General features: G+C 41.6%; 4 protein-coding genes and 2 non-coding genes across 17 annotated transcripts in view; all 6 read left to right on the forward strand.

Moving 5' to 3' along the window:
• Positions 1-14,975, forward strand: part of mpz (myelin protein zero) — a 19,042-nt gene extending 4,067 nt beyond the window's left edge. The window contains exons 3-7 of one of the 4 annotated variants that reach the window (XM_031286095.2): positions 4,831-5,044; positions 5,846-5,975; positions 6,487-6,529; positions 11,361-11,390; positions 12,417-14,975. In XM_031286095.2, coding sequence (XP_031141955.1) covers positions 4,831-5,044; positions 5,846-5,975; positions 6,487-6,529; positions 11,361-11,390; positions 12,417-12,428 — 429 coding nt within the window. In that variant the 3' untranslated portion in view covers positions 12,429-14,975. The other 3 variants (XM_036005016.1, XM_036005018.1, XM_036005017.1) reach the window with 3 other exon arrangements.
• Positions 14,976-29,739: 14,764 nt separating this feature from the next.
• atp1a2a (ATPase Na+/K+ transporting subunit alpha 2a) lies at positions 29,740-77,276 on the forward strand. Of its 5 annotated transcripts, none has more exons than XR_004898242.1 (25): positions 29,740-29,989; positions 30,952-31,023; positions 32,403-32,462; positions 33,324-33,527; positions 37,070-37,183; positions 37,708-37,842; positions 40,090-40,207; positions 42,330-42,598; positions 45,868-46,066; positions 47,054-47,163; positions 49,482-49,616; positions 51,956-52,035; positions 53,162-53,271; positions 55,036-55,211; positions 57,454-57,590; positions 61,114-61,264; positions 61,972-62,140; positions 64,049-64,203; positions 66,870-66,993; positions 68,992-69,137; positions 69,230-69,360; positions 70,127-70,228; positions 70,456-70,547; positions 72,160-72,254; positions 72,311-72,609. XR_004898242.1 is itself a non-coding variant. In XM_031286026.2 (25 exons), the coding sequence occupies exons 1-24, from the start codon at positions 29,978-29,980 to the stop codon at positions 72,186-72,188; spliced, it is 3,030 nt and encodes a 1,009-aa protein (XP_031141886.1). In that variant the 5' UTR covers positions 29,740-29,977; the 3' UTR covers positions 72,189-72,219; positions 77,258-77,276. The 5 variants fall into 5 exon arrangements, 4 of the variants coding, with proteins under 4 accessions (XP_031141886.1, XP_031141878.1, XP_031141893.1 ...); XM_031286026.2 differs by lacking the exon at positions 72,311-72,609 and adding an exon at positions 77,258-77,276 and having other exon boundaries at positions 72,160-72,219; XM_031286018.2 differs by having other exon boundaries at positions 72,160-72,219; positions 72,258-72,609.
• sdhc (succinate dehydrogenase complex, subunit C, integral membrane protein) lies at positions 76,554-82,515 on the forward strand. The gene is made up of 6 exons (XM_031286044.2): positions 76,554-76,657; positions 77,187-77,252; positions 77,469-77,570; positions 80,705-80,766; positions 81,833-81,996; positions 82,270-82,515. The coding sequence occupies exons 1-6, from the start codon at positions 76,641-76,643 to the stop codon at positions 82,372-82,374; spliced, it is 516 nt and encodes a 171-aa protein (XP_031141904.1). The 5' UTR covers positions 76,554-76,640; the 3' UTR covers positions 82,375-82,515.
• Positions 82,516-84,276: 1,761 nt separating this feature from the next.
• On the forward strand, positions 84,277-84,350 carry trnar-ucu. Its single transcript has one exon. It is a non-coding gene; the product is annotated as a tRNA-Arg (tRNA).
• Positions 84,351-86,365: 2,015 nt separating this feature from the next.
• Positions 86,366-144,179, forward strand: part of cadm3 (cell adhesion molecule 3) — a 99,895-nt gene continuing 42,081 nt past the window's right edge. For 2 of the 5 annotated variants that reach the window (XM_031285987.2, XM_031285998.2), the window contains exons 1-3: positions 86,372-86,667; positions 88,251-88,408; positions 124,373-124,522. In XM_031285987.2, coding sequence (XP_031141847.1) covers positions 88,318-88,408; positions 124,373-124,522 — 241 coding nt within the window. In that variant the 5' untranslated portion in view covers positions 86,372-86,667; positions 88,251-88,317. Of the gene's footprint in view, positions 86,668-88,250; positions 88,409-124,372; positions 124,523-144,179 lie in introns of all 5 variants that reach the window. The other 3 variants (XM_036004993.1, XM_031285977.2, XM_031285967.2) reach the window with 3 other exon arrangements.
• On the forward strand, positions 104,155-104,284 carry LOC116040908. The gene has a single exon (XR_004102786.1).

A 144,179-nucleotide genomic window follows, 5' to 3' on the forward strand; every position in this document is an offset into this window, starting at 1 on the left:
GGAGCATTTAGCAGCTAAAGAGCCAGATATTTAGCAGGAATCAGTAAGGGGAGGTACACCAGAGGGAGTAGGAGTTTTTTCCAAATCTCCCTAAATTAAATTATCATGTTATGTACTCCCTCTTGATGTTAACCTTATTCCACATTCAAGAAGCTACACATACATATTCAAGAAGGAAATACAAAAACATTGTTTGCTGTTGGCTTGCCAACAATGGCTGTGTCTTCTGCCAAAAAGACTTTTTTGTTTTCACCGTCTCCTCCCCTACCAGGCACCAAGTGGAACAAAAATGTAGTCAGAGAGGGGTGGGGGGGGGGGGGGGGGGGGTACTAACGTCACATGATTTCTGGCTGGAGAAGTGCTTGAAACTATAAAAAATATGTGATCTCATTGATTTGGGATCACTTGCCAACTCTGTATGTGATGGTTTAATATCAGGATCTCTGGGATTTCAACATCGCTAGAGGATTCAGACATTTTCAGAGCACTCTCCCAGAACAGGATACTTGCAAATCATCAAAAAAGGAATCCTGGTTTAATCCGACAAATATAGGACTGTGTGAACATCTAAAAATGTCATCACACACTCAAGCAATACTCAATTCATCCTGACACACAAGTGCAGGATTTGTGTATTAACTAGGGCTGCACAATATATCGTTTTTATATATAATATAGTTTAACTGCTGCAATAAACACATTGTGAAAGCCTGCGACACATTGCGAAAGACACTTTTTTCTCTTTTTAAAATTTTTTTTTGAAGTACATTACAACTGTACACAGTCACATCAATTTGTGAATATTGTATTATTAATATAAGTAGAAAACAATTAAAAACAAACAAGCAAAAAGGAAACAGGGCCTGTGAGGAAAGGTGATGATAGCCTCAAAAGTAGAAATAAAATGTATCATTTCAAGTAGATGCTTTATCCACTGTGTCCAAACTGTGAGCCAGTGTCCTTATGTTTTGATTAATTACAATGTCCACTTCTGCCATCTTTTGGCACACCGATATTCCCTTAAACCTAGCACAGAAGTCAACCTTTCCATTGTCCTTATTCCTTGTATACTAGTCTCGCATTGCCAGACCATCCTCCACAGCGCTGTGAAGGAAGGTCTGGCTAGTCCACACAGCAATCCGGGATGAGAGAACAACGTGCTCTGGTTTATTGGCATTTCGTTAAACCAATCACAATCGTCTTGTGCGGTGCTAAGCGCCAGATGGAGCAATGGTGCCTCTGCAAAATAGCCTCGGGAAGGAACTTGTTTTGGTGGAACGTGTACGTTCAAAAGTTGTTTTAGACGTGCAACAGAAAACTCAGATTGGACAGATAGTCTAGCTAGCTGTCTGGATTTACCCTGCAGAGATCTGAGGAGCAGTTAACCATAGTCCTCAGAAATCCACCGGAGTTTAGAATGCCAACACAAAGAAAGAGGAAGGTAACGGACATCTGAAAGCGGACATCCAAAAAGAGTGACATCCGGCGGAATTTTCGGCAGAATGAGAAGTAATCCCAGAAGTGGAACGCCGTGGATATAGACTAGGCTTATACCAGCTTCTGGTTATGGTTTTCCCTGCTGCTGGTATCTTTACCAGGTATGGGTCCCTCTTCAATGTTACAAGTGAAATATCACCCAAGTACAAGACATGGCATGAGAACGGAATCTTATAGCACAAGTTTTTTGTTTGTGTTAGTTAAAACGGAGTATCAGTAGAAAACTGCCCTTTAAAATGTAAACGTCATTATTTTTCAATGGTGCTTTTTATGTTCAATTCAATGTTCAATTTGTACATTAAAATAATGTTGGAATTTATTTTTTTAATTCAACAAGCAATTTGCTGTATTTTAGCAGATTTCTGAAAGCAGCAGAAAGGCAGAACAGAGTACATTTTAATATCTGTTTATTTATCGCAAATAATATCATTATCCTGATATTCAACGTTATAGCATATTTTCCTCATATGGTGCAGCCCTAGTATTAACAGGAAGAAGGAAACAACAAGCACACAGAAACTTAGTCTCCTAATCCTCCCAGTCCTCCTGCTCTTTAATTTCACTCGGCCTGCCCTTATCGTCCTGCCATCTCTCTAATCTCTCTATCTCCCCGTCCTGACTGCGCCTCCCTCTGTCCACCTCCCTTAATCTCCTCCCCCCTCACCCTGCCTTCTTTGTCCCTCCCCTCCTCTGTCATTATCTCCTCCCTTCACCTCCTTCGCTTTCATCTGTCTCCTGCAGTGCCCTCACTTTGAAACTAGATTTCTCTTCTCCTTTTTCTTTTTTTCCCCACTTATCTTCTGTCGCTCATTTCTTCACCTGCCGGGACACATTTACAGTTTCATACGTCTATCTGTTTTCATGGTGCATTTGTCCTTTTTTAAAATGTCGTTTTTGATTTCTGACATGTTCATATCATGTAAAAGGTGTAATTCATGCAAGGCTTTCACAGGCCTCAAACCTTCAATCAGATCTGTGCTGAACATTTTAATTAATCGTTTACCAAAATGTCAACCACGTTTCACCTTGACCTTGTACACGTTTTCTGTAATGATCTTTCACAGGTGTTTTTCCGTTTTTTTTGTATTAACAGAAATGTCCGTTAAATGTACAGAGGATATACTGTAAATTTACACAATTGTCCTGTTAATCGTTTTTCGATTAACAGGAATGTCCGTAAACTTAACGGAAAAGGCTGTCAGGACATTATCCGTTTTTTTTACGGATTTTTTTCTTATAGTGCAAAGTCTGGGGCATCGGCACTTAGCCCTGCTCACCCCAGTTGTACCCCTCAAACACGACTCTAAATGAATGCCAATGTTGCTCCTCATCTTTGTCTGAATCAGCAACTGTTTGCTAGCAAGTTTAATAATAGAAATACTATTATGAATACGAGCAGATTTGATTCCAACCTTCAGCATTTGACAGGTTTCAATACTCTTGCTTCAGACACATTTCATTTGGTGCCAAAAATGTATTATGGTTTGATACCCAGCCCTACTTCTTGATGCAGACTAGACTCTTACATTTTTGTCCTGATCCTGTACATGACTAAAACATTGAACATAACTCCAACCACTACAGGCTGCAGCAACCTATGAGCCTCCACAGAATAAGCTAAATCGGACCTACATGTAAAATGCACACTACTTCTGGATAACAACCAGTGGTGGAATGTATTGTAATGGAATTTGTTTTTAAAGATTATTTTTTGGGCTTTTCCGCATTTATTTGACAGGATAGCTAGGTGAGAAAGGGGAGAGAGAGAGGGGGAAGACATGCAGGAAATTGTCACAGGTTGGATTCGAGCCCTGGACCTCTGCGTCGAGGCATAAACCTCCAAGTATATGTGCACCTGCTCTACCTACTGAGCCAACCCACTGAAATACTGTACTTAAGTACAAATCTGTACTTTACTCAAGTCTTTTCTTTTCATGCCACTTTCTACTTCTACTCCGCTACATTCATGTGACAGCTTTAGTTCCTAGTTACTTTACAAATTAAGATCTTTGCACACAAAACTCAAGTAGTTTATAAAATCTGATGTTTTATTATAAATGAAACTAGCCAACAACGACCTACAAGTCCAGCTGAAATGGTTAGACCATTAAACACGCAACTGTTTGGATTGTTTCCAGTTTCTAAAATGTGAGGATTTTTCTGCATTGAATTACTTTTACTTTTTAATACTTTAAGTAATATTTTCCTGATGATACTTACATACTTTTACTTAAGCAACATTTTCAATGCAGGACTTTTACTTTTAACAGAGTATTTTTTACAGTGTGGTATTAGTATTTTTACTTTGGTGGCTATTTGTAACTATGTGGTCCTACCAGACTCTTGTACATTTCATTTGTACAGAGAGTCTGGCCACACTCCATTGACGAGTATTAACTTCCTTGAAGGTGGGTACTCTATTGAAATTTAAAACTATTGGATCTGCTCATAGCAACTCTGGTAGCCTGGCTCCGCCCTCCTACGTACTGTCTGGTAGGACCAAGCTAACAAGAGGGGAGACGACAACAACTATCGGCTTAGCATCGCTAGCGTTCGCCTTAGCCAACTCCTTCACCACTAATGGAGCGAGCTGGAAAATCTAACTTTTCCCGAACCCGTGGGGAGGAGGGCCACAACATCATGGCCACCAACAAAACTCAGCAAAGATTGTTCTTGCTCTGGCTTTAACTTCTGGATATTCGGCAGCGTTGCCACAATGGACCGAATCTTTCTCTGCCGCCGTTATGGAACTACAACTCAAACTAGCGCACGTCACAACCTCAACGTCATCGTTCTCAGCTACTCCCTCTGTTCGCTGATTGGACCAGTAAAAATTTGACCGGAGAAAACCCAAGAATAGGCTCGTTCGAGATGAGCCAGATCTGCGCAGAATCGATCACCGGCGATCGCCGCCCAATGCATGCCGGTTAGATTTGTGTCCGACTTGATCCCAACTTGCTTTGACGTCATGCACGCGTGGGCAACGATAACCTCACGAGATCAAGGCGGCCGCAGTTTTTAGAGGCAGGCGCCGCAGTTGCTCTCCACTGACTGCAAGACCCAGGCGGACTCAGGGCATGCTGAAACGCCGGCCTCTCAGCTGATCTAACAGCTGATTGGTTCAGAATTGACTCAACATGATGACGTTTTATATAAACTTTTTATTGATTTTGATTTGGAGGGATTTTAACTGAGGGAAGGATCTGAATACTTCTTCCACCGCTGATGACAACCACAAAAACTGTCAGGTGCAGTTGCTCTTGAGATTAACTGCGTGTCATTGTGGTGACACAACGTGCATAAACAGTCCCATGTCCTCTCTGTCTGTTCCAGATCTTCCACTACACTGGTGGTGTGGCCTATGTGGACAACAAAGGCCCATTCAGGGACCGGTTGGAGTTTGTGGGGAACCCGGGCCGCCGCGACGGCTCCATCCTGATCAAGAACCTGGACTACAATGACAACGGCACCTTCACCTGCGACGCCAAGAACCCCCCTGACATAGTGGGCCGGCCCTCCAGCGTGCGGCTGCTCGTCTTTGAGAAGGGTGAGATGGGAGGGAGGACAGGGAGAGTCCGGTGGGGGGTTCCACAGCAAAATCAAATTCCCCCAGAATGTAAAGTCTAATGCCTGTGTTGTCTTACATCTGTGTCTGCTCATTAACTTTCCACTGAGCCCATATGGCACATTTTGGGGGAATTTTCTTCGTCAGAAGCCAACTGTTCTCAATTGTTGTTTCAAATCATTACAAACTCTGAAATTAATCTCAATTTGGCTGTGCATCGGACTAAAGCGAGTGCTGCGTTCAGACCAGTCGCTGCGCAGCCTTGCTTACAATTCCTTGCACTTCCCGCTAAATGAAATCAATTACAATTTTATCTCTTTCTCTATTTGAGATTGCCATCACTGCCTCCCTTTCACTTCTTTTCTCGCCTTCTCCTCCCATCTCTCTCTTCTTTCCCCTTTTACCATCGACTTCCACCATCTCGTCCCTTCCCCCACCTTCTCCCTCTCTTTCCCTGCTCTCACCTTCATACTACGTATCTCTCCTCCTCTTCATCTCCTTCTCTGCCTCTACTGCACTTGTTTTCTTCATCTTTCATTCAACCTTTATTTTTCCTCATCTATTCGTCTTTCATCTCTTATTCCCTTTTCCGTCTGGCTTTGTTCCTCGTCTTCCTCTCCTGTCAATTCCTCCCTTCCCGTGACATCTTTTCTTCTCCGGCTTTCATTAACGGTTTCTCTTTCTTTACTCGCACTCACCAACCTTTCTCTGTCACTTTCCACTCTCATATTCTCTCTCCCGCACCTTCCAACACTTCCTTTTCCTCTCCGCCACCCCCCACAGTGCCCATCCAGGCTGGCGTGATCACAGGCGCCATCATCGGGGTGGTGCTGGGCCTGCTAGTACTCATCGTGGTCATCTACTACCTAATGAGGTTCCTGGTGGCGCGCCGCGTCTTCAGCCTCAGTGTCAGGTCAGTGCCCGGCCCATGGCCGGCGGCGCTCTGCCAGGCGGGTCTGTGCCAGGGACTGGAGCTGAGGCCCGAGCCCATCCCTGGCACCGACACCTGCGTGGCCAAGCTGGCGTAGCTGCCGTGCCACGATTTGATTTGGTTAGGCATGCGGGGTTGTGATTTTGGAGCTAGTCAGCTTGAAAGAGAGAGATAATTATGTCTCATTTAGATTAAATCTATAAACAGCACTGCATAGGTCCGAAGCAAGATGATTTAAAAGTGGTGAAGCGAGAGATTGCCGAGTGGATAATCCACTCGATCATGAAGATGATGGATCCATCATCTTGCTTATACCTTTCCAATCTTATGAGATCCTAACAGATCTAGCACCTGGGGGCTGTGTTTGAGACAGGGCCAATAGATTAAGTTGGTGTTCTCTTTATGATGGACTGCCAGGCAATGCTTCCCTGTGACCACTGGAGGGAGAGATAGATTCGACATCCTGACATTGTCTTTCTTTTGTCCCCTCCAGCAAACATGGCAAGAAAAAGAAAGAGGGATCACAGCAGAGACAGGCAAGTTTTCTCCTTTCCTCCCTGAACCATCCCCTCTTTTTCCTCCTCCTCCTCTTCCTCCTCTGTCTCCTTTCCTCACACGCTCCGACACATGTACACATCAAGTCGACAACACCAAATGCAACAGCTTGGTTTGCTGTCATGTTCAGGCGCTAAATAGTGAAATCACATCCTTTTAGAGATTACAATAAAGGCTGAGGAATCGTGTTGTCAGAAGGAATATTTATTCTGATGGGGCGCAGCCACACAATAGCACACATCCAACATGACAGTGCATAACGGCACAGTTTCATAATCGCATTCCCCCAATGCCAGTGCAAGCAGCTCCGATATGTCCGCACACTTAGCCGACTCCTCCTCAAAGCAACATATCCACAACAAAATAACATGTCATTCAAACTCTGCCTGGCAAACAGTAATAACAGTATTCAAGCTGTTAAAATTCTAGTGCCTTTTCAGCGTTGAAGGGGCTTTAAAGCCTGTACTGTCCCTCCTGTCTCTCTCTTTCTCTCTTTCTCTCTCTCTCTCTCTCTCTCTCTCTCTCTCTTTCTCTCTCTCTCGTGGCCCTCACCCCTCCTTAAGCTCCCTCAGGGGGGCCAAACAGCACGGTGCGAGTAAACAGCCATGGGGCAGAAATCAAACCAGCTACTGTGAAATGGCCGAGCAATGCTTTTGGTGCATTGAATGGGACTGATTCGCTCACAGTGGGGAAAGGGACGGGAGCTGCTGATTTGGCTCACTGGGAGTCAAATGAAAATCACTGGGCCTATTATGGTCTGGGCTGTTATCAGTGGCTTTGTGCTGCTGCACGCCAAGGATTTGGGGAATTTTTTCTCCCTCTATTCCTCATGGGAGTGTGATAGCCTCAAGTGGCGGATTAATCATACATTTTGGTGTCTTGTATTCTTTTGTAAATACAAGGCACCCGGGCAAGTTCTGTTTGATTACTGTGTGGTGATGTGGCGGCTGGTTGGTTGCGGGGGTGTATTCTAATCGACTGCACGCCCTGCCTGCTGATAATGAAAAAGGGGAAGTCAAGGGATTTGGGTTCAAGGCGTTTTCCTTAATCAAAAATCAGCTTTGAAATGAGAGATGTGCAAAGATATCCGAAGTGGAAGATCAGAGGTGTTATTGTGACAGCAAGCCAATTAGCCGCAGGTATAAGCTAATGTAAAGTGGTGGCGGTGGCGGTGGCGGGCTTCCGCAAGCATCTTGCCCCTGTGGCTCAAACCTAGGCGGCGACACCAGCGAGGACCAACCCTTCCTCCTACCTCAAACAAGTGCGCTCATCCTCATCTCCCTGGAGCCCCTCTTCCTCCCTCTGTCTTCTTCTTTCCTTTTTACTGTCGTGTGATTGTCAGGTTACTCTTGAGCTGCAGTCAGTTGCTCTCAAGTGCCTGCGGCGGGTGACAGTGCATATATGAATAAATAACTCGCCGCCAAAAGGACACCGGAATATTTGACAATGTTGTCGTTTACAGTTACTCCTCCTGCAAGTCTTGGCTTGGAAGAAAAATATTCCATCTGAGCGCACACTCCCTTTTTTTTTTAATTTAATTCTTTTTTTTTTTTCCCTCAGAGCTTTTGCCTCTCTTGTAGCTTCGCCGCACACAGAGGGCTCGTGGGATTTTATAGTGTGCTCATAAGTGGTTGTTTGATGAAATAGCCCTTATTAGGAGGCTCCGCTGACACAACACAATTTTGTATCAGCCTCCACCATCTTCGTTACTTTCTGCTTGCTGGGCTTGCACTACAAATCTCCAAAAGGCTATGTGGGTGAGGGAGTGAAGGAGGGAGCGAGCGAGTGAGACAGAGAGACAAAGGAACCCTGTGGTGTGTGCTGCTCCCCATTAGTTGGAGTTGTGGGAGAGGAGTTTACCCAGCAGCCACACACACACACCAAAGCTCACAGGAATGAACACACACATACACACACACTCTGTACTGGAATGATAATTGAGTGCACTCTGTATCGATCTGAGCGCACACACACATACACACACACACACACACACACACACACACACACACACACACACACACACACACACACACATCCCACCCGTTCTTCTTTTCATCCCCCAATTGCCTCACCTCCTCACTTTACTTCACTCCCTCCCTTGCTCTCTCATTCACATTCCGGTCCCCAGTCTCCCTCTCTCTCTCTCTTCAGTCCCATCCTCTTCTCCTCTCCTTCCCCACCTCCCACCTCTCCTCCCTGCCTTTGACTTCCTTGCTGACCATGAGAAGCATCCATCTGTCTGTAATTCCCCCTCTCCTCTTCCCTTTGTACTTCCCCTTACGCTCTGTCGATCCTCCATCACACTTCTTCCCACCACCACATCACTCCCTTTCCAGTTTCTCTCCTCTCCCTTCTCAGGTGTTCTGGGTTCTGATCAGCTTCGGGTTCTGGACAGAAAATCGCTACCTCTCACTCTCCATCTACCTCTCAATCTCCCTCCTCGCCTGTCTCCGTCTCTCTTTAGCATGCAGCAGGGGACGCAGCCACTTTCGTTCCTATCTGCCTTCCCCACCGGTCCCTCCTGTTTTGCTACTGTACCCACATTTCCTTTGAAGTGTGTGCAGCCCCTGTAACAAGGGTGGCTCTGCATTCTGCCGTAGCAGGCTCGACTGTGTTGAGGAGGCAGCCCTGTCATTAGCGTGGGAGCTCTGCAATACAACAAAAACTGAGCCTACCGTAGGATGCATAATGGTAAACAATACATGATGTAAGAGAGAATCTAGGTTTTATTGAAGGTAATGACACCGGCTGGGGTGCGCAGCTGCCCCGCCGAGCTGGATGTTAGCTGCAGCGTACGCCTCCATTGCTGTCTTATCAGAATGCATGCTGCTTTTGCACAGTGCTCTAATTAAAGATGATACATTTTCTAATGCAATCAGTGGGGTATTATTAGCCGAAACGTCAGTGGCTAGAAGCAGCCTCTAGTGTGCTTTCCACCGTTGACTAACCTGAAGTATTAGAGGATATATGTTAGTCTCCAAACCTCAGATCCAGCATGCTTACTATTCACTCTGACTGTCCTCTGTTTAGAACACTTTACACCAGTGTCCTGGCCCGTAGTTCAACCTGTGGCAGATTATTAAAAGTACACAGTGTTGTGCAAACCATTACATGTGAGTGAAGTTTTATTAGGCTCAATCAGAGCATTATCGTGCACTTGTGATACTTTTCAATAGGTTAACTCACAGGTTAATGCACTGGAATACAGCTATTGTAAAGTGAAGTATTACCTTGACCCCATCTCCACTCTGTACAGTTCCTCCTGATGGATTTGTTGTGCTTAAATGAAGCCTCACTTTCCTTCCTTCCTCCTCCTTTTATAGATTTCTTCTTATAGAGATGTTTTTAGACAATGCACAGACAATATACAGAATGAGTGGGAGTGGATGGATGAATTATATAAGTACAAGATGAATGGAGGATGAATGTATAACTTTAAAAAGAATATCACATAGCCAGTAAAGTCACCATGGCTACAGCAAAGTTGTCTATAAGGAATTATTTATTCCACTGTAAACTTTAATAGCCCAATTATATGACTTGTAAACAAATGTTTCATTTCCAAGTGTACTCTCTAATTGTGAGCATCGTGCCTCGATGTGCAGCTAGCCGTCAAACAATTAGATTGTTCTCTTTTTCGTTTAGTTTTTAGTGTCTAAAAGTCTAAATGTTTTAGAGACCCAGTATGCATGGCTGTATTGATTTTGCAGGACAGTAGATGTCTAGGTTGAAATAATGTGAAAGTTTTGAACACATTTTATTGTCAACAGAATATGCCTCTAGAGATGCAGCATCCTTTTTTCAAGAGAGTCCTGACGAGACATTGCATCTTCACAATGTATGCATTTAGACAACTTATGCACATAACATCAAGAAGGAAAGAAACCGGGAAAAACAACAAAAACAAACCAGAATTTGAATAACAATAACATAATCATTAGTTTAACACTAAATCTGATGGTTAAATAATAAACTTAAAAGCCATAGCAACTTTATTTAAACATGGAAAAGGCTAGATTTGAATAATTCACATGGGGTTATTAATTTGAAGTATACTGTTAAATTGGTGAACAGCCTTTGAACGACTATTTCATTGCGTTGCATACCCTAACTACACATGATGTTCAAACAACAGTTTAAAAACTCACTTTTTAGCCACATTTATTACCATTGTTTTGTGTACAAATTGCTAAATTAATTAATAACTTACTTACTGGGGACTTTTCAACTGTGATTGACTCAGGGAGACGGTGAGGAAAAACAAGAGCTATTTTGTCTACAGAAACAGCCAAATTAAAAGATGTTATATATCGGCACAAAGTATTTAAAATAGTCATATCCCAATAAGAACCAAATCTGGTATACTGTGTCCGTGCGTGCGTGCGTGCGTGAGTGCGTGCGTGCGTGCGTGCGTGTGTGCGTGTGTGCATGTGTGTTATTGATCACTTGTCACTCAGTTGTCAGGTGTATGGAGCCTGCCTGCCACTGTGTCCCATCCTAACGCATGGTTACCTGTTTTGTCACCCCCTTACAGCTCTGGACACCGCCCCCCCTCACTTGCTACCCCCTCCCCTAAAAGGACTGTCTCTCTACCTCCTCACCCGTCTCTCTGTATGTCTGACTCTTCTCCTCCTAAATGTGTTCTTCTGTCCTCTTCACACAGCTCCACCTGTCCTGCTAACTCCATCTCTCATCCTCTCATCTCTAACGCACCCATCTCACCCCTCTATTTCCCTCACGCTCCTTTCCTCCTGAAGTGACTCTCCTCCCCTGTTCTCCCCCCGACCCCCTCTCCCTCCTCCCCCACAGGGCCCCGTGCCTGCCGCCGACCCCTCGAAGGTGAAGGCGGCTGCCTCCGAAAAGAAGAAGCAGGAGTCACGCAAGGATAAGAAATAGGATACGGGGATGGGCTGGGGCGGGCTCGCAAGCCGGCTGCTCCAGCCCGTACGCCTGGCGGTGGCCAAGGCCCAGCCCAAGCATCAGCAGCGAACCGTAGCCAGAAAGACGGAGAGGGTTGTGGGAGGAGGAGGAGGGGAGGCGGGCCCGGGCCGGGTGCTGATGACCATCGATCTGGAGCTGACCCGCAAAAATGGGGAGGAGAGGCCTGGCGGCGAGGGAGGGATGGGGAGCTCCAAAGCGCTTGGCTTCCTCTCCCACATCGCCGACCAGCTCACCTTCACAAAATAAACCGATAGGGAGGCGGGGGAGGCCAAGGGGGGGACGGAGCTGTGGAGGATAAGAGAGTGGGCAGTCTACTGAGGAGACAGCAGGAGAGCTCAACCACAAACCTGCTTCACACCCACCAACGCCAACCTGAGTCCCTGAATAAATGAGTCAAATCATATCTGCTCTTGTCACAGGCTGATGACTGTAGACACAGCTATACAGGGCCCAGATCTTAAGATGTCATGATAATACACCAGCCGGCACCCCGAGTACTTTTTGTCAGGTCATAAGATATGCCATATGAAGCGAGACCCTAAGACGGCTGGGTTTGATAACAAAATCTAAGAAGCTGCTCCCTGGGTTTTTTGCCTTTTCTGGTTTCTTCCATTGTGATCCTATCCACCGAAAAAAGCTTTCTCCAAATGCGTCGGATACGCATCACGAATTCCAAGCTGCAGGGACAAGCCAATTTGCTTTTTTTCCCCGGAGGCGACGTGTCAAACTCCAACTTCCTCCCCTCACTCTGATCTTCATTCTTTTTTCATCTCCAATCCCATTTCTTCCTCTTTTACTGTGAATTTTCTGACTTTTCGTGTTAATTCAAATTACAAAGTGATTTATATGCTAACTGCTCTATCCTGTTTCTCTTCCTCTCTCTCACTTCCCTTCCCTCTTTTCCTCCTTTTCTTTCTCCTGTAGATAAAGGTCTGACTTCTCCATGACTGCCTCCACTCCTCTAGTCTGCTCCCTCCTTTTCTGCCCAGCCTGATGCAACCCCCATTATTTCCCATTATCTCTACTCTTTCAAGACAGCACTGGCTGTAAGAATAGTCCTACTATATCAGTGGCAACTGTGTCAAATAATTTTTTACAATGGCTGATTGGAGAACCTGTATGCACTCATTGGGCAAACTGTAAAACAGTTTAAGGCCTAACAACGCACATAACTTTCTTAAGAGAAACCCGAAAAGACATCCCTCTGTGTTTAGAGTCTCATGAATCTTCCCCCTTAATGTTTACGACTCAATCGCACACACACACATACACACACACACACACACACACTGAGCGGAGCTGCGAGTGCACTCTGGACTTCAGATAGAGAAAAAGAGAGACGGAGAGGAGTGTGATAGTGGGAGAGAAATATGATTCCTGCTCTCAGCCGAGCGTAGATAGAGGTTCAAGCCCTCGAGCTCGGGGTGATTCAATCCTTTCAACATTTGAGCTAATGGAGGTTGTCGCCGTGTCCCTGCCCGGGCTAAAGGGGGCTATTTCTGGCCCTATAAGAGCATGCAGGCTTACTGTAACAGCTGCACATTTTTTAGCTAACAGGGGGGTGGGGGTGGTGTGAGAAAAAGAAAGAGGTGAGCAGGCTGGGTAGGTTGGGGGGGGGGGTCCTTTTTGTGCCTGAGTGCATGAGGCTGTCCGCTGTTGACCCGATGGCCAGCGACTGACAACCTGGAATGACGTCACAGCGTGTAGGGCTGGCGGACGCTCTCAGGGGTCTGACAAAAGGGCTTTACAGGAAGAGGTGCAACTTCTGTGCTCTCCGAGTTATTTTAGGTCCAGTTAATCCGCTCGCACGTTTTTCCCCTCGCCAACCCAGGGCTAATTATTTTAGTGCATACTGGTAACGAGATCTCTCTCTCCATCTTCCTCTCCCTCCTCGCCTCCTGTGCTGTCTTCACTGCTTTGTTAGTCATCTCTGCTCGCATCTTGGGATTCACCTCCTTTCCTCCAAAACCCCTGTTTGATTCTCTCTGTCCTTACGTCTTAGGCTTCCTTTATCTCTTCCTCTTCCTGTCGTCTTGCGACTCTGCGCTGCATTATTCCCCCACAGAAAAGGCCTATACACAATCCACTCCACTCTTTAAGCCTCTCCTTATCTGACTGCCAGGCCCACAGCTCAATGCTCTGCTCCTCTCTCTTCTGTCCTTCCTTCCTTCCTTCCTCCTCCTCGTCCTTCTTCTTCTCCTTTTCAAATTTGATGACGGACATATCTGTCTCCCTTCCCTCCGGCTTGATCAATGAACACCCTCTCGCCTGCCCTTCAAAATGCCACCTCCCCCATAGGCATGTCCCCGCCAGCCCGCCTTCCCTCTCTTCCTCCAACCCTTTACTGTGTTTCTGCCGGTTCCAATGCTAAAAATGCTCTCCTCTGCCCCTTAATGGCAAAGAGCGGAAACACACGGGCAGAAATCCGCCTTTGGTTCTCACTGAAGACGCCAAACAGAAACTTATAATCTAGCTAGCTCTCTTCTGGTCGCAAATACGACGTGTGTTTTATGTATATGTGTGTCTAGTTAAAAAATGAGATTTGCTCTAAAGCAAACAAAACAACAGTATGTCACCCTAAGTAAAGAAAATAAGACATTTATTACATGTGTACAAAGAAACATATGGAGAACACGTTTATCGAGGCAGGGAAGAAATGTAATGCTATCTGATGGAATATGTCATTATATTTCTGACCTTGTGTGTTATGGAAGGTACTGTGTGGCTGTCTCTAGTGTACGTTTTATTCCGAGACGAAGGGTAAATCAAGGTTTTTGTGCGGCGTCAGAGAGAATATTAGGGGTGGATAAGGGTTCAGTTATCCTCGGATTCAGTGAGCTGTGGCTGGGGAGAAAAAAAAGGAGAGGAAGGTACTTGCTGTGGACGAAAGCTTCGGAGGAAGAGACTTATCTGCCAAAAATCCATATGTATCACCACAAATGGTCTGCTCTTCCCCCAGAGCCTTCTTTTAAAAGGTGCTTCTTCCCCAACCCTGTGCCAAAGATGGATTGCGATCTGTGTGCTTGACATGCAGGGTGGATAGTGTAGACTTGAATGTTCCTTTAAAATTCATAATGGCAATGGAGGTGCTAAAATCCACTTATTTATAACTGGAGATCTATTTCACTCGTCGCTGTTTAACTATCCAGTCACATGGATTAGTTAGAATGTTTTCTTCTTTTTCAGCAAAGCCACACAGACACCTGACATAAGACAAACAGCATTAAAATTGCCTTTTAAAAATGTTTTATATGTATTATGAACTGTATTAGTCATAGTTGCACAATAACATTCCTTTATTGGAAATGACTGGAGCTTCTTACATTTTTTTTTTACATTTATTTTAATGCTTGTGATAATTCCAGAGCACTAACATCTTTTGATGACTCTGTATAATATGTTGTAAAGAGTACGTAAATAAAAATTAAAGCCCCAAGCGCGGCTGCTGTCAACAGAAGACAAAGTAAACCCAGCTGAAAAATGTCTACAGTCTTCTTTCTTTTATTTCCAAGTCACATTGTGTAAATCTGTCATGAATGTCTCTGCCCAGTCATAATTTCATGAAAAAAAAAAAAGAATGTCCTCCCAATATAAGATCTCCACTATTTGAAATATTTGAATACTCTGATGGCTGGCATTAAAGTGAAACTAATTATGGAAAAGCACTATTGGCTATCTAAATCCATTTGCATACACAATAAAAATCATTATAGAGGAGGTATTCTTGAGGTTTTGAAAGCTAAACAATGACCACCAGGTGTTTCTTTCAAATTGAAAAGATATTTGGTTTTAGAAGTAAACTTTAAAACATTTGCTTAATGGCAGCTGGCGAGGAGTAAAATGGTGTCCTCACCATGCCCTTTGTTACCCAACTACCAACAAGTAATGATGATTAACTGAAAATAAATACTCAGTGACCATAATAACCTTTTCACATTTTAAAGGGTGACAAAACGAGGTGTAATTTTCATAAAGCCTTAATTTTGTCTGTCTTAAAAGGCAGACTGGGTTCAGTGAGCATACATAACCTTTTCAGAAATGCACTGCTTCATATTCAGACAGACTCGCTGTACAACTACATTCTTTAACTGATGACCATTGAACTGCTCAGCTGCAGTACCTGAGTGATTGGTTGAGGGGGTCATGGTATGCCAGTGGGCTTGTGGGAGATGAGCCGGGTCTGCGCAGAATCAATCACCGTCGATCGGCGCCCAATGCATGCCGGTTACATTTGTGTCCGACTTGTTCCCGACTTGCTCTGACGTCATGCAAACGTGGGCAACAATAACCTCATGGCGGCCGCAGTTGCTTTCCACCATAGATATAGAACAATAGATGTGACATGACGTCATAACTAATGGCATAACTGTCTGCCATCTTACCTGGGTACTTTACAATTGCCACCTATGGGCAGAAACTTTATTATCAGCTGCGCAGCACATGTTGCTTTACCAAAAGGACCAAAGTGACTAGGGGGCTTGCATCACTTCTCACACATCAGTATAGAGTAGATGAGACTTTTTTTTTTACATATAGGTCAACTAAAACGGCAAAAAGGTCAGTGAACTACGTAACTTTACTGTTAGCTACCAATGGACCAGCTGCATTCTAACTCAAGTCAAAGTAACTGCTAGCGCTCAACGGCATTGATTTGTTAGCAAAACAGATAATTTATGACCAGCAAACATTGTTTTGTTAGCTATGCTAACTTAGCTCAAATGTAAGGTTTAGTTAACGTTATAACAAAGTTATTGCTATAACCCTAACTTTGACATTTGACCGCTATGCAGCCGATTCCATGCCAATCAAGTGTAAACTTAGAACGTGTTAACAAGGAGCAGTGCTCGTCTTCACTCCTAAACCTGTTTCCTATTATGTCGAGTGTTACCGTCTGGCTCAAGGCCGGCAACAAAAGGGAGGTCACACACAGATAAGTTAATCAAAAAGTAGTTTATTTAACTAAATATACTAATAACACAAATTAACTCAACATAAATACACTAGTGGGGTGTGTAAATGTAGGAGACATCAGTCGTGTTTGCCATGTGTGGATGAGTGAATGAATGATGTGATGTGTGTTGTAAGGTGCAACAAACCAAACAAAGAACAAAATGGTGGATGGATGCAGTAGGACCAGCTGAGAGAGAGTGAGACTCCCAAGAGGGCAGTCTTTTATGCCTTCTGTAAGCCACGCCCAGATGGCCAGGTACAGACAACCCTCCCAGCTCCACCTGCCCGCCCACTCCCAGTACCTGCAGACAAAGGAGCAAACATAACAGGCAGGCAAATTGGGAAGGGTCGTCACACGAGACATAACTAGCCAGCTGCGTTACAATCTACACAAAGAGCGATTCCCAGGCAAAGCACCCCAACAGTAATGTTAACCACATCACAGCAACACGGAACACTAACATTACCCGAGCACACAATCAGCCAGGGATCGCACTGAACGTGATGTTTACTACGGAGCCCCAGACATGACGTGGAAAAAATAAATAAATTGTGGCCACAATATAGGTATAATGTGCACACGAAATACTAATTTGTGGCCACGAAATAGTATTTCGTGAGCACAATGGCCCTCATTTACAAAAAGAACATACGACAGAAAACAATTAAGTGTAAAACCGGCTACGATTAAATCTCACGTCAAGTTTAAACTCGTGTACGCAAGTTTTCGAGTCAGTGTGGACTTGCGGTGCAGCATATAATCAGTTCAACAGAAGAAGGAGAAGTCATCAGTTGATCACTTATCAGCAATGGCAGATCTGGCTCTTTTAGAAGACCTCTATGCGCCGGTACAACAGTGCACACATACGCACACGGGCCACGGTGGAGCGCTCCATTGGATTGATTAAGGGCAGATGGCTCTGTCTTGCATCAGCGGGGGGGGGACACTACTATACACGGCAGAAGAAGTCTGCAACATTGTCTTAGCCTGTGGGGTTCTGCACAACATCACGCAGGAAAACAGGGTGCCATAAATGTAGTGATGGAGCCAGATGACCCGATGCCCTGAGAGCAGTGTCCAGCACAGCCCCAACTGGGGCTATACGAAGGAGACAGGATATTATTCCTCACTTTTAAAAGGTATAGTGTTATGTTTGGCAATGATACTCAATACAGGAAACATGACGATGCACAACATTTTTATTTATTCTTCAGGTTTTCCTTTCTTTTATAAAGTGTCGTTAATGGCCACAAGCTTGTTTTTCCAGCCCCTCTTCTGTCAGGGTCGGGGTGGTGGTCCAGCACTGGGGGCAGACACAAGCTCTCCCTCACAGCTCACGGTTGCCTGGCTCTGACTCATGAAAAAAACACGAGTAAAAAGAAACTGCATAAACTCTGCTACTGTGTGTTTATTTAAATATAGGTACACCATGTAGGCCTAAGAGATTGCAATATAAGCCTGTATATTACTATTAGAACTTTAGCATACATGTGTCAAGGATGTATAAATTAAATAAACTTCAGCTGGAGTCCGATTTACTACGGCAACACTATTGACTGCATCAGTGATCTTTCTCCATTCCGCATTCTTTCTACAGCCTTTAATACCAGTTTTCAGGCTGCCAAATAGTACGCACGTTAGTGCAAATGAACCTGAGATATCAAGGTTTAAATCTCCAACTCTGAAAAGTACCGCTTCTTAGCCGGATTACATCTCGCCATGTCGTAAATCGTAGGGGTGAGGCCTCAAAACCGAGAATACATTGGGGCGTGATATTTAAATTACGATTGTTTGCAGTTGCTGCATTTATCAATGTACGACCATTCTTACGCTCTGATTGGTGTGATACGAACTCTTCATGAATCACACGTGATCGTCGTAAGATGATTTCTGCGCTCATATCTGCGCTGGTTTCTACGTTAGGTTGATAAATGAGGGCCATATTATACCTATATTGTGGCCACGAAATAGGTATAACGTGCGCACGAAATACTAATTTGTGGCCACAAAATACTAATTTCTGGCCACGGAATATTTCATTTGTTCGTTTGTCTTAATATCATGCCCGTGAATTACCTGGACACCGGTAGAAGCAGGAAGATTTACATGTGCGTAAGGTGAGTGTCTTTTTCTTATTCTGTCATCAATATGTTGTTGCACAGCATTTAATCATGCGGTTATTTATATTTCACATTTTGTTTCAACGGGCAGCCTTAATACCTGCTGACGTTTCACTGCACTTAGGAACTTTATCCCGTTACTAGCTTAAACGTTTTGTTAGTATGGGGCCGTAAAGCCATGCTTGTTTGTGTCTAGGAGCTGGTGAATTCTGTAAATAATAAACTTCGAAATTGTTTGAATTGTTTAATGTGTCACATTACTGTAGCAAGAATAATGTTAATGAAACCTGGCAGGGCAAACCTATGGAGCAGGAGAACCAAATCTCCCAAAAAGAATAAATAAAAGGACTAAAAAAAGATAGGCTATATTGAGTGGCTTCTGTTATACCTCATTTATAAGTTTGCGTTATGCTTCTTCTCAAAGATTGAACAATATATTTGTCCAAAACGTTGTTTGAATTTTCATTATAGGGTATAGTGATATTAGTTAGCCATAGTGCGCCTCTAATAAGTACAGTGTATGGTACTATTATTTTTGATTTCCTGTGGTTTACAGGTGTACGCATGGATGCTCTGCTGCGAGACTTTTTGAAGGAGCGCCAAATTGAAGAGGATGTGATCCAGAAACTTGAAGATGAAAATGTAAGCCACTGCATTTGCTGTGTATGCTTTTGTCAAGTATGTAACATACATACTTGACAAAGTATGTATGTCACACCAGAACAGGCACACTGAATGTGCAATACAAATTGGGTCCGCATTCAGTTTTTTAAAACATTCATTTGGCAGCAAAAGTGTGCACACTCTTAGAAATGTTACATGTTTTATTATTTAATGAAATCAAATGCACGTGTTATAAAATCAAGTGTGTTTACGCAATAATTTAAAATCATGATCTTTCATCTCAAATTGCAAAAAATATCTAGCAAAATTACATTATACAAGAAAAAAATATTAATAATTGCACCCTTTACTGAAGCTGTATCCTAAATTCCTTAAATATACATTGGCATTATATTCAAATTTGTATGGCATTCATTCCTTTATTGATTTAGAGTATCTTATATTTTTTCAGATTGATGAAACTGTCATTCCACTAATAACAGACAGTGACCTGGCCAAGTACATCCCTACAGCTGGGGATAGAGTCTCCACTGTGGCCTTTTGCAGACATGCAGCACTAACACAACAAGCACCATCCAGGAAAGAAACCATCGTTTCAAGGCTACGTCAAAGACTCTCTGGAACTGAGGGGACACCTAGAGCTCCACAGAAGAGATCATCTAAGTGGGCAAGAAATGCAAATGCCAAACGGAAAGTGAGGCGGGCAGGCATCTCTCTGTTGACAAAGATGAAACAGTGGCAGATATCAAAGTTATGGCTGAAAATCTTTTCTTCCCAATGGCCTTTCCAAAAAAAAAAAAAAAAAAAAACTCTTTCCCACTATTCAACTCATATTGAGAGCTCCCAGATACATGTTACGATGTCCAATAGAGTAGAAGAGTTGTATAACCAAAGTAAGGTAAAAATTCTCAGACTTTATTTGTGCACCAAAAAGAAAATAGGACAGCAGTAGGAGAGGAGGATGATCTCACAATAACCCAGCCCCCAGTGATAGAGCTCACTGAACATGAACAGAAACAAGCTGTTGAGGATCTGTTGGTGGAAAACAGAAATTCAGAGTCACCAAATGACGATGAAACTAATTATGGAGCTTCCTCAAGTGAAGACTTGGAACTGAATGACAAATTACCGTGGGATGGTCTGCTAACTCTGGGTTCTGAGGCAGTTATTATCGTAAGTGGGGATGACAGGTTGGATGTAACTGTGGATGAACCAAACCTTGAAACACCAGACAAAGAGGATGATGTACCTTATCAAACAGTGGATAAGTTACTGTCTGATCCGGTGCTTGCAGGGGAGGCCAATGTTCCAGCCCAAGCACTTCCTGAACCTTCCCCTGTGACGCTGATTGTAAGAAGAGGCCACTGTCTCAGTGACTTGATCAGTGCCTTCAAGGACCCAAACATTCTTACAGCTGAGGTCAACATCAAAATGCGTTTACCAAATGGAGAGCTTGAACAGTGTGAAGGAATTGGTGTTTTGCGAGACTTCTGAATTCTGGATGGATTTCTATGACAGCTGCACACAGGGGGTTGAGGTTAAAGTCCCCTTCATCAGACATGACTTTCAGTGTGAAGAATAGCAGGCTGTAGCTAGAGTGTTTGTATTAGGGTGGAAACAAGCCGGTTACTTCCCAGTGAAACATGCGGTACCATTTCTGGAAGAGGTATGGTATAGCTTGTCAACCAGTAGTTTCAGGGATTCCCATTTGCTGTATGTATCACAAGAGGAAAGAGCTGTCCTTTTGAAGGCTTTGGAGGACTTTCATTCAGTGGACACAGATGAAGTTCTCGATGTACTCGATGCATATGAATGCAAGTAAGTCCATAACAAGGACACACTGCTCCCTGTTTTAGCACAGATAGGACACAAAGTAATCACCCAGGCCCCAATGTATGTCATTAAGTGTTGACGTCCTGTGTGGGCTCTATAGCTAGTTTACTGTCACAAGAGGGTCTGCATCATTACACTGCACAAAAAAACCAACTGCAAAAACAGTGAAGCAGCTTCTAAACTTCTCAGAGGAGATGACAACAGCCCAACAGTTTCTCAGTATCTGAAAAGGGTAAATCGGGTAAATTTAAAAATATTCTCACAAGCTCAATGTGGGTAATGGATGTGGTGTAGGTAATAATACAAACAGTAACACTAAGGATGTGATAGCTCCTTGCTGGACTGGATGGTGTTGTTATTTTAGCTCTGTAGTTCTGTGAGCCATTTATGTGGGGCATTTTATTTAATCTGCTCTGAAAGTGGTTGCTGTGTTCTTTCACATTCAAGTGGTTAAAGGGATAGTTCAGTTTTTTTGAGGTGGTGTTATATGAAGTATTTATCTCTAGTCAGTGTTTACCTGCAGTAGACAGTGCTCAGCACTCTCACAGTTTGTAGATGCAGAGCATAGTGCAGGAACAGAAACAGAGCAGAACACTGCTATGGACAGAAACCACAACACAGCAACAAAATCATCCTTTTCTTTTGTGGCCATAACTCAGTGGAATACTCTCCCCACACACCTTATTACACGTACAACTCCTCAAACCTTTTCAAGTTTGACAAAAGCATGGTTACTGTCACAACAAAATTGTGTGTGTGTGTGTGTGTGTGTGTGTGTGTGTGTGTGTGTGTGTGTGTGTGTGTTTGTATTGGGAGAGGTAAGGATTTTGATTGCATAGCTTTGTTGGTGTGGGGTGGGGAGGGGGGGGGGGGGGGGTTTTAGGAAGGGGGAACAATTGAGCACATGATAGTTTTAATTGTAAATTAGGTGTGACTGTGGTTGTAAAATTGTATATTTTAATGTTTTGTATTTCAATAGCATGGAATTTTTATTGTATTACTGACCTGCCAAGGGACTACGGGCGGAAAATAGCACTTGTGCTACAACCTGGCACAATACATCTCTCCTTGTTCTTATACAAGGTTAATGTTAACTTGTGCATTGTCCCTGTTTAAATAAAATGAATTTAAAAAAAACATACTGTATTTAAGCCACCTAAAAGAATCCCCACTTTAAAAAAAATCATCAGTTTAACTGGCTATATTTGGAATATTTTCAGCTTCACCTGGTCATAAAACAGCTGTTTCTTTTAACAACTGTATTGTGTAAGCTCATTTGTACCTGCTGCATACTATTACTCCAGTTAGTATCAAAAGAAACAGATGTTTTAGCATTTTGTGGCCACAAATTAATATTTTGTTTTTTGTTTTTTTTTGGGATGTCATGTCTGCGGCTCCGTAGTTTACCACATCTAACGTTGGCTAACCCAAAATTAGCTGCCTTCTCCAATCAGTTATCATATATCAACATCACTTGTTGTCATCTTACCTCATGCCTTTACACAACTTTCTTTCAGTAAAGCAAATAAAACATAATCCATGTCTTGATCAGGTAAAGTAATCCAGTTTGTACTTTAGCAGTTCAGGTCAAAATATCCGCGATTTCTCCACATTATCACCGTAACGTACATTTAATATCCATAATGTTATCTTGCGACGAGAATGACAGACAGGTTTGACGAGTCCATCAGGAGGTGTGCTGAAGGCATTAGCCTTTCCTAACAAAACTTTATCAACAAAAACAACTCCTCATTTACAGTTAGAAGGCTCTTTATCCTTGTCACTACCCGATGTGAGTCGAGTGCAGATGTGAGTTGCGCATACGTCACTTTGCGACAAGCAGGTGTTGGAGCTTCGCAAAGGACGACTTGTGAGGCTTGTTCAAGTATACAGATATAACGCTCACATCTGCACAAACAAAAATTATTGTCTGCAATATAATTGCAAAATTATGAGATTATCTTCATGAGTGAATGCATTATTTGTTCTGTTGGAGCTATAATAATCAACATGTAACCAACATCTTAGTTTTTTGGTTCATTCTAAAGAGGAACAGTTGTCTTACCCTCATTACTTTGAATAAAAAACAGTATTGATGTATTGGTAGCGTAATACATCCATTATAAAGACAACATGAGCAGCTTTTACCATATGTTCCAATTGAAGCAATTCTAAAACTTAACCCAGGTAAGATAGCCGCCATATGGTTCCATCCTGGAGTGGCAAGTCAGAATTACATGTCACATCTATTGTTTTATATCTATGTTTTCCACCGACTGCAAGACCCAGGGCATGATGAGAAACGCCTGGCTCTCAGCTGATCTAACTAATAGGTTCAGAACATAGACTGTTATGCTGCGTTCAAGGCAACCTGTAACCCGTGTTTTCACAGCCTTCTACCCGTGAAAGTTCCCTGGAACGGCAGTCAAACCCGTAACTTACTACCTGTGAACCGGTACCAGATCGTTATACTCCCAGTTACAGTTTTTGATGTCACACACACATAAACAACAATGGCGACCCCTGTTGATGCTGTACAGACGCCGGTGAATAACAGTGAGAAATAGAAATAAATAGACATAAATAGGCAACGGAAAGTAATTCCGCACATTGTAATCAAAACAATACACATACGATTGTGTACTACTACAGGTTATGTTTATTAAATGAAGCCCAAAATATGTCGCCGACTAGAAATCACTAGTATCAGCTAGCGCTAGCTAACGCTAGCTAGAAGGGTTTGTCGTGACTTTGCCTGGAATGCTACCAAGTCGTGAGTCGTGACTTGAAGTCGTAACTTATGGGCTAAAATTGTGTCTGGAACGCAGCATTAATATTAATGGATAGAGCATGTGTGATGTCACCCATCGGTTTGTGCAGAGCTGCTGAGTCGTCGAGTTTGCCGTTACGGGGCTGCCATCTTGGTTGCATTAAAAACGGATGTGCCGATTTTTAGACGAGAGGGTGGAGCTCGGTTATTTCTTGTTGTGCGGTGGGCTGTGCCAATAGACAGGGTAAAGCCAATATACCTTTTTATCGGATACGTTTGATGGGGAGAGAAGGCAGCGATGAGTTGCTGCTATCAGCCGAAAGGACTTGCAGCTCTCCAAGTACTCCAGGATTTGCAGCGAGCATTTTTTACAAGGTTACAGATAAGAACATGGCTAGATTTTGGTTACTACTGATCATATATACTCCGTGATTTACTGCATGGATTAATGTATGATAGATAAGTAATGACTGCACTTCCCAGAGCTGGGATGCGTTCAGGCATCAATTAGAAAGTTGCATTGGCACACCCAATGAACAACGGTATGTGGGTAGCCATGACCAACCATGTCCTCTAAAAACATAGGCTACGTGTTATATAAATCTTTCTTCTACTTTAGTAAAGAATTGATGTTAATACAAAATAAACCCAAAGAACTGGTAAGCATCCAGACTTTTAAAAGCTTTGAGATCAGCACCAGTGTATGGGGATACCCCGTTTACCACATAGTGGTACGGATCGTGTGGACTGAAGTCGGGCAGACTCGGCGATTTAATGAGGTCCGTGAAAACGGAGGAAGGAAGAAGGTAAGGGTCAGTATCCAATCCTGCGATCTCCAACTTCTCCAAATACCGCTCTTTGTGTTAACAGCACGACAACGGCACGCCAACTTGTTGTTCAATAGAAGAAGCCATAAAGAAGAAGATAGTATTATTATTACAGTTTATTTAGTGTTATTTATTTTAAACCGATTGAAACTAATCAAACTTTCCGCTCGTCTACTACACTGGTAAGCTTGTGCTTCCGGTGATTCTGCCATCCGTCATGGCGTCGTCATGTGGTCGTGGTCATGTGTTTGCAAAGGCAAACAGCAAAATGAAACGCTTAACAAACATTGTTAACTTAACATTGGTTAATTTGCACTAATGTTATATAACAAGCTTTGATATGAAGCTAATGGTACCATTACTTTAGCATTGATAACCCAACACCACCACGTTAACCGGTGAAATCAGGTTATCATTACCAGTCCCGGAGGGACCTTTATGCATACATAGACTCTTAATACATTTTAATAATCTATTTTTACAGTCTATGTTTGTATAGCCACAGTTTTTAGTTAGCCCGCTAGCTTGGTTAGCAAAGTGCAACCGTAATTCCTTATAACGAAAAACAGGCTTAAAACTAAATGTGACATTACTTACCGGAAAACTACAAAGCCGACTCCTTGAGTGTCTTGTAGTTCAACCGAACGCTGAATAAGCCATTTTTAGAGGACCAAAATGTTCAAATTAACTACTGAAAACAGCGTAAGATGGTCAAACAAGAACACGGACACAACCAGCCTCTGTCATGATTGACACGTTGCGAACTGTCAATCACAAAGTAGCCACGCCCCAAAACATACCCTGCTTTATCGTCTATTTTAAAATCAATCAGACAATAATTGAATGAAAAAATGAACATCATTCAGTATTGAAAAAGACTTAAAACTAGCGATTGAGGCCATAAACTCTTCATGAAAATGTTTACTGAGGTAATAAATCAAGTGAGAAGCGGGTCATTTTGCCATTGACTTCTATAGAAACCAACCTTCTTTTTGCAACGCACGTGAATTTGGATAGAATGCAGGTTTAAGTCACTTCCGCATTTGACTCACTTTCCGAACCGGATGCTCTGTCCATTAATTTTACAGTCAATGGTTCAGAATCGACTTAACATGATGACGTTTTATATAAACTTTTTATTGTTTTTGAATTGGAGTGATTTTAATTGCTATTTGTCTGATTTAAAGGCTTATTCTGCACAGAACACATGTTGTGTGACTGATAGTGATGTTAAGAAGTCAGAGAGACTAAATCTGTTCAGATTAGGGATAATCTACAGTCTGTTGTTTAGTAACAGCAGCAACAGATCGCATGTAGAGCATTGACGTTGACAGCTACTCTGTCATATAAAAACAACTGGAGACTATGTCCAAGCTGATATGGGTCTGATAACATTTTATTAAATCAGAATCGGACCTAACAGGATGTGAGGGTTTCTGTGAATGCTGCTGGAAACAGCTGGAAACTGTCCGACTTGACCGTGGATTTTTGTCACTGCCCCCGGCTGCTGCCGCATGCTCTCGTCTACTTTTCAGGTGAGGCGCAGCTCATCTCGAACAAGCCTGATGTCTTTTGATGCTGCTGGGAGTCCCCAAAGTCAGACGTGTAGAATTGATGTGGGTTTAGCACCTTTTTAAAGAAATAATATGGGAGGTACACATAGTTGCTTTCTTTCTTGCTGAGTGTTATATTGTGAGAATATTGATATGATTTATCATGTCTGTGCGAAGCTGGCACTAGAGGACTATTAGCTTAGCATAAAGACTGGAAGCAGGGACAAACAGCTAGCCTGGTTCCTTCAAAGTTTGCAAATGCAAATTTGTCTAGCAACACCTCTAAAGCTTACTAATTAACATGTCCCATCTTGTTTCTTTGTTGTACACATTATGGTTTTAAAGGGAACTATTTCTTGACAAAAGTTGGATGCAGTGACTTCACAGTCTTTTCATCACCATGAGCTTGCTAGGCAGCAGCACATAACTTCACCTAAAACCACAAATTGTAATTTTTGTTTTGTTTACAATTTTGCATCTGTACAAATGAAACAAATGCGATACAAGTCAATTACTGAGCTGTACTACAAGGAGCTATTTTTAATTGTTATTATTATTATTATTATTATTATTGTTTTTACTTTAGACAGAACTAGCTAGCTGTTTCCCTCTGCTTCCAGTCTTTACGCTAAGCTAGGTTAAGCTAATTCCTTCTGGCTCTAGCTAGCTTCATACTTTACACAAAGACCTGAGAGTGCCTTCGATCTTCTTTTCATCTAGCTAAGTCTTGGCAAGTAATCAAATAAGCATATTTCCCAAAATGTTGGTAGTAAGAAGTAAGACAATTTCTATTTAGCTTTTGTCGAACAGCAGTCACTGTGGCTACAAGTGGCAATTGAAGGATGAGGACACGGAATTTCCCAAGATTGTCTCGAGTAAGTTGCTTGTTTAACTTTTGTAATAAAACCATTGAAATATCTGTGACATGTTAAAATATAATGTGACCGTAGCAAGGATCGTGTCTAGATGCTCTATCAAATGAGATTACATTTGTGTGTGTGTGTGTGTGTGTTGTTGGTTAGAATAACACTGGTAACACTTTACGGTAGGGTACATGAATTATCATGAATTCATGCATGAATTAATTGATGTAGGCTATGTATTATTATGCATTATGTAATTCATGATTTATATGTTACTGCATTCCTTAATATCCCATGAATCATCAGGAATTGACGTGTTCATAGTCTGTCATTTGTGACCTCATACATGAACAACACAACTAAAGCATTAGGCATGTGGGCACATCATTATGAATTAAGCTGATTGTGATTATTGATTATTTATTTTTCGGCAAAAAAATGTGGTCATCACTGCGCAAATTCTGATTTGAACACAACTTGTGCATAATGATGTACCCACCTTACCTAATGCTTTAGTTGATGTGTTGTTCATGCATGTGCATGAGGTCATGAATGAGAGGCTATGAACTCATGTCAATTTCTGATGATTCATGAAATATAAAGGAATGAAGTAATGCACAAATCATGAATTAATTCATGCATGAATTCATAATTCATGTACCCTTACCGTAAAGTGTTACCATAACTTTAGTTCAAGCCTGTGGCAGCAGTTCCAAATAATTCGTTTAGTGCCATGCAATGAAAAATTCAGTGGGTGCATTTTCCAAAAGAATGCTTTAATTCTGAAAAATAAATTTGGTCCCACAAGGAACTCACTCAATGTCTTTTAATATTATTTCTTAGATATGTAGGCTACACAGAAAATTAATGAATATTAACTGAGATACCCTATTATGTTGTGAGCAGTAGGCCTACGTGTGCTATTGACAACATTGTGTCTAATCTGTCTGTGTCTATGTCTGACCTGGGCTGGGACATGTTCACATTAAAAAGCGTGTGCGTGCACGAGCACCATGGTCACACGCAAAGTGTCCCGGTTTTAGAAATCTGGTCACCCTACCTAAGGCTGTAGGAGTGTATTTTATTGCGTATGACTTATGCTTTTTTTCTAATAGATTGTGTTTAGAGGAAAGAATATTAGCTTACCAGACTTTTAGCTTCCTTATTTTCTTACTTGTTGACCCATTTAAGGTTAGCTACCGGTTTGATCAATTCTCTGGCTTATTTTATAGCTAAAATTTAAAATGTATATTAAAGCTATATTGCGTTCTTTCTGTCACCCACATGAGGATGATGTAATGACAACACTGTCGGCGCGTCGACATGGTCAAGTAAATTAAATAGCACAAAGTTACAAAACCCATTACTAACCTGTAACCTAAGCAGTACGGCGACATCCGTGTATGACCTCAGTCCCCTTTCTTTTTTCAGCGCTCTACAACTAGGAAAAGCCACACCAATGGTTATCAGTGACAGTGTTTGTCTTCGCTGTCGGTCACTTTCTTTTGGGGATTTTAATCCTTCTGCTGAACATGTAGGTCTTTTCTTAGCAGTACAATCACTGACTGAAACATTTTGTGAGCGCTTCTTCAGGTTTTCAGCCATGCCTTCACCTGTTGCAGCAGTCCTCTTTGTCTCCAAAGCTGAACGCTGCTGTTTCCTTTCTCAGCTGTGATGTAAAAAACACATCAGTCAAGCTGCTGCGTCTGAATGTCGCAGGACTGCACCATTTTGTAAACATAGCTCTACTGAGAAATACAGAGAGAGTTTGTGGAGCTGATAGGCTTTATTAGCTTCATATCAACTCATTTGGCAATGGCTTGAATGTAACAGACGTTCATTTATATAAAATATATTACTATACTATAGCACTATAGCTTTAACATATCTGAGAAATATTCATACAGAGTTAAGCAAAGTAATTCATTTTTTTAAAGACACATCCTAACCTCTAGCAATAAAGACACCCGATACAAGCAAACAAATATATCTGAATATGAAATATATATATATATATATATATATATTTTTATATATATATATATATGAAAAAAAATGGAAGAACCTTTGAAAAGGAGCACACTACAAGGGCTCATACATACAGTACATCAACCGATGATATAGCTCATTCAGGATTAAAGGTATTGCAATGTAGGAACAGTCCAAACGTAAAATTAAACTCTAAAAGTCATTGGCAATTTGTGAGACATTTGATACTCATCTGACACGGGATCATTGGCTGCATCTGTTGTGTGGGCGTAGAGGTGATGACCCACCTTATGTTCCAAATATGGTGGACTTTAAGCTAATTGCAGCGTTGTATTGGCTACAAGTCACTTTGAATTCCAGCAGAAGAAACAGTTCATCTTCGAGGAACAATTAAGGAGTGATTAAGCGGTTTATGGCCGGATTTATTTGCAGAAGAGACCTGAGGATTCAGCCTGTGCTCAGAATCAGAAATGGCTGAATACTATGCCTCATTTGTCATTATATTGGCCCCTCATTATCATGTTTGTTATAAATACTGTATGGTATGTAGAGAGCAAAGTTTCATTTGTTGTGTTGACAGCAGTGATTGATGGACTGTTGTTCTCCCTGGAACCATGTGTGTGTGTGTTGTAAGGGGGGTGGGGGAACATATTGAGCAGGTGCAGGTACACACAGCATAACCCTTTCTGTGTGAATGGGGGGTGGTGGTGGTGATGGTGGTGAGGGGTGCCTGGGTGCACAGAGGCTCTGGGGAGGGGGGGGTTGCATGCATGGCTCAGGTTACCCTGACAGGAGGGAGCAAGAAGTGAAGGAACGGGATGGTTGGTGTGGGGGTGCAAGGCCCAAAAAAAGCCACCAATGTCTTCCACACGTGAGGGCGGGAGGTCTCAGCTGTGGCGGGGACCCTGAGTGCAGTCCTTTTACATTCTAACCTGCCGACGCCAGGACATCCAGCATGGGCAGAGGGGTAAGTTCTCTTTATTTAGTTACAAAAAAACGTACAGAAATCGTTCTTATCTTGATGTTTTTGTTATAACACGCAAACATTTGCTTCCTGTCGTAACTGAATGGATGAACATGACTCAGTTTTCTGTGTTACTACTCTGACTTATATACAGTAATAGCATATGGCATTGACATGCATCGTGGAAAACTACTGAGATTTTCTGTGCGTCTGCAGGGCTTGATTGCTTAAAATGCTGCTGTTTTCTTTTAAAGACAGTAACAACTCGGGATGATAGCTTTGATTCCTCAATATGTTTTGTTCCCGGCTTGCTGTTTATTTGGGTAATTACGAAATTTAGTTTTTATTCTCTCCGTCAGGCCCATTCCATTTAGCTTTATGGTAGGATAGGGTGGTAATCTTTCTCACACACAGTGGGGGGAAATTGCTATGCCAGACACATTTAAGGCACTCATCCGGCTCTCTGCTCCCTCTTTGGCACTTTCTGATTACTTTTTCACTGTGTCACTCGCTCGTACTCTCCTCCTCAGTCTCTCTGTGTAACCCTCCTTTCACTGACATGCACACATGCTGCTAAGAGGAGACTGACAGCAGCAGATGATTTCCATGATGCACCATTCTTCCAACTGTTCATGACACACACACACACACACACACACACACACACACACACACACACACACACACATACTCTATCACTCGCACAAATGAGGAACTCCCACTATGAGAAAAATATTTTCTCTTCAATATTCAGTGAATGGTTTGCCAATAGTGCCAGGAGATTGAAATGAACCAGCACACACAAAGTCCATTGTGTTCACATTGGCACTTTTAATACGTGGCTATGAATGTAAATGGTTAGGCACAATGTGGCTACAAGCATGCGGCTTCCCTTAGTTATTTTCCGCGGCGGTTTGGGATGATAGCCTACGGGCCTGATGTATCATAATCTCTCTCCCCCTCAGTGTGGTGCCGATGGAGGGAAGGCGAAGAAGAAGGAAAGGGACTTGGATGAGCTGAAGAAGGAGGTGTCCTTGGTAAGAAAAACAAGCTGTCACTGCTCCAACCCACACTCACTGCACAGTGATTGATTCCATCACTGCTGCTCCCAAACGTTCCCCAAACAATGTTACGCCAAAGACACCAGGATATAAATGAAAACAGTGGCCCGAAAACAAAATGGCAATCCAACCTGTTTAGTGGAGTCAGTTGTAGATTAGTTCTAAGCCAACCTGTCCTCTCCTATCTATTCTACCACCCTCTGGCTGCTCTTCTTTGTACGCAGAAAGACTCTGAATAATTTGTGGGCCACCAGCAGTGTAGTGCAGAGTTTTTGTCTTGTGCATAGCTGTATCCCTTTGAGGTGCTGTCAAAACGCAGCCAAGCAATGCCCATGAAAACTGGGGTGCGTTTTTAGCTGCATGCACTATCTCTGATAAAGCAGCTGTTGTCAATTATCAAGTTGGCCTGCGACTGATTAAAGAAAAATAATCCTTGGATGCTGTCAACACTTAGGAGTAGTTTAGGGACTAAAAGTGTTGTATTTTGCTTTCATTAGTCTGCCTTGTGTACTTCTTCAGTTAGTGATTTCCTACATCCTCCCCAACCAGAAATCCTTTAAACAACCACCAGACAACGGCTGCCCCTACACCCAATATTGATCAGTCATGACAGTTTCACAACAACACTAGGCATGTTGTTGTTGTTTGTGGCCAAATCACTTGCAGCGACATTTCATCGTGGTCCACTGAGGCAACTGTTAGTGAAGAAATTGGTGAATTTCTGGTGAACAATTTCTTATTGTTGAGTGAAGAAAGTAGCCCTTTATTATGTGGGACTGACACCATCCTGACAGCTGGTAGCTGGAATGTCTGTTGCTACAGTACCAAACTCCATTTTAGCTACGGGGGAAATATCTCGAGGTGGCATTTGGCCAGTCACACAGGAATAATAAAACAAATATGCCACTAAACAACAGAATGAACCCAGGAACACAACATGCATTACTAACATATTTTTTGTAACAGTGTTAAACAGCATTTGACAGTTTTCAAAGGGTTCAATTTTTTTACGCCTGGAAAACAGTTTGACCTCTTTTATCTGTCATGGGGAATGATACTGTGAAGCCCCTGGATCCATGTCAGAAACAGAGAATAAAGAATTTTTTCAGTGTGATCTATTTGACCCCTGGTCAGTTATTAAAATTCCCTTTACAGCTGCATTCTTACTGCCTCAGTTCACATAGTAGAACAATGAATGTATTGCTGTAAAACAGTACAGTTTCCCATTTTATGATGCGTCAAGGACAAATTCCCTTAGAAATAATTTTACCGGCCAATTAACATTACACTGAATCTGTTTACTGTTTCTATTCCACTGAAGCACAAATAAAAAAAGGAACGTTTTATCCCTGCAGGACGACCACAAAATATCTCTGGATGATCTGGGAAAACGCTATGGAGTGAACCTCGCGAGGGTAACGCCACACAAACACAAACTGTCTCATTTGCACATTCACACTTGCACACAAACACGACAAAGAGTTGCTGTAATAACCCCCATAGAGGTGTAATCTCTGCTTGCCTGTACTTGTATGCAACATCCAAACTGAGACCAAACATTACTTTGGTCAAGTTAGATCCACCGCAGTGTCCCCAGCTCACCTTGTGCCTCATTCATCTTTAATCCCTCAATGACACACACACACTCACACACACACACACACACACACACACACACACACACACACACACACACACACGTGCACGCACACTCCTACAATTCCATACAGAGACAGATATAAACACATCATAAAAGTTGTTATGCTGTAAACACATTTGCTGCTAACCTTAGGTTTGACATTGCATGTGAAGTGAAACTGATTTTAATCTTTTGGAGATTAGTATTTGAAAGAAATAGAAGCTGGGGTTTTTCGAAAATATCACAAAATGTAAAAATGTCAAAAACCTGCTGAAGCTTTAAAAAAGATCCAATTTGTGTGTGTTTTTTCCAATATAATTAAATTATACTATTTCAGGTAGGCTACTTAAATGGATTTGTTGTTAATTAGACCTTGACACTATTAGGCATAAAATCATGAAAAATATTTTAATGCAAGTTACAGCCAACAGTTTTATGGTCTAGAACCTTAGATGAGGAGAGTCACCAGTTTATTATACTTTTGGTGTTAAATAGGCCAGGCAGGAATACTTGATGTTCTGCAAATGTAGCAGTAAAATTGCTTTTTAAGCCGCGGTGAAAATGGGGTCGCTGTGTTGTAATAAGATTCCCAGCGCATTCAGAGAGACATTCATTACTAAAAATTGCTCTCCCTCAGGGCCTGACCAGTGCCAGAGCGTTGGAGATTCTTGCCAGGGACGGTCCAAACGCCCTGACCCCTCCCCCCACCACACCTGAGTGGGTCAAGTTCTGCCGTCAGCTGTTCGGCGGCTTCTCCATCCTACTCTGGATCGGTGCCATCCTCTGCTTCCTAGCTTACACCATCCAGGTGGCCACAGAGGACGAGGCGCCCAATGACAATGTGAGAAACTGCTTGTAAAACATGCACGCATATGTAGAAGCACACACCTTACATATTAATCGCACACAGAGAGAGATGCAGGTACACAAAAACAGTGAAATGCAGGTACAGCAGACACAAATAAAGACATACACATACACTGCACATGCACGCACGCACATACAATTCCACTTGTATGCACATATATATTTATCTGCATTTTCAAAATGGAGGTTTACATATATTGGCTAGCTATTCATAGGCTGGCAAAATATTGTCAGCCTTATGTCTTACATACTGCACATATGGACACCCTAACCTAACCTAACCTAAGTGAAAAGTCCTTTGTGCATATGTGCCAATTTCACAGTTGCATTTAATAGATTACGAAGAGTTCCCTTTAAAGTAAGGGTGTATAATGCAGTCTGTGTATTATTGGCTTCTAAGAAAGATTACTCTTCTAAATTAAACAAATCTTAAATGACTAATTTGTTTTTTAATTATATGGAGTATCTTTAATAACTGTATGTGAATGTGGAGTAATTCATTTTGACAGAATTTTGTCAAATGATAACAAATATAATCACACCATCTGTCAATAAGACAGAAGTATAATTCCACTGAAAATCAAGAAATTATATTGTCAAATTATTTCAAAGCCCTATACATATACATACACACATTTTGCACATATACTACACATATTCATGCACTTCAATTTAAACCAAATCCTCAATCTAATCTTAACCTTAAAGGTCTCATATTGGAAAAAGTGAGATTTCCATGTCTTTTTTTTTTTTAATCATAAAGCAGGTCGAAGTGCTATATAAATACTGTAAAAGTCTCAAAACGCTTAATTCACAGAGAAATGCACACAGCTCGTATTCAGAAACTGTGCCTTTAAACGAACCGTCAGGACTTGAGTTCGGTTGTGATGTCACAACTATACCTTATGAAGGTAGAAAGTGACGCTACAGTGCCGTCATTCCCCGGCTGCAACGACGGTGCAGACACAGAGAGTGCAGAGAGACTTAAAGAGACAGATGCTTAAACGGAGCGTTTCAGACAGAGGGGGGGATACTGGTATATTCAGACATCCAGTATGAGAAAAATAAAGTGTTTTTTGAACATCAAAGCATGTACACATGTTCTAGTAGAAACCCACAATACAAGGATGAACCTGAAAATGAGCATAATATGTCTCCTTTAAACCAGAAATTTTTAAAAACTGCTTTATTTTGGTGATTTTCCTTCCTTACTTCTTTTTCTTGTGGGGAGATTTCTTAATATGACCTTTACTTAAAGTGACTATATGTAACTTTTTAATGTTTCTTAAGCTCTGTCATTTTTCATACAGTGGTCTTATATGACCTGTAACAGCAAACTAGACTAACAGTGAAAATAACGCTATTTTTAAATAGTTTTTAGTAAGGCCTCTGCCTGGGTTCGATTTTTCCTGCGCAGTCACAGAATGATTTGCGGCAGGTAGACTCTTAATGCTTTGGCTCGTAACACAGTGATAGTGATACCCGGTTTAGCTCACGAGACATCCAAAGTATTCTAAGTTACTGTATGCAACACTGGAAATGCAACGATGCATCTGTAACTTATTGTTTTATTGTAAATTAATGATTTTCTGTCTGAGCTAAACATTCATCTCAACTGTATGACGTCCCCATAACGCTAACTCTGTGATATACAGTGGGTAATACAGCAAGAAAAGACCTTTAGGATAGCAGGTGTGGAAAACACACTGCCGCTTTTGTTCAAAGCGTTAGCTAGAATCAACACAAACTGAAAGTTACATACAGCCACTTTAACCAGGATGGCCTTGAGATCTAAATCTCCTTTCCGAGAGTCCTTGCCAAAATCGCAAGGCAAGTAGGTCACATGAACCAGCTCAGAGCCATCGTTCACTAAAGGAAATAAAGATTACAGCAAGACGAGGCAAAAGGAACTCAAAATGTAAGGGCATTAATACAGAAAAGGAAAAATATATGCTTAAAACACATAATGATTTGGCATTCATACGTATATAATTACAAGTACACACTGACACAGATCCTCCCTCAGAAAGTGTGACGTAAAAACAACCGCTGACACTGGCATCGGTCCTGGCATTAGCAAGGATAAATTCTCAGCCCACTGGCTGTTCAAATGGAGCCAAGCAGCCATCCATACAGCACTTTATAGCTCGGAATCATTATGCAATCATCATTCAGCGCTCTCCCAACGCCAGACAGCATTAAACCCTTGCATACAGTAACATACAGTAGATAGACACACGCACATGCACACACGAGATAACTTTTAATCTCCCCCGTTTAATCTCAACATTCAGTACCGAGTATACTGTATGTACAGCTGGATGCTCTGCTGAGTTACTTCAAAAGCCCCGACTGCCTGCAGATTTGGCACTTTGAGACTTTGCATGATGTACAAGCAGTTATTTAAGATGACAATCCACCCTAACAGGACTGCACACATCGCTGATTTAATCTTAATTTTACATTATTTTGATTGATTTATTGAGCTGAAGGAAAGCGCTGCTGAATTTACACAACTGACTGCCATATTTAAAAATTAATGTTTGCAATCTGGAATGATATCTGTCAATCCTTTAAACTTTAGTAGATTCAAATGTGTCACCTGTCTGGACAGATGTTGCCCCAACAATTCTGCACAGCTGATGAAGAAGAATAGGTGTCTCCCGAGGCGAAGAGGCAAAAGTGCTTAGCCTTAAATCTGCAAAAAAACAACCAGGAGCTGCAAACCGAACACTGAATTGGAGGCACATGTTGTAAACACTGACAAGTAATTTTCTGAGGATACAGATGTATTTCCTGGTTCAGAAGATTTTGCACTGCTACGGTAAAAGAAAAAGAAAAAAAGGCATTCAAGCTTATAAGAGCAAAACATTCTGTTGTTGCTGTCAAATGAAAGGCACCTTCCAAAAAAAAAATGAAAACTTTTCTAGGTTTAGGAATTTCATTTTCCAGGAGTCCAGGACATCCCGTACAGTAGAGCATGTGGCAGATGCTTTCATCCAAAGTGCCTGGCTGTCTTGTATGCATCAGTCAGAGCTGAACCTATAACAGCTTTTTTTGCTGGTGAAAATATTCACAGAAAATAACAACACAAGAATAAATGTTCCTTGCTTTCACACATCCACGATTCAACAGAGCCAGGCTCCAGCTCAGAAAGTAGCTCTCGATGGCCTCGCAGATCAGAGTCTCAGCTCTTGGTTTTCTGGGTTTGGGAGACAGATGTTTACTTGGACTAACATTGAATGAACCGTCCAAGATGACAGGAATAGTACACGAGGATTCAGCTCTAGGATGGCTTTTCCTTTTTAAAATCTTCCACTAAGACTGAGAGCTTTCCCAGGTTTTCTTGCTCTTAACTCTTCTCTTGCACTCTGCATTTAAGGTTTTGCTGATTTAAATCCGTTTCCAGGTTTTGTAAATCCCCTTTTTCTACGCTTAAACATGCCTTACATCAACCAAACTAAGTCGATAATAATGGCGACTCTCCACGGGGTTTGGGTTTGCCCCTGTTTTTAGTTGTACCTCGGCGTGGTGCTGGCAGCCGTGGTCATCATCACCGGTTGTTTCTCCTACTTCCAAGAGGCCAAGAGCTCCCGAATCATGGACTCCTTCAAGAAAATGGTGCCACAGGTAAGTTTGATGCATGCTGTGTTTGGTGTAGTCTCACAGCCTTCTGAATCAATAAGCTGTCCCTCAAGTAAGGCTTACACACTCACTTGAGTGGAAAACTAATAAGCTTGCACAAAGGAAGAATAAATGTTTGAGCCAACTTCTGATTGTGAGTGTGTTTGCATAAAAACTCCCCTTGCGTTATCCACCTCCAGCACTTCGATTGCCTAATTCTTTAATCTATTTAGGCTCTTTTCACTCCCTCCTTGTCTCTTTTTTCCCTACCTGTCTTCTCTCTCTCTTTTTCTTTTCCTCCTCTTTATCTCTCCCTTTCACATACCTCTACGCCCTCTGGGTCCACTTTTTCTTTATCATTTTTTTTATCACTTCTCTCTCTCCCTCTGACTAAATCCGCTCTCTGTTCCCAAACACACACACACTCTCTCTCTCTCTCTCTCTCTCTCTCTCTCTCTCTCTCTCTCCTCTCTCTCCTTACACTCCATCTCCCTTCTCATCTCTCTCTCTTCCTTTTTTCTCCCTGCCAGAAAGCGTTGGTGATCCGGGAGGGGGAGAAGATGCATATCAATGCTGAGCTTGTGGTGCAGGGAGATCTTGTGGAGATCAAAGGGGGAGACCGCATCCCAGCTGACCTTCGAGTGGTCTCCTCCAGCGGGTGCAAGGTAAGGCGGGGGGCCTCAGCCATGGGGGGGAGCAGATCCTTTACTTAAGTAAAAGTACTAATACCACACTGTAAAAAAATACTCTGTTATAAGAAAAAGCCCTACATTGAAAATCTTACTTAAGTAAAATTATGTTGGTATCATCAGGGAAATGTACTTAAAATGCTCATATTATGCTTTTTGGCTTTTTCCCTTTCCTTTATTGTGTTATACATCTTTTTTGTGCATGTAATAGGTTTACAAAGTGAAAAAGCCCAAAGTCCACCCCAAAGGGACTTACCATCTCCATCAGAAAACACTGTTCATAAACTGCTCCAAACTCAATTGTAGTCCAGCCTTTACTTCCGTGACAAACGTGTGTCACTTTGCAATACATGTATAAATGCTCGCCTAGCTGCTCGTCCTAATACTCTGCTTCTGACTGGCTAGCAGTGCTTACCTAGTTACTGCCCGTGTGCGACTCCCAACAAAGATGGAACAGAAGTGAGATGCCTCACTCTGTAGCTAAAACAGAGAGCTCAACACACAGGGTGAAAAGAGGAGCTGCAGCAATGTGCACAAATATGGTGTTTTTTGAAAATTAAACCATGTAAACCTATTCTGATATAACCTCTAAATACAATTATGAACCTGAAAATGAGCATAATATGAGCACTTTAAAGTATTAAAAGTATAAGTACTCGAGGTAGAAAAATCCTCACATTTTAGAAACTGGGAACGATCTAAACAGTTGTGTGTTTAATGGTCTAGTCATTTCAGCTGGACTTGTAGGCCGTCCTATTGTTGGCTAGTTTCATTTATAATAAAACATCGTATTTTATAAATAAATACAATTTTGTGTGCAGAAATCTTAATTTGTCAGAGTGATGTAAAAAGTACAATGTTTCTCTCTGAAATGTAGCGGAGTACAAACAAGTGGCATGAAAAGAAAAGACTCCAGTACAAGTAAAAGTCAAGTAAATGTAGTTAGTAACATTCCACCACTGATTGTTTATCACGTTCACCATCTTAAGTCAGTGTGTTAGCATGCTAACAGCTCAGGCCGATGGAATCAACAACGTTATTAGGATTAATCCTGTGGGGACTTTGGATATCGTTGCCAAATTGTATGGCAATCCACACAACAGTTGCTGAATTATTTCACTCCAAACCCAAAATGTCAATTTTATGGACAAGCAATATTTAAGTCAGATATAAACACATTACATACAATTAGGATTTGTTGTTTATCCCATAATATCGAATGACTGCGTTCACATCACCCCAAAAATGCTTCAACTATGTGCAACATGTATGCTTTGCAGCACCATTTTTGAGTGGCTAGTTGTCTACTTTTGATTTTGGGGTTTAATGAAAAACTGAGTTAAGCAGAATTCTCTTCACCGACATTAGTTGGTGGTAGCGATGGGATGTTTCCTTACACACATTTTTCCAGTTATCCTCTGAGATTTTCAATTTGTTTTTTCTTTCTGTATACTTACTGATGCTGTTGGGTCAAACTTTTTTTATTTATTTTTTTATTCATTATTTTAACAGGGACATTACCTATGACATTATCACAACCAAATGTGAGGGATGCAAGGTTTTTTAGGACGTCTAGCCTCCGCTAATTTGCAGTCCTTGTCCCTTGTCAGGCTTTTACAAAAACAATCACAGCAACAAACACAGCACAACAGTCTATTCAATTATCAAAGAATAACATCAAATAAAAACAGAATTTACATTAAAATAGTGTCGCGAAAGGACACCATTAGTGCTCACATCTCTGTTACTGTTTAAGCCATAGTTTGGCTTTTGTGTTAAACACTTTTAGTTCCGGGGATAAAGAGTTCCATAAATGTACACCTTTTACTGACCAGGAGGATTGACCAAAAGTTGTTCTGCACATTGGGACTCTACAATTATGGTTAACTACTCTTCTTGTCATGGTCCGACCATCATCACACACTACGCCTGGGGCCAGCCCATTTAAACACTTAAAAATAAGTTTATAAAATGCAAAATGTCACCCTTTTAGCCTGAGTTTATCCTAATAGATTTTGAAGCAGTGTAATAAGACAGCATTAATACATTGTATACATTTCTTTACCTATAGAGGAACATGGAAAAAATCTGTGTTGTACTTGTTGCTGATAAGTACTGCTACCTTCATTTCCACCCTGTCAGTCTCACCTGCTCACTCTCTCCCATTCCTATTCATCAGTCTCACTGGGTTACACCGCTCTCTCCTTCTTTCTCCCTGTGAAGGTGGACAACTCATCTCTGACGGGAGAATCTGAGCCTCAGACTCGCTCCCCGGAGTTCACGCACGACAATCCTCTGGAGACCCGCAACATCTGTTTCTTTTCCACCAACTGTGTCGAGGGTCAGTAGGCCACATCTGGCCAAGATTGTCCTTATTGCCTCTAAAAGTCTTCTTTTTTTTTTAGCCATCTGGATCACAACATAGTGTTGCCTTACCGCTCAACCATGAGTGTGTTTGGGTGCATTCATCAGAACAGCCATCCCTCCATCGTACAGTAATGTGTAGTTATTGAATTGTGAATGCATTGAGATAATAAACAAGTGTTTCCATTTGAGAATCAACTGATGGGAATCTCAGTTGGTATTCCAGTTGCTATTAATCATCAAATGGTGATGCAGTAAGCATTTCAATGGGATTCTGCAACTTCATCAATCTGTACATCTAAATGTAGGTTGAATATAAAGTGAAGTTTGTCTCTGAAGTGCAGTAAAAAAAAAGTCCAATAATACTTATCATATATGAAGAATAGCATCCTTTGTCAACCAATGACTTAGCTGAGGTTCAAAGTTCACTCAGTTGAGAAATCACACCATGAGGTCTTTTAAAGGGGCGCTATGCAGTTTTGGCAATTTCTTCACACACTGGAGCGGTTGGGGTTAAGGGCCTTGCTCAAGGGCACCTCAGTGGTGGTAATGAGGGAGGGACAAGTGCTGCTCTTTCACTTTACCCACCCAGATTTATCCTGTCGGTCAACAGCTCGCTTCTCTAACCTTTAGGCCACCACTGACTCATTCAGATTCTTACTCCAATCAACCATCAATCACTGGCCTACACCTTTCTCATCACCTCCCTATCAAATGTCCTTCCTGTTTACAAAATACAGCACTCATCTCCATCTCGTAGTGTCTTACACACGGTTAACAGTCATTTGTCTCTTTACATATTGCTCTAAAAACAAACATGCACATTTCACTAAAGCAGTAAGAGCATGGGGTCAGCCGGCTGACGACTGGATATCTCGTTTAAAGAGCACTCTTCAACAAAATATAATGCACACCATTTAAAAAGAATCAGACATCTACTTGACTGTCTACTGTGACAAACTGGTGGTTGGTAAAAAGTAGCAAAGAAACTCTAATTTGCAAAAAAAAATTATAACGTTTAATAGTAGGCAACGTTTCGGTACTGACGATATTTTTTTATATAATATATTATATTTTTATTTACGTGTGATGCCACTAAGTGGCCCATCCCACACAGAATTACATGACACCAATACAACAGTAATTCATTATTAATTCGACAGCTTCCGGTCCAGTGTCCACATACAACATACTCTACTTTGCACAAAATAAAGAATAAATAAAACATATTACAGCAGCCACAACATAATAGTGTAGCTCATAAATTATCCAACTAGAGCTAAACATTTCATACATTAAACAAAACTACAGACACAAAAAATAACAGGGAATGTCACATTCAGACAGAGAATTATCGATACAAAGCAGCCTTTCTTTTAGCCCATGCTTGTTCTAAAAATCTGCAAATAAAAATGTTTTATGTTCAAACAACCAAACTAACAGATATATTTACTGCCTCGTCTCTTTTGATTCTACTTTGTTAAATAATTGCAATGATAATATGGACAATACAAAGCAAAATTAACTTAATTTTGAATTTCATTGAGATACATAAATAACGCAGTCTGTCTTCCTCACTAGTGCCCGACCAATGTCCTACTTCAATATGGAGAGGGAGTATACCAGACCTGAACTGACCATCTTCAGGAAAAACATTTTCAAAAAAAGACAGTGTGCCTTATTTGCACTATTAAAATATTTTTCTGGAGCATTAAGCTGTTGTGCGGACTTTACCTTCTTTAAAACATTACATTTTGCACTGAAGATGGTCTAGTACAGAAATGTTGCCTACTGTTAAGGCCCACAAATTCCAGTCATCAACTACTAGACCATCTTCAGGCAAAACATTACAGTTTGCCTAAAGATGGTCTGGTACCAAAACGTTGCCTACTATTAAACTTTATATATATATATTTTTAAGTTAGACAGTGTGCGAGAGTGTCTTTGCAACTTTTGACCTGCTTGTCCCCCTCCGACACACCTCTCACGTTATAGAAGTGGGAAGTATTTTTCTGTACTGTTTGGTAAAAAGTAAAATTGCATAGTGTAACTGATGCTTTTCTCCTGAGAGACTAACGGTGAACCCCCCTCCCTCTCAGGAACGGCCCATGGCATCGTGATAGGCACCGGTGACCGAACAGTGATGGGTCGCATCGCCACGCTGGCGTCAGAGCTGGAAGTCCGCCGCACGCCCATCAACATAGAGATTGAACATTTCATCCACCTCATCACAGGCGTGGCTGTCTTCCTGGGCATGTCCTTCTTCATCCTGTCAATCATTCTGGGCTACACCTGGCTGGAGGCTGTCATCTTCCTCATTGGCATCATCGTGGCCAACGTGCCCGAGGGACTGCTGGCTACTGTCACTGTGAGTAGTGTGTGTCCGTGTGTTCCTCCTTTTTCATTATAACCACATGTGAATAACAGAAATATTTACAAAATAACAGCACAGACAAGAAGACATTAAGATATCACTAAGATACTTGATGCAGTTCATCACTCTGTCCTTAGATTTATATCCGGTGATGGATTCAGTACCCACCACTGTCTCCTTTATCAAATTGTTGGCTGGACTTCTTTAGCTCTAAGAAGGGAGCAATGCTGCATTTTATTTATCTACAAAGCCTTGCTTAAAAAATTGCCTGTATATTTAACAAGCTTGCTGAATTTTAAATCGCATCACAATGGCACTCGCACTAGTGATTCCTTGTTATCGAAATATTCCATTTGTTAGGACAGAATTAGGCAAAACTGCATTTAAGTATTATGCTCCATATAAATGGAATAACCTGCAGATTCTAATGAAATTGAACAGCCTAATTCCATTTAATCACTTTAAATGTCTTCTTTATGAGTCCATGTATTCTGAATGTACATGTGCACTTTGAGTTGTTTAACATTCTTTAATTGATTTATGTATGTACTGTGTATTGCAACTATATATTATATATTAATGTGTGTGTATATATATATATATATATATATTAATTAACTATGTTCAGTAATTTTTATATGTATTGTAATTTTATATGGCATGTAATCAGGGCGTCATTGGAAATGAGAGCTTTGTCTCAATTGGGCCTCGATGAATAAATAAAGGTGATATATATAAAAGAGAAATAAAACAAAACAAAATAGGGGGGAAGTGGTGTTGGGTGTACCGGTCAGGATGGGCAGTAATAAGAAAGCATATTGTGGACTATTTTGATATAATGAGTTGTCATTTCGAGTTTTGGAAGATGTGAGTGAGAGAAGAGAGAGGAATCTGTTGAGAGGAATCTGCTCTGGATAAACTCTAGAATAGCAACCAGGTTTTATGGAATAGCTATGGATTGTCTTTTTAGGGTTGCTGTGACTTTTCTTTGTTTAAGTGGTCTGTTAACAGATTGAGCCAATGGTTGCTTAATAATTTCGTTCTGTCTTCCTAGTAGAGTCCTTTGAGTAATGTGTTGTTCCTTGTTTTTTATGAGATAGGCTTCATCGGATGAGGTTTTTACAGATTTTCACCCAAAAAGATCTGGATTCATTTTTTAAGGAGCAGATCAGTTTGAATGTTTTTTTAATGGAATGTTATTTCCCTGCACACTCTCTTTTTCTTTCTGCTACAAGAAGACAATGTGCCCTTCAGTTTAAAATAAACCATGTCCCCTTGTAGCAAGGACAGGGCATAATATCCTTCTGGGAATAGTGAACAGACCCATGGGGAAAAGTCATAAATTAGCTGCTGTACACAAACACACAAAGGTTAAAGATGGTATGTGTTGCAAATGGCAATTTGTAATTACATTATATGTTTTTTTCACATTTGATTTTTACTTCGAGAGTGACATTTTTTTTTTAAATAAACTAAAATGTGAAAATTTATGGTTGCACTCCATTTAATATAGTGTGTAGTTTCTGTCTCCCCCATGAGGAATTCTAAGCAATGACATCACCACTGTTGTTGCATCCACATGATACAAGCCTTCCGTAATCCGCACCACCCCCACCCCTCCTCCACACAGTTGCTAGTAGCCAAGGAGGACACGGAGGATTAAAAAAACACAATGGACTCTTGTTGGACTCTCTCTCTCTCTGCGTGCAAAAGTCGCCGGACTACACTATGTTCTAAACATAGCAATACTGAGAAATACAGAGAGAGTTTAGTGGAGCTGAAAGTCTTAATTAGCTTTGTATCAGCTCATTTGGCAATGGCTTGAATGTAACGGACGTTCATTAATATCAAAAAAGTTACCCACTAAAGCTTTAAAGTTGTATTAATTGGCGTTTTGGTCACTTGGGGGCACAGTAACAAGCTGGAAATACAATATCTGACATACTTTTAAAGTTATGGCGAACATATTACCTGTTTGCACATCCAGCAGGCACAGAACATCATTGCTTTGGAGTCCTTTTTCCACCCAACAAATATACTTCAAACACTCACTCTCCTTTTAGCTCTATTTTGGTCCCCACCGACTCTTGAGAACAACTATCTGGCTCTTTGTCTGCTAGATGTGTGACTTTCTTCACCAGTTTGTTGCTAACTTTGTCTGTCTGCTGTTTGGTGCTGTGCAGGTAGTGTACAGTGGATTAATGGGCTTGTTTGCTGAAAATAGCTGCCTGAGGCTGCTGGAAATGGGGTTGATGACTGGAGTTTGTGGGCCTAAAAACCAAAGTAATGAGCTAAAAGAAGCTAACAAGCTTTTGAAGAACTGAGGGGGAAATGCAGAGTCAGGTGTTAATTCTCCACGGGTTTGTCATCTTGAGCAGCTGTTCTCTCATTACATGCAGTAATTTGATCCATTGTTAACATCAAAATATTGATTATAGCAGCACTGTGGGTGCCAGTTCAAGAGTCCTCACATTGTGCCTGCTGGCTCACTGTCATGGTAAACTGGCACACCAAAGTGGAACGGAGCCATCATCAATGTTATTAGTTACACTTGTGCTTTTCCTAACACTGATTTACCCTCTTCTAAATGTTAGCTGTAGCTCTTATGATACTACAGAACCCAGCAAAGCAGGTGATTTATTACTGAATATTGGAGTTGCTCAAATGTTGAAGTTAATCTAACTTTTTTTCTGCAACAATAAACAAAGTGTGCACTGAGGTGGATGCCAGATGGCATTTGAAATGTCATCAGTCGACATTTCACTGGTCACAGAAAATAAATTAACTTCCAGTGACTGGTTTCTTTAGTTGCTTTCGCTTTAAACGCACCGAGTTGTGTGTGGAAATGTTTGTCTGTGTTTGTGCTGCATTTGTTGCTCTGTAAGTAATGTGGTCGGCTAGAATTAATGTGTGTTGATGTGTCTCTTGCAACATATGGAATTTGTCTATTCATCGTATTTTTATATCCTTGTGCACCTGCTGTTAACCAGCCAACCATATACACGCATGCATGCACACACACACACACACACACACACACACACACACACACACACACACACACATTTGCACTCCGTAAAGCACCTGGACCACGCATGGTTTCCCATGCACAAACACTTGAATGCACCGGTGTGTACACACACTCTTTCCCCTCGTCGACTAACAATCATCCATCCTCTCCTCTCCTCGTCCTCCCTCCTTCCTTCATCTTATTCCCTCCCTCCCTCATCTTTCTCCCCCCTCACCTCCCGCTCTCCTCCCAGGTGTGTCTGACTCTCACTGCCAAGCGAATGGCCAAGAAGAACTGTCTGGTGAAGAACCTGGAGGCCGTAGAGACTCTGGGCTCCACCTCCACCATCTGCTCCGACAAGACGGGCACACTGACCCAGAACCGCATGACTGTGGCCCACATGTGGTTTGACAACCAGATCCACGAGGCGGACACCACCGAGGACCAGACTGGTAAAACAGAGAGAGGGGGGTGGGAGAGAGAGGGAGAGAGGGAGAGTGTTTGGGAATACAAAGGGGGAGTGTGTGACCACCTGCCGAAATTCATCTGTCCAATGTTCACACCGCCAGCCAACATTGCTGTTTTCACTAGCGCTTGGGAATAATTGAGCAGTGGTATGCAGTGGACGGCACAACCCTCAGCTATACACACATATCTTTTACCAGGATTCCTTGGCAAGACTGCTGCTGCGGAACCGATTGGATTCCTGTCTCACACCAAACAGCTACAAACCGAGCCAAATTTCAAAGAAGCTTTTAGCAATAACCAAAAGATTTGGAAGAAAAAAAAATTAGCAGGTGTTCTATGCATACCAATGAGGATTGAGTCAGGCGATGCAATCATACAATGAATAGCCAGCATTGCTGACAAGGCCGTACATCTGAACCAGTGCAAGTGCTGAAAAAGAAAACACAGTGTCTTTATTTTTTTTCAGGAGGACATAGTCCTTTTTGCAGCTGTTGCAGATTTTGCAGCTTTTTGCACCTCGCTTTGTCAAGTTCAGCAACTCCAGCCACAGTTTGCCTCTGTGTACCTAATGTATGTTGCATGATGCTATTATATTCTGTTTGCACAATAACAGTGACAGTGACCACTCCAGAGAGTCTAGGCCAAAATGAAAAATGAATGCAGCGGAGTGAAGGTCATTTTCAGTTCGATTGAATGGGACGGATGAAATTTTGATAGAATTTTTTCCAAACAGCTTGTATTTTACGAGACATTCTAATTAAAAATGAATGACATTCTCCAGACTTGGGAATTGAAAAATCACTGATGTCAAGGAATAAGTTAATGCTCAATTTATCTGACCCCGCTTCTGTTATTTAGCTACGATATCCAGTGCCACTCTGTGAACCAAGAGTTAAGTCAGTAGCATAAATACTGCATAAGCCCTCATTTAAAAAAAATGTCTAACATAGCTCCCTCTGCCATTCTCTCAGGTTTTGGTTTTGACAAGACCTCTGCTACTTGGACTTCTCTGTCTCGTGTGGCTGGCCTGTGCAACAGAGCTGATTTCAAAGGTGGACAGGAAGAATTTCCCATCCTGATGGTATAAACCTCCACCCCCCACACACACACACACACACACACACACACACACACACACACACACACACACACTACAAAAGCAGCTTTCCAAACCTTTGCATTGATGATTCTGTCTCATTTTATTATCTGTACTCTCTGAAGCAGTTTGTTATAACATGTTTTGTTTGATCTAAGGACATTATAAGCAGACCTTTTAAGATTTGGATTAAAATAATGCATGCACATTTTTCATAAGACATGATTTTGCATACATGGTTTGCGATATGGTGAAGCTAACGACATCAGGACAGGGCAGGTGAGCTGTCACTTAAAAAAAGCAGTGGTGGTATTCTGATTACTTCATTTTACTGTAAGTAAATGTTTGCAGAATGCAGAAATTGGACTTTATTGCACTTAAAAGGCTAGCAAAACCTATAACAATGTATCTTATTTTATACTAATAACTAATGAAATGGGTTTGTATTCAACATTTTAATATGAAAAGTAACTAGTAACTAATAGTTGTCTTATAAAGTAGTAGTTAAAATTACAATATTTTCCTCTGAAATGTGGTAGAGGTATATTGGATAAAATATTTACAGCTATAATATATATTATTCATAAGATTTATGAAAATACAAAACAGTATTCACACCACTACTATTGGGTATGCAGTATAACGAGTAAATAAAACTCGTTGGTTGGTTGGTTTGCAATGCATCATACTTTATCATTGATTAGCAAAATTGCCCTCTAAAATTTTGTTGAGAAGAGTACAAAGTAGCAGCACATCAAGTTGAGGTACTTCAAAATTGTACACAAGTACAGTACTTATTTCGTATTTCACACTCCTCACCCACATGGCACCCACAGGGAAAAAAACTACCCATAAAAATGATTCGTCAATATACTTACTTCTATACACAGGTGCACTACACACACACTGGACTACATGCTTAGCCTCACACACACACACACACACACACACACACACACACACACACACACAGAATAATTCAACGCACCCCTGGAAATAACCCCTCCACACTGATACCCAAACACACACTGCTGGGTAGGTAAGTCAATAATATTCCAGTGGTCTACCAACTGCTATCCTCCAGCCTGTGCTACATTGACCTGAAGAAATTCTCCGTGTGACTCTCAGCGACAGGGTTACAGCTTCTTGACTCCGGTGGGAGCAGGCCCTGCTGCTGCAGCCTCTCTGCCCCTCGAGGTGCCTGGGTTTCCTCCCTGCATTAAGTAACAGCCATATCTCCTGACAGCACTCAAACACAGCAGTCAAAGCCCAGGCTCCACTTCCATTACAAGAACAAGTCCATAGCTGCACACGCAAAAACAGAGAAATGGAATTTCCTTGATCTATTTATTCATTCATGAAAAGGCACAAACAAGGACGAATCCTGCGGAGCCCGTGTCCTTGTTTTGCAGCTGTTCATGAATGAATAAACAGGAGCAAAGAGGAATCTCTTGTCTTGGTTTGGCCCCCGTTGGTGTATTGGCCGTCAGGTCATTCAGCTCAACGTGGATTTTAATAAATTGGCTCCAAGAGCGGGATGAATTGCAGTGATCATCATGGAATTTTTATCAAGGTGGATTTTACAGGTTATCAGAAGAGAATTTTCTTTTCTCCTAAATGATGCAAGCAACACACAAGCAACTTTGACACACAGGTTGAATGTGGTAAACCTGCAAAAAAAAAAAAAAAAAAAAATATGGAGCAATGTGCATCCAACAGGGGTTAATTCAATTCTGAGCCTTGTAAAATAGGCCTCCTTACTGTGTGTGTGTGTGTGTGTGTGTGTGTGTGTGTGTGTATATTAGTGTGTGACACCCAGTGTCAATATAAGACTTCTGCACACCACTTTAACAAAAATGGGCACACTTAACAAATTCTGACGTTTTAGTTTTCAAGTTTCAAGATTAGTAAATGTCAACTTCCTAATCTAATGTGTTCCCACAATATTTATTTCCAACATAGTTCTTCAACTCTTCATATCCAGGGCCTTTTATATGTTCTTCATCCCCTAAACTGAAAAGGTAAACTAGGTTTTGCACTTTCATTACTTCTGCATTAAATTGTTACATTACTTTAAAAGCAATATGGCCAGATTAGAAGAGCTGGTGATGTAGATGATACTCAGCTGGCTGCATCATTAATGAGAACCATAATGAAAGTAAAGGAAGTCCTCTCCACCACTTTATTTAGTTAAAGTTCCCTTCCACCGCAGTGTGATAAACACAGGCAGTGAGACAGACAACACTCATTTCTTAATATGCATATGTGAGTGACTGTGCTAATGTGCGGCTGTGTTTCCCCAGAGGGAGACAGCGGGGGACGCATCAGAGTCAGCTCTGTTAAAATGCATCGAGCTGTGCTGTGGGAGTGTTCGGGAAATGAGAGCTAGAAACCTCAAAGTGGCAGAGATCCCCTTCAACTCCACCAACAAATACCAGGTAGGTACTGCATGGGTCTAATGTAGCATCATGACTTTGTACTGGAAGTGTTGCTGATGCAAGCCTACACTGAAACCCTCCTAACCCATTTACAGACCACTCACAAGGGGCGGTGGCTTCTGGGGCTCCAGCCCTGAATGTTTTCTCTTTACAGTCTGTAAAGTCTGTAGCAGGCTCAGTTTTCTAGATAAAGGGAAGCTAGATATTAGATTAGATTAGATTATATAGACTTTTATTGATCCCAAATTGGGACATTGCAGTGCTACAGCAGCAAAATATCAGACACACAGCACCCATACAGAATATACAATAAATAATAAATAATAAATAGAACAAGAACAAATATTCAAAAAATAAAGATAAAAAAATGTACAAACGTATATACAAGTTGGGAATAAAAATGTACAACTACTTAAATTGTATAGTATTGGTGTCATATCAAACCAAATAACGCTCCAAAGTGTTTTCAAGCTAATTTTGGTGAGGAAAAAAACTGGCATGGCCATATTCAAAGGGTTCCCCTGACCACTCACTTCCAGATATCTGAATAAAAATGGGTTCTATGGGTACCCACAACTCTTCCCTTTACAGACATGCTCACTTTATGATAATCCCATGCGGTTTTCCCTTGGCAACTATCATACATGATTTACAGATTTGTAGGCATTCTATTATCAAATTGGTTGAAAAATTGTGCAAAAAGCTGCAGTAAATGGGGAAAACAATCTCAAGGGCGCGTACCCACCACCCCAGGATTGGGCTGAGAATCTTTGCAACATGTGGCTCACACTTACTGCATGGTCTGTTTACAATTTATACACGTATGTATACGTGCTTTAAACGTTTAGATTTTCATTCATTCGTGAATCAATTTTTGAACTTTTCTAATTGCTATTCATATTCATTTATATATTGTCTTTTAAATCTTATTTTGCTTATTAATCTTAATTTTGTACTTAATGTATTTATTTGTTGGATAATTTTGTTAGTGCTCTTTGAATTGACAATATTATGATGTTTTAAACGATGCCTTTCCAAGACTTGGAAAACCTTTTTGTTTGCATGCTTTGAGTGAATCATGCATCTTAGTTTTTAACCTTTTTCCATCCGAGGAAGGCGGCCTGAACATGCGTGCTCTTTGACAGCGAGACCCTACTTTAGATTCATACTGTTGCACACATTTGTGCTTGGAAGCTGCCCAACAGGCCACAAGCACAACACTGTTATCTGCAGAGAAGCTGCTGCAGTGTTGTGATTTGTGCTATTTATGATAGAAAGATACATGTGGATTACTAACTGGTTGGATTTCGGCTGCTCAGAAGATGCTCTGTCACTACCTTTTAATACACAGACAGAAATCCCTTTTGTTTGAGATGGTCACAGCCAAAAGACTTTGGCTTTGGGTAGGGTTGGGTGAGAAGATATAGTGTTTGACGCACTGGGTGTAAATAAATATAAATATAAATAATATAAATAAACTGTATATGTGGATGGCTACTTAGTGTCTAGCTAGCTTATAGACCAGTAAGCCTATCATCAATGTTCCAACATATCCAACATATTAGCAAATGTCTTTGCTAATATGTTGGATTCATGGCAAATATCTTGAAACAGGGGTCCGGGAACGTTTCTGCCTTTCACAGCCAGTCTTTCCTGTCTGTCTGGAGATTTGAACCAGCATATGAATAACACAACAGTGATGTTGGAGCAAACAAAGGACTTCCTGCATGCATTTTGTGAACCTGTTCCCTGACTTAAAATAGGAACGTCTGGGTTGGGGGGAGGAAAAAAAAGCAATTTTGCTCTGGTTTTCTGAGATTAGATATGCTGACTTGGATACAAATTACCTGGGCAAGTGTGTGTGTGTGTGTGTGTGTGTGTGTGTGTGTGTGTGTGTGTGTGTGTATGTGTGTATGTGTGTATGTGTGTGTGTGTGTGTGTGTGTGTGTGTGTGTGTGTGTGTGTGTGTGTGTGTGTGTGTGTGTGCATGTAAATTTGTGTGGGGAAACCAGTAATGCAAGGTGTAACACCACAGGAATACATGTGAGAGTGTGAATGAATGCTGCTTCAACACAGGGAACACATATGACTTACAATGTGCACTCAGTCAAGTCCGCTTTGATAAGGCTTTATTTCAAACCACTTGGAAAAATATGACACAAGAGTGATTGCTGGTACGACTGAATTCATTGTGGAAGCATGTCTGTCCTGAGCCTTTTTCTTACTAGAACAGAAACATTTAAGATCAGCCATAAACTACATGTTGCATCTTGTTTCAATATAAATCCGGTCGTGCTATGTTCTGAACAATCTTTCAATATTCTCCCCCTTTTTTTAAGCTCTCTGTCCATGAAGTGGAGGACAATCCCTCTGGTCATATTCTGGTCATGAAGGGAGCGCCGGAGAGAATCTTGGACAGGTAACGATCGATTATGTGTCTCAAAAGTGAGGTAGCACAAAATGTCTACCTCTTTTTCATTTTTTTCATCCTTCTCTTCCAGGAATGTAGTGAAAAAAACACCACTCTTCTTGACAGCTGACGATAAATCTACATGGTTTTTATTAATATTATTGTTAACAAATCCCATTAAAGGCTAAAACCAACTTTGAATTGATCCTAGGAACAAATGTATCTGTGTATCCAAAACCTGATATAGCTTATTCCTCCCGAATACTAGTGAAAACCATAGAAATTCAAAATTCAAAAAACTGTTGACATGTTCCTTCATCACATGAACCCATGAACATGCACATGCACACTGTCATTTTTAGTCTATCCCACGTATACACCAATCTGCTGCCAAATTACTTACTAGAGCACCAAATGTGTATTAATCCACTGGTGAAAAGAGTCCCCAACAAATTCACTATTCACTCCTGGCCAGCTGTTTTAAAAAACGATTTTCCCTTATTTTTTTAAACAATTAAATTATATATTTGTGTTTCTCAGTAGGTACAAATGAAGCCACAGACAGGGTTAGAGAAATCATAAAGTATTGGGGGAAACACTTTGGTGGTTTTGGTCCTTTCAGTGAATTTGTTGAAAATGAAATAAATATAGAATAACTCCCATTCGAGCGTTCCGGCTGCGTTGCGGTTTTGTTCCGTCCTCCGCCACCCGCCATACCACACCGTCTCAGACGCGGCCAAAATGGAAAATAGGGCTAACACTAGTCATATGCTTTAAATGTTTTTGTTATTGCATATTCGTTGGGGTTGAGGTGCTGAAGATATTTCTGTGCCCAAATGGGACACTATCAAACTTTCGTTTGGTCATATTATTGTTATCATTGTTTATTCTTTTTATTTAATATTATGTGGTCACACTATGTATAATGTCACACCAATGTTGGCCCAAGACTGGCCCAGATTCCCTTCTGGTGAGGCCAAAACCTCCTCTACATCAACCATTATCACTCAATGATTTTTAGCTTCACTTCACTCTTGTTGTTTTACTGCAGTTTGTTAACACAATTTCTATCCAGATAGACATTTTATTATTAGCAGTAACAACGGTAAAAGTATTATTAATAAATGTTTTACAGGTGCAGTAAGATTATGATCCACGGTCAGGAGTTGCCACTTGATGAAACCTGGAGAGAGGCTTTCCAGAATGCCTACATGGAGCTGGGAGGACTGGGAGAGAGAGTGCTGGGTATGTCAGCCTGGGAATAGGGAATTTTATCATCTCCTTGGTAAAGAGGGTAGTTAGACCACATGTCCCTGTATAGTGTTGAATGTTTTTTAGGCAACGGTGTGTTTAAAGAAGAAGGTTTTGGCAATGCAGTCTTAAAACTTTAGTGCATAAATTATTTTTTTATTAATAAATGTCCGTTACATTCAAGCCATTGCCAAATGAGTTGCTACAAAGCTAATTAAGACTATCAGTTCCACACAACTCTCTCTGTATTTCTCAGTATGGCTATGTTCAGAAGATTGTGGCACCCGGCGACTTTCACGTGCAGAAACTGGAGTGAAGATAATTACCTCTTCTGAAGAGTCCATCATGTTTTTTTAATCCTCCGTGTCCTCCTTGGCTACTAACTGTGTGGAGCGATCACGGAAGGCTTGTATCATGTGGACAAACTGACACTTTTGTCGTCATCACTTCAGGGGCGGTGCTAAAAGGGGGGCATGGGATGGCATTGCCCCCCACCCCTTGAAATATGAATTCCCCCCCAAGTACAACTGTTTTAAATGAAAACAAGTGAAACTAATATTGAATGTGATGTGTTATATATCAGCATTACATTGTGTTCTATACTATCCAATATTTCCTATATTTCTAAGCAGAGTGTCTATGCTGTATTCTGATCAAATTCCCCCCCACCCCTGATTAACTATTGTCCCCCCTGTGCCACACTACTTATAAAATCCTGGAACAGCCCCTGCATTACTTAAAATTCCTCATGGGGGAGACAGAAACTGCGCACTATAGCTTTAACCAAATTTTAATAGACTGACATGGAATCAAAGCAGAAATTACAATTCTTAGACAAAATGTTAGAGATATCGGTTTTCTTTTGTTGTACGTAATGTGTGAATTATGAGCTGTGCATTAGACTGGTATTTCAATTCACGTCAAACTCTGCACTGAACCCTACAGTAATTTGTACATGATAAAACCTTGTAAAATGCCACATTTTGGTTACAAAATCCTTACCTGAAGTTCACGTTCCAATATCTCTAAAAGCAACCAGACTCTGTAAATGTCATCTTTTTGACAACCAAGGAAAAAAGTTACCTGGCATCTTTTTAAAAGTGCCACAGGTAATAATTATGTGCTATCATCATTTTGTCAGCGGAGGTGTCACTTCTTTCAAACAGTAAAATGTGGAATAATGTGGCGGGAAACTCCTGAAATCATGTAAATTATTGAATCTCATTCATGCCTCGGGTGATGATGATAGGTCGGGTGTTTCATGACAAAGAAAGGTTTCTCCTCTTTTAGACGGAGCATTTTATTGTGCTTTGCTCCGGAGGGATTCAAGAAATGCATATTTTAAGGGCTGTTGGTCATGAATTAATAAAAGTGGCTGATTCAATTTGTATTTCACACCTGCAACCTCCAAATCTATTTTGGAGGTTGCAGGTGTTGCAAATGTTTGGTATGCCTGCATACTGTAAGGTAAAGGATCACTGCAGTCAGTGAGGACAATGCATTTTCTGACGGTTTCCTTTCATATTTAATTATCTTTAACAAAATACACTTAAACGTATTTTTGTTTATTGGCTGTTTTTTGACCTAAAACAACTTTAGGGTCGTGAAAAATGTGTCTCTTTTTTAAAGTGCCAAATAAATTGTCGGTTGTTTTCAGAGCAACAAAGCAACAGTTTATTTTTTCGTTGCAGTTGCAGTATACTTTGCGATGTCAGTCAGTTATGAATGATCACCTCACTGATCCCTCTTCTCTCGCAGGCTTCTGCCACACAAATCTGTCTTCCACCCAGTTCCCTCGAGGATTCAACTTCGACAGCGAAGAAACAAACTTCCCCACCGAGCAGCTCTGCTTCCTGGGTCTCATCTCCATGATTGATCCGCCGCGTGCCGCTGTGCCTGACGCAGTGGGTAAATGCCGCTCTGCCGGTATCAAGGTAATTGGTTCCACAGACTCAACCCTCATTGTAGTTTCCTGAAAAGCCTTTACCTGTGGCTTCATTTATTGGCCTTTTTAGAGAAGGGATTTGCGTGACAAATATATTTTCAAATCACAAAATACAACTGTTCACTCCAAGGGGGCCTGATAGAAGATACTCGATGGATAAATGAAGTTGCTGATAACATATTCTGTGTAAACTCTCTGAAAAGGAGACCAGCTGAAGTAACAGAAGCATGTCAAACTGTTTTGATGTTTGTTCAGACGTTGTACACTCGTCTCTCCCAGGTATGACTGTGTTTGTGGATGAAATGAGTGAAATCACAAAATCTTAAGAATGGCAACAAAATTAAATTATGATGTGGAAATAATAAAAAAGCAACAGGTGATAAAGGATGAACTCAGCCATCTTCCAAAATCAATATTAATAAAGGGTTCGTCTTTGTAAAATGTAGATTCAGTACGTTTGATAAAAATGTTCATAATATGTTAATCTACTGCAAACACGCACAGAGCAGATTGTCAGAAAAGTGATAAGCCGGGGCTGCAGGAAGGTTAAACAACTTCCAACAGAGGTAAAAATAGATAATGAGTAGAATGAGTCGTTCTTATTTTGGGCCAAGTTCTACAAATATGGGAAAGGGATTTTGCACATTTAAGTCATCATGTGTCTTTTGATAATGCATTTTGAAAGACACACTGTAACTGGCTTAAAGTACAAACAAGGCTAAAAGTGAGTGAAGATGTTAATGTTGCTTTAGGGAAGCAAATGGTTAGTTATAAATTAGTTTATGCTAAGAAAAAAAAAAGGCTACAAAACTGATGACATGTCTGATAAAATGTTAAGATCATAAAGTTTGCTGAGAGTGAGGCATTACGGTATTTATTCTGAACTATGCTTTGTCTTTTTTAGACCTGACAAAGATTTGACTGGGATTGAAAGATTGTGTATTTAAATACATTTATAGTCAGAAATGTGGGCAGACATTACCATCGGTGGAAGAAGTATTCAGATCCTTTAGTTAAGTAAAAGTACTAAGGGACCGTTCGGTATTTATGGAATGGACCACCGGAGGAAAATAGGGTAGGGTCATGTCTTTTTATTCTTTGTTGAGGGAAGGGTCACCCACATTTTTTTAGTCTAGGGGTTCTATTGTCACTTATGTGATAAAATGGGAGATTTTTATTCAAGTCTGCTCCTGTCAGTCTCTTTTATTTACTACAAAACACTTGGAAGTTTCAGAAAAGCTCCCCTAGGACAAGAAGCAGCCTGCAAAGTCACACTCAAAGCACTTAACACTGAAACTAGTGTGGTATATTGACATCCTATAACATTCTATACACTTTGACTTAAGAGTTGGTATAAGGAGGATGCATGAACTTTACTCTACATTCACTGAGAACATCTGGAAATTGTTAACATGAGCAGAGGTCCCCCCAAGACAGAAGAAACCTTTTTTGGAGTTGTGCCAGACAACAGGCATTGTTTGGCTAGTTACCTGATCCAATGATATACTTACAAAATTACGTCCTATGTTGATACAATGCATAGGATATATACGTTGTTCACACAAAGAAAAGGCAGAACGACTTTTTGGAAGAATTTGGGTTGGTCGTTCTCCAAGCTCTCTGCAGGAGTTTGTAAAATTGATGCTGAATCTTTGCTTGTAATAAACCTTTTTATAATCAAGAACAGTGTCGGCGGATTCCTCTTCATACAGCATCACAGCATTACTATTTAAGACACCACACTAGTATAACACTGTGGAAGGGAAGGGAAAATACGCTGCCTGGTACCAGTCATATGGCATTGTTAACATTGATGCAGGTGTACTGGAGGTTTATTAATGAGAATGGGCAAGTATTTGTAATTGTTATATTTCTTGTTATAAGTTCTGTTAGCCAGCCTATGCAGAGTGCGGGCACCATAGACATACTGTATGCCACTCTTGTTTTTGGTCACAAACCCTCATTCTGATGGGTTTTGTTTGTCACAATCCCACTACTCTGCCTATGGGAACCCCCTAAACAAGAGTTTAGTTGGAGTATAATGCCAGATTTGAACCCTTAACCCCTAATAGCGCCAGTCTTTCCCACTGTAACAACCCAACACATTTGCATGACTTATAGACCCTCAAGCACTGTAGCTCAAGCATGCTGTGACACATGACATACTGGTGAGATACAGAGGGGTTTCATGTGATAATGCTCCGCGATTTATGAGACCTTCTGTCCGACAGGTGATCATGGTGACAGGGGACCACCCAATCACGGCCAAAGCCATCGCTAAAGGTGTGGGCATCATCTCCGAGGGCAACGAGACGGTTGATGACATCGCTGAGAGACTCAATATCCCTCTGAGCCAAGTCAACCCCAGGTGTGTGTGTGAGGTGTGTGTGTGTGTGTGTGTGTGTGTGTGTGTGTGTGTGTGTAAGGGTTTAGGCCGTGTGCTCAAGCGTCTAATAGTAACTTTTATTGTGTAACTGTGTGTGTGTTTGAGTATGTGGGCAGTGGTGTGTCTGCAGGATGTGTGTGCATATACCACTCTCATATCAGTCTATTGAATATGAAGCTAATGCCAGCAGACGGTTAGGTTAGCTTAGCATAAAGACCGTAATGGGGGGAAACAGCTAGCCTGGCTCTGTCCAAAGGTGACAGAATCTGCCTACCAGCACCTCTAAAGCTCACAAATGGACATGTTGTATCTTATTTGTTAATGGAAAGTTTCCTTCCAGGGACAAAAAGAGAGACCTCAGGAAGATCGATTTCAATGCAATAGATGTTGTGTGTACAGAGTAGGGTGACCAGACGTCAGAATCAGACATTCCTGATTCTGAGTTGCGTGTCCCGAGTCCTGACAAAAGCCTGTCGGGACGCTAAAATGTCCCGGTTTACACCAACCACTATGCAATTGTCCCGGTTGTTAGCGATTACATAGCCGACGTGGTCTTATTATAGCCTGATCATTAACCCATGTAGAAAGAAGCGTCCAGCGTATGATTTTAACAATGTGTGTGTGTGTGTGTGTGTGTGTGTGTGTCAGTCAATCGTAGCGGTTTGCGTCTGCATAATCTGTGCAGCCAGCGTTACAATGTATATTTGTAAACATTGTTGCAATGCCTCTTCTTATCTGTCTCGTTTTAACCAGTCCCTCCAGGTCCGCTGGAAAGTCAGCGGACGAGCGCTGGGTGGAAATGTTCGCGCATTTCAAAAGCAGGGAGATTCTGTTCAAAAACGTAGGTCTCCTTTGTCAGTTCGCCATGTGTCTACCGGGCAGAAATGTTCCCGTTGAGCGGATCTTTTCGCTCATGAACAACACGTGGACTGACGAGAGGAACCGTATGACTATTCCCACCTTAAAGACACTATTCGTCACACAGGCCAATTTTGCTGACACCTGTGCGCAATTTCACAGTAGGCTTTCAGCCAAGAAATTGATTCTTGGGCAAATTCACTCCTCTAACAAGTATACGGAATGAATGTTTCCAATAGGGAAGCTATCTGCACTATCAAATGAGATTACATTTGTGTGTGTGTGTGTTGTTGGTTAGAATAACACTGGTAACACTTTGCGGTAAGGGTACATGAATTATCATGAATTCATGCATGAATTAATTGATGTAGGCTATGTATTATTATGCATTATGTAATCAATGATTTATGTGTTACTGCATTCCTTAATATCCCATGAATCATCGTCATTCATGACCTCATACATGAAAAACACAACTAAAGCATTAGGTATGTGGGCACATCATTATGAACTATAATTTATTAAGCATGATCATGATTATTTATTTTTCTGCAAAAAAATGTGGTCATCACTGCGCAAATTCTGATTTGAACACAACTTGTGCATAATGATGTACCCACCTTACCTAATGCTTTAGTTGATGTGTTGTTCATGGATGAGGTCATGAATGAGAGGCTATGAACTCATGTCAATTCCTGATGATTCATAAGATATAAAGGAATAAAGTAATGCACAAATCATGAATTAATTCATGCATGAATTCATAATTCATGTACCCTTACTGTAAAGTGTTACCATAACTTTAGTTCAAGCCTGTGGCAGCAGTTCCAAATAATTAATTTAGTGCCATGCAATGAAAAATATCTTTTCACAAGTTCAGTGGGTGCATTTTCCAAAAGAATGCTTTAATTCTGAAAAATAAAGTTGGTCCCACACGTAACTCACTCAATGGGCCCTATTTTAACGATCTGAACCGCAAGTATCAAATGCCAACCGCAAGTAGCTTTGTGGGCGGATCTCGGGCGCTGTTGCTATTATACTGGCGGGATAAATGACTCTTGCGCCCGACGCAAATCTAAAATGGGTTGGTTTGAAGTAGCTACATTACTTATAGGTGTGGTTTGGGCGTAATGTGCAATAAACCAATCAGAGTGTTGTCTCACATTCCCTTTTAATAGCAGGTGCGCTTGTTCCATGGCGGATTGCTATTATAATGGCGGATTTGCTAGGCGCACACTCTTAATACATCCATGGATGCACGCCAGGAGCGGTTCACAGCCGAGGATTGCTATTGATTTTTCTTTTTGACAAAATGTAAATAAAGAAATGTCACAAAAACATACTTTCCGATGTTTTGGGCTTACTCTCACTGAATCACGAGGTTATGAATGCATTTTTGCAATGTAGTCTAACATTAGACCGAGATTACCTCACTATAGACGATGTAGTCTCTTCTGTCTCTCCTCTCCTGTGCTGCTGCTGGGGCATTTGGGTTAAGTGGCATCGGCACATGCAGTTCAACATCACATCTCCTTAAGTCGTCTAATATTTCCTCATTTATGTCATCAACACATCCATGATTCATGGAAATGTTGTGTAAAACAAGGTCATATTTTTCCTTGTATTTATATATGGTTTGCAAAAATAGGAACTGCTGGGTCCGTGAGATGAGAGAAGCAAAGTGTATGCGCGGTGTGCACACTCTACATTATGGCCAAGCATGCGCCCTTAAAATAGCATCTGAATAACGCGCCACTGACATTAGACTAGGTTTTTCATGGTCTGTGGCGGAATTGTTTTCTGAAACTGCAAAATAGCACTAGGGAACGTTTGCGCTGGAACACGCCTCCTCTTTTTGCTGAACCGCCCCCGGGAGCACAAGTTCATTCCCTAATTTACCAACGTGAGTCTGTGGAGGGAAAAGTCCGCTGTGCGTCGGGTGCAAAATAGGAATGATACATGCGTCGGTGTACAAAGTCAATTGCGCTGGGTGCAAGATAGGGCTCAATGTCTTTTAATATTATTTCTTAGATATGTAGGCTACATACCAAGAGAATTCATGAATATTAACTGAGATACCCCATTTTGTTGTGAGCAGTAGGCCTACGTGTGCTGTTGGCAAAATTGTGTCTAATCTGTCTGTGTTTATGTCTGACCTGGGCTGGTGCATGTTCACATTAAAAAGCGTTTGCATGCACGAGCACTACGGTCACGCGCAAAGTCTCCCGGTTTTAGTTACGGGAAATCTGGTCACCCTAGTACAGAGTAGATAGAAGATACAATATTTAAAGACTAGTAAAGTAGTAGTAAAGAGCCAGGCTAGCTGTTTCCCCTGTTTTTTATCTTTATGCTAAGCTAAGATAACCAGCTGCTGTCTCCAGCTTCATTTTCAACAGACAGATATGATGGTGGGAGTGGTCTTCTCATCCAACTCTGCAAAAAAGTAAATAATCGTATTTCTCAAAATGTCGAACTGTTCCTTTAAGACAGAAAGCACGAAAAGGGTATGTGTGCTTTTTGGTGTGTGAGAAAGAAACAAAAAGACAAAACTTGAGGAGAAAGCAATAAAATGTCAACGTGCCCCTTTGCATAATTGTCCCTGACTCCTTACTGTGTTTGTGCATGTGTATATGTGTGTGTTTCCCAGGGATGCTAAGGCTTGCGTGGTGCACGGCGCGGACCTAAAGGACATGAGCCCCGAGTACCTGGACGACCTGCTGAGGAACCACACTGAGATAGTGTTTGCTCGCACCTCTCCTCAGCAGAAGCTCATCATAGTGGAGGGCTGCCAGAGACAGGTCAATGGACAGGAGTGTGTATGAGAGATTGTGAGAGCGTACAGCTGAATAGGGGGGTGTGCGTTTATGTGGGTGAATGTAAGGATGTGTGTGTTTGTCTGTCTGAATGCTTGAATATGTATGTTTATTTCTGGAGTGTGGAGAAATGGTTGAATAGGTGTGTGTGTGTGTGTGTGTGTGAGGGTTTTGTGTGTGTGTGCACATGCCATTTCAGGCTGAATACAGTGTGTGTAACTCTTTGTGTGTGTGTGTGTGTGTGTGTGTGTGTGTGTGTGTGTGTGTGCAATGGAGGTCCATTCGTGAGTAATGGTTGAATCCACTGTGTCTGTAAAGTATATGATTAACTGTTTATTCAACTCTATCCCTAACCCTATCTATATATGTATATACTGTATATATATTCCTTAATGTTTGAGCTCAGCATTTATGTGTGAATAGTCAAAAAAATAGATGTGTGTATGCACACATCCCCATATATTGAGGTCATGCTACAATTCACCCTGCCTCACTCACTCTCACTCCATGTGACGGAATGATTGCAACTCAATTCCATTTTTCATTTAATCTCCCCAGAGCTGCTTTGAAAAGACATTATTAAGACTGAAGGGTATGGGCAAAGAGAGGGAAATGGAGAGAGAAAGGCTTAAATCACGGTACTTATCTTTCTCTTCTTGACACTTTTTGTCCGTCGGTCCTTGCGGGTGCAGGGGGCGATCGTGGCCGTGACAGGCGACGGCGTGAATGACTCCCCGGCCTTGAAGAAAGCCGACATTGGCGTTGCCATGGGGATCGCCGGCTCCGATGTGTCCAAGCAGGCAGCTGACATGATCCTGCTGGATGACAACTTCGCCTCCATCGTCACTGGAGTGGAGGAGGGTGAGTGTGGGGGAATGAAGGAGGGAGAGAAGGAGAGACAGAATGGGAAAATGAAAGATGGGAAAATAGGGTGAAAGGAAGAAAAGCGAGTCAGAGAAACAAATACTTGAAAACTGAAAATGTAATGTGTGAGCTGTAGACTTGAGACTTGTGATTTTAGTCATACTTCAGTCAAATATTGGGTGATCTTCATACTAAGTCTTGGCTTACGTGTGACTTGACTACTTAAAGACTCGAGAGACTTGAGAGTTGAAAGGAAAGACATTCAAGTCTCAAGTTTTGAACTGGTAAAATATGGGACATTAAAAAAGATTGAGACAGCACCAAGCAGGGCTTGCATATTTTGCCTATATATTGAAGGGACTATGTAAAAAATACTATTAACATCTTTGAAAGGAAAATGTTCAAACGTTGTATCAATATCATTGTCAGCACTCAGAGATCTGAAGGACTTGAATCTTGACCTGCAATTTGCTTATTCAGACTTGTGAATTGACATGCCCTCAAGGACTTGACTTGAGAATTACTCTGACAGATGTGAGATTTAACTTGAGGCTTGCCACAAGAGACTGGTATATAATTAAAGTGGGGGTTGTTAATATGGTCTGAGCAGCCAAAGTCATTTTTTATTTCAGAAAGTCTGGAAAATTCACTTGAACACGGTGAAGCATCAGAAAAAGAAAATATTCAAACTATACCGTGGCAGAATGGTACCAATATCCCATCCAAAATCTACACGGATCCAGATATAAATAACACAAGTGTAATGCCCGTTTGGAACGGGACGATTGCTTAGCCTCCTGTGTTGCTGCTTGCAGCTTTTTCCAAAACCATTGTACCCCGAAATAATTTACAGAAGGCCCCCAAAGCACTTAATATGCAACTCAACTGTTTACTACTGACTTACAGTGTACTTCTACAGAGGAAAACATTGTACTACTACGGTATTTTTACCTGACAGAGAATGTTGCAGATTCAGATTCTACTCACAAAATATCACAATTAAAATCCAGCATTATATTAGAGTTGAAATGTCCACCTTGAAAAGATGTTAAATTATGTTAAATTTAAGTACATTGTGCTGATGATGCCTCTCTTGAAATAGACATTTGAAAGCAGAACTTGAAATGTGCGGTCACAGGCGGTTTTACCATACGGCATAGGTAAAGGGCCTCGTGAATTTGTGTGTTTTTTTTTTTTTATCATTTGTAACACTTAACCTGTAATAGCCTACATGTTGCAGCGCGGTTCAATCAGGTGCGGCTCGGCTGCACCTCATCTAGAGATTGGGCGTGTCTCCTTTTTTTCGTGTAGCAGCCACACATCGAAGTAGTAGTAGGCGATGTGGCCATGGCGGTGGAAGCAGGGAGCCAGCAGCGTGCAGAACAGCCGGAGAAATGTGCACAACCGCAACAAAACAACGTGCTGGAGAGCCCAAGAGCCTGGGCGTTCATCTAACGTGTGGTTGTGTACGATTAATTTCATCATTTGCATGTAGGGTGGACAGCAATCAGTTTTTGGCGAATGATGACTTTTTGGCACGACACCGGTAGCCCACTGCAAAGACATGCTTGACTGAGAGCCGTGAAGGCCCGCAGGTCGCAGTTTTTCTTCTTTTTTTTTCTCAACCTTTATTGCGCGGTCGTTTAGTTTTCTTCACAGTTTATTAATATCCAATATCTGACACTGTCCAAACTGCTCCAAATTCCAAACACCAAGTTCATTGGGTACCCAGGGAGCCAAGTGTGAAGCAGATCGGATGAACGGTCGAGATATTTTAAAAACAACGGACACTCACACACACACACACACACACACACACACACACACACACACACACACATAGATATCTATACACGTATCCTGATCCATACAAGTGTTTCTTTCCTGTGTTTCTGATTGCTGCAGGTCGTCTCATCTTTGACAACCTGAAGAAGTCCATTGCATACACGCTGACCAGTAACATCCCAGAGATCTCGCCCTTCCTCCTCTTCATCTGTGCTAGTGTTCCTCTTCCGCTGGGAACTGTCACCATCCTCTGCATCGACCTGGGCACTGACATGGTGAGCGCTGAGGGAACGCTCAGCTCCCTTTGTTCAGTCCCTCAATCCCTCTGTAGACATGCTAACCGTAGTTTTCCTTCATTATCTGAATCCATACTTTTGACTAATCTTCTGAAAAATGACCGCTTAATAGATGTACAGACTGCTGCCAAGCCTGTATTGTGTTCTAAGTGTATGATGCACTAATTGTCGAACACATCTTCTCTTTTCCTGGCCTTTTGGATCCTGGTTTCCAGTGTTTGTATTTGAAATATTATAGCTTTTAACTTTCTGGAGACATTCAGTTCACAGGAGGTCATGACAACAAAACATATGGTTTTAGATTTATCTTTTTATCTATTGGGTTATGTTGCAAAGCACTCTCAGTGCTCAAAGCTAATTGTTGGTTAATTTGAGTGATTCTTCTCAGTGAGGGGATGCTAATTGTTAGCATGTTGCATAGTTACAGGCAAGCTAAAGGTAACATTAAGGAAACAACTGTTAATACCAGTGTCATATATGAGTGCCCGAAGGTAAAAAGAACAATGCGTTTGATTTAATTTGTTCCTTTCTCTTGGTGGCAGAAATGTGCTTTTTGGCTCACTGCCGACGCCCGTTCAAGCAGAACAAAGAGCGGGTGACGCTCACATACACATTTACATTTCACAGCTCTGCCATTTCCAGATGCCAATCCCTCCATTGTATTTCTAGTAGCAACAAAAGAGTTGCTGGCACGCTGCTTGCCTGAGGGGCGTAATCGATCATTGCAAAAGAAAGGAAGCACAGGAAGAATATATTCAAAAGGACTTGTTCATTTGTGTTCATTACTGTAACTTAAAGTTTTCCTGCTCTCAGCCACCAGACAGTAACATGCGGCTAAAACAGGTTCCTATACATTCCAATGAGCCACAAGCAAAAGTAATGAAGTCCATGTACTATAATGGCCTCATATCCGACTGCCAAGAAGCATACACTGTCTCCACAGGTTTAAGATAAAGATGCAGGGGCGGAGCCAGATGTTGTAAAAATTCTTGGCTCAGCCCAAACCTCGGGAGGGGGGGGGGAGAGGGGAAAGAATCATCCTGTAGAACCTCCATCCTATTTTGTATCTAATCTAATCTAATCTGAAACCAGAACACAAGGATGTTTCAATCCTGACACCTAGAAAAAGGCAAAAACTGTCTGATGTTTGTATTTTTTAAATTATAACATAGATAACATAAGAATTTGGTGTAGACAGAGTTACTAATCTTGAAACATAGACGATATTGCCCCAGTAACACAACTTTTACTGCATTGATTAGCCGGTCCAGTCAGAGAGACTGAGGGGAAATGACACAAAGTTGAAGTTATTTTAAAACCGTCAAAGATTCGGGGCTTTTGAGAAAACATTTGGGGCTGGAGACCCAGAAGCCACCCCCTAGCTCCGTCCTTGTAAAGAGGAGCAGCTTGCTAACATTGTTGATAAAGAAGTTACATTTATTTTACTCGGGTGACATCCAAAATGAACTTCTTTGGTTTTCTAACAGCAGGGCAGATTTGTTCATGTTCATAAAACTAACTTTAACTGTCTGAGATCACAGGGATAGAGCATGCTTTATTGGCTGAATTTCTCTTCAAACATGCGATGATTGAAGCTTAAAGGCACTTTATTTGCTTAAGCAACTGTTTTGCATATAAAAACCTTTCCCTTCAAAGCAACATGTCTGCATGTATTTAATCACCGCTGGTGGAGTGAACAGCTGGACGTCTGCTTTGAAGAGTAACACCCTTAAAGTGAAACTTATATTCAAATATTCAATAAAGTACTTGAAACAACACAAGTAAAATTTCAAAATTTCCCATGTCTGCTGGTGAGGATGTTAACAGCTTGTTAACAGCTTAGTTCGACTTCAGGCAACAGGCTTGAGGGCTCTGCTGAGGTTTAGCAGTGACAAGCAGCACTCGGCGTCTACTATGATTATTTTTAGCAAGCACTGCCATGTGGAAAGGATGGCCGCAGAAGATGTGTATCAAAGCAGGATGTGGCACACTTAAGAGTACTTCACATTCACACACACACAGACACACAGACACACACAGACACACACACACACACACACACACACACACACTCTCTTTCAGAGGTGTAAAAAATCAATGCCAAGCATAGTCACATCTTTCTCTCTTCTTGTCTTTCTCAATGGCTGTGGGTCAGGGGAGGAAAACACCAAAACAAACTGGATTTGTAGACCGCAGAGCATGTGTTCAGTTTAACACAGTGCCAAGTCCCCACCTCAAATCCCACCTAAGTCGCAGCGATATCCTGCCCTAAGTCAGACATATTGCTCCGGTGCTTACCTGGTAAAATCAGCCAATACACTACACACATACTTTATTACAGAGACCTTTTTACCCTCCTTTTTTATGAGTGTCTTGAAATTCAGTCTCTCTCCCCTTGTCTGCTCCCTCTCTGTCACTGTCACTGCTTTTTTGTTCCCCCTCCTTGCCCTTTTTTCTGTCTTTTCTCTCCTTCCACACGGTGATTGAATGCTGAATTATATTAACGGTGATATGTCTAGGGTGTCCCGTGTCTGGCGCTGTCATCATGCCTTTGTACTGTTGCCACAAAGACAAATTCCTGAACATTTATTGTACAGGATGCGTAAAGTGAGCTGACTCTGTGCTGTCCTCCCATTCCTTTCCAGGTTCCGGCCATCTCATTGGCTTATGAGACAGCTGAGAGTGACATCATGAAACGCCAACCAAGGAATCCCAAAACAGACAAGCTGGTCAATGAACGCCTCATTAGCATGGCATACGGGCAGATAGGTTTGTCCTCTTGTGGCTCATATAAGCTCTTTGGACCACAGCTCTTAAACCTGAATCACTGTGACAGGCCTCTTGTAGTGACGTTATGGTTGTAAACTTCCCAGGCATAAAAACTAAATATTGACATTTATCACAAATCTTGACATTTCATACTGCTTTTGTAAATGTTTAGGGATGTACAGTTAAGGAAACTAGATCCAGCGGTGAGCAGACAGGAGAGTGTCCCACAATTTTCTTCTAATTGTCGTGACATTTACAGCAAATTGAGTGCCAAGAGTGCAACTATTTTCTGCTTAATCTTGGTCATGTTTCACTGGTTGGAACTTCACTTGAATGCATGCTCTTTATCTCTGGTTTTATATGGAATGGGAATAGTGAAACGCAAAGGCTGGCCCAATTTTATAGGCTGTTAAATGGGTCAAAATATGACAGGGCTTCATTGGATGGCATGCAATTTAAAGCTGAACACGTTCTAAACAGCCGGCAACTCACATCAATTCCCATAATTCTTCCAAGATGACTTCCACTGGGGCAGAACTTGTGCAGGTCACATCAAATCACATTTACAATCCGCTGTTCTGACAATGCATTGAAGTCCTGAGGCATCGACAATGAACCTTTAACTGATGATCTGATCTAGAGTGACACATGATGACAGTAAAGTTCCAACACTGTAAGCAAGCACCAATGAAGAGAAGTACAAGTAACAGCCTCCTCAAAACAGGTGCAACCAATTTTCTTATCACTGAGAAAATGATGTTTACGTCTATTAACATTAACGCTGACCTGGTGCGGGGTTTCAATTTAGCAACGTAATTAATCTGATGATTTATAAGCGTTATCTCAATCCTTGATAAGTACTTGTGTAGGTTTGGTATATGTGAAGACTTGAAGCTCTTGAAATAAGATGTCCATCATGTTGAAAACGTTACACCCACTCTGACAAAACACATTTTCCAACATGAAATTAAAACTCACTACCGGCTATTATTGCAGTCCTCAGCTGTCTGGAGCCATTTACTTACAAAATAGCAACATTGTAGAGGGCAGAGGGAGGAGGATGCAATCACCTGTGCTGTTGAACAAATATTAGGTGGCACACAGCAGGAGGACTGAGGCTGAATGTCCAGAGTGTCAAAAATATGCACTTTCTTATTTGTCCTATGACGCCTGTAAATAAGTGAAACAAAGTATTGGACCATTGGTAATGTTAGTGCTGCTGTCGAAATATATTTTGTCAAATGACCCCCATTACCTATAAATCCTGTTGTTTTTCTACTGGTTCTGTAATAACATTGCCCACATTGCTACACTGATGGGACACAACAGATGAGTAATTATTCCATCCATCCATCCATCCATCCATCCATCTATACACCCATCCATCCATCCATCCATCGATGCAGTACATGCAGTACATACATACATACATACATACATTACTGTAGCTGTAATTTATACTAATAGCCCAAAATTAATGCAATAATGGTTTAAATATATAATAGCACTGAGATTAGTGTCTTTAAAACACCACACAAATAAAATGGGTACCATTTTATTCTGCAGGTCGGAAATTCCCTTACAAATTCTTAATCATTTTTTGGTTTTGTTTCACTGGTACACTTTTTTTTTACCAAATTTACTGGTTACAATTAAATGCTAGTGTAACACACATCATCTTTTAGTCAGTACACAGCAAGTCAGACAAACATGCAAATTATATGTTTTTTCTGCAAGCAAGCATGAATGTTCAACTCCTTATAAAATCAACACAAATTAAACTAAACTCTGACTACAATAAAGAAACTTAGTGTAAATGTTCCTTATAACTATCATCAAATAGCATAGTTCTTTACAGGAAACATATTAGGAAAATGATTAGGAAGACCCGTGAAATGAAGTGTTATATAAATATTTAGGTTACCCTTACTAAAGACACTGAGAATAGATGAATAGAAGATGTTTTGACTTTGATCCCTTGCACATTTTTGTTTCCAGGGATGATCCAGGCTCTTGCTGGTTTTTTCACCTACTTTGTGATTTTGGCTGAGAACGGCTTCCTCCCGAAGAACCTGGTGGGCATCCGCATCAGGTGGGACGACCGCGAAGTAAATGATGTGGAGGACAGCTATGGGCAGGAGTGGGTAAGGAGCGGGGACAAAGACAAACCAGCACACTCTTTCAACATTCCCATACCCGTGAAGGAATAAATACAATGTGTGTTTTGACCTTGCAGACCTATGAGCAGAGGAAGATCATTGAATTCACCTGCCACACCTCCTTCTTCATCAGCATTGTTGTCGTTCAGTGGGCTGATGTTATCATCTGCAAGACCAGGAGGAACTCCCTCTTTCAGCAGGGCATGAAGTAAGTGAGGGAGGGAGGGAGAGCTGGAGTAGAAGATGGATAGAAAGATGTAAAATGAAGGCATGAATGAAAGGAAGGCAGTTTCACCTTTAAGTCAGTAATTGACTGTAACTTTTTTTTTTTTTGTAAGATTATTTCTTTGGCATTTAGGCCTTTATTTTTTGTGACAGCTTAGACATGAAAGGGGAGAGAGAGAGAGGGGGAATGACATGCAGCAAAGGGCCGCAGGTTGTAATTGAAGCCATGACCTCTGCGTCGAGGACTGAGCCTCTATATATGGGCGCGCGCTCTACCACTAGACCACCCAGGCACCCATGACTATTAAGATTTTTGAAGATTTCTTCTTTCTTTTTTTTTTAATCAAATGTTTATTCATTTATAACATACATACAAACAACAACAAAGACAACAACAACGAAGACATGAGACACACTTTAATAGCAAAATATAAGAATAACAAACAAAAATATAAAATAGCAACATTTTAAATAGTGAAATCTAAAAATCAAGATAGATAAACACGATAAGTTGGCACTGTTAACATATGCAAGGTTATTGCACTTATAAAATGCAAGACTTCTGCTAAGAAACTAATAAGCAAACCAGGAGAGTCAAAAGAGGAAAGAAACATTTCCTTTTTACAGCTAGGTTACTGCTGTTAGTAGTATTAGAAGTATTAGAATACATGACCTTTTATCCCACCCCTTCTGTGAGTGATTTTGATTAGTTTGAACCTTTTCCTTTCCTTTTTTTTTCTGTCCAACAGGAACAGGATCCTGATCTTCGGTCTGTTTGTTGAGACTGCTCTGGCTGCCTTCCTCTCCTACTGCCCTGGAATGGACATTGCCCTGCGCATGTACCCCCTAAAGTACGTTCTGCATATGCATGTCTCCACCCAACCGAAAAATAACCTCTTAAAGACCTAATAGGCTGCCATTAGCCTGTCACTCCGGACTTTAAATGAAGTCTGTGATCTTCTTAAACACCCCGTTATCCTTAATATTCAAAAAAATGGCTGCAATGAATTTAACAATTTGCACCTCCTGCTGCTGCTCTATCCAACCCTGTTATATGCTCTGTCTCTCTTCCTCTCAGGCCCCTGTGGTGGTTCTGTGCCTTCCCATACAGTCTTCTCATCTTCATTTATGATGAGGTCCGTAAATTAATTCTGAGGAGAAGCCCCGGAGGTAAGCAGTTATTAAGAGAAACCAAGATTAAAAAGGTTTCAACCTTCTTTGTCTTGTTAATAAGCTGAAAGAAAAAAAAGAATAGCCAAGTGATGGCGTAACGATTGACACCCCTATCTCAGGAAACACCAGCCATTTTCTATCAAGACCTTTTCTCCCGTCCCCTGTACCTCTCTCAGACTTTCTACTGTCCTTGTTTAAAAAAAAAAACACATTCTAAAAGAGTAGACTGTCTGCTCCTTTAAGGACACACTGATTGACAAAGTCGCTACAGCTCTGCTCTGCCGATGTGACCTGGAGGATCCCAGCATGCATTTGACAGACGGTGACATGCAGTCGAAGATAAAGTTCAATGTCATCTAAAGCAAGCACATAAAACTTCTATAAAAAAACAACAACATAGAACTGTTTTGAACTCAGCTAAAAAAGGAAAGTAGGGTACCGATTTTACCAAACACTGTCGGTAGCAACTGTGGATGATTATCGTCGACAAAGGATGTAAGCTTTAATTGTGGTGTTATGCTCACTGTTGCCAGCTGTCATGTTGAAATCTCTTTTATTTGTGTTTTCTTGGACAAAGTACATGATGCAATCTTTTTCAATTTGCATAGTTTTTCTGGCAGATTTTAAACATGGTTATTGTAATTTTTACATATATCATAAAGCAATTTCCATTTAAAAGTTATTTTTTACTCTTATCACAGCAGCTGAAAACTATCAGGCTTTTTAAAAGCTGCAGCCTCTGCAACACTTGACTGATTACTGTTTGTCTTCCAGGTTTGATTTCTGACTAAATAGCATCTAAATGCACCGCTGTCTGGCACTTTGCTCAGGAATTCAATTTGATAGATGGAGCATAAAATCACGGCAAATAAACAAGAAAACATTCAATGGTGAAAATCACACCTCACCAGTGGAATCTAATTTGATCTGATTCTTAGGCCAAGGGCTACATCTGCACTAGATATCAACCAAACTTTTTCAATATGTCTTGCTGATGAACAGACACGGGTGAAAACATAAGCCCCTTCTTATTTTGTTGATAGAAGCAGTGAAGAAATATGTTCATAGATGATTGCACAAAATGTTTCGTGATTCTCCTATTGGTTTGAAGATAAAAACCTTAAGCAGCATGTTAAAAGGTCTGACATGCAGTAATCTTTATGGATTTAACTGAACATATGTTAAACTTGCACCATGAAACAGATTATACCTGTCAAATAGCAACAAGAAACAGTAGAGAATGACGAGAAAGGAAATTAAAGCAAGCTGATGAAAACTCTTGAGACATGCCCCAAAGATCATAAACATGATATGGACACACTACAATAGCTCCCAGTCTGTTCACTGCCACAGCATTCAGCTGATGAGGGCCAAGACATGGGGAGAATAATACAATTCATCGTGACAGTTAATCATTTCTGTTAATCTGTGTGTCACGGGCTGCTGATCATATTCTTAGAGTTATAAGGGGATTCATTTGGAAATGTAGAGACAAAGGAAATGAGATGAATACAAATAGAGTGATACAAAAGGATATTATGAAAACTGCTCGCGTGTCATTTTGGTCTCTGACACTTTCTCTCTCTCTCTCTTTCTGTCTCTCTTCCAGGTTGGGTGGAGAAGGAGACATATTATTAATATTCAGAAAATGTCAGTTTGAATTGTGTGCGTGTGCGCGCGCGCGTGTGTGTGTGTGTGTGTGTGTGTGTGTGTGTGTGTGTGTGTGTGTGTGTGTGTGTGTGTGTGCGCGTATGTGAATTTGTGTGTGATCGTGAGGGTAGAACTGTGTGTGTCTGTCAGTTGTAATATTGCATGGATCAGCTCACAAATCTGATTATCATAAAAAATACTGCTGAAAATAGGCTTTTGATTGTGCTTTGAGTTTTTCTTTTTTGTTTTCTCAGAAAACATTTCCAGCAAAACAATGGTAATGTATACCTGTGTGCCTTACGTATATAAACTGTTCCCAAAGTGACATATCATGGCCTGTGTGGCTCTAAAGGAATACCTAAGTCGTTCATCGTGTGTAATGTACCAAATAAAAATTTATTCCAAAATATTTCAGGCCATCTTTTGAATTGTTATACAATGATATTGTGGTCAGTAGTTTTTCTTATTAGGACAGGGTTAGTGATCAACTTGTCAATTTGAATATGTAGGATGCCACATGTACCAAAATTGTTTTCCAAATCACTAGATCTGCCTTTACTGTAAGTGTATCAGTTGATGCTACACAGGCCACACTAAGAACAAATTTACTGGTGAGGGCAGATATATCAGTTTCAGCGTATATGCCAGCCAATAAGTACAGTAACAAGAAACTGCTGCACAAAATTGCTAAAAGATTATTTAGAAACTCTAAGTTGTTCATCAGAGAGCACTGACAGATTTATTTTTTAATAGTCCTTCTTAATGCAAATCTTGGTCCCAATTATTTTACAAACATCAATAATGTTATGCGTATATGTTAAAGGCCTGTCCCATTCTGTAAAAAGTAAGATTTCTAGGTAGTTTTTGATTATAAAGCAGGTCCAGGTGCTACATAAATACTGTGAAAGTATCAAAATACTGAATGCGCAGAGAAATGCACACTTTTAAAATGAGATGTCATTTATGTACGGTTGTGATGTCACAACTTTACTAGAAAGTGTTGCTACAGTGGCATTACAGTAATTCCCTGGCTCCAATAGAGCTCAACAGTGTGCTTCCAGAAGTAAAAATGCCATTCATTTTCTCCATAAGGATTTAGATTATCAGCCATCATGTCTAAACAATCCAGGTAGACTGACCACGAGCTACTAAATTGTGAAAGTTTTTGATCTGAGACGTCTCTGATTGGTGGAACTCGTGTTACCATGGAAATGTTTACTGCACCTGCGACGTTTAGAGCGGCTTCTACTATTGAAGTCTATGATAGTTTCTGTACACAGTCTTGTACCTTCGCCTTTTTTGCCATTTTCAAAATGTTCTTTTGCACAAATCAAATGTTTTATGGTCACAATTTATCTTGTAGCTGGTTGGCTTGGTTCCAGGCTTAAAACTCCTTAGAAGCAATTAATGAAACGTCAATGGAGATATTGAATGGGAAAAAACACTTCAGGAACCAGAGCTGTTAAAAAAGTGGGCGGTCACTGTTGAGCTCTATGACGGTGCAGAGACTCAGAGAGTCAGAATCAGAAACGCTGACCAATCAGAGCAGACTGTAGTTTTTCAGGTGGGGGGCGTAAAGAGACAGGCGCTTAAACGGAGCGTTTCAGACAGACACATATACAGGTATATGCAGACGGACAGTATGAGAAAAACAATTAGTTTTTTGAACATTAAAGCATGTACACGTGTTCCAGTAGAAACCCAAAATACAAGTATGAACCTCAGAATTAGCATAATTAAGGGTGGTGTCCTAGAGGTTAAAGAAGCAAGTTTGTGACCGGGAGGTCGCTAGTTCAAACCCCAGACCAACAGGATAAAATCTGGGTGGGGAAAGTGAAAGAGCAGCACTTGTCCCTCCCTCATCACCACCACTGAGGTGCCCTTGAGCAAGGCTCTTAACTCCAACCGCTCCAGTGGAGCTGTTCAGTGGCCAACAGATCAGACTGGTTGTACTGGGCTTCTTCCAGGTATGAATGTGTAACTGTGTGAATGTGACAGGTCGTCGTTGCAAATGAGAATTTGTTCTCAATCGACTTACCTGGATAAATAAAATAATACGGAATCTTTAAAAAAGCGTCTAATATACATTGTTATCAGATTTTTAAACTCTAAAATATCAATATTGGTCAGGCTCTGCTTATGCTCATATCTTCCTGATCTCATCATCCATTATGTATGTCCTCATGTCTTATATTCACTGGACACTCGTTACCTTACTGTCAAAAATAGTCAACAAGAAATCGACAGGCAGCCGAGCATTCTCCTCCCCAGTTGTTCAGCTCTGGAAGCCTTTGTGAAAGCTATTTGTTTCAAAAGCAATGTAAAAATGATTCCAAAAGTTTGTAAGAAAGGGATTTAACTCCCATGTAACCAATCTAAACCTTGTCTACTTTGAGTCCTACATGGTCTAATCTTATACTTTATGCAACATTAATATAGGACCAGGCCATTGGGAACCCAGGCTAGGGCTCCTTCTGGGCATCATTAACCTTACTACGCGTTTGCTATCTTTATGAGTGTGAATGTAGATGTCTGAGTGGGGCTTGTTTCAATACTTGCCAACTCAATGTCACATTGACCATTTGAGTGTTGTGCGGGGTACTGAATACTAAAATTGGGGCTCCATCTTTGAGTTGGGATGAATTTTATTTCGTCATATAAAGATTTTCTTGTGACTTTTCTCTGGTCTTCTCTTGGAGTCTTTAAGGTTGCTGGTGCAGTTATAACTGTTTAGGTTGGACTGTCATGTTGTACCAACTTGCAGTTTTTCTCATTTGGTCATATAATTTTTGTTGTTTCCTTGCTTTGCTTTGTTGCACACTGTTGCAACATTTCATTTTCCAATTCCTTGATATCTATTCATTGGGTTGTGTTGTATAAATACATTATATTGTTTAGAAGCATTTACCAATGACATGTAATTATATAAATAAACTTGAAAAACTCAATTATTTTAATTGTGCTTATTTTTCCGATTGTTATTGGTCTATCCCAGGACAAAATAAAACATAAAATCCAAACAACCACAGAATGTGTGGCATTTTTTCTTTTAAAATGTCTTCAATGATTAATTGAGTTCAAAATAGTTGCTGATCCACTAATCGATTAATCAACTAGGCCAATTGTTTCAGCTCTAAATAAAAATAGTACTACTAGTAGTAGTTTTACATTTTACTTTAGCAGATATTTATTTTATTTAAATATATCTGTATTTTATTTTTTTTTAAGCTATACCCAGCTATTTATTGCCATCTATTTAAGCTGGAAAAGGGAGAGACAATAGACAAATTGCTTTACTGGCTCAGCAATAAAATAAGTAAAAACTTTATTAATCCCAAGGAAAATTGCTTTGCTGCAGTTGCAATACAAAGTTGAAAGAGTGCAAGTAGAAAGAGTGCAAATCCAAACTATATACAATAGCCTACAACCCAAAAATCGGTATGCATCATTAAAATAGGCTATAAACAGGTTAACGGTTTGAATCAGTCTGGGTTGCATGTAGATATGCCACCCCCAGATATCTCTAGTAGTAGTAGGGAGTTGGGTTGGGAACCGGAGGGTTGCTGGTTCAAGTCCCCATACGGACCAGAGTATGGTGGTGGACTGGTAGCTGGAGAGGTGCCAGTTCACCTGCTGGGCACTGCCAAGGTGCTCTTGAGCAATGCACCGAACCCCCAACTGCTCGGGGCGCCTTTCCATGGGAAGCCCCCTCACTCTGACATCTCTCCATTAGTGCATGTATAGTAGAGGATGGATACCCGAACCGAGGGTTCGGACAGATATTTAGAAATGATGTTCGGGTTCGGGACGGGCTCGGTCACATCAGCGCGATAAGGCATTGAACATTTTAAATTTAAAAAAGCTTATTATGTAGATGCACGCCTGTGTTAACGTGCGCTTGATGCGCTCATCTGTTGACATTTCCGAATGCCTTCCTACAGTTGCTTAATAAAAGCGGGCTTTCCTCATTAGTATGAGAAAAAAATGAGATTTTAACTGTGTCGGGCTCGGACATAAATATCTTAATGCCTGTCGGGCTCGGGCCGGGTTCGGTTACCGCTCTGTCTCTGTAATAACACAGTGAAAACATTGTAATTTCCCTTGCGGAATAATAAAGTATAAATTATTATTATTATTATTATTATTATTATTATTATTATTATTATTATTATTATTATTATTATTATTATTATTATGTATACAATCTGAAATATAGGTGAGTGTGAGATTGTATGGTTAATACGGAACGAAGAGAGACGAGCATGCTCATACATTTCAATGACAAAAAAGGCATGTGGAAATCACAGCCAACGTAAACATAATCACCTCACTCTGACCGAGCCTGACCTTAAAAAAAACAACCCTTCAAGGATTTAATTTATGTAACCGGTCAGAACAACAACATCCGTCAACGTCACTTCCGTTCACTGCTTGTCAAACATGGCGCTGCTTCTAAGGTCAGTACATCTGTGCTACATAATGTTTGTACTCGGGGAAACATGTTATGTCAAATAGAAGCATTTACAGCATAAAAGCGTTACAGTTTAGGACAACCCGCCCAAGTGTATCTTTTTACCTTGGTGTATTATCCTTATTTAATGTAAATATGGTGTGACTCCGCGCTAGCTGACGTTAGCTAGCGGGCTAACTCTAGCTGTTTAGGAGAGTGGACTTTGGCTCTTGGTAGAATTAATGACAGACTCAAGAGGTGTTAGTTGCTGCATTTGTCCTACATATGGGCGTTGTATGACCGTTAATAAACTCGGCTTCCTAATTGGAATTTTTGGTCTGGTTTAATTTAGAGTTAACGTTAACTGACAGTTTAGCTAACGTTACATTGCTACGCTGTCGTACCTTTACGACACTATCAATTAGCTACGTAGATAGTGTTTAGCGTACTTTGTCTACTTTATTGATCTTAGGTGGCTTCTGCAAGGTCTGATAGCAAGTAAAAACTTAATTCTAAAACTTGTTTCTTGTGTAAAGGACGTTGGCCCGACAGGGTGTCTGTCTCTCCAGACCCTGTGTTGCCCGGAGTGTCTTCTATAGACAGTAAGTTGTGTGTGTGTGTGTGCGCGCGCTTGTGTGTGTGTGCGCGCGCTTGTGTGTGTGTGTGTGTGTGCGCTTGTGTGAGAGAGAAAGAGACAACAATGTTCACATAAATACACTGCCTCAAAAAGTAGTGATACGGCTACATGCTAAAACCTATGGACTGTACATTGTTCTACTGTAAACTTCTGTACTCTAAAAATGTTTTTCTCCCTACAGTGCTGCTCCAATGGGAACCACAGCTAAGGACGAGATGAACAAGTTTTGGGCCAAAAATTCCAAATTAAACAGACCCATGTCTCCTCATCTCACCATTTACAAGTACGTACTCTGTCACGTCTGTAGCCTGTTTTGTCCAGGAAATAATCTCAAGTAAAGATGGAGATGACTCAGTCGTTAAGGCTGACTCATGCTTCTGTGTTAAATCTACGCCGCTCCAAAGCTAATCGCCGTCACTCTCTCACTCGCTCTACCACACACTCCCCATGCACACACACGCCGGCTCTGCTATTCTCTTAAAGAGATCGACGCACATACCAACACAGAAGTATGAACTTCAGGCCACTTACGTGGCTACGACCGAAGCTCTGAGTGGAGCCTCCACAGAAGCATAAATCAGCCTTTAAGTACAATTTGTATGCTCCATTTATGTTTTATATTTTAATCTTAATAATTTCAAAGACACAAAAATTCTACCGCAATTTCAGATCATGCAGTCTTATAGTTCTTAAAAAACAGCAAGACGATCCACCATTACCAGAGATTTTCATGCTTTTGGATACATGTAGTGCAATGAGCAACTTGATATACTGTCTAGGGCTGGATTTGAATATTTATATCTTACTTTCGACTCTTTTGATATGCGTTTTTTAGTAGATAACAGAATCGTTAAAATTCATGCCTTTTGATTAAACCAAAAGACGTGTTGCAGCACAGTGTTTCCATTTCAGCTCAGTGTGAGAGTCTTTACTAGTTCATCTCGTTTATCTCCTCTCCTTTAATCACTGAGTTTCGCTAAAGGCAGGGCTTCGCACACACACCCGGTGCGGAGCTAAGAGAAAGGTGCAGTGACGAATCGGCAGTCCGCTAATTTGTTGCTCTCCAACAATATTAGAAGCTCTGTTTCAACATTGTTAGGCTGAAACAAAAATGTGCATGTGCAATTAATCAAAATTTTAATCATGATTTTGGCTCCTAATTATCACAAAAACAGAGTAATTGAGGAACAATTATTTAGCACATTATGTTTTACAAGTAAACTCTTATTATGTCTTGTGTTCTGAATGGGGAAAAAAAAAATTCAAACGGGAAAAGTTTAAAGGGAAATTTTACAGTTCAAGGTGTTTTCACTGTTTATTTGTTGAACTGTTTCACTGTTTTTTTAAGTTCAATACTTGCAACATCTTTCTAAAAGACAATGATCGTGATTTCAACATTGACTAAAATAATTGTGATTGATGCAGGCTCAAATTCAACCGTGGTGTTCCGTTGGGATTAAGCTATGAGCAGAAGTAAAGTCTGCTAGCTGCTAGGCCGCGCTATGCTGTCCATCTCAGCCGAGAACGAAGGAATGTCAAAAATTTCAATATTCGCTGTTAACTACTACCGAATTTACGAAGCTTAAAAAAAAAAAAAAAAAAAAAAACTTGTGTTCAGTATGTGCCTTGCAATTTCACACAAGGTTTTTCACTTTGTATCTTTCTGTCATCTGGGATCTTTCTTACGGCCAATCTATGTCAGCGCACTTTGTTTTTGACACCAAACATTGGTTGGTTTAATCATTGGTGATCTAGTGATTTAGATCATACCCTTTAACCTGTTTTAAGTTACTCTGTATGCATTTGCTTAAAGGTCCCATGGCATGAAAATTTCACTTTATGAGGTTTTTTAACATTAATATGAGTTCCCCCAGCCTGCCTATGGTCCCCCAGTGGCTAGAAATGGTGATAGGTGTAAACCGAGCCCTGGGTATCCTGCTCTGCCTTTGAGAAAATTAAAGCTCAGATGGGCCAATCTGGAATCTCCTCCTTATGACGTCATAAGGAGGAAGGGTTACCTCCTCTTTCTCTGCTTTGCCCGCCCAGAGAGACATAATGGCTTGAAAACAAGCAAAGCATGGCAGTTGGTCTATATACTTTTCCTGTTGAATTCCCCTTCAGAACACAAGACAAAATAAGAGTTTACTTGCAAAATGTGATGTGCAAAATAATCACCCTAGTGTAAGTGAAAGTGTCAATTGCTATTTACTTTCACTTAAAATTTAAATGACCTCCCATGGCTTGCAGCTTAGCCCTGTGAATCTCTTAACCACTTTGAGTTAGCACTACTGCCTGCAGCTGAAAAAATCCGAAGAGTGCTTTTTTACTTTCTATACTACTGTATGTTAGTGATGCAGCTTGCCAGGCTGAGCCTAACCTGAAACAAAACGGTTTTAAAACACCAAGTAAAAGCCAGTGAAGGCTCAATGCTTTGACGTGTGTTTTGGAGTGTGTTTCAACCACATATACACTCACCTAAAGGAATATTAGGAACACCTGTTAATTTCTCATTAATGCAATTATCTAACCAACCAATCACATGGCAGCTGCTTCAATGCATTTAGGGGTGTGGTCCTTTTTCAAGACAATCTCCTGAACTTCAAACTGAATGTCAGAATGGGAAAGAAAGGTGATCTAAGCAACTTTGAGCGTGGCATGGTTGTTGGTGGCTGGTGGACGGGCTGGTCTGAGTATTTCACAATCTGCTCAGTTACTGGGATTTTCACGCACAACCATTTCTAGGGTTTACAAAGAATGGTCTGAAAAAGGAAAAACATCCAGTATGCGGCAGTCCTCTGGGCGAAAATACCTTGTTGATGCTAGAGGTCAGAGGAGAATGGGCCGACTGATTCCAGCTGATAGAAGATCAACTTTGACTCAAATAACCACGCGTTACAACCGAGGTATGCAGCAAAGAATTTGTGAAGCCACAACACGAACAACCTTGAGGCGGATGGGCTACACCAGCAGAAGACCCCACTGGGTACCACTCATCTCCACTAAAAATAGGAAAATGAGGCTACAGTTTGCACCAGCTCACCAAAATTAGACAGTTGAAGACTGGAAAAATGTTGCCTGGTCTGATGAGTCTCGATTTCTGTTGAGACATTCAGATGGTAGAGTCAGAATTTGGCGTAAACAGAATGAGAACATGGATCTGTCATGCCTTGTTACCACTGTGCAGGCTGGTGGTGGTGGTGTAATGGTGTGGGGGGGTGCTATCCTATCAATATGGGCCAACATTTCTAAAGAATGCTTCCAGCACCTTGTTGAATCAATGCCACAAAGAAGTAAGGCAGTTCTGAAGGCAAAAGGGGTAAAACACGTTAATAGTATGGTGTTCCTAATAATCCTTTAGGTGAGTGTATGTATATCTCATATTGAAAGTAAATGTGTGGCCTTTTCTTTGTGTTTCAGGTGGTCTGTCCCCATGGTGATGTCCATCACATTCAGAGGAACTGGAGTGGGGCTCAGTGGAGGTAACACATCTGTTTTTTCTTTGTCATCCATGACTAAGGTCATAGACATGCTTGTGAATAGTTTTCCTTCTGTAGTTAGTTTACTCCATAAAATACCCACATTATCCCACCAAAAAAACAACACTTGATGATACATGTGTGAGCTTTAATGTTGTTATTCTAACATCAAGTGAAGCTATTCTACTGCCAATGTCAGCTTTTAATTGACCCTGAAAATCTCTTCAGGGCATTTTAGTCCACTATTGATTTCTGCTAAGAGCATTTAAAAGCAGAAGTTGTTGAATACAATTCAACCATTTGCTAATACTGGACTGCTAAGCTACAGCAGTATTGTTCGTACAGCAGTATTGCTGACCTTGATGTACCATGCTGTAAAAGCTGGGTCCAGTTTTGTTTATATGTTCATGGGTGCAATAAAGATCAGCACCCTCAACTGCCAACAGTCACTTACTATGTCTCGTCTTTCTATCAAAACATGTGCTTAATCACCAAAATCACCTTTCTGGCCGCCTTGCAACGGGCTGGTAGAAGGAAATAATTACCTGCTGAGAGTCATTTTTACAAGCCATATGGATTTATATAATATTATCATATTTGTGGTGTTTAATATGTAGATATTTTGCCTTTCAGTGCTATTTTGCATATGGAATAAAAATCTGAATGATTTAGCATGTGTGTGTATTTCAGGCCTGTGTGTAGTGTGTTCTAACAACAAAGTGGGAAAAAATTTTTAATTTTCCCCCTCGGGATCAATAAAGTATAAATTATTATTATTTTATTTTAAAGGTTGTCTGTTCACATATGCTTACTTTTGGTTGCTTTTGTGCAACTCTGCCTTTTGTGTTTACATTGATTGACACCTGCTATGTGTTTCAACAAGGAATGTTTCCTCTGCCATTATGCATTTTTAATCATCCAGACGCATGGTAGTAGCATGTTGGTCCTTGACATGTGTTCATTTCTCATGTATTGCTTTCTCTCTAAAAGGCATGCATGCACAACATGACACCCATTCACATCCACACCTTATCCAATCGTTGGTCTCATTACTTCTGTCTGTGTCTAGCTATCTCAGCCTTTGCCTTGGCAGCGCTGGTATTACCGGAGAGTTACCCCTACTACCTGGACTTGATCCACTCGCTATCCATCGGCCCCTATCTCATCGGGTTGGCCAAGTTCGGCCTCGCCCTCCCTGTGTCTTTCCACACCTATAATGGCATCCGCCACTTGGTAAGACTTAATACATTTTTTTTTTTTGCCATACTTGAGTATATTTGAGACATTTAGTAGTTTGTTGCCATTACAATGTTTGGTGTAGTGTCTGGACTCCTCAGCTTAAGCTTTTTAAAGGAGACAGATCTCTATGCAGTTTGTTATGTTTTTCATTTGAATTATGTTTGCTTATTTTACTGATGTACATGTATTTGCTAAGATTCATAAGCTGGCAGTTCTTATGCTAATTATCTTCTTTTCTCTTTATTTCTTGATTCTTTTTTAAATCAGTGTTGGGACCTTGGCAAGGGCTTCAGAATCCCAGAGGTGTACCGCACCGGCTACACAGTTATTGGTCTGTCCATCATCACCTCCCTCGCACTGGCTTACCTCTGAGCAGAGAACGAGGAGATGAGCAGTAAGGAAGGGAGAGGGGGAAGTCAACGGGAATGTGGACTGGATGCACTGTGGGACTTTTGTCTATTTGTTCTGGTTTCATCAAAGTATTAAATAAAGGATTATATTATGCTGTATGCAGAAAATGTGTTGTGATGTTTTGTCCCTTGGAATTAATTATACTCTGGAAAGCTTTGGGGTCATCAAATGCAGCAAGAGTGCAAATGTGACCCACTTCTTTCCACACTTGGTTCTCTGTGTGAACAACAACCAGCGTCCAAAATTAGATGTGTCCTACATGTTATATCCTTAGGTAATTTATCTAATCGTTCTGTGATGTCATATTCATTAATCACTTTTCTTAGCCCTTGGTGGTCAGTCCCTGTGTGCCTGCCCGTTGTCTCTGTACACAGGAATGTGTGTTTGTGTCTGCGGAGCGGCTGTTTACTGTAGGCTGTCATTCATATTTTACCTTCTCCAGGCCGCAGGTGCTTAGATGCATTTTTAACATTGGGAAAAAGAGAGGCTGAAATGTGGAGAGGCAGCCCAGTGGTGGAAGCGTTGTGTGTGAACAGGCTCCTCACCGGCAGCCTGCCTCAGGCCTTACCTCCCACTGAGCCATACAGGAGCTACACTGCACCTGAACAGCTTTTGTCCTGCAGTGTGAATAAAAGCAAGCCGTGATGTAATGTCAGATCCAACTCCCATTTATGTAGGGTACGGTAACAAGTGCACACGGTTAACAAAACAACAGTAAATGTTCTGGGGAGACGGCTGCACCCATGCTGTTATGTACCAGCTCGTTTGAAAATGTGTCTGTTTAGATCAACTGAACTTGCACTGAGAAACAACATAACCACTAAGTCTGGTTAGCTTCAACAAAATTGGTTTAGCAATTTGTTACCGGTGGCTCGAAGGGAAAATGCTTGTCATCTGGCATTTCTTTTCATTTTTCTGTTGATAAAATGTACTTATGAGACACACATACAGGTCACAATATTAACTTATTTAACCACCAGCCAAATGGCTAGTGAATGTTCAGATTTTACCAGCCACTCAATAGATTTTTTTGGCTGGTGAGTAAAGCAAATCTACCAGCTACTTGCATTTTTTTTTTACCAGCATTTGGCTTGTGGATGGTGCTAATTTTGTACCTTGCACACATGCTTTTGATAGTGTTTTATTCTCAGAGCTATATCAGCTCTGTTACTGGACAAACATATCTACAAACATGTATGCCTAATGGTTGCCAACTCAAAATAAATGGCACTACAAAAACACTTGTAAAAACTGCTCTGTTTGTGACTTTTTTGGCTGATTGCGGTGAACTTGATATCTAGATGATTGAGTCTAATCCATGCTACAGTATGTGCACATTTCCAGCTGAGCTAAGAAATCCATCTCACTGCTGTTTTCTATTGTAATGGACAGGGAAATTGTTCAAACTCTGCAGGGTTTAAGACTTGATTTGCTTATTGTCTGTTCACACCAAACACTCTGGACATATTTCCATTGTTGGACTAAAACTAACTGAGGTAATAAAAACATGGACTGTTCAGTGGAGCTATTCCCTACAAGCAGTGAGCACTTTGCCTCATAGTTATTGATGCATTTACAATGTTAGCTCTTGCCATCGCTTGGTTCAGCTCCGATAATGTAACCATTATGATGTTTTGACGAGACGAGCCAGCGTGAAAGCGATGGGGGATGGAGAGCAGGGACTCTCGCCTTCTCTATGAGGCATAAGAGAGGAATGATTACGCGGCGGCAGCACCCCCTACCGGGCGGCAAGTTATTATCCACAGTAGGCTGCGGTCCTGATGCTGAAGGATGATGAGGATGCTGCACAAGGCTGGGAGGGGGAGTATAAACCCGCTTTTCAACGAAAAAATATTCGGCACAGTCTCTGTGGCGCAATGGAATAGCGCGCTGGACTTCTAATCCAGAGGCTCCGGGTTCGAGTCCCGGCAGAGATGTGGAGGAAAAGGATGTGGCTTTTTGGACAAGAAAGTGGAGATATTGTTTTGTTGCTTTTGCAACTACGATGTACAGTGTATCTTACAAGGCTCATGTGATAATGAGAGAGAGAGAGAGAGAGAGAGAGAGAGAGAGAGAGAGAGAGTTTATTTCGCAGAGGCCCAATACACATGTGCATCTGGGCTGAATTGTTTTAGAAATTTCACATGGACGAGCCTTTTCAGCGCGCAAAGGTCATCTTTAATATGCAGATTTCAAACGGGCAAAAAGCCTGAAACCATAGCTCCAGTGTAGCAGCACAGCACGGTCTTCGTTACTAGCCTATTACTGTCCAGGTTGCATGCTCGTGCTCATGCTCGTGCTCAGGTCTTACAGTCTTCACGTACAGCAGGCACCGCAGGACAACACAGCGCCGTGCAGCCTCGTCGTGTGAAAGTCAGTGGACAGGCGCGCACGCTCGCTTGAGCACGGTTTCAGCACCTGGGGCTGTCCACTCATTTTAGCCAGAGCAAAAGCTTTTCTAATGCAGCGCCAAGAACAAAACATGTAAAGCCTTTTACCGTCCTCATAACAAGTGTTTAATGATGCCAGATGCTGCATTCTTTCCATTTGGTTTAGAGTCAGAGGGAGAGAAATAGACTCCGGTTTACTTTAAACATAAATGACTCATAGTGCCAGGGAATGGTGTAGTCTTTGTGGATTCAGATTTGGTATTGAATTATACACTGTAACTACACTGTAGCGGTGCAAGTGGAGAATAAGGATTGCAATAGTCATTATGTGTTTTTTTTTTATTTGGTGGAATCAGACTGGGGACCTTTCTGGAATCATTTCAAAGACCCCTGAAGGTGGCCTTTAGTTTCTCAATTAGAAAAACCTAGCCTACATTATACCCAAATCATGGAAGCCCAGAGCACTACTACTTCTTTTCAGTGTAAAAAGCAGCTGCTTGCTTGAAGATCTCCCAAACGCCTCGACTAACCCCTCCAGACTCCCCTTGGCTTTTATTGTTTATTATTTTGTATTTTTTCTTCAAACCCACCTCCCCGGTTTCAGTTTGTCACCACTGATTGGGCTGTCGTGCGGCTGCCGCCATCCATGTTTAACCCCATCATGCCTCCCCACACACAGACCTAATCCGCCAGTAAAACTAATCCTTAATCCTCTCAGGCAAGTTGAACAACTCCCCCTCCCTCCCTCTTTCCTCCATCCCTTGGATGCTGATTCTCAAACGGGCTTGACACATGAAACGTCAGAAGACTACCCTATGATAGGCTACATTGTGTATTCAAAACTGGCCCTTCAACATCATGATACATAGACGTTATTGGAGTATTGTACAAATTTTGAGGTGATAAGAGATAAAAAAAAACAAAACAGCCCCAATAAAGTCTGAGTCTAATGCAGTATTGTACGGGTATGGGAAAACTACAATGACAGAAAAAGTCCCAAAACTCCACAAGGCCAAGGACTCAGTAATATCATTACCATATTGCAAATTATCAGGCCTACGGGACATAGCGGCGGCCCTATCTGCAAGAATAGGGGTAATACATCCCTAATATCGATGATAAGAAACATTATAGGCTACTCAGAACCGTGACAATCAACTTCAGATGACCTCGGCTGCCTCGTTTCAGGAGATACTGTATGTAGACCTAAATGATAAAATGTTAGGAGGGATACTAGACCTATTCAGTATCAAACCTTTAGATAAAGTGAGCAGAGCTAGAGCATGGGGAATCCCACAGTAATGTGCCACCACAGGAGATAATACAATCTTATAAAGTGCGATAAGGTCAGTATAGACTCACTGTGAAGTATTATAGGAACATTATGGCTATTTCTCGCTATGGTGAGATCACACTTCTCTATCTGCTCCATCTCCTTCATGTTGATCTCAGCCAGTAGGCCCCTGCTCTAGCCCTGTTATCCCGATGGTACGGGCCAAATCGTATTAAAATCCTCCCTCCCTCCCCCTCCCTCCCTTGTCCCCTCCCCTCCCTCTCGTCTTTCAGACAGACTGTTTTTGCTGCAGTGAACGGCAGCCGTGGAGAGAGAGGAAGAGAGAGAGAGACGGATATACAAACAGAGAGTGAGAGAGAGAAGGAGAGAGAGAGAGAGAGAGCGCGCGCGGAGGAAAAAGCAAGAAAAACAAAGAGTCAGGAGAAGGAACAAGGAGATTAAAAAGTCGATAAAACAGATTCAGAGAAGGCTCCGGACCAGCGACTGCTGCGCATCAAAGGAGGGACCGTACTGAGGACCTTACTGGAGACCAGCGCCAACAAAACCCGACTCCGGAGGCGGAATATAACGGTGTGTGTGTGTGGTTATTATCGTGCATTGCTTCGCAGTTTGTATTGTAGTCCAGGGTTAGGGAGTCTGTATAGGGCGGACAGGAGACACCTGTCAGTGCTGATGCTTTTCCGTCTCCAGGAATGTGTATGTGTGCGCACTCTGGGTAGGTGGCTTTGTGTGTGTGTGTGTGTGTGTGTGTGTGTGTGATCCGTTATGCCTGCCCAGGGAGAGAGCTGTATTACCCCCCCCCCCCACCCCTACCCCCGTTTTATCATTTACTCTGAATATGCGTTTTGTTGTCGGGCTGCCTGCGCTGTATACCCGACCCCTCTCCACCTCCTCTTCTCTCCCGGCTCTGTTGGCTCTGTCGCTCCGTAAAAAAAAAAAGCATCCCAACTGCGCGCTGAAGCAGCCACCTTTCCCCAGCCTTTACAAGAGTCTCTATATCTCATCCCATCAGCACCAGATAGCCTATTTCTGCAAGTGCGGGAGAAGATGTTAGAAAACAGGCTTCGACCTGACAAACATTGCTCTGGTGCTCCCGCGTTCCGTCGCAACGATGCAGGCCACCACGAGCTGTTATTATTATCATCATCTTACTATTATTACTCTCCACGTTAAGAGCAGACCGCAGTAACTTGTGTTAAAACACGCCCAGTGTTATTTCCCATGGATGCACTTGTTTCCAGTTTTGTTTTCATTTCTCGCCATCACTCACTCAACAGGAAGGGCTGGAGCAACAATAAACACAGCCTCAGAAGCACCCCACCCCTCCTAATCCCCACATCCATCCCACCCCATAGCCCCGACCCCACTCCTCCATCCCACCCTCTATCCCCGCCCTAACCGTCCGCCCGTCCCGCAGGCAACACTCCTGCCACGGTTCCCTCTGTGTGTTGGCAATAAAGGGAGCGTTTCGCAGATGGACCGAGAGCTTACCTCGGCGCAGGCCACTGCTATTTTAAGGAATGTGCGTGAGAGAAAACGAGGGAGTGTGTGTTTGACAAGCAGAGAGGGAGATAACGAGTATCCGAGCTGCTATTACGCACGTCTGTCCGTCTCCAGTTCTGTGCAAAGCGCACCGTGTATTCTCAGCGGGCGACAGGTGCATCTCTACTGCTGATGTTGTGGTTTATTTCTTTCCCCTTCTCTGTTATTTTTTCCACGACCAGCTGGGGGATTGTTGCCTTGCGTTATTTCCAATTAGCGTGAATTAGTTGGAGCTCGTTTATGGGCTGTCCAAGACACTAGTTTTCCTTCCCTCCACATGCGCACATCTTGTTAGAGTGGATGAATTTAATTCACAGTAATATGACCCCCCTCCTCTTCTCTCCTCATTACCACCTATACACCACCACCATCACCCATCCTTTCTGCTGTTTGGCTCTATCACCCCCCTTTTTCTCTCTCTCTCTCTCTCTCAATCACCTCTCAGTATGGTATGACACAAGCAGATCGATGAATAGCCATGGAGCAACGGCTGAGCAAGGGGTGGGCCAATCGTTTGTTTAGCAGCAGCCAACCAATGGCAGGGGACACAATTAGTGGCCAGTCGGCTTGCCCTGCTTGTTTTCCTTATCTCTCCACTGCTCTCCCTGCAGGTGACACTCCAGAGCTCCTCTGCCCTCCTGAGGATTCAGTGAGACAGGCGGATCTGTGTGCCTGACCATGGCCCTCCCATCAGCCCCCTCCACATTATGGAGTGTCAGCTTATTGATGGTACTGTTCGCAGCTGCGGTTCACAGCAACATTATCTTCGGTAAGCACCTCTCTCTTCCTCTTTATCTATCGGCCTCCTATTCTCTATATCTGGCTGTGTCTCTGGGCCCCCTGACCTCCCCGACCCTCTCTTTCTGTCTCTGGTGGCGCCCCTTATCTGTTGGCTTGAGGCTTTTTTGTCGTTTCCTGTATGATGACAAGGGAATCAGTGAGCCGTTAATAAGCACATGGGACACTCCCACCTCCCCGGACCCCAGTGGAATTTCTGCCGTTGTTTTTTGAGGAATGTGTGACTTGCACGTGGGCGCAGGACTCCACACACACACACACACACACACACACACACACACACACACACACACGCATACTACAGGTCCTTTGCTGTAGTAGCTAACTTGTCCCATGGCTTCCTCTTTTTCCCCTTTCTCTCTCCATGACATCCTTTCACGTTCACCTGTTCACAGCATCTCCGTCTTCACATGTCTCAGAGGTTCATGCAACCTGGAGATAAACAGTCATCATCTGGAGATAATGGCAACACAGGAGTGTGCACACTTCACACACACACACACACACACACACACACACACACACACACACAGAGCACGGACACAGAGCATGGACACATGACACTCGTCATGGCTGAAGCTCAACATGGGATGAGTTGGGCGTGGCTGAAGCGGATGGTAAGGGAGGATTTGATGAGTGAAGCACTTTGTAATGATATCATCCCTTCTGTGAACACCCAGGGAAGAGAAATACACTGTCCGATAGGCTTTTCCACTTACATAACACTCAAGCTACTGGCTGACGGTAATACAACCCATAGAGGGCAAATCGTGCCGGTGGCGAAAAGGCGCATCATGATTGTCCCTCAATCCATAGAAAATTGATTGACTCAGGTAGAATCCTGTTGGCATTTTCTCATTACAGTAAGGATTTAATTGCTCTGAGTGTTTGGCAAAGAACCGTAAGACGATATTGCAGGCAAGAAGGCTTCTAATAGACGTTCCTTGATTTGCATTTGCAATATATATTCTCAGAGGCCCCTTGCACTCACTTGTGCACACCCACACGATTTCACAAATCGGTAAATGCACATGCATGGAGTGGACACATGCACAGTGTACATGTGTATGCATACAACTGCTCACACCACATTTACTGTACTTCCACTTCATTTATCCACATCAGCTGTTTTTGCTTTCTGTTGAATTATGCATACTCGTGTTTCTGCAAGTTTGTGTATGAAATGTGGAGGGTTGTCAGTGTGAGCTCACAGTGGTCAGTGCAGTAAAAATTGAGAAACAATCTGCTGGGCCAAGAAGCCGGGATGAGGTCACTGCTAAACAAATGCAAATGGAGGCCTGTCAAAGCCCCAGAAAGCTGTTGGAGATGAGAAATGCACAAACAATCTCCAGATTGAGGCGCTGATGATGAAATATCAATCTCTCGTCAGAGCGCTGACCCCGACTGTGTAGCTCGTCATTGAAACCCAGGTAGCGGTTCGTTATTTGGGTCCGAAAACGATTTTGGCCCCCATTCAGACTCATGTCACATTTGATTAAGGTGTGCCTAGCGGGAGGCCTGACCATGCATGACCAATTCTTGCTTTGGTTTCACCTAAGAGCTGTTTTACATTATCATGTCAGTCAAGGAGAGTAATTAAGCCTGGGATGTCTGACAGTGTTTAGGAGATGAGAAAACGCTTCAAAGAGTGCAATTGAGGGTAGAAGGGAAGCAGGGATGGAGTGCTGACTTAACAGAGTTTCAGTGTGCATGTTATAGACCATTTAGTTGTACTCACAGTCTTGTTGTCATTAGCTTTTACTATCAAAGCATGTCAAATACTAATATTAACTACACTAAAACAAAACTGATAACATTTCTGCAGTGAAATCAATCACAATCACTCTTGTAAAAAAGATAAAATAAATTGAATTATAATTCTTGTGCTACTTAGGAAGACATAATTTCTTTCATCAACAAACTTTTTTTTTTCATCTTGGCGGCATTGGTGCAAGAAATGCTGACAATTTTAGACTTTCTCACTGGCAAACAAGGAACTTAGGTCCTACGGGAGCTCAGATACAACACAGAGGAGCGGTGCCAAAAATTCAGCAGACAGGAAGAAAGGGAGAATATATATATATATATATATATATATATATATATATATATATATATATATATGGATCTTGTGTTCACTGTTCTATAGTTTCCAGACATTTGAGCAATGTGGCAAACTGGTGTTGCAGCTTCGGAGGACAATGTGTGTAAGCTGCCGAGCACTGGTCCATCGCTCACATCTGCTCCGATCTGTCTGATTGGTGGTGTTGTGCCAAAGCAGCAGAGCTGTTAAGTAGAAGGTGGGGCGGGCAGTCAGATAATGCCGTCATAATGGAGATCTCCATGCTAAGAGGCGCTGGAACAGAAGGGTCTACTTAGCATAAATAATTCAATGTTATGTATCAGAGAGGAAAAATGATGAGCGCAGCAAATCAATGCGAGAGCAGATGAGCCATCAGAGAGCTGGACCGACCATCATTGCTGTACTCAGAGTCCACGGTGAATTAAAAACATGCAGGCTGTTTGATCATTCAAAGAAGGAATGAGAGAAAAAAAGCGTTATAGAGTTGGGGTTGGAGTTATAGGGTTGATAATCATACAGCAACAGTCTGCATGTCATCACCTCTTAAATTCCTGCCCAATCCTGGACTCCCAACTACTTCCCCTGACCCATCTTCATTTGATGTATGTCAAAGTCAGGGAAAGGACAGCACTAACTCAGTTTTTTTTCTGGATTTATATGTGACCAGGCTTCCTTAGAGCGAGTGAACGAATCGGGGAGACACTAATTGCCCGCCATTTGACATATCCATTTCCACAGCTGGATGTGCAGCCATGCGCTGCGGATGGAAAGTGCCTCTCAGAAGGGCACAGATTAGGCATGCAATTGGCCGGCTGTGCCCTGGTTCTGTACTGCTGACCCAGTTACCTCGGGGCTGCTGTGGAGTATGGAGGGTCCATCAGCCTGAGCACTGAGCAGACCGTGTGTGTTGCAGAGTGCTGTGGCCTCCCATCAGCCACCTGGCCCTCAACGTCACGGCTGCCTGATCCCAGACCCCAGGAGAATGTTTGCATTTGTGACAAGAAAACATGCCTAATAGTTTATTTACCTCTCTGAGTTCTGCTGGTTGGAAGTGAATGAAGCCCAGTGCTTCCAGCTGAGGCCAATAATGAATAAGAATTAAAGGACGGGAACAGAGTGGACCAATCGTTAGTGTGGTAAGATTTACAGGCGGGAGGGCTCCGCATGTGTGTGCCTCTGCCAGTGGTTCACTTTATCCTGCCACAAAATGGACTCGTTCCCCCGTGGACAATCTTTTTCTCGCTGGCTCAATGCCCACTTCCTGTGTGTGCTGCAGTTGTTTACTGTTGACTTCCTGTGTGCCAAGATGCGGGAACATTTGGCTAATACACAGTAAGGCTAGCACACAATAGCAGTAGGCGGTTTGGATGGGAGGCCTCTGCCTGTTAACAAGGCTGACTGATAAGCAGTGACTCATTAACAAGCCGAGGTACACAGAGCCTGGGGGAATTACCGCCTAGCCACTGTGACATTAATAAGAGGCCTAAGCTATTTTTCCATTTGGCTCTGCTGGCACCGGGCTAAACCAGTGGTTTTCAATCTCGACCCTGACTATTTACCGGCTCCACCGCTTTCCATTTGTTTCAGCCACTGGTTACCTGGTCTGAATGGAGTTGGGCAGATCGGTATTGTCAATGTGGGCTGCAGTTAATGACATCTGCTGCTTCAATAGAAAAGCAGACATCCTCATTAGTTTTCTGCAGATTCATACAGAAACATCTGGGGAGGAGCCCAATTATTTCTTCTCATGCCAATTAATTAGCAATATGTTTTTTGAATCCAACCAGATCCACTGCTATTCAATCAATGAGACTGATGATGATTTTGACACTGTATAGATCCAATTAGGCCTATGAAATACCTCAGTACAATATGCAGAAGCAACTGTGTCCTATCAGAATTTTAAATCTTTTTAAGTCTTGTGTGTTTATTCTTCTGTGATCCTTTAAGTGTTTTGTCGTCCAGATCAGTTTTGTGATTATAAATTGGATCCTGATTGGCTGGCATTAGTTTGCAACAGATTCACATCTGGCAGAAAACCAATTATTTCTCCTGTTCATCATGGCGATTAATTAAGGCGCTGTGGCTGATTGATTAAACTTCCAACAAAGATCCAGCCATGGGCACCAGAGCCCTGGGGATGATTTGCATCACGCGTTATGCACATTGCTGTGTCTTCATGTTATCTTCATGTAGCTCCTCAGACAGTTTCCTCAGAAACATTACACATGCGGAAGCGACAGGAAGAGAAAACTCACAGCTCAACAAGGCACAAGTGTTGATGAGTTATTTGTGGCTAAATTAGGCAGAATTAAAATGCAGTGATGCGCCAGTATCGTCAGATCTTAAAGGCATCGAGAGCAACCTCATCAATCTGAGGCAGATCTCATCCACCCAGGTCCACTCAGGCAATGGGAGATTCCTTCAGAACAGATCAATCTCTACCTGCTAGGATCATAATAACAGCTAATGTCATTTAAAAACTGAGAATTTGCAAAGTGGGTGACAAACTCCGCTTACTCTCAGGTACTCTTAGAAGACACGACTCTGCTGAAACTCAGGCTCGACAAAATAATGGTCCAGCATTTGCAGAGCTGTCACATTTAAACCCTCACTTCACACAGACCGATTAAACCAACCTAACAACAAAAAACGTCAGCCTTGGAATAAATTAATTCACTTAGTTTGCAACAACAAGAGCCCTTATTATTGCACTGGCTTTTCCTTTGATCAGGTCCCTCGCTCTCACCACCCCCAACCCTACCTCGCTTTTTTTCTCCCATTACTTGCTGGAATTCTCCGATGGGTGTTTTAATTGATTGCTGCAGGGGTGGAAATCACCCATCCTGTCACGGATGCATGGCTGGTCAGACCAAGGGCTCGCTGGAAAGGTATATCTGTGTTGTTGAAGCCCATCGCTGCGCTGTGTGAAACTCCAACTATGACGGGGTGCCGGAAGACGCCAGTGCGTGGCTATGAAGTGCAGTATTTGTATTGATTGAGTCTGAGTGCTGAGGGTCTTCCCCCCCCCCGAGCACAGGAGCTCCAACAATGAAAGAGCAGAGGTTGCTCTTGTTTATTGCCTCTTTTTGATGATGCCATCACTTCAGCTGGTGGTCGGGAGTGTGCTTGGTGGGGGAGGGGAGGATCTTATCGCTGATCCCACAACCATAAAGCCATTTCAATTCACCTGTTCATGTGCTGTCTTGGGAATTCTCCGTAGTGTGGTTTCTGCTGATATCAATGTCCTTTCAGTGGATGCTGAGTCTTATCAAAAGTCTAACATAGTATTGGCACATATTTATTTATTTTACCAGTTTATTTGTCAGGGACAATACATACAGTATAGTGTTGTGGGAAAATGTGATAAAATCTGTTTTTGATTGAGTTATGGGAAATATATAGTGTACAACAAATATGATATGTATTTTAGTTTGTAAAAGGAAGAGACCTTCTCCCTCCTTGGATCACCTTCAGTTGTCGCTGTGCAGCTGCAAACGGCCACAGATGGCTTACCATTGTTGCAGCCTCCGTAGGATGGCTGCCGCTGTTGTCGCGAAAAAAGCTAGGGCGGGCACCAAGCCCAGCCGCTGTTGGCGCGAAGAAAGTTAGGGCACCAAGCCCAAACGCCTAAGGCGCTCGAAACGCAAGATCAGCTAAATGACTTCATCTAGTGGAAAAATCCCAAAAGAGGCGGTCTTAACCTCGAAAATAGCCAATTGAAGATTTACACGCATGCTCTGAGGGTGATCATTGGAGAGTTCCACAGGAGGAGGGTCTTCCTTGTAGAACGATATAAGGCGATGTTAGACAAAGGACTCGTTAGCAAGATATGTCCGGACCTTGCTCGGGCTTTCCTGTGTGTTGATTTACTTTCGTGCACATTAAAGCTCATTTTCTCATCTGACTCCCACAACTTCTGTGTTCACTCTTTTACGACTTTTAATCTTGTTGTATTTTGAACAAAAAAGAAGAGCGATCGCGAAGTTACAGCAAGCGTTGGAGTCCGCGCCTTTATCTGGCCTTGAGCCGCAGACATTTAAAATTTACTTCTACAATAGGCATTGTTACATCTAAAGTGCAACTGATGCAATGTATGTGGGACTTCTAACCGTAGCCTAATTTGCAGTCCTTGTCCATGGTATATACAGCCAGTGTTTGGGAAAGGTACTGTGAATATAAACTCTCTTAGACATTATTCCCACTGGAATGAATCTTTGCCAACTGTCTGTATGTACGTATGATTTCATACTTACTGAAATACTTCTGAACATTTTTTCCTGCAAGCATGCTGCTTCTGTGTCAGCAAACCTGACACATTCTGCCATTTCACTTTCCTCCTCTATAATTTAACTGTAAATGGCTGTTTTTTTGTGGAAATCATTTGTGATATATAAATACCAGTTTATGACTGAATTGGCTACAGTCTGAAGCAGAGTCTGGCACCACTGCTTTACCAGCTGATCCAATGTCAAAGTGAATCAGCAGCGAGACTGACAGACCCGAGTGCTTAAGGCTTTGTCCTGTCTTGGCACATACAGTGAAGTTTTAGTGTTAGCATTGACTGACTGATTAACAGCGAGGGCGATTAAACTGAGTTCTAGTTGCAGTTTTAAATTTGATACAAATTTATTCTCAAAGTATCTTATTGTACTGAAGCCATTTTGAAAATTGTTTCCTATAGCATATTTGTTATTGTTTTGTTTGCAAGTGTATTGTGTTCTGGAATAGGGTATGGATTTAGCATTGAAGCTGTCGGATGGTATCATAATATAAGTTTTTGTATTACAACACAGCTACTGCTCAGTGGAGTTTATTTATGGTTCCAGTGCACTGCTGCTCCCAATCACACTGTACCACACTGCTTAAATGCTCATACTGTAGCTCCCAAATAGACCTGCTATTAAAATGCAGTCCGTATTATTTAAATGTCCTTGCATTCATACAGTACCTGGCGTTTAGTATATGTGTTTTCATTACCATTTATGGCTGCATTGTAATCGGATAAAATTTTTCAGGCGCCCTATTCAAAGCGGGAAAGTAGTTTGGGAGGTTGCATTGTCAACAAGAACAAGCATGACGGGTGCAGGATCATTAGACTTGATACCATGGAGCCTGGATTTGCTTTTCATTGAACTGGAAAAGGTCGTCTTTTATGAGTCTTTCCTGGAAGGCAACAAAAATGATGATGTGTGGTTTTTTGCTGCAGTTTGCAACTACTGTAAATGCTATGGAAGAGGAAAAGTAGTGAGAACTGGTGGGAATGGAGTGGGGTTCTGTAGGTGTCTTTGGAGAAGCTGAGTGGACGGCAAACTTTGGAGTGAGTTAGACTTTTCTGCACTGTTTGCAAGATGTGAATACACACTGTGTGGACTGTATTTACTCCTGGCTGAGGTTTGATCATCTCTGTAGGTGGTCTAAAGGACCTGATAACTTTCAGATCGAAATCAGATTCAGATTCAACTTTATTGTCATTTAGCAGAGTACAAGTACAGAGCCAATGAAATGCAGTTGACATCCAACCAGAAGTGTAAAAGAAGCATTAAATACCAAAGTGCAGGTTGAGTACAGTATTCTGTGCAGTTATGTAGACGATAGAGATTAATTATGTACAACAGTGTATAGTTAGATAAATACAGGTTTTCCAGATTACATGTCTACCGTGACAGATAAGGAGTATAGTGGGTAGAGGGTTATAGAGGGTTATGTACAGAAATGGGCATGTACAGTATTAGCATCGGTATCCGCAGTTATATTACATTTTATTCCAAGGTGAAAATGAGGTCAGACTGCTAAATGTTGAAACATATCTGTGACCTACAGTAGGTTAACTTCCCTTTCATTATATCTGCTTCTACCACCCCTTCTTTTCTTAAATAGAGAAACTGAAATGATCAAGTTGTTCAATTTAAGATTCTAAAACAGTCTATTGATGAACACAGAAACAAGCTTGTAGGCTTTATTCTGGTATCCTTGAGCTTTGAAAGACAGGTGCATGGAATATATTGCCTTCCTTTAAAAATTAAATGAGGTCAGCCAATTAATCAATCAATCAGTCGATTACTGTGAGGGTGGCGCACAGAGGGTGCTATTGTTTACTAGGGGTGGGGGAAAAACACAGAAATTTATCTTTTTAGATTAAACAGATGTTGACAAAGTTTCCCTTTCAGGACATAATTTGAAGTTGGAAAAAAAGGTAATAAATTCCAACATATCCCAGAATATCGCAATATGTTTAAAATCACAATAATATCGTATCGTGACATGAGTATCAGGATTAGATTGTATGGGGGGAGGGTGGGGGGGGGGGGCGCTCTGGTGATTCCCATAGAGAGTAAATAGAAATGGACCAACAGATCCCGTTGCTCTGGACAGAGACCAGTGAAATATATTAGAAGCACTTTAACACACGGTGAGGGCTGAGCGTTACTGCGCAGCCTCCAACTGAGAGAGACGACGTAAAATGTGACGTGAGCAACTTCTTGAGTCTGAAAGTTGTAAGTCTTCTGGTAGCTGTGCCAAGAGAAATCTCAATCATTCCCAATCTTGCAGAGAGGGAGAGCGGAGGTATATGTAAGGAGATAACATAGGCACAGGCTAATTATTGCTAACTAAAATGCTAGTTAACATTAGTAATTAATCTTAAACAGCTAATGTCAGTCGAAACTGCCTGCGAGCTTCTCCTGTACTGTACGGTAATTCTTCTACTGTGCGACAGTAAGTCGCGTGAATATGACACAATCGTTAGCCTATTTTTACAAAAACGTCTGCTACGGAGCAATAACGTGAGATACAAGGTAATGGAGCCTTTTATACATTGTCGTGTTTTTTTTTAGAAATAAACAATGGACAAATAGAGTCTACACACATATTGTTTACCGCCTCTTTTTGATGTCATCACTTCAGCTGTTGGTAGGGAGTTTGTCTGGGAGGGAGCTGATCCCACAACCATGAAGCCTTTTTAATTCACCTGTGTGCTGTCTGCTGAGGATATATCAATGTCCATTCAGTTGATGGTGAATCTTACCATGCCTCTGACATAGTACTGTAGTCTATATCCACGACGTTCCACTTCTGGGATTGCTCCAGTGCTGCCGGAAATTCCGTCGGATCATGCTCTTTTTGCCCAGATATCCGTTACCTTCCTCTTTCTTTGTGTTGTAATTCTAAATTCTGGTGGATTTCTGAGGACTATGGTTAACTGCTCCTCAGATCTCTGCAGGGTAAATCCAGACAGCTAGCTAGACTATCTGTCCAATCAGAGTTTTCTGTTGCACGACTAAAACAACTTTTGAACGTACACGTTTTACCAGAACAAGTTCCTTCCCGAGGCTATTTTGGAGAGGCATTGTTGCTCCGTCAGGCGCTTAGCGCTGCCCATGACTGTGATTGGTTTAAAGAAATGCCAATAATCCCATCCCGGAATGTTGTGTGGACTACCCAGACCGTCCTCCGCAGCGCTATGGAGGAAGGTCTGGCAACGCGAGACCGTAACATATAGTACTGTATACATATATAAGCAGTGTTGGGGAAAGTGTTGTTAATATAAACTCTCATGGACATCATTCTCACTAGACAGTTGGTGCAGGGAATATATTGCCTTCCTTTAAACATTAAATAAGATCAACCAATCAATCAGTCAATCACTGTGAGGCACGTCAAAGCTTCAAACTCACACACTGCCCAGTCAGTGGTGTAGTCTACGTGATACGCAGGTATACGCAGTATACTCACTAAGAAAGCTCCAGGATTTCCATATGACACACAAAAAATACTTTCCATTATAGTTTTGATATATTTTGAATAGTCATCTGTGTTTTTCTTCTTCACATAGGCTAAATAAAGGTATTTCCACTGTGAATTGAGTCGTTGATGCTCAAAACATCCCTGGGGGAGGGCACCCACCCTAACCACCCTAACCCACTATGATATGCCGCCCCCCCCAAAGGCAGATTCTGGCCAATATATACTATATATACACTACAGTTTACCCACTACAATACATTAGACTACACCACTGTGCCCAGTGGACAGGTGCGGCCTTGGTTTGCATTCTGCATCTGGACCGTGACACTGATCAGGGTATGAAGAGTACATGATGAGTGGCTGTGTCTTTTGACGACGAGGCCATCGCCGCGCGGTGTAACTCTGTGCTATTGCGCCGGTTGAAGACAAAGGCACCAAATAGGCATCTCTAATCTCCCTGCTGAATGAATCCAAAACAAAGAGAGGAGGAACGCAGACATAGAGGCTTGGACACACATAGGATAAGCTGATTACCCAGGAAAGAAGGGGAGGGCGAGGGAGACAGAGGCATGCACGTGAACAAGAGAAATCCATACAGTAAGAGCATGTGGGCAGGCAAATGGAGGAGGAGGGGTGGTAAGAAAAAAAGAGAACACACTCTAATGATGGGGGGCACAGACCGGAGAGAAAATGAAAAGAAACAGCGTAGGGAGCGAGGGAGGAAGAAAAAACACACGAGAAAAAAGGTGAATGTTTAAAAGGACAGGACATGGCGTGCTACATAGAGCATGCAATAGGAAAATGGGAATGCATATTTGCCTGTGATATCCTCCTTAGGCACGCGACACAATCAAAACAGGACATTATGCAAATGTGAAGCAGCTACGGCAATATAATCGCTACCTGAGTCATTTCACCTGCTCTGCTCACTAGTCGCTATATATACAAACTGAATTACACCCAATCCAGGTGTATGGGCTAAATATACAGCTAATTAAAATTAATGAGATTTACTTAGAAAAGAATATGCTCCTTCCCTAAGCTGCTTATCCCCGCATGAGAATCTACACACATTGACACACACACACACACACACACACACACACACACACACACACACACACACACACACACACACACACCCCTTTGCTTTCTCACACCCTGCTAGGCAGACTGTTAAGAATCCTTGGAACGCTAACACACGCACACACACACACACACACACACACACACACACACACACACACACACACACACACACACACACTCAGTTGATTTGTCTTTCAGTCAGCTTCCCTCTCAAGCTTCTTGTTCAATGAACGTGCAAGTTCTTAACTGTGTTTGCACACTCACACACACACACACACACACACACACACACACACACACACACACACACACACACACACACACACACACACACGTATTATTTATTTAGCTTTGAAAGCCTTCTAGTCTTTACTTAAATAAAAACTATCCCTGTGAGCCAAGCTGTTGACTGCAAGGCAAAAAATTGTGTGTGTCCGCCTAGCTATCTATGTGCATGCTTAAGTATGTGTGTTTAGTAGGCCAGCCAATGCATTCATATATATTCCCTATACAGTGTACCACTTCTCCACAGTGTATGTAACATTTTCCAAACTGCTTACAGACATCCTTTTTACATAAGGTAGTGTGCAACCAGCAACGCTCCATTTTCTAGTGAGCAAAGTGCTGAGTTATTAAACGGCTCTTCAAGCGATCTATGTTGAAGGAGTAGGGGGTGACGACAGCGCAAATTAATCACACTTTATTAACAGACTTAGGTTTCGGTGGAACACTCTCCACCGCACCACTTGGCATCCAAACAACTTATGTCTCATCCGACCCTGCGCACATTCATACAGTACTAGCACACACTTACACTACTGTGAGAACACACACTGCTCCTTTTTTTCTGCCTTGTTCTATCTCCATTTTTCTCCTTCTGTCGCTGCTTCATTTCTCAGCCTCCTGAGTACTTGAATGTCATTATGACTTTTGTTATCAAAAGCAAACAGCGGGGCTGGATTGAGGAGTGCATGCCAGGCCTACCGTTTTTCCATGCTGAGAGCCACAGCATGTTGAGTGCTGTTTTTATTGTTTCTGCTTTTTTTCAACAAATGGACAGGCTTTTTTTTAAAGGACAGATTTATTGACACAGCCCCTGCTGCGAGGCTCAACAGGCCCACGTGGTCTAGTTTCTGAATGGAGAACCCCATCATTGTAGAGTTACAGTACAATCCCTCTCCCTTGGCCTGTGTGTCAATGAAGATGACTTCATATCTACTGGCAAATTCATCCCATTTGCAAAATGCATCGACAGACGGCACAAGTGAACAATATAATTGAGTTAATGAGCTACATGCCCTTATCTGCTGTTCATTCATATGGGCAGCCCGAGGCGTGACGAGTATCAGCCTCTTACACAGGCTACTGTATGTTTGATGAGTCCCTTGAAGGGAGAAATTGATAATGCAGTCAAACTTCCTCAAGGCAAACTGTTTTGATGTGTGAAGCATAGAAGACGGAGTTTATCCTCTACGTTTCTGTTTTTTCCCCCCTTCTTGTTCTCTTATTCTACAATGCATATTTAAATATTATTGTGATTTATTTATCGCGGCTCAGTGTTCAGCTTCACTGAGCTATTTTCAGGTTGATATCTTCACAGGCGGGAGGGAGGGGAGGCATACAGACTTGTACATGGGAGGTGTCACGCTCGACTTTGTGACAGCGCACGGCGGCGTGCCTGGGAGAGCATCTTTTTGTTGTTGTTTGAAGGGTTCTGTGACATTTCCCTGGTTCTTCCCGCTCAGGGGCTGAAAGAGTCAGAGCTGATCGGGTTTCATCAACCTCCCCGGTACAATTTACTGAGGTTCTGTTTGAAAAGGACGAAGAGAAAAGGAAGGGTCGTTTACGTCATAGGGTCAGTTGCCGGTGGCAGGAAGGCTACATGCTGACATTTCTTGGTATTATTGTGTGTTACACCTCGATGGAGCAAACATAAAAACCATGGCAACCTGGCGTGACCTACCACCCCACTGTGCTTAGTGTTAAAGGGTAACCTATTTTAAGAATTCAATAGAAAAGTTGTGTACATCGACACATAGCTATTGCAGAATTTAAGCCATTAGTGGAAGTTTATCAATATATCTGAACATTTAAAATCAATATAAAATGTCACGAATATTCATTTAATTAAACGGTAAACCTTTCAATCTTGGACATTTGCTAAAGATGCAAAGAGTATGATTTCATGTGTTAGAGGCAGATCAAATATTTGGGTCGAAGATTGTCAGACTAAGTCTCAGGTCAAGTTTTAAATCCCTGAGGACAAGTCAAAGTCAAGTCACAAGTCTGCACAAGCAAATTGAAAACAAAGACACAAGTCTAAAGTCTGACCAGCGTTTTCCTTTATTAGAGTTGTGTTTATAGTATCTTATACATACACCCAGTCCTTCAGTGCATGGGTTTAATAAGTAGATATTTAAGCTTTGTGACTATGCCTACCTGACACTGGCTTATTAATACCAGAGCTGAAGCTATTAGACAATTAATTGATTAGTTAAACAATAAAAAATGAATCAGCCTGATAGTCAAGTAGTACATCTTTAAGCAAAAATGGTTTATATTCTCTAGTTTCCGCTTCTCAATTGTGAGGACTTGTTGCTTAACTAAATATCTTTGAGGTTTGGGACTATTGGTCGGAAAAAAAACAAGCAAATTGAAGAAGTCACCGTGGGCTCTGGGAAAGATTTTATAGACCACACAATTAATTTAGAAGATAATCAGCAAATTGTTCATCGATGAAAATAATACCACCTAATCGTTAGTTGCAGACCTCATTAATTCTTTACTTTTGTGGCATTTTGCTCAGTCAAAACATGAGACTTGGGAATGTTTTTGCTATCATGCACGTCCCAAGTCAAATTAAGGATTTAGGGAATCAACTCTCACAGCAGTTAGGTCTCAAGTCTACAGCGCTGGGTGAGACTGCACGATAACTGAAATGTCACCCATCTGAGCCCCACTGTAACCATGTGTCCTGTAAATGTGTCCCTGGCCGAGACACCGGACTCCGCTTTCTGCTCAGTCATTGTGCTTGGCTCCGTCGTAGAGCATCAGCTAAATGGCCGACATGTTAAGACGCACAGTAATACCATCTTTGAAAATCCTACCGTTTTTACTGGCAGTTTCAGATTAGCTCCAGCCAGCATGTCATAAATTGACTGGCGTATATTCCCTAAACAATAGAAGTATGTCAAAGCTGATGTAGACACAACTACCAGTGGTTACAGGGGACATGCTAGCATAGTGAAGGAATGACAACAGAAGGCAGGGAGGAGGCGATGTCGGGCTCTTGCTTAATTGTCACCCTTCCAATTTGGTTCATCCCTGAATAAACTACTGCTATCAAATTTCCTGTCAGAGTTGAATCAATGAACTCCAATCAACTGCACAGTTTACAAATAAAAATTGAAAGCCTCACCTGAATCAAGCTTGACATCTTCATTTTCTATGAGACACTATCAAACATTTATATGAGCAATTCATTGTTTGTAGTGTCATTTAGTGACACTCTTACACACAGAGGGATGCCAATAGAACTAATACCCCATTGGCTTTTCACACATAGCATTTATTATTGTCATTAGCTTCGTTCTGTATATAAAAACACATGCAGAGACGTGCAAACACTCACACACAAATATCTGATTGACAAAGCTAAAGTGGCTCCTGTATGCTATTTGCACCTCACTGTAGGAGGAGTAAAACAACATGCATTTAATTGAAAAGCATTATCATACATTATTCTTTCGCCTATGAAAACACACTGAAATAGGACCTTTTAAGCTCCACTTGGATACTACCGAATACATTTTAATAATTCAGAGTGCCAGGCGTGATCGACAGTATGATGAAATAACTATTTATACAGCAGTTTTAAAGTAAAGCTACAAACCGTCTTCACTGTCAGAAAAGTAAATTCATTAAAAAAAAAAGAAGAAACAGAACGGTGATGCAACACCTGCCATTTCTCGGATGATTTCTCCCAAAGCGCCTCCATGACTGCATACGTTTGTGAGCACTGGTGGCCCAAGGGGGAATCCCTAACCATGACAGTGTGCAGAGATCTATCCACTGAGAGATATAGCGATGCGGCAGATTTTATGCAAGATTTGAGTTGTAAAAGGCCAGTAGAGGATGTCAGTTTTTGGGCAAAGAGTCTTCTTTGCTTCCTGAAATGACAGTAATTCCTGACCAAAAGTGGAATATCCAAAGTAACTGGACTTAAAGATGGTTCACCTGTCATCTACGAGCCTTCAACTCAGTTTCAACTATCTTCAAGTTCACAGTCAAACAGCAAGCTACCTTTCCTTTGATTTCCTTTGGTGCCGTGATCTGGCCACAGACAGACAGCGGTTGCTCACAACTGACGTCTGTAATGTTTTATTTATCTTAATCTCCAACACGTAGGACTTGGTGTGATGGAGAACTTCCTTTACAATCTCTCAAGTTATGACACACAGAATAATGTCTATCTAAAAGTAGTATGTCAAAGGTAGTATGTCAAAGGTAACTGGGCTTGCTGTTTTTTTTTTTTTTTTTTTTTTTAAATATGTTCCACCTGTCTTCTATAAAAGCCTTCAGAGTGTGAAGCATCCATGAGGCCAAAAAGGAAGTCTAGTCGAGTTGCCTTTCATTTACAGCACCAAGACAGTGATTTCTCAAACTTGATGTCTGTAATGATTTTTCTCTGACCTTCAAATCCTTCACATAACACTTGATGTGATGGAGAACTCAATTTACAAGGAGGCATTTTTGTTTTTTTAAACTTTTGTATGGAATTGCACAGAAATCTGGTTTTCATGACTAGTCTCGCTGTGCCAGACCTTCCTCCACAGTGTTGTGGAGGAGGGTCTGGCTAGTCACACAGCATTCTAGGATGGGAGAAAAACTTGCTCTGGTTTATTGGCATTTCTTTAAACCAATCACAATCGCCATGGGTGGCGCTTAGCACAATAGCAAATATAGCCTCATGAAGGAACTTGTTTTGGTGGAACGTTTTAGTCGTGCAACAGAAAACTCAGATTGGACAGATAGTCTAGCTAGCTGTCTGGATTTACCCTGCAGAGATCTGAGGAGCAGTTAACCATAGTCCTCATAAATCCACCGGAATGTAAAATGCCAACACAAAGACAGCGGAAGGACATCCGGCCGAAAAGAGTGAAATCTAGCGGAATTTCCGGCATCAACGGAGCAATCCTGGAAGTGGAACGTTGTGGCTATAGACTAGAACAAGACTAAAAGTCAACGTCCATGCTAGCTGCTCTGTGAGGCTGCACCTACTCACAACATGCTCACAAATATGATGCTTAACATGCTGATGTTTAGCAGGTCAAATGTTTGCCATGATCACCATCTGAGATTAGTTTGATTCCGTGCTAACATTTGCTGATATTTGGTCATAAAATATGGAGTAAAGTTTGACCTTATGACGGCATTAGATGAAAATTTAAGACATCACAAAAGTTATTGCAATTTTTCTTTCGAAGAACATAAACTTTGGTACCAAATTTCAGAGAGAGAGTAAATACGAACTCTTAGTGAATCTGAAGGACCAACAATGTCAATTTAATGATCATTAAACAAAGAAAAATAATTGCACAAAAAAAAGTGAAATCATCAGAGTAACATGATGTCAGCATCTCCTCCTTTCCCACGTTCTTCCTCAGCTGTGTTGTAGTCTGAGTGTCAATCCCAGAAGCCCCTGGGCCCAGGCCAATAGACAGTCGACAAATTCCCATTTGGAGCGGAACACGGCTATAAATGCGATTGGGTTGGATTTGAGTCTGCTCTCCTGGCTTTGGATTTGAATAGAATAGAGTCTGTCCTCTCCTCTCTTTATTTTTGCCTGCGTGGCTTCAGAAAAGCAAGATTAGATGGAGGTAGGGAGGGGAAGAGACATACAAAGAGAGGGAGAGAAGCAGAGTCAGGGGAGAAATAAGAACTACAGAGCATTCATGGGTCTTTAAAATTGCAAAAGCCTTAAAATAAAGCTAAATTTCAGGCCTTGAAAAGTGTGAAAATGTGTTTATGATAACTTTCTTTGTCCTGCATGTCTCCTCTTCGATTATTTCAGAGCAGGCCAGGGTTAGCAGTACAATAGGGCTGTGTTATGTTTTATTCATACTTCTTGCTTTAGTAAACAAAATTAGACTTAATTTTCCTTTAACAAATAATTTCATGTTGTTCTTTTTATTAAACTGGCCATTCATAATTTCAGACTTTTTATTAGCTGTTCTGATTCGCAAATAAGTTGCTTTCGACAGTGTTGTATTTGTAGCATTTGATCTGTAAACCCTTGCCACGTGTTGACAATAAAGTAATTAGTGTAAACAAATGACTATAACCAGGAAGATTGTCAGCCTCTCAGGGCCCCTGTGCTGCTCTGTCCTATCAAGTCAGATTGTTCAGGAAATCTGATAGTTTGCTCACAACACAAAGAGTTTGGGTATAGGGTATAGAAACAGATCCCCAGTGATACACATACATGTATTATTGATCCTGATTTTTAGAGGTAAGAAATGCTACATGTATCCAATTTTGATATGATTTGTTTAGACTCTTTGAATTCATTCAAACCACAAATAATGATTATTTCATACTATGCACATTTATTTATAAATATATAAATATTTATAAATATATAAATATATATATATAATCTACAACTCTGTACATTGTCCATTCCACATTGTCATACTGCTGACACTATAACATACTGTATCTGTGATTTATCATAGTACTATCACATATCTATATTACTTTAGGGAATATATGGATTTAGTGGTGCAATATTGTTCACAGCGTACAATTTTATCCCTGGAGAAATAGCAGCAGGCCTGCTGGTTACACCTGTACAGGCTAGTACATGTGCTCACTTGAGAACACCTTGACACTAGGGGTGTAAGAATACATCGATCTGGATGGACATCGATTCAATCCTCAACCATCCAATATTATCGATACAATCTTGTATCGTGTAATCTTCGGTAATATACTAATGTCAGTGATCTTTGCACTCCTTTGACCTGCATTTCTGCCAAATGAGTGGCCGGTGGGCAGACAGGTGGCTGGTCATCTCACTTGCTGTGGACAGGACACTCACCGGCATCTTGCTGGTGTTTGTTTCTTGCACTTGAGGTTTGATCATTGTGCAGTTTGCCAAGAACATTTCCTACTGACATCATTTTCACATCCAAAATAAAACTGTGAAAAGCCGTTTTGGTTTTGTCTTTCCACTTTTCCATCAATCACCGCTCTGCTTTTGGTTGAAATACACACATAGTTTACTGATTTACATGTGAACAAATGCTGGCTCTATACACGCTAAAAGTATTTTTTTATTGAAATGGAGTTTGGTGGGTTTAGTGATAGCGATCTCGGAGCTGTTTCTAGTTAAACAAAGAGGATTTTACTCTTTTAAAAACGTCTAGGCCTATCTCTGTAGGGATTCTTTCCAAAATGTTGTCAGTCACTTAGAATAACAATCTGAGCCTGTCAGTGGCAAAAAACAGCACTTTTAGTGGACGGAATTGACGATGCACATTTGCCCCATAGGGTTACATTGCAGCTAGGTACGCAGCTGCCGGTCACAGCATTCTTCTTGCTAAATACTCTTCGGTCATATACTGTAATGTCAGTGATCTTTGCAATCCTCTGATCTGCGTTTCTGCCAAATGAGTGGCCAGTGGGCAGACAGGTGGCTGGTCATCTCACTTTCTGTGGACAGGACACTCAGTAGCTATGTTTCCATCCACTTGTCAGTCAAATTATCTGAAGTTTGCTAAAAACATTCATGCGAATAAAGCCAGTGAGAGTGTGTTTCCGTCCAGCGGCTTTAAAGCGAATAAAAACCTGTTGCATGATGACGTCACATGCTGTTTTGCGGTCAAATTGGTATATGGAATACATTTAAGACCTTTTAAGGTGTTTCCATTCTTTTTCGCATTGAATCACACAACATTCAAGTAACATTTGCGAACAAAGTTTTGATTGCCAAAATGGATCGCGCCATCTACAAATGATTAATACTGCACAAGTTGTAATAGTGCTTATGTGCCAGCTGATAGTGACATATCAAGCTATAATAAGACAACAACGACGCTATCAAAACATCGCTATGATGATGCAGATAAGTTATGGCATTTCTTAGATTTTCTTAGATCTAAAATAGCCGTTATATTTAGCTGGTAAATTAACTTTAAAACGTATCTCGTTCGTCCACTTATATCTGTCTTTGTTGACACCATGTCTGCAAAGAAAGCGGAAATACATGACGGAAATGATCTAAAACATATTCTTCTTTGTTTTTGATGGCGATTAAAACGTAATCGCAGTTCATTATTTATTCAGCAAATAACCAGTTAAGAGAAAATCCGATGAGATCGAACGTACAAACTTTGTGTCAATAAAAATGTGTGGATGGGAACATGGCTAGTGGCATCTTGCTGGTGTTAGTTTCTTGCACTTGAGATTTGATTAATGTACACTTTGCCAAGAACATTTCCTTCTACTGACATCATTCTGCTTAAATGTGAAAAGGTCTCAATAGTGGGGTGCTCTTCTTTGCTGAATCCCGTAAAGAATATGTGGTGTAGGCTCATAAGACATGCACTTTAATATTGCCTATAACTTCAAGAAATCTGTAATTATTCTTTATGAAACCTGCAGAGCGCCTGTGGAAGGAGAGACAGAGAGAGTGCTGTTGCGACGGAGATCTGGGTTATTTCAGGATGGTTGTCTTGCAGTCTAATGTGGTTTGGCACTTGTGTGTCTAGTCAGAGTTAGATATATGGCTGAATTTGCCTTGAGTGGCTGGCTGGTTTCTAAATGGACATGCTCTGGTTTCTCTGGTTGCTGATTGCTATTTTCAAGACTTTTCCTCCTTCTTCTGTGTCCCCCTTTGTCTTATCTTCGCTGCTTCTGGTCGTGTCCTCCTTTCTCCTCTCCTGATTTAATTTTCCTCGCTTTCTCTTTGTGTTAGTCTTTTCTCCTCTTTGTTTTCCACCCTTTTCGAATATCTCTCCCACATTCATTTATTTTTGGCCTCTCTGTTTCCTCTTTTTTATTGTTTCTTTGTCTTTTTGAAGCTCAAGTCCCACCTTTCCTTCCCTGCTTCACTTCTCCTTTCCCTACTTTGTTTCTTCTTTTCTTCCCCATCCTTCCCGTTCATATGTTTTCTCTCTTGCTTTCTTCCGCATTCTACCATTCCCTTTCCTTTCAACTCTTTCTTTCTTTCCTTTTTTGTTCAGTCACCTTATTTTTTGCTATTTTTTTCTTTGTCTGACCTCTTCTCTTCTTATATGTCTAACCTTTGCTCTGTCTTCTATATTTCTATATCTCCTCCCCTCTCATCACCTTTAAGTCCCTTTCTCTGTTTCTTCCAAGCTCTCTGCTTTCCTGTCCTCCCCTTTTCGCTTTCTCTCCGTCTTGTCTTTATCCACATCTCTCTCCCTTCCTGCCTCTTTCTCTGCTCTCTCGCTCTGTTTTTGTGCTTGCTGTTTTAGCATACTCTGCAGGGAGCACTCCTGCGATGCCAATTATATTGACTGAAGAAAGAGAGGAAGGAGGGAGATGGGTGGAGGAGGGAGGGTTGGAAGACCTGTGCGTGCATGCATGCACAACAACACACAAATACACACATTCACACTGATGGAGAGAATGAATGAGGGGGGGATTGGGGCTTGAGAGCACAGGAGGAGCAGAGAAGGAAGAGGGGAATGATGAAAGAGGGGGAGAGCTGGGAAGAAGAGGACAGAGAGAAATTGGAGGAGAGCGAATCTGTCTGTGAGTGTAATAGTCTCCCGCTGTCCAACCCAAGGGAATTCACCGACTGCAGAGGAGAAGAGAGAGAGGTAGAGAGGCACAGATAGAAAGAGAGAGAGAGAGGGGATGGAGAAGGGGGGTAGGTGCAGATAGAGAGATACAGAGGGAGAGAGGGAGCAGAAACAGAGGCAGACGGCAGGAAAAGAAAGATGACTTCAGTGCTTTCTTCTCGCAGCTCAGCTTGTAGGGCTCCACTCCAGGCAAACGTGGCTTGTGACATTAAATAAGATTCAGCGTCATGACTGAGTGTATGAATGGAGAGCATAAGTATATCATAGTAATGTGCTGCTCTACAGCAGCTCAGCCCGGAGAACTACTTCTAGCATGTCTGTGCAAGCCTGTGCACTGGAGGTTTACACCGCATGCACTTAAGTTTATTGTCACTATTGTGTGAAAATGGTCAGTTCACCCAAATTACCAAACACATTTTCTGACTCGCCTCTGTCTGCTATGCAGCTAGGTTTTATTTTTATTCACTAAGGTTTTGAAATATCACTCTTCGGTACAGTGAAGGTGAATGGGATTTCATTTTTGGTGCTTACAGCATTGAAAAATACATTTAAAAAAATCTGCAGGAGTGTGTATAATAATGTCCTCATTACTCTGGATAATCCAAAGAATGCACTGTGCACAGTTTTTAATGGTACAATTTTATTCCAGAGAAATGATTATTGATTTTTTAGCACCACAAACCTCAATTCCATCCAATTCAACTCAAATTCTATTCAATTCTTTTGAACTGATGTGGCAGCAGAAATTTCACAGATGGATATCTCAAAGCTGGACCATTAAACCACAACTAACTATCTGCATGGTTAGATTCCACTAAAGGTTGGTGAAAAAAATGTCTTTTGTGTGAACTGATCCTTTCACTCACATTGTGATTGCTGTGGAAGGGTTTCGTGCTCCTTTTGAAACGTTTACAAAATGAAAAGTAATCTTTGCAAACCTGTTTGGGAGCTATGTATGAGAATAAGCAATTTCTATTTGTTGGATAGCTAAATCTGAGACCGTCCTCCCAAGAAAACGACACAGTCAGTTCTTTCAGTATGTGTCCCAAAACAACAGATACACATGTTAAGAGTTGGCGGACAAATGATGGCTGAAACACATCTTTTTTGTGTTCACTATGATAGCTCTTAAGTTCACCTTCTGGGAACCAAATAACTGAGTTTTTCATGTAATATTGTGCATTTTCTCTTCTGTTTTAGTTTTTTACTGACTTGGAAAGTGTACAGAGACTTGATGTGCACTTTAATTAAAGAAAAACATTGGAAAAAGCACCAAAAATTCAAAAAAGTGCCTAAAACATTGAAAAAGCAAAAAGTGATACAAATTTTGAAAAAACCCACAAAAACTTTTGGGAAAAAAGCAACCAAAACAACAAAAGTGTATTTTTCATGGTTGACAGGAAGACAACACAAGGCTTAACACATTTCATGTTGTTTTTATTGTGTATGTAGATACTTAAGAAGTATCACAACCATTCCAAAGGACCTAGATATTTTTTTAAAAGGGAAGCTTAGAAAAGAGTCACCTGGGAATGGGTGAAAACGGAAAGACAAATTTAGGGAAACTTTTACAAAAAAAAACATCAGATATAGATATACAGTACTTTAAACTCCATTGGCAGTTTTTCATAGTTCCTGACAGTTTTAGATTGGGTGTCACAAGTTTTTCAAATGACATTGACGGTACAGTGCACACACATCTGCACAGTCTACTGTACATCCATCATGCATCTGTGCTTGTGTGTAGGGGGGTTTGGTGTTTACCCGGCTTTTTAGCTTGACATATACCTTTTATGATATGGATTTATAACACACATTAGGAGTTGGATGATATATCTGGCTGGTATTTTCCTTTTCATACCGGATATCAGGTAGTTATGCTGATGCCTAAATGATGGTTCCCCCCTGTCCACAGCAGCAGAAAAACATTCCGGAATGCAACAAAATGTTATTCCTAAGCATTGATTCCTTCCGTTTTGTGTTGTCAGAATAATATATCCCAGACTTTGGCCTACCATTGGATCAGAGTAATATGCCGACTGATCTTAGGGAGCTGCTAAGAGTTTTATGATTAGGAAAGGGCCGTTAGTGTTCTGTAATGGTTTCTGAGGCTTTTTCACCCTGACAAGAATAAAAATGTCCATAGAAATACTGTGTAGTGACAAATTCAATTTGATTCCATTGTTTGAATAAATTACAGCTAGCAGTATCAAATGGATGTCAGTCACATTAAAGTCTTTTAAGGAATGCAACAAGGACTTTTACTGAAAGCACAGCAGATGATAGGTTACATAAGTGGTCCTTTGTCTTATGATTGACACTGACCGGAGTTTCTCATTCTTCTTTACCCACCTATTTACTATATTTACTGTAACATCACTACTGTGCATTATCCTCGGCCTGATGTATTTATAGTGTGTGTAGGCTTGCGTGTTAACGCTGTGCGCCACTGTGCTCGCATTTTTAAAAAATGATTAGGGTCCAGGGGTCGTTTATGGAGCTTCCAGGAGATCTCTAGCAAACAATATATGGTTTAATTTCTCAGTAATTGAATTCAGATGCAATTTATTAATAATTTGCTTGTTTGCAGCGTTAAAAAAAACACTGCTAGAATCTCCACATTTCATCCAGATGTCTCCATCATATATGCCAATGCCGTGGCATTATAGTTCATCCCTCGTGTCAAGTAGGTCACCAGATGGTCACACGGCCGCGCCAATTCTCCGATGTTGGTGGCCATGACAGTTGAGACCATGTGGTGTGACCCTAATCAGTCAATTAGCCCACGAGGGGCGCCCTAACGATGTCTGGAGCCGCCACGCCACTCAGTGTGTGCACGCAGATAGAAAACGACGCAGTCCGGCCTCTATTGTTTTACTGTCTGTGCCTGCGCTGCCATTGTTGGAAGCAGGGAGCCCCATCCCCCTTCCTCATCTTCTTCATCTTCCTTTCCCTCGCTTTGCTGTTCCATTGATCTCCATTGTCTTGATTGGGAGTGACAAACTGTGGGGGCCAGTTTGAAAGGTTGCGTTCGTTAGTGGCCATTCGTCGTTACAAAGCATACACACATTCCTGCAGACATGATGGGGGAAGAGAAGGGGGTTTACATGGCCACACACACACAAACACACTGGTGGACACACATATTCTCAAAGTGGTCCCTGGAGAAAAGAGACATGCCTGGATACAAGGAAGAGAGCGTTCCAATACACTGAGAAACACGCCTCTAACGAAGGGGAGACACATCCTACACACACACACACACACACGCGCGCACACACACACACACACACACACACACACACACACACACACACACACACACACACACGCACGCACCGTACTCCAAACGGTCCACATTAAGATTTCTGTTTCCAACCGTGCTTTGTCTTTCTGTGCTATTTCCAGGCAGACACACAAACATACACACTCTCTTACAGTATACACACACACACACACACACACACACACACACACACACACACACACACACTCGTCCTTTCATGTCACGTGACGCAGCAGTCAGAGACAGAGAGGAGAAGAAAGGAAGGAGGTCTACCTGAAACAAAACATCCAGCAGAACATTCAGTCTCATGTAACACAGCAACAATTACACGATGAAGAGAGAACACGTTTATTTGTGATTTCAAGTGGAAGCAGCCAGGCAAGAGAGTTGGCATGATTCCAAAGAAACTGACTTCAGTAGCACCTCAAAGTATCCCAGTTTGCAATACGACTATCAGGACAGGTTTTTATAATTATGCATGGAAAACAACGCAACGTCTTACAAGGCTGAATGCAACGCTGATTTTCAAAATAGTTTAAATGGAATTTTCGATCAAATGTGCATGACAACAGTCATGAAGAGGGGTGATTTAAACTGAAAAAAAAAATAGATTGTGTTTTCCAACCACATCTAAAGGTAAGTGTTAACCTTTTCCGAATGGCCACACTTAAAGTTGGGGAAAAAAAGCCTGTCATTATAGCCTGGTCCTGGCTGCATCACACTGACTACCTGATCTGTATTCAAGAGCTCTGTGTCTTTGTAGTCTTGAGGTGATGAATCATACAAATGGGGATAACAGGGCACACTTTTATACAGTCTCTCTTCAAAGGCATTCATGTTGTTGCAGACGAAAAGTGATGGAAGAAGTTGTTTGAAGAATAAAAAAAAAAAACAAGAGGCTGAAAACCTTCTCTTAAAGGGGTTTCTGCCTAAAATATCCAGTATTAGCAGTATTAGTAGTAGGGCTGGGATAAAGTAATTGATTTTCCAATTAAAATCCATCTTTGTTTGAGTGATCTGACATTGATTAATAAAATCCCAAAATCGATCTTTTATTATATGCCTTTTCACCATGGATGTGGTGAATTGAGCCCCTTTTGGGGTTGCTTGTAGAATTTACAGCATAAGTTCTTTCAGACTCTCTTTCATATCCAAGAAAAATTGGTATTGTTTAGTTACTAACCTAATTAATATAGAATCGAATCGGAAATGTAATCGAATTGGGACCTTGTGAATCAAAATCTAATCATTGGGGATACCCAGCCCTTATCAGTAGGTCTCTACAGGGTTTGATGTCTTTATTAGGTAGACAGTGCCATGATGTTTCAATGTAAATGACCTCTAATGTAAAACCTCTCTCATAGTTCCTCAATTAAATGAGGATTGCCCATCCATTCCCTTACTAAAGGTGAATGTGGGATCCGTCGATCTTTTCAAAACAGTGTTTGTGTACAGACAGTGCTGCCAAAACCATCTGAAAAATACAGCTCTGTTTGTTTATTCTGCAAGCTCATCTTGGACATTGGACAGTTTATGTGTGATGCTTCACTAGCTGTTGATTTTGGCTAACGTCGTCCATTAGCCACCTAATCTCATCCCCTCTCAATTCTAAAACCCCCTCCTGACTGAAAGCCCTGCTCTTTGTTTGTGCCACAGGATGACATTTCAGTTGTGTTCTGCATTTTCCAGAAGGAACCTGCTCTTTGTTTGCGTGAGTTGGATGGGCCTTCAAAGTAACAGAGACAGAGAGAAGTACCTGGAGTCACCCATGTCACAAAACACACCAACACACACCAACACACACCTCCACCTCTCTCTGGGCCTTCAAAGCAACAGACAGAGAGAGGTGTGTGTTGGAGTGTGTGTTGGTGTGTGTTTGTTCCAACGGACGACAAGGGCAACTCCATTTCTTAGGTCAAGCTTCGGGTCACCTCGGTTGCCCTGGTAGCCCCGTTCTGGCTGGGTTGCTTGGCAACAATCCTCTTTTGTTCCAAATGATTTAATTTGAAGCATATCTCCCCTCGTCACCCCTTTGCTCACTGGCTCACCCTTCTCTCTCGCTCTCTCTCTCTCTTCTTCCATCGCTCTCCCTCTGTCACTCCCTTTCTTCCTTCATCCTTCTCAGCCTTGCTCTCTCTTTTGCTAAAGCTTTAAGACTATTTCCACTCTTTCTAATCTTGGCCCTTCTGGGGGAATCGAGAGCCCATCCTTCTTGTGCCTGCATCCAGTATACAGCTGGCCTTTAAACAATATCACAGTAACCATATTTGAATATTTTTTACAAACAATACACTGTATATGTGCTAAATGGTCAAAAGTATGCAGGCAAGTGAACATTACTCTAGTATGTAGTGCTGGGACAATATGCCTTTGTCCCGATTTGATTCTTTCACAATACAAGGTTGCCGATTCGATTTGTATTGTGATTTTCATTTTTTTGCGATTCTACAGTAGAAGTATTGATTATTGTGATTTTCTTTCTCTTCTTTTACAAAAACAAAAGTTGAATAATACTCTTCTACAGACAATATATCATGAGACATTTCTAAAAAGTAATTGTTTTCTAAGAAGAATGCATATCACATGTCAGTCAGTCAGTCTGACATTTATTTCATTTGTAAAGAAGCAACATAACATGGATGTTCTGCATGTTCTGCTTTTGCTCTGTTTGGCTGGAAACGGATATGATGGAGTCGCCGTCAGCAGAATCGTATAAACAGAAAATATTTAGGTGAATCATTGGTAAAACAATAAATTAAAAATATCGATTCTTGGAAAAAATAATCAATTTTAAAAATCGTACATGCGATTTTTGTTTTTTCCCCACCCCTTCTAGTATGTAATAGCAGATCATGTCATTCCAAAAGCATGGGCATTAATCTGCTGCTGTAACATACTCTAAAACATGTCAAACAAAAAAGTTTTTTTTTTGTTTCTAATCATTGCTTGTTCAGAATCTTTAATCTAGATAACTGAATTTGGTGCAACAGTAACCTCATCGTGATATCATTCCGCTGAAAGACGAGCAATGATATTAAATTATCACCCAGTGTGCACGTCATTTCATGCTTATGTAAGAGTTTGTGTGTATGCGTGATAGTGTTTCCAGAACAGATTGGAAACTTTTTTCCTAGCATCCATTGCTGTTTTGAAAGATGGGTGTTGTCTGAGAGAAAGAGTCCAGGTTCTGAGACCCTTAGAGAGGCCAGTGATCTTAGCTAAAAGGGCAGACTTCTGGTAATTGACTACTCATTTCTTTAAGTGGCCTATTGGCACGGGAAGTCAGTGCATTTGCCAAGGCATTAAAGATTTCACTCTCTTTATCTTCCTCTGTGTGTGTGTGTGTGTGTGTGTGTGTGTGTGTGTGTGTGTGTGTGTGTGTGTGTGTGTGTGTGTGTGTGTGTGTGTGTGTGTGTGTGCGCGCGCGTGCGCGTGCACGTGCAAATAAACAGATAACGCCTGGTTATCTTTCTTTATTATCAGATGATGATTTCTGGTTGGTAAAGTTGGCGCAGTTCTTCTCTTTGATATCAAAAGCATCCCTCTGTCTCTGTCTATGTCTCTTCGTCTCTCTGTGTCCAATCGGTTCATTTTCAAAAGAAGCTTAGCTGGCACAGCTGTCAAATAATGAACAACATTTCCAAAGCCCTTGACACTGCATCACAATACAAGGAACGTATCAAAACAGTGCAGAGAGATGATTATAGAGCTAATTATCATGTAACAAGAAGTAGCTGACTAATGGGTTTCAGTGTAATTAGTGAATACATGAAGGGTGACATTACAGTATAGGTTCAGATTTTGTTTATGTACATTGAAAACGTTTTTGGTCACTAATCATTTCTTCTGTCCACACTAGCTCTTAAGCAATGCCTCTATTCACTGTAAAAAAGTGGGAGACGAAATCTAGACCTCATTCTGTGCTAAAGATGAGAGTTAATGCAAAGTTAATATGAAGCTTCATAGCTTCATAGCTGCATTCTGACAGTTGCATGTATGTTTATTCCTGGTGTTTTGTCCAGGCCCATACCACAAAACATAGCCACAAAATCAGATAATAATGCAGAACAACTCTCTCACCAGACAAGAGTGCTGATGAATGACTCTGCAAAAACCTGGGTTACATTTAATGCCAACCTCTTTTTTAACTTCTCACTTTCTGGTCTCCTGAATGAAAGTCGGACACCCATCGTTACCGCCTCACTGCAAATAGGGCACACTATTTCTTGCATTGTCACTGACTGTGGCACTGGCCATAATCACAAGGTGCAGAATCCTCCAATGTGAAAGTAATTCCTAGGATATTGGGCTGTGCAGAACCCGCCTTACTTGATATTGTACCTTATTTGTGCCAAAAACCAATTGACATGTAATCTGAGGCTTTTGGGGGATGTAATCCAGCCTTGTACATGCCAATACCAGGATGTATCCCTGCGCCATGGATCAGCAAGGGAACACTTTCCAAGCAAACACAAAGAGGGAATTTTGTACAAAAAAAGACTCTAACTTTGGTTTGACTAACTCAGTAATAATATAATGCTTATATTAACCAGCTGGACTTAAGAATGACAAAGGTAGATTTCATCCAACATCACATAGTGTCGCCATTAAAGATCAGACATGTATGGAGAGGAGGAATGGATGATTACATGGGCCGAAAACTTTTTCAGCATGCTTATTGTTGCTTATTGTATTAAGATTGACCCCCAAAAAATCTGAACATATCCTTTAACTCTCATCAGCTATCACTGTTGCTCTTTCTCTCTAACCCACTTCCACATCCCTTATTCAGTTTTTTTTTTTATCGGTCTCCTTTTTGACTTTCTGTCTTTCCACTCTGCTCCACTTCCCTCCATCTCGCTCTCATTGTTTTTTTATGCTCTTTCAGTCTTTTTGCCCCCTTTTCTAAGTCACCCTGTCATCTCTCCTCATCGGTCTCATCTATCTATATATGCTTATTTCTGCCATGTCCTTCGCTCACCTCTCACTCTCTCTTTCCCTATCTTATTCTCCCTGTTTTTCCCCTGGGCTTTTCGCCACCTCTCTCTTGCGCTCTCTCGCTCATCGCCCCAAGTCTCTCTGTCTTTCTCTTACTGGCAAATCATTATTCTTTTTTCTTTTGTCAGCAGTGATGCTGCTGCCCTTTTCTGCAAGCTGAACCCCTCTCCCCCCCTCCCCCCCCCCTCCCTCCCCCCTCCCTCCCCCCCTCCCTCTTTCATCCCGCACTCTCTTTTCTTTCTCATAGCGCTGTTCCAGTGGCAGGGTGGGGCGGCCGGCTTGGCGCCTCACTGCTGCTGCAGACACTGCTGGGCTGTGATGGGAGTGATGTGTGTGTGTGTGTGTGTGTGTGTGTGTGTGTGTGTGTGTGTGTGTGTGTGTGTGGTGGAGGATGAGGACGAAGAAGTGGAGGGGGATCGTCTGAGCTCTGAGCTAACTATGTTTGACAGGCAGCAGAGGAAGGGTGGGGTGGCAGGGTCGGTGCTGCTGGAGGTGGTTGGAGGGGGTACTTGATGGGAGACGGGTGGGGGCTGTTTTGGGCTTCCACAATCCCCTGCAAACCCTTAGCCCTGAGAAAAAAAGGCAGGCTGGAGGAAAGGCTAAGGAGTTTGTTTGTGGTAAGACGGCAGGCAGAGGTGCTTAAATCCCAAACACACAGGCCAATCCCACTCCCCCACCCCCCTTCACTTCCCCACCCACCCACACCCTCAAAGATTATAAGTTATTTGTTCAGTGCCCCCCAGATGACAGCGACAGGACAACCGAATGAGAGTCGCAACAACTGTTCGTCTATTAAAAGCTGCGAAGCCGCGAAAATCAGGTGGAAAACAAAGCCTTTCGCTACACCCGCTCCGCACTTCACAAGCCGGAGAAGTGTTTGTCTCGCAATTAAAAAGGGGAGGCTGTTACTTGAAAAAAAGACTTGTTTCACATTGCATTAGTATTTTTTTCATTCACAATCAAATATCTGGGTTGACTCACACCAGGCGTACAGTACAAGGGGGGTATGAAATGGAGAGAAGGATAAAAAAAGAGGAAGACAGTGGGGAGCTTGTAGAGTTGGGCAGAAGGGCACACACGCGCACACACACACACACACACACACACACACACACATTTATACTCATAGACACACACACACACACACACACACACATACCAAGGGGGATGGGTGGTGGTCAGAGACAGCTGGGCAGAGATGGATGGTGTGGGGGAGGTTTCTCTCTGTGTCAGTGTGTGTGTTTGTGTGTGTGTGTGTGTGTGTGTCTTCCTGAATCTGTCCTCTGTGCGCTTTGTGTGCATGTGTTTATGTGTATGTATGCCTCTTGTGTCCAACTGTATTGAATGCATTTTTAAGAGCATTTTTACGTATTTATGTCTTTCTGTAGTCTTAGTTGTTTGTGCCTGACAGACGTGTATGTCTTCCTGTTTGTATGTTTTATGACGGTGTGTGTGTGTGTGTGTGTGTGTGTGTGTGTGTGTGTGTGTGTATGTGTGTGTGTACAATTCAGGGTGGTGGGGGTGTGTCACTATGCTTGCAGCGTGTGCCAATGGATGCCTCTGTGTGTGTGTAATGGCCTGTATCATACCATGCCATATCAAACCGCACACTGTTTGCTGAATTTCCCATCAAATGTGGACAGCATCGCCAGCACCATGACACATGGCTCTGTCTGTCACACACCACAGCACTGCTCTCTGTGTAGCTGCAATACAATATCGATGCACACACCAGCATACACATGCGCACAGCCTCAACCACATGCAGATAAAAACCATCTCATAAATCACACAGATACTTCGTCCCACACACTTGTGCACAAACAGATAAATTCCTCCCTGCAAAACAAATATGACTGCACTTGAGTGCAAACACGCACAAACATCAATAGTAAGCTCTCTTTAGACTCACACATTATTCATTTGTGTGAGGAGATATGTTCATACTTTTCAATTATTCGTAATTACTTTCTTGCAAAGCAACTGCTACACCCTTATGTGCAAACACCATACACACATGGGGTGAGTAGTGTCGACACACAAACACGCACGCACGCACGCACGCACGCACTCGCACACACACACACACACACACCTACATGCTAAGGGTGCACACATACACTTGTATCACAGTAAATAAAGATAATTAACCCGTGCTCATAAGCAGCAACACTGTCAAGCTTCCCTTGGAGAACAAAAAAAAAGAGGGAACGAGGGAATTAAGGATGCTGAGAAGTAAATGAGATTATCGGGACTGGGAAAGGAGGAGGAGGAGGCTCGACAGAAGGGCGAAGAGGTGAGGGAGGACGAGAGGAAACCTAGGAGGACATCGGGGCAGATGGAGAGTATAGGCGGGGGGAAAAGATGGAGGGAGACAGATGGAGGAGGAAGGAAGAGAGGGTGAACATGGAGATGGCCAAAGTGGATTGCATTTTTCTTTTGAGTGAAGGAAGCTTTCTTTTTTTAATTGAAGGAATAGTTCATTTTTTTTGGGAAATAAACTTAGTTGCTTTCTTCCCAAGAGTGAGATAAGAAGATCGATATCAATCTCATGTCTGTGTGTCAATCTTTTGTTTGGGACTTGGTTAGCCTAGCTTTTTTGGGCTTTTCCGCCTTTAATTTTTGACAGGACAGCTAGGTGAGAAAAGGGAGAGCGAGGGGGAAGACATGCAGGAAATTGTCACAGGTCAGATTCGAACCCTGGACCTCTGCATTGAGGTATAAACCTCTCAGTATATGTGGGCCTGCTCTACCACTGAACCAACCCGGGCCACTACACAATGTATCTTTAACTGATACATACAAATGTATTTGGTTAAAGGAGGAGTTTAATTATTCACCCAGTACTTCTGTGTACCTTGATGCAACACCTGATTTTGGTCTCTGTACGAGCATGATGGTTCCAAACCTGGCAACCTCGCTGTAATGACAAAACTCCGGGTTGTTCCATTAATGTATTGAGAGAGCTGGATGTGGAGTTGCAAGTCAGCATTGAGGCCAATTTACCCCAGTAGGAAACCACGGTATTGCAACAGATTAAAATCCCCCTGCCGCCTTAAAAGGACATTCCCCACAGACTACCATTATCCAAGAGATGTCTGTAAAACAGAAAGGACACCATTATGGTTTTGTATTTGAAAACCTTCCTAAAGCTTAGAAAATATACTTTTATGTGCATGACATCATCCCACCGTCTGTGGACGGAGCAGCAGGTACCAGGAAGCGAAAACTTTAGCCCATCGCAATATCCTAGAGCCCACAGTTACGTACATTATACGTGGGTGACCCGAACAGTTACAAATAGAGAGAGAACACCATCACTGGCAGATGTGCCACCGTAGACAAGAGGTAGACTCGACCTGAAACAATGAAACAGAGCCAGATATAACTGGATATAATTTGAAGCCTCAGACATTTGAAATCGGGTGAACCTCTAGTTTTAGCACGTACTGTATATTCCGCCTAAAGCTACAAATGGTTATGTTTACATTTCTGTTCAAGTACGTAACAAACAAAGCATGCGTTGATTAGTTTGCTTCATGATAGTTAATTGTTGCCAATATTATGCTACGTTAAACATGCCCTCACTGCAGCTCTGCATGTAAAGCATAGACATGAGAGAGATATTGATCGTCTCATCTATCTCAGAGAAGAAGCAAATGCGCTTATTTAAAAAAAAAAGGGTATTTCAAAAGTTTTTCTCCCTCTTCTTTTTTCATCATTTGAGGGCCCTCGAGCATCTCCCTTGTTGTTTTCTCACTGGGCTCCTCTTTTCTCTCCCTCCTGTGTTTTATTTTTTACACACACACACACACACACACACACACACACACACACACACACACAGAAGACACTCATTTTAACACCCACCCTCATCTACATACTCCAATCCATCCATCTTTCTCCTCCTCTCCCCCTCCCTTGATGTGATATCCCAGTCAGCCTTCTACCTCTGCGTTCTCTCACCTTGTTGCTGGCTAGGGAAAGTGTAAATTGTGTTGCTTTAAATACCCGTGTCTTCCTCGGGCTTACAGCTTGGGGGCGGGGGGGGCGCGAGGGGATGCGAGGCGAGAAGAAAGAAGCGCAAGCCACAGTGTTTAACTTAACGTCTACTAAGGATAGATAGGTCTCCTCTTTTTTCATTTTTGCAGCTTGGGTGTTTAGCCTGACTTAACCGTTTAAACTCTGGCTGAACTTCATTCCCCCCCCCTTTAACTATGCTCTTAAGTAGCTTTAAAGGTAGGAAGAACAGCTGTATCTGTATCTGAGGCTTATAGGGGTCATATGCTGCTGGCGAGTGCCTCTATAGTGTTTGTGTGAACCAGTTTGGACTGGTGGATGGGTTGGGTGTGCCATTAGGACACCCCCTCCTTCTGACGATATAATGAATGCTTACAGCCATTTGAAATAGTGCTTAAAGATGTATACATTATCCTGATGCAATCAAATTTCAACTGGACCCCAAGCTCCAATTAAATTAAACCAAATGTATCTGTGATTATGTTTAAACAATAGGCCTACTGTAACACGTTGGCTGCCATGCTCATATACTGTACATCATCAAGTGATTGGTATGCATTAGTGGAGCTTTAAACTGCATGGTGCTTTTTAATCATTGGTAAAACATTTGACACAATAGTTGAAACAGGAAAAGTATTCCACAGTTCAAGTTGATTTCACTGTTCCAATTTGTTTAACTGTTACACTGTTTTTTTCACTTTAATAATTGCAACATCTCTCCAAAAGACAATGAGTAATAGTGTTAAATAATCTCATTTTCAATATTGACCAAAATAATCGGGATTATGATTTTTTTTTTCATAATCGAGCAGCCCTATTATGTAGAGTTCTGTTAAAATGTGTCCACTTAAAAGTGGACAGATATCTCCTCAAGAGCCACTAATTGACCACTGGAATTGTACCAGCACAAATCTCACTCTGAGCCTTAAACACAGGCTGTGCTTGGTCAGAAACGCCATCTTTCTACAGCAGCCACGGATAAGACACAGGTTTGGCTAACTTGTTGCAGCTCAGTGCGGTTGGCTTGATGAGTGATGCACTGGGACAGCCAATTTACCCAAAGTGTTCATGCCAAGGAGAGGAGCTCTTGGGATCAGCCGCAAGAATTAGCCCAAGATGCTGTTAAAGGAGACACTAATCCGTGCTGCACTTGACCACACATTCAGCCCTCAGCCATCACGGTGCTTAGATAAACTGACCACAAGGTCAGCGCTGCAGTAAAACACCACAGAGAGCGGGGGAGCAACCTACTCTGACACGGAGCGCTCGGGAAGTCTCTGAGTGTCGTTTGAATCGTACAGGCAAACGGCAACTGTACCTTTAAGACCTCTGAATCCTCTCAGCCCAGAGGCAAAGCTAAACGTTTTTTTTCTTTTTCTATTCTAATAACTTGTGTTTTTCTGAGATGCTGAACTGGCCATCCAGCTTTTAAATTTCAAAGAAAGATACCCAAAGTTGTAGTTATCAGCTCATGTTCTGCAAATGTGTGTTTTTGATACAACATGCAGTTAGTTTGCTCGCCTCCTCTTCTGCATCCTCTCTTCATGTGTCCCCCCCCCGTCTTTCATGTCTTGATGGGAGATCCGCCGAAGCGCACTTAAGCAGATGTTCTTCCTGTAGAAAAAAAAAAAAATTCCACCGCCGGTGCAAGGATGTGATAACGCTCCACACTGAATATAAACCTGTCTCCCGCTTGACAAGTTGGTTCCAATTAAACTATTTATACACACCATATTTTCAGGGGTGAGGAGACCGCTTTGGGGCATATCTTCTTAGGAGATGTTCCCTCTGTTGGCTTGGCCTTGTTGTCAATAATGCCATATTTTTGTTTTGCTTGGGATTAGGTTGAGCAAGCACTGGCACATTTTGAAGTCAGCAGGAAGGGAGGAGAGCGCAAAGCATGGCTGAGTGCACTCAAAGCGGCAGTAACTTAACATGGTAAAAAGCGCCGCAGCGGCCAGGCTCGGCATTACTCACAATAACAAGGGGCTGCGTATTTTAATACCTCTTATTCTGATTCACGTAATCGTCTGCCACCATCACTGAATCCAAAAAGCAGCATTAGCCTGCACCATCAACCGTTATCAAGGGAGTGCTGTTAAATACCATAATTTGAGCCAATTTGAATACTGTTACACACCCAGTTCACTGTTCAGTGTTTTTGTGGCGTTTCAGTTCCAGCTCTAGCCTTTAGAATCCCTTCATTATGCTAGGTCATTTGTATTCTATTTCTCTGTCCTTCTGACCTGCTCATTTCCATAATGCCCGTCCCATTTGAGCTTGTTCTGTTGAAAAGTGACGCAGATATTGACAGAAGAGGATCACAAAGCCATTTGAGGCATGAGCCAGAGCTCTTGTTGTTGCTTTGACCTGTCGAGAGCCACTGTCTGTCTTGGTCTCTTCATCTTTGCTGCTCCCTCAGGTCCTGCAGTCTCTCGGTGCCAGAGCTGCTACTGACTCATCGCTCTTACATTGGCCTCGCAGACATACAACCAGATAGCCATTTGTCTGCTTTTTCTGTCCCTCTGACAGCATATCTCTGTGTGTGTGTGTGTGTGTGTGTGTGTGTGTGTGTGTGTGTGTGTATGTGTGTGTGTGTGTGTGCGTGCATTGACTCTTTGCTTCCAGAAAGACAGATAGAGATATATAGATAATCTGACAAGCGGAGAAAGAGATGGGCGGGGGGAGATAGAGAGAAAGAGAGAAAGCGAGGAAAGTAATGCATTTTGTGGGTTTATCTGATTTGTGTGTTGGTGTGCGATACTATTTTTGCTTGTATTTTCATATAGGTGCAGTGTCTCTCTGACTTGTCTCCGTTGCCTCTCTATCACACTGTCTTATGACATTTCTCTCCCCCCCCCCCCCTCTCCCGTTACCTAGATGACGACCCCTTGCAGCCAGTGACCTCAGACGAGACGGTGTCCGTAGGGGGGACAGTGACACTGACCTGCCGGGTGCCCGAGAGTGATAACTCCTCACTGCAATGGTCCAACACTGCACAGCAGACCCTGTACTTTGGAGAAAAGAGAGGTGAGAGGGAGGGAGGGAGGGATGGGAACAAGAGACACGATGACAGTGTCAATTAAGCGACTCTATCTCCTACAAAATTGCATTCAAATACGACGAAAACATAGTTGCTAATGCACATCCGTTCCATGTGAATGAAATTTTTAGGAGACAGGGTTGAAACAAAGATATTTGATACTTCATCTTTACTGAACAAGACACTAATAACTACATTGTACTAACTGGGCCAAAAGCTTTGTTCCAGAGAAAAAGTCCCAAACAAAGACATCAGGGAACTGAGAAAGCAAGCAACATGTTATATTGCATGGAGCCAAAAGTGCTTAATACGTGCAACAAATAAAAACGGAGAAAGAAAACAAACCTCAGAGTCTGCCTAAATCTGCCTAACTGGTGGGCAAGCCAGACCGGCGTTTAATGATATTTTGAAATGAGAGGCTTCCCACTCTTTGGTTCAATGTTCCAACGTCACACAACAGACCCTGTATTTTAAAAAAAGTTAAAAAAAAAAAAAATGTGAGAAGGACGGCTTGTGGTGGGAAAGAACTGACACTGTAAATAAGGACTGACGTTATATATATGGTGCTTCGGTGCTAATGATTACTTTTGACTAGAGGTGCAACGATGAGTTGATTAATCCATTAGTTGTCAACTATTAAATTAATCGGCAACTATTTTGATAATCGATTAATCGTTTGAGTCATTTTTTTATTAAAAAAAATAAGATTTCTCTGATTCCAGCTTGTTAAATGTGAATATCTTCTAGTTTCTTCTCTCCTTTGTGACAGTAAACTGAATATCTTTGAGTTTTGGACAAAACAAGACATTTGAGGACGTCATCTTGGGCTTTGGGAAACACTGATCCACATTTTTCACCGTGTTTTGACATTTTTATAGATCATACAACTAATCAAGAAAATAATCGACAGATTAATCGACTATGAAAATAATCGTTAGTTGCAGCCCTACTTTTGACTGTGTTGGCTGAAACCTGTGGTTCAAAACATTGTCAGGAGTGAAAAGGAGCATGCACAGCAGCCAGTTTGAGTACAAAGACATGGGCATTACTAGGCTACAATAGCAATAAAACAACGTTCCCTTTTTTATGTGACATGATGGGAAAAAAATATGCCTCAAAAGGATATTTAAAACAAATAATTTTAAAGAAAACTTAAATCCTGACAAGCTCAAATCTTAACTCTAGCTTTTTTTCTAGTGTCTCTTTCCAGTGGTCCAACATCACACAACAGACTTGGTGCTCGGGAGTAAAAAGAGGAGAGAGTGGTACAGATGGAAGGAAGGAGGGGTGGGATGAGTTGGAGAATTAGAGACAAGGGCATTGGGAGAGATAGAGAGACTCCGTCGTGCAACACATAACAGCAGAAGTGAAGTAATAGAGGGATGGAGATAAGAATGGCGAGAGTGGAGATGGATACAAGCCGAGACGTTTTCATTGCAGAGGGCCAACATTTTCGCAACAGACAATTTGGAGAACAGAGAGGCGAGAGAGAACAAGAGAGGGTGGTGGGAAGGACGAATGGAGAGATCAGCAAGTCTCTACTCCAGATGGAGCTTTAGCCACCGTAGAGAGATAGAAAGTGAGGCTCTTCACTACAATGATAGAACACTTAAAGGCTCCTTTGGAGGAAATTGAGAAGAGGAGGAAATAGAATGGGAGAAAATAGGAGGATGAATAGGAGGCAGAGGAGGAGGAGGGAGCAGAAACTCTCTGCTGCAGTGGACCAAGATGCACAGCAGATGCTGTACTGTACTAAAGCAGAGAGTTGAGAGACAGAGGCAAGAGGAAGATGACGGGAGCTCAGAATTCAACCCTACGCCCATGTTTTCTCTTCAAAGTGCAGTAGATGGAGAGAGAAAGAAGAGCGGGAGACATGAAGATCTTGTCGGAGGATAGAGGAGATAGAAAGGTAGTAGAGGGATGGATGGAGGTGTGTACAGTAGGAAAGATGAAAAGTGATGATGAGGGAGGAGAAGAAGAAGAGTTGTTAACAGAAGGCAAACATTGTTAGGGGAAGAGTAGCAGATGGAGAGAATGAAAGAAGAGTCCTTCGGCAGGACAATATGACTATTTTCTGATCTACCACTTAACAATGATTAACTTTTGGTTAGTCTCGCATTGCCAGACCTTTCTGCAGAGGAGGGTCTGGCTAGTCCACACAGCATTACAGGATGGGAGAAAAACGTGCTCTGGTTTATTGGCATTTCTTTAAACCAATCACAATCGTCTTGGGCGGCGCTAAGTGCTGGACGGAGCAACGGTGGCTCTGCAAAATAGCCTCGGGAAGGAACTTGTTTTGGTGGAACGTGTACGTTCAAAGGTTGTTTTAGTCATGCAACAGAAAACTCAGATTGGACAGATAGTCTAGTTAGCTGTCTGGATTTACCCTGCAGAGATCTGAGGAGCAGTTAACCAGAAATCCACCAAAGAAAGCGGAAGGTGACAGACACCGGCCCAAATGAAGGACATCCGTCAGATCTTCCGACGGCACCGGAGCAATCCCAATAATGAATTGTCGTTGATATAGACTAACTTTTGGTTGACAGGCACAAAAAATACTTAAAGTTAAGATTGGGGAATGTGCACGGTCAAGCTTGAAAGAAAAGGTACTTGCTTGAACCTGCATTCACTGTTTCTTTTTCTGGCCACCTGGGGGCAGTGCAACAAGCTGTGAACACAAAACTGACAATTTAACACCTTAGACAATTTCGGCAAACATGTTGGCAAACGTTTCCGATTTACACACCCAGGAACACCATTAGCCATTCCAATTGACAAATGTAAGTCCAATATTCACTCTCCTTTTAGCTCCATTTTGGTCTCCAATAACTCCTTAGGGGAACAATCTGAATCTTCAGCTGCTAATTGCTTCACTCTATGTTCACCAGCTGGTCACTAACTATGTCTGTCTGCCATTTGGTGCTGAGCAGGTACTGTAGTGTACAGTGGGTTTATCACAGTTTGGCTGAAAACAGCTGCCTTTTGAAACTGTTCACTCTAGCTGAGGGGAACTGCAGAGTTTGGAAATAATTCTCTTTGGATTTGAACAATTTGGACATGGAAGTTTACCATCTCCCGCACATTATGCACAAAATATGCAGTTTACTGTAATTGTCCAGCCAAGAAGGGAAAGTCAAAGGAAGGACAGACAGATTAAGTATAATAAAAGGATGGTGGGATGTAAGAAGTGAGGCAGAATAGAGGGAAAAGAGTGACTGAACATTCCTCAATGCTTCACTTTGAAAATGATAGATGGAGATGGAGCAGCAGATCTATGCATTGGCCCGAACAGCAGAGCGCAGACAGTTTGCTTCAGAGCTGAGACAGCAAGAGATGGAGGGTTGAGAGTAAGAGAATATAACTAGAACAGGAATGAAAAGGGAAAGAAATAAGAGAGTTGATTGAAGAGCAGAGAAGAAGAAAAGGAGATAAATTAGGCCTCCTCACCCCCACGATCCAACACTGCACAGCATGCACTGGGCTTTGGAGAGTTTTTCATGAGAAAAAAATGGATGGGCGGAGGGAGCAGCAGAGAGAAGGATGGACGAACAGCTTAATGTCGTCCACACTGCCATGCAGAGACTGTACTATTGAAAGATCAGAGAAGGCAAATTCAGAGGACAGAGAGACAGGAGGGATAGACAGAAGCAGGGATGCTTTTCCTTACTCATTACTTTAAACGTTGTCCTGCATTGCCAGACCTATTTCCACATAGAAACGGTGGCTCTAAATAGTCTCAGGAACGAACTTGTTTTGGTGGAACATTCACACTCCGCTAAAGAAAACGCCATATACAATATTAAATGAAATTAACTGTTCACACAATACTGTAACGTGAGCTGTTTAAATTAGCTGGATACGTGGTTGAACCTCATTTGCTCTTACCAGTGTATCACCATGTATACCTCGTCCACAGCAATCCCACCAATCAGTCCAAAAACGTCCCAGTTAGAGAGGAAATGCCGTAAACATATTCTTTGTAAATCCTTACAATCATTTACCGAAAGAACCATGCAGGCCTGCCTTGTTGCACGATCCAAATTTTCTTCAAAACTTGACATTCTCAGCATGTAGCTTGCTAGCTCGAAGTCTGTTGTTGTTTCCTAAAAAGGAACGGAGTTAGACAACGGAAGGTGAGGGACAATTATCCTGGAAATGTAGTTCCGGTGATCCTGACTACTTTAAACTAAACAAGTAGCCCTATTAAATATCATCAAATTGAACTAACATAGAGAGGAGGAAAAAAGGATGGATATGGTGAAGAGAATGGACAGAGAGTATGAAGACAGAGATAGATATTACATTATAGAGAGAAGAGAAGTGAGAATGTAAAATGATGCAGTGGGGATACAGAGAAAGAGACAGGGGAAATAGACCTTGAATTTAATTCATAAACAAGTTCTTATTCACAAAATAGTGTGAGAAATGATGAAAAATCAAAGCCAAAAGGTGTGATATATGAAATGTTGATGTTGCTGGCATAATCACAGGGTCACATCGATTCGATCCAATTCTCCGTGGTGGATCTAAAGCTCAAGCTGACTATCATTATTCAGGCAAGGAAAGCCATTGATATCAGTTTAATTTGACCCTGCTTTGCACAGATGAGATGCGATACAGAGAGACAGAGACACAGAGGAGGAGAGAACACAGCGTGGGCACATTTTTAGAAAGTCTTGAACAGAAAGAAAGACTTAAAAAAAACACAGTAAAGGGACAACACTGAGAAAACCAGCCTGCTTCCAGTGGAGCAGAGCTAATGAGAGTTCAGCATCTATAACTGGATGAAGATAAAGCAACACAGGAAATTAATTGTTAAGGGACACAAAGCCCAGATGTGTTTATTAAAGGAGATACAATGATAAAAACAAAATCACATTTTATAGCTAATCCTGTCCGGTATTAATCTGAGCTTGAACATTTTAGAGCAAAGGAACCTGTCATTCCATGGCAAAAACAAATGATCTGATAACTGTAGCCAATATGGGATATTTTAATACGTTTTAAGGCCTTAATCCTGGATAATTTATTTTTAAGACCCTTTAAAGGACCCACAGATACCCTGGAGGGAGTGTGCGGGAGTGGATGGGTGGATGGATGAGGGGAGAAATAAAGATCCAGTGCTCCTAATGGAAGAGATTAGACAGCTAGGAAAGCATGAAAAAAGATGGGTTCCTACATTAATGCTTGACTACCGAGAGAGAGAGAGAGACAGAGAGAGAGAGACAGAGAGATAGAGAGATAAAGAGATGGACATGGGGGTGATAAAGACAGGCAGAGAAAGCCAAAGTTTGAAATCAAGACAAGGAAAGGGAAACAAACAAGGACATTACATTAACATATTTGGCTTTTAGCTGGCGTTCTCATCCAAAACTAGTTTCTTCTTAGGAGTCTCAACAGCTTCAGAGTGAGTCAGCTAGTTTCAAGAATACGTTTGAGTGTGCTGACGTTCCACTTAACATCATGGTTGAACTGCAGGCTCTAAATTAGCTTGCCAGAATAGTTGGCACAACCAAGAAAACCGTTTGGGTATGAATAGAAGAAGCTGAGTGAATACTGTCAGGAAAGGAGATAAAGCCATGAGCATACTGAAGGTTGTCATTTTTTATTCGGAACGCTCTAAAGTACCTTTGGCAACCCTGATTATTTTCTTGAGTAGTCGTTTTGTCAGTAACATGTCAGGAAAATAGTGAAAAATATCCAACACAATTTTCCAGAGCACAACATGATGTCTTGTTATTCCTTAATTTAATCAACCAAAACCCCAAAACACAAATATATTCCGTTTACTCTCCATTAGAAAGAGAAAAGCTTGAAATTTGTTTCAGGAGAATTTTTGCTTCAAAAATGTTTTATGCTTAAATATTGTATTCCTAATCCTGGTGCACTTCTTACCGTATTTGTTTCACATCTTACGTGCTCTTGTGCTGCGTTTATGTTTTGGCGAGTTAAAGAACCTTTTCCAATTATGAGGTTGCATTTTATTATTTTCTATTTAATAGAGACATTTAGCTAATTCATTAATGAGCCAATCAGCTATCATCTAATGGGCTGCAGTTATAGCAAACCCAAACTTAAAATGTGACGCTACATCCCTCTGGATGATTAAGATCAATTTGTCTCTAATGTGTTTTTCAGTTGGTATTCTGTGTGATGAAAAATGTTTGTCCTGTTATTACAAAATTGAAATATATCTTGGCAAAGCACACAACAGTAGGACAGAGGTGGGCTATACAAGTGAGGTCAAACGCTCACACCAACATCCAACATCTCAGAACGATTTCAGAAAAGGAGCACAGACTCTGAAACGCATATAACATGATGTAGGTGCAAATACATATAAAAGGACTCCATTGTGAAAGGATTATGTGACAGTAGCACAAATTGGATGCTGTATTTTCACTTGCTAGCTAACGATTAACTTTCAGCCGGACAAATAAGGATGAATGAAGATATTTGTTTTGGTTCGTTGCTCATGATTAAAAAGTAAAATCTTTTGGGGAAAACACACTCAGAAATTTCTTTTTATGATTCAGGAACTAAAACAAGGTTATCACACGTGGAAAGAAGATGCATCTGCCCACCTTAATGCCTTTAAAACTACATCATGTTTCCAGCTGTGTCCCCACCAACACGTTCCTTATTTCTCCTAATCTCCTTTTTGTACAGGAACCATGGTGGTATATACATTCATAACTGTGTTCATTCCATAAATTGAACGTAACCAGGCACACATGGCTTACACAGTGTGCTTATTTTACATAGTGTACAGACAATAAAAGTAGACATCCAGTGCTTATACACTATACAAGACTTTGTTTTTTGCAGACACATTTCCTCACCAGAAAATAATTCTGTACGTTAGCTTTCAGTCCAGCTATAATTTTAAATTATTTGTCATGTGCGGTTTGCTTCCTTTCCATAAAAGCATATAAGCAGACATCAGACAGGTTATCTGCCTCAGTACGATTTAACAAGGTAATGGCTCTCTGATGATTTATAAACCATGGTAGCTCTCGCCTAGTGGGAGGATATTGAGTAGGCAGACTTTAACTGTAAGTTGTAAATCATTTCATTATAAAACACACTAAGCACTTCTAAAGTTTACAGTGTTAGGGAGCCTTAAGTGACCAAGCACAAAAAAATAATTATTGAAATGGATGGTCGGATCCCCACTCTCCACTCAGAGAATGAGAAAAACTGACAATGACTGTTCACAATACAGTGTGAAACAGTACTCCGCATGCGGGGCGTGAGATGTTTTTCTGACATTTTCTGAAAAACTATTGATCCAAATCGCATCAGTCAAAGTTTTCTTGGTGTCTGGGAAGGCTCTCTGGAGAATGCATTGACGACAAACATCACAGGATTGAAAGACTGCAGGAACGACTTTTGAAATCTAGCACTTGAAAGAAGGCCCTTTTTCTACATTTTCTCTTTGTATCATCTGAACTCTATATTTTTCCAGGTGTCCTTAAAATAATTAAGCGTAATAGAAGACAAGTGCAAGGAGAAGAAAGAGACAGGAGTACAAAGAATTCAAAGTTAAAAATCCAATTTACTTTTGAGGTTAATGAAGTAAATGTGTGAAAAACATCCCGTGTGATACAAGAATTGGCCTTTTGCCCCTCACCCATAGAAATAAAAATGAGAATCCATAAACCAGACATGAAACAGTAAAGACATGCATACATTGGTACTGTATTGGTCTTATTGTTAGGGCTCTACAATATGATTTCTTCCTTAGAGGAAGGAGAAGACTGTCTCCAATGCAATCTTTACATTTTCAATTCAATGAATCAACATTTCGGCAAATATTCCCTTCTTTAGATTGTGCTGAAACACAGATTTATAGAATTTTCAATAAAAAGACAGCTGCAATGGAGTTGTGATTGTGTAGCTCTACTCTTACATCTGATGTTTACCTGTGGGCCAGCACACCATTAGAACGGGTGTGTATTTTTTCTTTAGGTCCTCTACAATTAATCCAGTGGGTGATATGACGGGGGATGCCACACCCCTTGTTGGCAAAATGACCAAAATGCATGCACCTTGTTAACCTGGCGCCCCCCCATCCCCCCCATCCTCTAGTTGCAGAGATGATGCAGGGGCAGATGGCTTTTTTAGTTGAATATGTTAGTAGTCTGCCTGACTCATTGATCCTTTATCTGACTGAGGGTTGTGCAAGTTAGAATCTACGACCCGACCATGACTCTGAAATATCAGTATCCTGTGTATTGATAAATCCATGGTGCTGTCCGTGGTGCTGAAGTAGCAGACAGATTGGTAATTGCGACTTTTTCTCTCAGACCTGCCATCTGTCAGTTTTGTCTTGGATCTATAACATTCTGTTGTTCATTGGAAAGTTTGCTAGTTGCCTACTGATTAATGTAACTAGCTGAACCTATGCTACCCATTAAAGGTCCAATGTGTGGGAATTTCTCCCATCTATTTTTGAATACGTGTGGTCCTCCATGTTTCCTTCCTCAAACTTGCCGGGGCCGGGAACAGTCGGGACGCGACGATACCCATTAACAGCACCTGTGAGTTTATCATGTGACAGCGAAAACGCGAAAGGCGGAGCAGTATATCCTGTATGTCCCTTACTGGCATATTTCAAGATGGCGCATGAATATGGAGCGTCTACCCCAGTTCATGCAAATGCAAATGTAAAATTTTAAGCCAATAGGAATACTTGGAATTTATGGTGGTGGTAAATATTCATGAAAAAGGTTTGTGAACGGGCAACAAAGATTTTGATAATGAACAACTAAAAACGTTACTCACTGGACCTTTAAGGACTAGTTTGACACTCTGAGACTTATTGAGAGTGGTATCAGTACTCTCATTTAACACTCTACAACAAAGTAAATACACAAATAAGTGCACTTCCCAAAATGTCTTAACTTTTCCTTCAAACTAGCTTCTTGTACAAGCGAAGATGTACCACATGAGGATATTCAGTCTGTACAGATAAAAGAATGAACAGGGCCACACTAGCAAACGAAGACAATCAAATCAAAGTTCTGCAGGACATCAAGAGAAATCAGGACGAGGTGTTGAAAACATTTCCCACTGAGTTAGTGTGATTGCATGCAGACAAAGCAGAGCAAAGCAGCTGAAAGAAGCAGCAGGCTGATAGTGACAGCCATTATGATAATTGCTTCCTTGACTTCTTTGTACTATAAAGGTGAGGGGAGATGAGAAAATAAGCTATGCTGCATTATGCATTTTACTCTGTCGTGTCTTCTCCAGGTAATCTAGCTCTTAGGATGTGTCATCGGTCAGTGTTACTAGCCAGAAATCCCCAATGGACATTTTTCTCTGCTGTAAATACTACATGGCAGGATTTCATTGGCTTGTTGCTCGAAGCTGATACACCGTTGGGAACATTTCTCTCTCAAGTTTCATTTGGAACTAATGCCTTCTTGCTTCAATTTGCACCACCTTGGGCAAAGTTTGGTTCATCTTGCTCCTGCCATTGATTTTGCATACATTTGTGCTGCCGCCTCTGAATGATGATCTTTAATTCTGTCTGAAGATAGGGCAAGAGAGACAAGTGGGTTGAGAGGGACAAAGAGGTGGAGGCAAGGAGGGGCAGGTGGATAAAACAGACAGAGGTGTGTGTTTATCAAGTGTTTCATATTTGGCGCACTGATCCAGGATCAATTGACGCTCTCAGATCAGTGGGGGACAGTATGATCAAGGGAAGCCCGCGGCCACTGAACCCAGATCAGCTGTCGGAAAGGACGGATAATTAGGGAGCTGGAGAGAATATTCAGAAACAGATGGGAGGATGGAGGCGACATGTGTGGGAGGGAGAGAGAGAGAGAGGCAGTCTCTTTGGATCCGAGTGTATGCTAAATGCCTAAAATGTAAAACAAAATGAGAGAGAGAGAGAGAGAGAGAGAGAGAGAGTTGAGTGACGAGAGAAGGAGGGAGGGAAAGACGGAAGAAGAAGGAGAGAAGAACAAAGCAGTAGAAAAAGATAAAGACAGTTGGATGGGAAGAAAAATTGACGGGAGAGGGAAGCAAGAGGGAGAGATGGAATGCAGTTTCAGGTTGAGCCAAAGGGAGATGGGGAGATGAAGGGATGCAGAAGCTGGGAGGGAGATGGAGACAGAAATATAAAAAATATTGGTCTGTAACTGAAGTTACTTCGCATCGGCAACACAGGGTTCTCCCCTGTCGTGCCAATAAAGCAAATTTCAAATTGAGAGAGTTCTCGACAGAGAAGAAATTTAGTTGGAAAGGCGAAAGGAGGTGGGAGGCAGATGGAAAAAGGAATATATGTATGTGCACTCAGTATGTGTTGTGAGAAATGTTTCCCTCTTCTGGAATGTTTGAAGTTGAAAGAGCATGAGAAAGATTGAGGGAGTAGGAAGAGGGGGAGGTGGAGCGAAAATAGCTGCTGTGACCAGATCAACAGCTGGACCTTTGGGGAGTATCGAGTCTCGAGTTTGAGCTGCAGATAAGAACCAATGTCTGGCCCCACACACACACACACACACACACACACACACACACACACACACACACACACACACACACACGCATGCACTGACACACAGGAATAGAGACAAGCAAACAACAACTTTCTAAAACGGATGTACATAAAGGTTTGTACACTGGTAAGCAGATTCTGTACTATATATGTAATCAACACATAAATGCTCCATCTTCTCAGCTCAAAGCCCTCCTGACAACACTTAGAAACCCCTCACACTCTCGTTCACATGTACACACATTGAACTGCCAAGTGGATGGAGACGCTGTTTGCAGACATTTCTCCTCTCACGTTATATTCCTATTTTTATCCTCAGCATTACTCAACGTAGGAACACAGGGTTCTCCTTGATAACTTAAAGCAACACTGCACAACTTTTGATAGTATTCTGTCGTAAATATGGACAGCTGTGCATTTGTTGATTATGATTACATTAAAGTGCCCATATTGTGAAAAAATCACCTTTTCTGGGATTTGGAGTGTTATGTTGTGTCTCTGGTGCTTCCACACACATACAAACTTTGAAAAAAATCCACCCATGCTGTTTAGAGTGAGATACGGTTTCTGAATGTGTCCTGCCTTCAGTCTCTGGCTGAACTGTTCAAAATCGGCACGGCTTGTGACGTCACAAGCCGAAACGAGCAGGCTAACCGCAACATTAGCTTGTAGCGTTAGCATGCTAACGCTATGGCTAACGCTAGCATGCTAACGCTAGCATGCTACCTCGTTCTCAATAGCAAAGCACTGCTACAACACACACAAGTTCACCATAATCTACAAAAGAACTACTTACATGTGCGCCCTCATTTAGAAGTCTCCCAGCTAATCCTGCCTTGTAGCTGACCAAAGTTGTAGAAGCAGCCTTTCTTTTACTGTCTATGGAGCTTGCTAGCTGACATGATCTACATCTGAGCTACTGGGCATGTGCAGTGCAATCAAAGATAGTACAGAAGAAGAAGAAGAAAAGAGGTCTCACTCTGTAGCTAAAACAGAGACCAGCTGAAAAGAGGATCTGCAGCAGTGAGAGAGAGCACTGCAGTACAACAAAAATATGGTGTTTTTTGAAAATTAAACCATGTAAACCTATTCTGGTACAACCTTAAAATGAGCATAATATGGCTGCTTTAAGATTATCAAAAACTAGCGAGTCAACAACTTTGCTAACACAGCCAAACATCAAGCAAGTGCAGCACAAGACTGACTTTTATTTTGCGAGGCTCTGGCCAACAAATTAAAGCCAGGCCGAGTTGTCCAATGGCATCTCGGTCACTCTCTCCTTTTCTCTTCTTAGCTTTCTCCGTGTCCTCTTCAGGTTTCTAGCCTCTGCCGTGATGTTCGGAGCAGTCTTACTTTTGCCGGAGCAGCATGCATCTCCTGGGATTACTACCTGGGAATGTATATAAATGCCTTTACTTATTATTGCCATAACATGTATATTGAATGATGCATGCCATTTGTTATTGACTTTGTTTTTATGTACAAAGACTAGTTTTATTCTGTCTGTTTATCGTTCCATGTTTAGCTCAAAGTTCAATCATAAATTAGTTGCACCTGTGTTTTCAATATGCTTTTAAAACAAAAAAAATTCTGCTTAACAGCTATAAACAGTATTGGAAATTCGACTTTCACAGTAAGATGCTCTGTTTCTAAAAATCTTAAATTATTTGTATTTTTTTTTCTGTCTGGTTAGCAGATGGCTCCAAACACTGTGACACCCATGACCTTCAGCTGACGTTGCTATGGAGAACACACACACACACACACACACACACACACACACACACACACACACACACACACACACACACACAGTCAGATGTACAAAACAGGGTTGTAGCAAATTCAAAATGAGCTGTTGTTACAAGTAGGAACAAAACTATGCTATGGTTGCCGAATTGAGGGGCTTAACATATTTAAAAACTCACCAAAATTGGCGGTCGCATCAAGCCTGGTGAAAATGTACATATTTTAAGGGTTTCGGGAATAGGCGCACAAAAATGGCTTGCTAGCACCCCCTACAAAATTACAAAAATTGAGCCCCTGCAGTACGTTTAACGTAGACTCATGAAACTTGGTACACATATGTAGCATTTCAAGACGTACAAAAAGGTAATTGGAGCCATACCCTAAACCCAACAGGAAGTCCGCCATTTTGAATTGAAAGTTCGAAATTAGTGTGATTTTGGCCATTTCCACATGTCGTACTTTAACGAAGTCCTCCTAGAGAATTATTATTATTATTATTATTATTATTATTATTATTATTATTGGGACATTGGGACACACAAGGGAGCGAGAGATTCATCAAGGGTCCCCAGACTCGAACTGGGGATTTTGTGGCTGATGGTAGGCATCATAATCCCTTATCCCTATATTTTCTTTTGCACTTTTGGAGGAGAGTTTCATTTGTTTTGCCTGTTGAAAAAAGCTAACTGGATTTATATTTGCTGCTTTCAAACATTAGGAATGAGATGAGGAAACTAGAACACAAACTTCCATTGGTTTCCTAAGTCGGAAGTTGTGAACTCTTAGCTTAGATGTCTAGAGTTTCATGTCCATCCAAGCCTGGGAAGTACTCCAAATGTCAGTCACCTAACAAGTTCTATGATAAAATGTACAGCACTTCTACTTTGCAACTCTACTTGCGTTACCACACACATACACATCTTTATTAATCCAGTTATTCTCAATACTCTGAAATTCATTACATCCCTTCAGCAAAGAAACAAAAGCCAAACCGCAGCGTGTGACCTATTGGCAGACTATTTATATTGCCCACATCGCAGGCTAAACAGCGCAAGGCACATGTACAATTTTCAGGGGCGTCCCAATCGATTCACCCCCGTAACTAGATATTATATCGTTTTTGAAAATCCATCACACCTGTACTCGCAAGCAATATACGTCGTTTATAATGAAAAAAAGAAAGAACAAAAAAAGAAGAGAAAAGCCTGGAGTCATAAAAGATTAGAAATGGGTGAGATGTAAGAGAGAGAGACGGAGAAGAACAACACAGAGGGAAAGAGGGGAGATGGAGGAGAGCTGAGGGGAAGAGAATTAAGGAGACTGATGGTTCAGCGCAGGGTCCAGGGGGCGCGTGTGTGTGTGTGTGTGTGTGTGTGTGTGAGAGTGAGAGTGAGAGTGAGAGTGAGTGTGTGTGTGTGTGTGTGTGTGTGTGAGAGTGAGTGAGTGAGTGAGTGAGTGACCGACCATACGCCTTACACACACCTACAGACCCACACCCACACACAGAAAGGGTAGCTCATGAAGACATATGTAGTGACCTTGCTTAGTGATAAGGCACGATGATAAAGTAGTGTTGGATAGAATAACTGAAAAACACTAAGAGAAACAGAGGTGTGCGTGTGTGTGCGCGTGTGTGCGTGGGAGTGCAATAGAGACAGACAGATGGGAAGATGGAGAGACAGGGAGATAATATTGAGACAAAAAACAGATGAGGAGGCAAACTCATAGACATAGATGTGGCTCAATACTGAGAAAGGGAAATAAACAATAAGATAGGAAAACAGTGGCCATATCACACTATTAAATTACACACACACACGCACACACACACACACACACACACACACACACACACACACACACACACACACTCTGTACATACATATTTGGAGTCATCCACACAAAACACAAAGATTTTCAGAATAAAATGACATAATGAGTTACTTAACACAAGTGCAAACTCTTGTTTTTTGCTGACCCTCAGTGGTTGAAGTTCTCATCTTGTCGCATTGATGTGGCAGTGTACTTGGGTGTGGTCAGTACACTGTGACATCACTGTTAGGTGTGGTTACAGGTGCAACAAAGCACACTTCAACATCAAGTATGAGATGTTGGTGATTCTTAGCTTGGTTCCTTTCCCATTTGGTACCAGGCCCCCAGGAAGTGGGGCCAAACATTGGAATTACAACTTCCGTGTCCGTCACGTGATACTATGAGGCCCAAAAACACATGGCAAAAGAGGCTTCTGTAAATACGTAGATACATTTTTTGAGTGTCACAACCCCTGGCGAAATGACTCGTTTCACTATCAGAAGTTGATCCACTGGGTCAGATAACATTTGGAAAGTCTAGAAGAGCCGCAGGATTAAATAATTTAATCCCCATATAAGTAGCCGGAGCGCTAAAATGGAAGTAGCTAGCTCGGCCGGCAGAGGTGTCTAGCACCGATCATCTGGGTAATGTTATATGCAAAATAACAACTTTTTGGCTTCATGCACCACTGAGCAACTCTCCTAGGAATAAACAGGACTTCGCCTCAAAAGCTGTATCCAGGTTTTATTATATATCCATGTTTGCTACACGTGAAGTAGTCTTGTCTGGGAGGCTTGGCTGTTGGCTTAACAGTAAGCAGTCAACCTCATTTCTACACAACTTCACGTCATGAAAAAATTATGTCAACTTCTCTGTTGAAAAATGGTGAATGATTCTTTTCTACATTTCAACATAATATTTAGGAATGTGAAAAGAGCAAACGAAACAAAACCTCAAACTTCCAAAGGCTCAGACATTTTAAAAAATGTCATTATACATTGAAACTTGTGACCTCTGAGCTTAAAGGTCACATATTATGCTTTTCCGTGTTTTCTGTCTTATCTACAATGTTATAATGTTGGATATTCATGTTAAACGTGGTCAAAACGTCAAATAATGAGGTAATGTATTTAGACAAATCCCTGTGAGCTAAAACGTTCAGATTTCCAACTATTCTGAACGCTCCGGTTCAGAATAGTTTTTTCTACTCTCGGCTAAGTGTTACGCAACTATAAGCCGGCCTGCAATGATTGGTCATCTGATCCAAGTAGGCAGGACTGGAGTGTTTTTTTAAGACACTGCGGTGTTAACATTGTCCCATGTAACTACATGCTAACGGCAGTAAACAATGTCACCTTGGCTGCCAGTGTCGTTAAATTCTCCCCAATTCCGGGTCACATTACTCCTGAAACATTTTCTGTTAGTAGTATTTGGTTTAAAAAGCCTTTATTTCCGACTGTAGAAATTGCTGCTATATTCTATTAGTATCAACTGCTAACTAAAGTAGCTACATGGCTAACGGTAGTAAACAATGTCATCTTGGCTGCCAGTGTTGTTAAATTCTCCCTGAAACATCTCCGATTATTGGGTAGTGTTTGGTTCAAAAGCCTTTATCTGCGATTTTTGACGGTAGAAAGTGCTGCTTCGTTCCACTACAATCTAACGTTAACATACTGCTAACTATTAAGTAGCTACATGCTAACCCAACATAGCTGTAATCTTGGCCAATGCTGGTCATTTCTCCCCAAATCCCAGTCACTTCACTGATGGTACATGTCCAGTTGTATAATAATAATATTATTTGGTTTAGAAGCCTTTATTCGTGATTTTTCACAGAACAAAGTCCTGCTATGTACTCCGTTGCAGTAGCCAGCTTCAACAACACGGAGTGAGTGTCACTACCTGATGAGAGTCAAGTGCAGATGTGAGTTACGCATGCTCAGATTTAAACGGTTTACGGCATAACGCCAAGGGATCCGGATCCGGCTGCATTGTGAAATCCATAAAATAATAAACCTTTCTCATTACAAACAATAACAGAAGATGGAAATCATTTCAACAACGTTTTAGCTATCTATGATTGTTTGATTGCTAACGTTAGCGCAAAACGCCATTCAAGTGACAGCCTTTGTTGTGTTTGATTGCTAACTTGTAGCCAGCAGTGAACGCACTTCGTTATGTAGGTCCATTTTTATTGTATTGACATTACAGAAGTCTCTCGTTAGCAGATTCTTGTAGGCTACTTCAGCCTCTAATCTAGAACTGACATCAGGGATCATGCCGTGAAAATGTGATGCCTTACGCTAAATAATAAATTACTGTTGTGTAATGTACCTATCTCATTATTCTGTGGCTAACAGCAAAACAGATCTGCATCTGTCGCAAAGTGGGATTTTTCGGGAGGAGGGATTAAAGAGACAGGCGCTCCTGCAGAGCATCTCATACAGAGGATGAATACAGGTGCAGCAGCCATGGGCAGTATGAGAAAGATAGTGTTTTTTTTTTTTAAATTAAAGCATGTACACATGTTCTAGTACAAACACAAAATGCAAGTATAATCCTGAACATGCTATATAATAGTTGCCCTTTAACGTCTGAGCTTGAGATATAAATACCACAATTTTATTCAAATGGATGCTCAACCACAACTTGGTTTTGATCGTATATACCATGAGGTTTTTCTTAATCTTTTCAACTGTTGTTGCACCCAGGCTAACATTAGTAGTGGCATTAGCATCACATTAATTTAGAATTAGCTTGCTCGCTTTAGATGTAGCTAGCTAAAAACATGGTGTTATACAGAACATGCATATGTGGTTTAGGCTGTATTACTGTGGATACAGTAGGAAATACTAAAACCTTTGAACATTTCCGCTTTTACAAGAAGCAAAAAGATTTAGAGATTAAAAGCAAATTAATAAAACAATCAAACACCACGCAAATAAAGTACCATGACAAGTTAGTAAGCTAGTGTGTTTGCTGGCTAACAGCTGTTTTTTCGGATTATCTCTGTTACTTCCAAAGTAGTCTATATTGACGACATTTCATTTCCAGGGTTGTTCAGGTGACACCGAAAACTGCTCCTCAGATCTCTGCAGGGTAAATCCAGACAGCTAGCTAGACTATCTGACCAATCTGAGTTTTCTGTTGCACAACTAAAACAACTTTTGAACGTACACCAAAACAAGTTCTTTCCGAGACTATTTTCCAGAGGCACCATTGCTCCGTCCGGCACTTAGACGATTGTGAATGGTTTAAAGACATGCCAATAAACCAGAGCACGTTTTTCTCCCATCCCGGAATGCTGTGTGGACTAGCCAGACCTTCCTCCACTCAGCAGTGGAGGAAGGTCTGGCAATGCAAGAGTATTTCCAAAGGAAAACCAGGTGCTGACAAGGGTTGTATTACTGTTTACAAAACCATCTACACCAGAACTAAAATCAGGACTTAACTGTTAACCTGACCCCTCCCTATTAAGTTAGAATATGTTCAAAACTGCCATGAAGAGAGAGCCAAGAGAAGTGCTTCTGTGGACAAATTATGGAGCGATACTTTGTCTGTTACACACCTGCTTACCTGCTCTAATTCCTCACGCATTTGTGTCACAGCAGGCCTTCAGAAGCCTCCCCCGTGGCTACGTCTACTTCTGCTACAACTAACAATACCACTGGGTCTTCTCAAACATCAACTCCAGGTGTTTCAGAGTTAAGACGAGGCATGAGACAAAAACAGTGCCACATTAACTTAAAACAACAAACAACTATGAATGCGGGAACACATCTATGGCACTATTCACTTTCCTTGACCACAGAAGTTTTTTGCAGGTATCTGCTTTCTCGTTCTACGTTAAGTCGTCATTTGCGAGGGAGCCAACTCTGCAAGATGGCGCCAGAGAACAAAGCTGAAAAGCCTTGAGACAGAGATAGAGAGATAGACAGACGTCTGGATGGACAGACGTATAGGAAGGCAAGGAGACAGACAGCAATCACACTGCACAAACACCACAGAGGTCAATGCTATCATGAAAACAAGCAGGTTCTTTCGTAGCATTTCATCATCATCATCTATCTCGGTCACTTGCGCTCTCTCTCCCTCTTTCATGGCTGGATTTCTCATTGATGACAAAGCCATTTATGTCTCTCTTATGTTCCCACCCCCCTGCCTCCCCCCTCTCCCTCCTCCCCCACCCATCCCTCACTGTCTCTCCCTTATCCTCCGTGCTATTTATGCTTCCTCTTGTCTCTGTTTTTTCTCTCTCTCTTGCACTTTCTCCCGTTTCTCATTCTCAATTTGAGTCTCCTCTCTTTACTCCCCTCTTTGTCTTTCTTTGCCCTGTTCTCGCTCACGTCTTTGCTATTCTTTCTTCCTCTCTCACCTCGTCTTCATCACTCCTTCTGCTCCTCTTCTCTCACCCTCTTACATCATTTTCTTTCTGAACACCTCTCCCCCTCCCTCCTCCTCTCCATTTTACCTTTCCCTTTCCTGTGATTTAAATTCTGCACATCATCTTTCTTACTCTCCTCTTCCCAACTTACTCTGCCCTCCCCAACCTTGCTCGCCCTCTTTTACTTACATGCTTTCCTACTCTCTTCCCATGTTCCTTATTGTTCCCACCTTATCCCCGCTGCATCTCCTTTTCTTGTCAACGTTTCTTTCCCTACTATCTCCAACGTATGCCTTCACAATTCGCCTCTTTCACTTTCATTACATCCTTTTCCCCCTTTTGTCCTTCTATTTTTTACCACTTTTTCTCTTCTCCTTTTTTTGTCATCTTTTCTCCCCATTTCTCCACTCTCTCCCCATGTACCTCCCACTTCTCCTTTTACATCCTTTCCCTCTTGACCTCCCACTTTCAATCCTTTCTTCTTGCTATCCTGTCTAAATGTTTCTCCTTTGCCTCTGCCACACCTTCCCATCATTTAATCCCTTTTACCTCCTTACTGTCTCACCTCTTTTCACCCTTCCTGTATCTCATCTTTCTCCCTACTTTTTTTTTATCCATCCTCCATGGCCTTCTTTCTTCCCATATCTCCATCACCTCCCTTTCTCCATCTTTACATTCCTTCTTCTTCCTCCCCTTCCTTCTCACCGTCTTATGTTATTTTCTCCCACCTTCACTTCTCCTAACTCTACCTTCATTCTGTCCCTTCTTCCTGACTCATACATCTGCCTTCTTGCTCTGCCTCCTCTTCCTCCTATTGTCTTTCTCTCCTTCTTTATTGGAACAAGAAACCACTGCCATGTTCAGCCCCAACAAAACGTAGCAACATGTTTTTTTAAACTGAAACGGGAGTGCGTTGAACAGCACTTTGCTTTTTTAATACCACGAGTTACAGACACGTCTCTGCTGATTGGGTATCACCTGTGACACGGCCAATAAATGAGAGACACACCCACCAAACGAGAGTAAACATATCTCAAAGCCCGTTGCACACTGTTTCACACCGTTCCGAGGAAAAATTGTTCAACCAGGAAACCGAACGTGCCCCAGTACTGCACGTGGCAAATATGAGAAAACTATTAGCAATCCCAAAGCCATTGCAATATTAAGAAAATATAAATTTGATTACTCAGATTTA

Source organism: Sander lucioperca, chromosome 9 (assembly GCF_008315115.2).
Source record: "Sander lucioperca isolate FBNREF2018 chromosome 9, SLUC_FBN_1.2, whole genome shotgun sequence".
Taxonomy (NCBI): Eukaryota; Metazoa; Chordata; class Actinopteri; order Perciformes; family Percidae; genus Sander; species Sander lucioperca.

Excerpts from the sequence above, each read along its gene's own strand:
- sdhc (XM_031286044.2), top strand. Across the intron at positions 77,253-77,468 it reads CGGAGTGTCTTCTATAGACA|TGCTGCTCCAATGGGAACCA; the intron begins GTAAGTTGTGTG and ends TTCTCCCTACAG. Across the intron at positions 77,571-80,704 it reads CCTCATCTCACCATTTACAA|GTGGTCTGTCCCCATGGTGA; the intron begins GTACGTACTCTG and ends TTTGTGTTTCAG.
- atp1a2a (XM_031286026.2), top strand. Across the intron at positions 57,591-61,113 it reads CTGAGCCAAGTCAACCCCAG|GGATGCTAAGGCTTGCGTGG; the intron begins GTGTGTGTGTGA and ends TGTGTTTCCCAG. Across the intron at positions 62,141-64,048 it reads CGTCACTGGAGTGGAGGAGG|GTCGTCTCATCTTTGACAAC; the intron begins GTGAGTGTGGGG and ends TGATTGCTGCAG.